Source organism: Pelodiscus sinensis, chromosome 2 (genome assembly GCF_049634645.1).
Source record: "Pelodiscus sinensis isolate JC-2024 chromosome 2, ASM4963464v1, whole genome shotgun sequence".
NCBI lineage: Eukaryota > Metazoa > Chordata > Testudines > Trionychidae > Pelodiscus > Pelodiscus sinensis.
This window is the reverse complement of record NC_134712.1, coordinates 96,553,706-96,697,884: the sequence shown is the minus strand read 5'-3', so window position 1 is coordinate 96,697,884 and position 144,179 is coordinate 96,553,706. Positions and strand designations below refer to the sequence as shown.

At 41.8% G+C, this 144,179-nt stretch overlaps 2 protein-coding genes and 2 long non-coding RNA genes across 5 annotated transcripts in view; 2 read left to right on the top strand and 2 right to left on the bottom strand.

The window, feature by feature from the left end:
• The window catches only part of PTGR3 (prostaglandin reductase 3), a 9,386-nt gene extending 7,981 nt beyond the window's left edge, over nt 1-1,405 (top strand). The window contains exon 2 of the mRNA XM_006121399.4: nt 1-1,405. This exon is cut by the window's left edge and continues 385 nt beyond it. Within this exon, the coding sequence (XP_006121461.2) occupies nt 1-540 (540 nt within the window). The 3' untranslated portion in view covers nt 541-1,405.
• Nucleotides 1,406-33,188: 31,783 nt separating this feature from the next.
• On the bottom strand, nt 33,189-70,760 carry LOC142827139 (uncharacterized). 2 transcript variants are annotated; one of them, XR_012901591.1, is made up of 5 exons: nt 70,689-70,760; nt 46,915-47,232; nt 42,218-42,314; nt 35,006-35,120; nt 33,189-33,437 (listed from the first exon to the last, which is right to left on the bottom strand). It is a non-coding gene; the product is annotated as an uncharacterized LOC142827139 (long non-coding RNA). The 2 variants fall into 2 exon arrangements; XR_012901590.1 differs by lacking the exons at nt 42,218-42,314; nt 70,689-70,760 and having other exon boundaries at nt 46,915-47,054.
• Nucleotides 42,493-91,998, top strand: LOC142827140 (uncharacterized). The gene is made up of 6 exons (XR_012901592.1): nt 42,493-42,637; nt 44,445-44,525; nt 46,926-47,388; nt 57,082-57,289; nt 57,791-57,916; nt 91,504-91,998. It is a non-coding gene; the product is annotated as an uncharacterized LOC142827140 (long non-coding RNA).
• A 16,467-nt stretch (nt 91,999-108,465) lies between these two features.
• The window catches only part of ZNF407 (zinc finger protein 407), a 454,103-nt gene continuing 418,389 nt past the window's right edge, over nt 108,466-144,179 (bottom strand). The window contains exon 9 of the mRNA XM_006121401.4: nt 108,466-111,066. Within this exon, the coding sequence (XP_006121463.3) occupies nt 109,853-111,066 (1,214 nt within the window). The 3' untranslated portion in view covers nt 108,466-109,852. The remainder of the gene's footprint in view (nt 111,067-144,179) is intronic.

The following is a 144,179-nucleotide window of genomic DNA, read 5'->3' as shown; positions in this document are numbered from 1 at the left end:
CATGTAATTGGAACTTGCTCCAGTGATGAAAAGGCTGATTTTCTGAAATCCATTGGCTGTGACCATCCCATCAACTATAAAACTGAAAATCTTGGTGCCGTTCTTAGAAGGGACTACCCAGAAGGTGTGGATGTAGTGTATGAATCTGTTGGTGGAAAGATGTTTGACTTGGCTGTCAACTCCTTGGCTACTAAAGGGCGACTGATAGTGATTGGGTTTATCTCTGGCTATCAAAATCCTACTGGCCTTCAGCCTATTAAAGCAGAGATGTTGCCAGCAAAACTACTGAAGAAATCTGCCAGCATCCAGGGTTTCTTCCTGAACCATTATCTTTCTGAATATAAAATGGCTATGCAGCATTTGCTCACTATGTGTGAAAGTGGAGAACTGGTTTGTGAGGTGGACCTTGGAGACATGTCTCCAGAGGGCAAGTTCACTGGCTTGGAGTCTGTATTCCGTGCTATAGATTATATGTACATGGGAAAAAACATTGGAAAAATTGTAGTTGAATTACCTAACTCTGTCAACAGTAAGCTGTAAAAACAGAACAATGATATTAATCAAAACAGAGAGAAAATAGGCACTTTATACCTCAGAATTACTGGAAACTATTTCTTTTTGAAAAAAAAACCTTAGTAAAGGGTAGTATATTAAAACGGTATTAAGTTGTTACGAAAAAGGTTGACTTAAAAAAGCTAAAAATTTAACCAGTGCCTGTTGCAAGGATTTAACAAGCCTGTGTTTGATTCTGTAACTTTTATAGTATTAGCGCTGCTCAGGCTAATACTAGATATGAACATTATTCTGGGCAATTAGAATAAGTGATGATGCAGAGGCTGATCCACCAGTTTCTTTGATAAGATTTTTAAATCCTTTTTGGAAACATTACATTTCATATGTGTCATGTCAGCTATTTTGATCCTCTGATTTAAAAACATCTTTTATTTTCAGCAAAATAAAACATTCTGTTTTTAACTCTTGACATTTCTGGGAAACCAAAGTTTAAAATTATTTTTTCTACTTTTTTTGTATTTCAAACTCAGTAATAATGTTATGGCTGTCCTGTGCAAGTTATTCAGAATTCACATGCAATTCTATACAGAAAATGTAGCCACTAGTTCTAACATGGCAGAAAAATGGGGGAGAAAAGGAGGGAACACTCACCATTTCTTTTAAATCACAGAGTTGGCAACTATAAGTAAGTCTGCAATTTTTATTCACATCTTTGTTCCATTTGGAACAGTCATCTTATCCGTTTGCTTTGGTGTTTATTATCTTTATTGTTTACCCTTCTTTCTCTCTATTAATCCCCAAGATGGGCTAACAGGACTTCAGTTCTAAATTGTGTTTCCATGTATTGAGATTCTTTATTTGTATCAACAATTTAATAAAATGCAGAAAGCTATCTCTGTGTTTGTCATATTTTTTCATATTGTTACACTTCCTGTAGCTTAACTCTTTCATAGAGGTGCAGTATATTTTAATATATTTAAAACAGTGATGAATATTTGGTACAACTTCTCATAGCCAAGTTAGTAGTAATATTTACTAATGCTACTACTTAGGCCTTATGGCAAAGAGCAAGGTCTTTTGTTTAAATTCTCTGTGCCCAATACACATCTCAAGTATAAATAAAAACATAACTGGGGAATAGTTTACACAGTGGGTTCAGTTAAAATGATTGTTCTGTTTTGAAAATTATTCATGGCTGAGGAGGTGTTTTTATACCTGTATATAAAATGGGAATTCAACCTATGGTAACAGTGAACCGTTTCCAAAATAGTGATGCTTTTAAACTGTACCTACTGTACATTTATTTTCATTACAGTAGTTACACTTTTAGGGCCTGACCTTGCTGCCTCCATGGAAGTCAGAGAATTTTAATGGACTTTGAGAGCACTGGCAGCTCACAGGATCGGGCGTCTGATGATAAACTTGCAGTTTTCTTGGATCATAAGGCCAGGCCCACATTAAATAGAAAAAAAATCTAGGTTTAATTTTACATCTTGGGCAATAATCAGGACTGGTTGTGCATACGGGATTTAGCTTTATTGAAAGTAATGTATGTTAGATAAAAGCTTCACTTATGCTGACATACCTGGAACTCATAGAAAAGTTAAATCATGTTTCATTTTATGATTTAAAAGTGCATTCCGACTGTAATTTGATAGTTTACCTCTGTTATTGCTGGTTTACGGATTAGTATCCAGCAAAAAATCTTTCCTTTTCTGCCATGTTTGAACGTCAGTATCAGTTCACCTGTTTGGGGGTTTTCAGAACAAGGTAGAGTGGTGTCAGTCTTTGCAGTTTAAAATTCTTTGCTTTTTCTTATGTTCAGGCAAGCTTAGATTATTCTATAGGGACATTCTAGGGTTTGTCAAGCCATGTAGCTTGCTACTAGCTAGTTACCATGGTAGTGTGGGTTTCTTGGTTTGTTTTTTATTATTACTATTTTGAAAAATTATTTTCATAACCAGAAAGTACATTAACATTTGGAGTTCCAGCTTGATGACAGAAAAGCCCTCAAATCCTTACAAGATCAGTTAGAGAGTACTAATGTGACAGGTTTTTACTCCAATATATCTGGTCCCTTATAGTGTTTTTAAAATAGTTAAAATATGCATATCCGTGTGCAATATATATGTCTGAGAAAACCATTCAGATCTGTATTAACTGATACAAAATCTAGAAAAGGAACCATACCTGTTAACCGTCTGCAGCAGGGCCATGAACAACAATATTTTCAAATTGGGCACCTACAGATGTGTACCAAAATCCATAGTTATTCACCTAACTCGGTGCCCTGATTTTCGGAAGTGCTGATCATTTGAAGTTCATGTGATTTATGTGCCTATTTTTAGTCATCCCAGGTTGAACATTTTGGCCTAGGATTTGTATAGTAATATACCGTGTGCATATATGACATCCAGGATTTCATAAACTATTACTACTTTTCTAAATACATTACCAAAGATTAACTGCCACAAGCTCCATCACAAATACAAATAAGATAAGGAAATAGAGACACAACTTTGGCACATTCCTATATTTATATTAAAATGTGACATTATTTGTGTTGGTCCTAGCTGTAGTGTTTGGGTTACTCTTCAGCACCTCAGTATGTTTTGTAATGTTATTACTGAAGTTCAACTTCTTTATGTGCAGAACTTAATTCCCTGTTTACTAATTCTAAACACTTTTAATGTCTAGGTTGGCTATCACAATTGCTTTGTCATTTTTATCATACTTCTCCAGAATGTTTAAGGAGATGTCTTAAGATGTGTATGATTGTTCTTTCATGAATGAATCCAAAATAGTCAGGGATTTCTCCCCTACCCCCTACCACCACTTTTTTTTTTTTTTTTTTTTTTTTTTTTAAGTTATTACTGCTTGTTTTAGATTACTGAAAAGAGCAGCTTTATCTGGGGGAAAAGATCAGGTATTTGAGACGTACAGATTATCTTTTCTCTATTGTTACTGGTGATAATTCTCAGGTATGTGAGAACATAGACAACTTTTCCATTGTTTTATTTCAAAAGTATGTATTGTGAATTGGCTACAACAGGCATAAGACTCATTTTGGGTAAGCAAGCTGTTGTGTATATAAATAATGCCTACAGTATTAGATGGACAAGAGACTATATATGGCATGTGCACAGCAAGGGTTTAAATAATGCTAGGACATTGAATGTATGAGGAAAAGAAACTAAACTCACAGCAAGGGATTAACAACAATACACTTAATATGCTTGCAAAAAAAGGTGTATTAAAAGCTGTGTGCACAGTGGGGACTTAAATGATTAAAAATAATAATACATGTGCCTGGGAAGTATTAAGTATACTATATGCAAAGAGTGGGGATTTGAATAATAATATTAATAATAGCATCTGCTCAAGCTGTAGTTGCTGGTGCTACAACCTAATTTTACTTTTCTAAATGAATTTGCTACGACCGAACCTAACGTTGCTTGTTGAGGATAATGACAGAGTTCTCCTTATACACACATGCATGCTCGTGCACACACATACACATTTCCATGGAAAACAACAAAGAAATTTAATGAAGGGCTGACTATATGCTTCTTTTTCTTCTGACTCTCTCTCACACACATACCCCGACTGTATATACAGGACTGTACCCCTCAGCACGTTGTACAAAGATGCTCCATAATTAATTGCTATGCTGGAATCTCCGAATGTCTTGTTGAATTAAGTTACATTGCTATTGGGTTACAGTTTTTGGTGGTTTATGGGGGGTTTAAAATAAGGGGCTAATTATAGCTGCCGTGTCATATACATACAAATAATTACAATTGCTCAGGGAAAAGTTTGAAACCGTATTTGAAAACACTATTTTTTTCCCCCTCTCTCAGTCTGAGGAGTAAAGAAATTCCACTGCTGAATGGCTGTTAGTATCTATTTTACAAGATTTACTCATTTTCAGGTACCTAATGTAGCTTCTAGCATGCATGCACAACAATACAATTTATATGGTAAATGGAACCAAATAATGGCTTCACTGAATGTTATGGCTGCACTGAAGGGAAATGTCACGGTAAATAGCTGCCAAATTATGGATCATGCCGAAGTGTCACAACTGCACTAAAGACAAATAGCACTAGAGGCTGTTGCCACTGTGACGCTTTTGAGTTATGAAGAAGAGGAGCAGTCTGATGTGAGGCTCTTTGTGTCCTCATTATAGCAAAGGGTTACTGCAGCAATGTACAAGAAAACCCAGTCCAATGTGGTGGTTAGTTATTAATCTGTCCCTTTCAGATCTAACAGCTGTGGCAAAACAGAAAATCTTTGCTTTGCGTTAACATACGCACGCACAAAAACCTGCAGATTTTATGAATGTAAATGTGTATGGGAAATGACTGGTAATGGAAAAATGTAATAAAATAATCTAATCAAAGAATATTATTAAATTTAACATAGTATGTGTCTGAAAGGTTTAGTTGCTTCTTATGCAGATAGATGTGTGAAATATAAGCAATAATGCACTTTCTCTCTTTGTAAAGATATGCGTAGTAAGGACATTACCAACTAAATTGCTTCTTCTAAACTGAAGTGAGTCCCGGTTTCTTTCATTTTAATGGGAGGGTAATAAAGATGAAAGACTAACGTTTTAACTGATGGATCCCTTAAGCTAAAGAATAGAAATTTATTATGTTTTTAGGGGATATGCTAAATCCTGAAATGTGGGAGAGGGAGGAATCCCAGGTAAAATAAAATTAAACTAAAAAATAGCCTTATGTAATGTGTTTTTACAAATAGAAAAACTGTGCAGTTTTATTTAGATTAAACAGAAGGCTGTTTTCTCAATCAGACACAATCTCAAAAATATATTTGAAAAATTATTTGAAAATGGAAGGTCATGACTCAGCAAGGGGTCTGTTTTTCTTCAGATCATCGTTCAAACCCAGCCTGCAATGTTAAATGCAACGAGTTTGATGGTCTCAGCACCTTCTTTTGCAAACCATTGTACACACTACAAATGTACCATCCATAATTCAACACAGTTGTCAGTCTCGGTTTTAGAGAGGGGGCCCAGACTGAACAATCATGGTGGATAAATTATTTCTCAAGTCTAAGGAGAGTGGTCTTCCTTCCACATCAGGCTTAAGGTCATTGGCAGGGCAGTGAGTGAAAGGGGAGCTTGTATATTAACTCTAATGCACTACTAGTGTGTGGATAAATAGAGGGATTATACTAATTAATTACAATTATGTTAATTCTTTTGGAGAGAACAGCTGAAGAGGAGTAGTTTTGTTCTATATTTTTCTCCCTTAATTCTCTTTTTTCCCCTCATGTGTAAAAATAATAAACAGATGTCCCTATAGGTCATTTTTCTTATAACAGCATTAGTGCTTTCTATTTTCATCATCGCAAAAATCCACATTTCAGAGGATATCCAAAAGATTCTAAAATGGTTTTTAATCTGTGGCAATAACACATTTTGCTTAAAATTCTTATGCTGTGGTCTAAAGAAGGGAGAGGGAGAGAAAGATACCCTATCCAAAACTGGGTAGAACATCTTTGAAAGGCAATTAGGGTATCTAGAATTTATTTTACATATAGCGCAACGGCAAGGAGCTGCTTTTTATTAAATGAAAATCCTATGTTATATACTTCAGAAACATTCCAGTTAATGAGTGTGTAATGTCCTGAGCGTAACACAGAACTTCTTTTTGTGTTCACAACCATATGATGCTGGAAACTTGACAAATGATATCATTTAAGACATATGCCTGCCTTAGGGACCTGTTTTTTGGCTTCCTGTTTCTGGCTTTTATTTCAGTAACATTTGTAATTGCCACAGGATCTGTACCTGTGTAGTGTTTTAACCTTTTCACTTACCACTTCATGTTCACTGGATGTGGGTGGGTACTTTGCATCATAACTGATGAGAAGGAGTTGCTAATTTTTTCAACTACCATGTTATTTGCTCTCTTATGCATACATCCTGATGTATGATGTATAAATATAATATAAGCTGAGCTTTTTACACAGTTGGGGCAGAAAACACTATCCGTTGTGTCACACTGACACAAACACAAAAACTAGGTATAGTCCAGGCTTAAGAAAAAACAGCTGCCAGGTGTGGCTGGCTGCTTCCCTCTGGATTAGAAGAAGGATTTCATAAATATTGGATAAGTACGAAATAGCTTGCTTCATACATAGAAAAATTAGAAAAACAGCACCCAGCATGCATTTTTCTCCAATTATCATCATTCTTCCCTTTGATAAAAAAAATCATTCTTTATTATGGACATAAATGCAATCTGGAGCTAGTTAGAAATGCAAGTTTTATTTTCAATAATGCAATTACATTAAAAAGTTTGCTTTGTGCAAGAATGAGGAACCTTTGTTGGCCTGGAGGTGCTGACCTACAGAAAAATCAGTGGCGGGGGAGAGCGGGCACAAGTTAGAAAAAAAAAAAGCCAAAACAAAACCCTCACTGACATGGCCCTTGACTGAAATGGAGAAAGACATTCCCCTCGCATGCCAGAGCCTTGTGGGGCCCAGGCTAGTAGTTTTTGTGTGCTCCAGCCCCACGTGGAGATGGTGGGAGGCAGTGGGGCTGGAGCATCAGTGTGGGCTCCCCAGTGCTGGGGTGGAGGAGAGTCCTGAGCCTCAGGGGCCGAATCCAGGCAAGCCGGAGCTATATCCGTCTCCCAGGCCTTAGGTTTCCCATGGATTTGGGTTGAAATTGTATCTCCAGGAGGCAATCCTGGTGGGAGCAGGACAGTCATGACTTTAAGCTCCCTTTGTACTGTGAGGATGCTGCTCTGACCCTAGCCAGGGGAAGCACTGATTTATGGCAGCCTCCCCAGGGATGCTCCACAATCTGGATCAGCCAAGAATCCTTGTAGCACTTAGTATTATGGCTCTGCCGCTACCGAGGCCTGCAAAAGGACTGATGTAGGGCCACTTAATGGCCTTAAGTGGTCCCGTCTTAGGCTTTTTGGAGCGCGGTTCCACTGACTAGCCACTACTGCAGTGGTGTATATGAGCTTGGATAAAGGACAACGTGTCTCTGGGCATTTGTTCTGTAGCCAAAAATTTTTTGCTTGCAAGGAAAAGTGCAGCTTTCCTTAAAATTACTGTTTTATCCTGTGGTCATTGAAAGCACACTTTAATTCCAGTTTCCAGTCACCAAGTATTTTGCGGCATGTTGCTTCTGATTATGTGAGGTAGACCTGAGAGCACTGAGCACCCCCTGGAAAAGCACACAACCCCTAACCGGTTTGTCCCCAAAGAGAAGAATGATTCTGAGTAGGGCCCTACAAAATTCATGGTCCATTTTTGATCAATTGCACTGTTCTACGATTTTTTTTAACAATACATTTCATTATTTCACTTACTTCGATCTGAAATTTCACTGCCTTTTTCTGGCCACCCAGCTTTGAAGACAGCAGTGGAGAAGTGTGGCTGGAGAGTGGTGGCTGCTGACTGAGGGTCCAGATTTAAAGGTATCAGCATAGAAGTAAGAGTGACGGTTCTATCCCATTGTATTTTAATTATAGGGATCCTGTCCCAAAAAAGCGTTTGGGGGAGTGCAAAATGATTATGGAGGGTGCAGTATTGTTGCCTTTTATCTGCACTGCTGCTGGCAGATATAAGGGCAACAATACTGCACACACACACACACACACACACACACACACACACGCGTGCAGTGAGCAGCACTGCTGTCAGCTGCAGCACAGAAGTAAGGATGACATGGGATGGAACTGCCACTCTTACTTGTGTGTTCTGACACAGACCTGCCTAACTTCAAGCTACTGTGAATTTTCTTACTTCTGTGCTGATGCCTGCAGAGCTGGGCTCTCAGTCATGCTATCTACTAGTACAGCATAGAGTAAAAGCACCCAAAAGAACAGATTTTACGACCTGTGACACATTTTTCATAGCTGTGAATTTGGCCAGGGTCTAGTCATGAGCCCATATTGCCACATGGACCAGCTCTAGGAAATAAGCAGGAAATATTTATCCTATACAAATATGAGTGTAGTGGAGTCATAACAAGCATGCACCAGGCCAAGTCACTTCTGATATTAGAGGAACCATATTCAAAATGAGTCAAAGAACATATACAGGCATATACATCTCATTGTGTTAAGGGATTTGTGCACAGACCTCCTATACACCGTCTTTAAAAATATACCCTTAAAGGACTAATTCACAAAGGAAAATGGAGAGAAGCAAAGTTTATGCAGTTTCTACAAGCAGTCTGATTTGCTATGCAGTTCAGTTCTGGCTGATTACAATATGCCTCAGGTGGGCTTTGAGGCACAAGGCCAAAAAGCCAAGTGATTCCAACCACCCAAGACCAGAGAATTCCACAGAACTGCATTGTCTATCACGTCTTATTGGCACAAGGAAAATAAACATTCTAAAAAGAATGACCATATTCCTCTATTTACATGGGATTATTGCAATGACTATTTCTGGCAGGCAATCTGTTTGCATCTCGAGTTTGGAAAGCCTGTAATGTTAAACAAGGGTAATGCTGGAAACATGTTTGGCTTATTTGCCCCCTGACACCTATGTGTAATCCCTCATTGAAGCTGTAATGAATGTTCCCTTTGGGATTGTATAATTTTAACAGTAACCTCTGCATAGTGTTAGCATAGTGCACTCTTTCTGAGTATGCTAAGCATGCCACCAGTAGCTAGAAGAAAGTAGGTAAAATATAGTATGTTGTATTTATTATTTGGAAGTGAAATTTAGTCACTGTGGGTTTTTTATCATGATGAGCTGGAAAACAGTGTGCTGTTGTACAGTGCTAGTGTAAATCAATAACTCCATAGGAAGCACTGCTGTGAAAGTGGGGTCAGAAGCAAATTGGAGCATGGGGTGAAGGGAAGGGCTGGAGAAAACCAGTTCTGACGCAGACCTGCCTAACTTCAAGCTATTATGAAATTTTCCCTCAGGACAGTTTGCAAAATCTCAGGCTTGTAGTATGCTCACAGTTACCAGCACTGCTATTACAGCGACAGCAGCAAAAAACATGCAAGTATCATCAAATACATTAGAAGAGGCTAGCGAGATGTCCTGTCCTGAGATGCTACAAAAGAAGAAAATACTTGAATTCTTGAGCATCGCTGTTGTCAGAATTCACTTCAAAGTAGAAAACAGATTAATTTTCCCTCCCCCAACTTTAAAAAAACACAGAAAATTTAAATTATTTAAAGTCTTTTCTTTCAAATTAGAGAGCGAAACCAGGTGTTCTGGAAGAGAAGCAAGCAGGAGAGGCAGCCAGGAGTTTCTCAGGGTTTTCAGTTTTCTACTAGAAGTATATGTGAGTTAACTCTGGAAATCAGCTATCCCTCTATTTTAATGTGCCTAAACCTTGTGGATCACAGACCACTTGATTTGCATATAAGTGGTGCAACAGACTTTGACAAGATTTATGACTAATGTAGACAGTGCAGCTCCAGTTTCACATTTACCACAAAAACATGCACTACTTTCTAACTCAAACATACATATGTGCAACATTCTCATATTCACAGGGGCGGAGAGGAGAAGGAATTGAAAACTTCAACCTAGCTGATTTCATATACTGTCTCTTCAATTTTATCTGTTAAAGCTGTGGTTCTGTATGTCAGCTTGTTCTTTTGCCTTGCTTCTTTTTTTGGTTTGTGGGAGGCTGACAGATTCCACAGTCACAACATGTGGGTCATAGAGCAAAGAAGGAGACAAACACCCTCTTTTTCAAGAAGCTGAAATTGCTGTTGCAAAGAATAGCTAAGCATTGGTTCTTGATGCATGAACCAGAATCCCTGAATTCTATAAAGTGAGCAAGAGGCTCAAAATATAGCATGATGGAGAGAAAGCGGTAGACTATTCAGCCAGGGTAAAAAAAGCATATCTAGGACAGCACTGCTCAGCTGACAGGAGGAAATCCAGGCCCATGCTTTACCTCACATGAGTTCACCAGGTGGTAAGAGGCAGATTTTAATCACACATCTATGACAACATGAGAAAACTCTGTCCTAAATTCAACAAGATTGTTTCACAAACATGTGGTTCCAAGCATTCACACTCTTAACACTCTTCTTATGGCTTCCTTCCTCCTTGAAGTCATGCATAACAAACAAATGTTCAACTTCACATAGACACATATAGCTTCTTTCCATTGACACATTTCACAACAAACAGCAACAGCAAACGTAATCAGGTTTTGGAGCGAGCCCCATTCTTCTCCAGGGAACTAGTCACTACAGAATTCTTTTTGTGTGTTCTTGGAATTTACATTTGGAAATGGAATTGTTGGCTTAAAGCAACCTATGACCGCCTGCAGAGCCCTCCTGGTCACTAGCAAGGTGGGGATTAATCCCAGCCTGATTTACCCCTCCTCTTTCACTAATGAGGCAAAGATGGAGACTATGGCCAGATTCCCCAGAAGGAAGTTCTATAAAGGATTAGCTGTTCAGGAAGCAGAGAAGAATGTTTTGGGGCGAGGGGGCTATTCCTAATTACTAAGGGGAATGTGGATTTGGGGGGTTATGATAGTAAGATCAGTTGCTATGCTGCTTCGTTGTAGTAAAATTACTCTCCGAAGACAGGAAAGTATAAAGACTATGGCTTCTTCAGCTACATACTTCTAATGCTACTTGTACACTTTAGCTATGGCTTTCAACAAAAACACTGGTCCAGACTTCATAAAAGGTGAGGGGACACAGTAAAACTTCGTCAGATTTCCTCTGATTTCTCAGCACAATTGTATAATCATACAACTTCAGAATGCAAACTGAAAATAGTTCTCACACCTGTAAGTAGGGTTTACATTCTAATAGACTATTTCCCAGAATCCCACATGTCCACTCTTACACTCAACATGCTATAAAAACTCAAAGGGCATTGAAAATATCGATCAGAGCTCTGCTACAGGCAACTCCAGTTGAATGTAAGCCTGCTTGCAAGCCAGATTTGTAATATTGCTAGGATAGGCTTCATTCACAACCGTATTAGTGCTAGGGAGCACAGTGAAAGAAAGTTGTCCCAACTATTGGAGAAAGAGACAGTGAGAAGTGGAATGGATGCCACTGACAGCAGAATAATTCTTGAAATCTTATTCTGAATAGCATTTATGCACATAGTCTGACTCAATAATATTACCATACAAGTATGGGCTGTGCATTCTAAGAAACTAGTCCACTGGGCTTCAAGAAGTTTAAGTGGTGGATAGAGGCATGTGAATTATCTAGCATTTCTTCAAAATTTTACATAAAGGGATTTTCAGTTTTGCTTCCTATCATCTGTCCCCTCTTCCCCGCTCTCCCAAATGCATGCATCTGTAGGAGACACAACACTGTTTCTCCTTTCAACATGCAAAATCATGTGCTCTGATGCAAAAATTGATCATCACTCGGAAATGGTCCCATCCTCAAGTGAAAATATTCAAGTGTCACAAGTTTCTAAATGACAAACGCTGACATTTATTAGCTTTACTGTGAGTTATATTACTCATTTCTTGTGTTGCAGCCCAGACCTTAGTTCCAACACCGCAAAGGAGTAAAATACTCATGGTAAATATCAGCAATATTAGATCAAGCTCTCTGCATTTGTTTCCAGTAAGATAGGTAAGATGGCCTATGACACTTCAACACAATATATATATATATATAATTCTTTCTTTATGGACTCAAGTAGCATGATCAGAGGGAAGAATTAAATGTGCAAGTCACTCTGCCTGACTTTTATTTCACATAACTCTCTGATCATATAGACACCACAAGGATGGGTGCAACATAAATACTTATAAAGATAGTTTGAACTCTGGCTATGTGAAACCATTTGCTTTGGCATTCACTTTGGCCATAGGAGTTTTGTTTGATTTACCTGAAGCTGGAAACAAGCAAGCATGTGTGAGCCAATTCCCAATACAGACTGCCTGCAATCGGGCCACACCCTTAGACACTGCATGTGGAAAGGAGGCTCAAGTACTATTCAAAAAGCTCAGGAAAAAGAATGTATATTTACACACGCACACAGGACGGGGCTGGAAAGATTTAGCAGACCACGAGCTTAAGTTTATTCACTGCTCTTTCATCATTTGGCTCTCAGTGAATGTACACAATCTGGAGCAGTCTTTGTTTAAGGCCCACAAAGTAAAGGAAGAGAGTGGCATTTCAGTCTTCATTGCGTTGTCATTCAGGTCATTCACTGGAATTACATACATGGTCTCCTGCAATGTTAACGGCCAACATTAGGTTAACAGTGATTTGGATAGCATTGCATTTATGCTGACTGTACACAGAATTTCTTCAAATTATAAGGTGTCCTAACACAGCCAGCCAAACCACATGGACCCAGAGAGGCAAAAAGCAATATAATTAAGTCATTCTTTTAATTTATGCTTTCCCAGCAGTACTCTAAATATCCTCCCATCCACTGGATTCTGACCTTTGCATCAGGCCAGGAAAAAGGATGAGAGGGAAGGATGCCCTAACAATGTCTCATTAAGCAGACAACAAACATTTTGTTTTACCCCACTATTTACATTCTGAGTGATAATAAGATCTTTTCCAGAGTAAAGTGTGTCCAAGATACTTGTTCTACTGTCACTTATTATATCCTTTTAGATAAAGGTGAAAGAAGGCCACAGATTTTTATTCATCTACCACTCCACTAAACCACCAGCTTTCCCTCACTAGGCTATACACTGTCAATAATAAGAAGCCCACCATATTTCATGAACTCTTTACAAGTATTTTAAGAAATGAGAAGTATTTTGACAGATCTTTCTAGGCTTTGGCAACCCATTTTCAATATAACTGTCTTTTTTCTGACATGCCTGTTAAAATATATTTTTTAAAATTTAACAATCATCTGCAGTAGGTGAAACAAAAAAGAAATTGAGGAGTTAAACAGAAAGGAGAACTTTTAGTTTCCACTACAAAAAAGGCAGAACCAATTTCTCATAATGTAGATTCCATATTCACAAACTATGATCAGGAAGTACCATATAGTAAGACCTTAAGAGCGGAAAACTTGTCATGGTGGGATTGATTGACCTAACATAGTACATATATACAGGAAACAATAATCAGAAATGGATGCCCTATTCCCATGTCTTCAGTCATCTCAGCATGAAACAGGTTTAACACTATGTTAATCAGACTCTCTCACAGGTACGGCTACACTGTGTGTGGGGGGGGGGATTTCGGAAGAAGGTATACAAATTTCACTCTTATTTGCATATCTTCTTCTGATTCTTTTTCCGAATGAAGCTTTTCCAATATTTTGCCCGTCTACATGGGGCCAAATGTCGGAAAAGCCCCCTTTGTACACTTCGTTTTACTAGGAATAAGGGGATTTCCAAAAGAGGTTTTTTTTCTAGCATTTGGCCCCATGTAAACGAGCCAATAGGGCATCTTTTTCTTCTGGAAAAAGAGTCGGAAGAAGATTTGCAAATGCGAGTGCAATTTGCATACCTTCTTCCAGAACCCCTCCCCCACCCCAGTGTAGCCGTACCCTCAGGCTGTGTCTAGACTGGCAAGTTTTTCCACAAAATCATCTGCTTTTGCGGAAAAAACTTTCCAGCTGTCTACACTGGCCGTTTGAATTTCCGCAAGACCACTGACGATCGCATGTAAGATCGTCAGTGTTCTTGCGGAAATACTGTGCTGCTCCCGTTCGGGCAAAAGCCCTCCTGTGCAAATCATTTGCGCAAGAGGGCCAGTGTAAACAGCACAGTACTGTTTTCCGCAAAAAAGCCCCGATCGCGAAAATGGCGATTGGGGCCTTTTTGCGGAAAACCGCGTCTAGATTCGCCACGGACAAAAAAAGTGCTTTTGCGGAAAAGCGTCCTACCAATCTAGATGCGCTTTTCCAAAGATGCTTTTAACGGAAAACTTTTCTGTTAAAAGCATTTTCGGAAAATCATGCCAGTGAAGACGTAGCCTCAGTGTTCTGGGTTTCTTCTTTATTACAACCATCCTTTTCATACAGCTGCTGCTGATGTACAATTTGGCCTACATACAACTCTAAGGACAGATTTTGGCCCTTCTTGGGCACATATACACAACAACATTATTTCGGAATAACAGACAGTATTCTGAAATAACTGTGAGTATCTACACAGCAAGCCTGTTATTTCAAAATAGTATAGAAATAATGGGCATCTTATTCTGGATTCTGTAACCCTCTTTTTATGAGGAATAACGCCTATTTCAGAATAGCTAATTTGGAATAGGGCATGTAGAGACAGGGAAGCTGGAGTTATTTCAAAATAAGAGGCTTCCTGGAAATCCCACAGGTGCCTTGCTTGCCACTCTGTCCACACTCATCAGAACTCTATAGTCCCCCTTCCTCTGCAGGCTTTACAGGTGCAGCCACAGGGAAAAGGGCTTGTGGCACACTGGAGGCCATGACAGCCATGACCACAGAGCAGCTGCCAGACCAGCATTGGCAGCCACCATGAGCAAACCTGTTGCTCCCACTGAGCCCTCCACAGCTGCAACGGAGCCGGCAGCAAGCTCCTGGGACCCTGCCCAGGGACAAAAGAGGAGCACACCTTCCTGGTCTGGTGTGGAGATCCTGGACTGCACTGAGGTCTGGGGAGAGAAGCCAAACCTCCAGGATCTCTGCACCAGGAGCAGGAATGCTGATGTCTACAGCTGGATGGATGACAGGCTGGACAACAAGGGCCACAGTCACACCCAGGAGCAGGTTAACATGAAAGTTAAAGAACTAAGGCAGGCCTATGCTAAGGCCAGGGAGCACAGCTCCCACTCTGGGACAGCACTGCAGGCCTGTCCATATTATGCACAGCTCCACCACATCCTAGGAGTTGCGTCAGTTTCTTCCCTCCCCCTCGTTATGGACTCAGGGCTGGAGATGCCTGTCATCGCCCTCCCAGGAGGCAGAGCCAGTGAGGAGGAGGAGCCAGATGAGGCCAGCAGCATTTCGACACCCACCAGCCAGGAGGTCATGTAACCAGTACCCCACAGCCGGGATGTCTCCCAGGCATCGTCAAAAGCCAAGAAAGGCCCATCAGGTGAGTGCCAATACTTTCCCTAGTCACACACGAGGGGAGGTGGCAGGGGCAAGGGGCAAGGGGCAAGGGGCAGGTGTGTGCTCCTCACTTGGCCTTCTCAGCCTGGGGATGGTGCAGCAGCCTGTACACGAGGGCACACTTGCAGCACCAACCCCAACTTGCCCCTATCCCCCAGCAGGGCTTTGTGAAGGCGGAACTGAAGAACCTCCCAGGGAGGGGGATTCTACTACCACTCCCTTCCCTAGGGAACCCCATTCTAGCAGTTCACTAACCTCCTTAGCCCAAGAGCACCATACCTGCATGACCACAGTCCTGATGATTGATCTCCCCATGCTGAACTAGTTCCCGGTGGATCTGTAGCTGTCTGGTGTGGCAAGATTCCAGAGGGCGATGACAACCCACTGCTGGGGGAGGATGGTGGGATGGAGTGTCCCGTCACCTGAGGGCAGGGGCAAGCCGCTCACACAGCTCCATGAAGGTGGCCTTCCGCATGCGAAAATGGTGACACCACTGCTGGTCATCCCACCACTCCAAGACTATCCGGTCCCACCAGTTGGAACTGGTGTCCAGTTGCCAGAAGCAGAGGTGCACGGTGTGCAGGGGAAGGCGGGTGGAGTCAAGTTGCATGAGCAGCGCGTGGAGAGAGGTAAGGAGGTGCCCCACCTTGAGCTGGGAGTCCTGTTCCTGCAGGGCCACGAGGGCAGCTTGCAGAAGCTTCAGCAGGAGGTGCACCATGCGATATAAGAGCCGTCGGCTGCTTGGAAGTGGGTCCAGCTCTAAGGCAGGAGTGCTGAGGTATCTGCAAAGGCAACTACAGCAGGCAAAGCAAAGGCTTTGCTGTCCCTCAGGGAGGTAGGCAAAGATGAAGAACCTGAGACATGGATGTACAGGGGGGTCCTTTTAAGCATGAGCCTCAGACAGCAGTTACAGGAAGTGACTGCTGTCCTGATGCCCTGCCTGAAGTACTTCCCGGGGGGCCTTAAATGCAATTCAGCCTCCAATGAGTGTAGACACTCTATTTTGAAATAGCTCAGCGCAATTTCAATGAGCATTTGCTGTGTAGATGCACTATTTGAAAATAAGCTATTTCTGAGTTTTTCTTCCGGAATAGCTTATTCCAAAAAAAACGTTCAGTGTGGATGTGACCCTGGTGGAATACTTACATTCGTAATGTGGGAAGATAACTCAAACAAGTCAAATGGAAAACTACAAGTGCTGGATTATATACATTTCCATATAAATGCAGGTCTTTAGCTGTAGTTCTGTCCTTCATCAACAACATAGCACTAATGGGTATGTAAAGAAAAAAAAGGGGGGGGGGGTGGAAATGAGGAAGATTCCAGAGATAATAAAAGAAACTCAGACTGAAAATGAGAAACAGTACCTTGTAAGTGGTTGCCAGGTCTGTTCCTTGCTATGGGTTTGGGCTATAACTGCATGTGTAAAGAGAGGCATAGAGGCCGGTTACATTACATAGACCCGCCAACAGCTAGAAGGAGGAGAGCAACATCCTGAAATTAGATGACAAAGCATTGTCTGAATGGCTACTGCAAGATACATGTTGGCTACGTCTACACTGGCCCCTTTTCCGAAAGGGGCATGTTAATTTCAGAGGTCGTAATAGGGAAATCCGCGGGGGATTTAAATATCCCCCGCGGCATTTAAATAAAAATGTCCGCCGCTTTTTTCCGGCTTTTAGGATCTCTTATTCCTTATTCAAAGTAGGAATAAGAGATCCTCCGGAAAAGGGCTTTTTTCCGGAGGATCGGGGCCAGTGTAGACGCTCTTTTCCGGCTTTTCTAAAAGCCGGAAAAAAGCGGCGGACATTTTTATTTAAATGTCGCGGGGGATATTTAAATCCCCCGCGGATTTCCCTATTACGACCTGTGAAATTAACATGCCCCTTTCAGAAAAGGGGCCAGTGTAGACGAGCCCCTATTGTCATGCTCAGAATGGATCAAGCAGCTTAAAAAATGGATGACGCATTTCTGAATTTCACAATCATAGGATTAGTATGACTGCAGGTGCCATTCTCTGGCTTACTGAATTACAGATTACTCAGATCTACAGCCACGCACTCAGTGAACTTTAGATATACTATTTATTCATCTTTTCAATGATACATACTCAGAGGCCAATTTCTCTAATTGATGGCATTATCATTCCCGTCAAGATGCATAAGAATGGCTATTCATTTAGTACTATCACATCTTTTTATAGTTTTACCACTCTCATTGTCAATAGCATCATTAAAGGGCTGATATACCTTGTAACCCTTTGAGGTGGGGAAGAGGCATGCGGCCCTGTGGTCAATTTTAGAAGGTGCTCCACATCTTGGGGCAGTGCGGCTCAGGGACTGGGTCATTTACTATCATCCTTGACAGGAGGGCGGTGCGACCTATCAGCCAGAGTCAGCAGAATAGTAGTCAGGGTTAGAGTAGTGTGGCCAAAAGGCCAGAGTCAATATAACAATCCCTGCGGTCAGGGCAGTATGGACCACTGGCCAGAGGTAATACTGTAGCCCCTGTGGTCAGGACAATGTGTCCTAATGGCGAGAGTCAATAGACTTGGCAAGCTGACCTACCACCCAAGAGTGCATCATAGCAGGGTAGAGGGACTCAGGCTGATCCTATCCACCAGGTCCTGATCCTGGGCCCTGTTGGTGGTGAGTTCACGAGGCACCAGCTCAGCAGGGATCCAGCTGAAATATGGCAAGCCTTTATCCAGGTCTATCACCGTTTCCCCACAAAGTTTCCCTGGGTCACTTCTAATGTTCCTCCTAATTTTTTTCCATCCTTGTGTGCAATAAATTGTGCGCCACCAGAAGAAAAACATGCTGCCATCTGTGAGTGCTCTCATCTGGGCAGCATTTGAATTTCTTCTGGGCGGCCACCCAAGCACTCAGCTTACAAGGAACACTGGTCACGTCCTACCTGAGTCTCTGGAGTCTTTGGCCTCTGTGACCCTCCAGTCTGTCCACTCCCTGTAATGTCTCCCCGGTCTGTATATCAGGATATGGTCCCGTTCAGCTGGCTTCCAAGCCTTGGAGTGAAGGTGGTCTACTCCCTGAAGCTAGCAATGCATCTCCTTCTTCTCTAGCAGTCAGTTCAGACTGAGCTGCTCTGAGGTCTTTTATACCTTGGCTCCAAGTGGAAGATGCCCAGGAGAGCTGGGCATTAAAAGAGAAGAGTTAACTGCTGGTGTACCAGTCTGGGGCTGATGCACTCCCATCACAAGCACTCCAGGTATCCTGTTTAAATTTTCAGCATGGCAAAGAGAGGGTGCATTATTTGTTGACTTAACACATTGCATTAATAAATACTTATGGGAAACCAGCATGCATACCCCCTGACATCTTTAAGTATTCAATTAAAATTGGACAAGTGAGTACACTGATACAAATAAACATTCATCTAAATGAGGACTTTTCTCTGAATTCTTAAAGTATTTTAATTCAGGTGCCTGCTACCAGCCAGTCAATTGCAATCAGGACACTGATGTGACTGGGAGAATGAACTGTATATAAAAGGGAGGAAGGCAGATTGTTTTATGGTAGAGTCATGGCAGAAGGTTGACAGGAGATGCTTCTCCCAATATAGCTAAGCAGAGAAGAAGAACCTATTATATGGATGAGTGGGGCCAGCAATGGCATCTTGTCATTCTAACTTGTGTAAGTAAGCAAGCTTAATTGCTCCTTGTCTTTTCAAGATGACTTTCCACCACCAATCTCATTATCACACACATATGTTTATTGCACATGCCCAAGTCCCTTCATGCAGACCTGAATGCAATGAAGGGAATGATAATATTATGTTATCCAGCAGCATTGTTTGTTCTCTTCTTATGAGATGGATATGACCTGCCTTCCTCTTTTACTACCAAAAGGATGACCAGAGGCAATAGAACATGGTACCAAGAAAGAGAAGGAATAAAATCAGAGTGGCAGTAAGCTGTCACTATGATAGTGTATGAAGAGGAGAACATAAACATGATTTTTGTTTACTGAGATTAATATGTAAAGCTGCACATTAATGTGTTTGCCATGAAATGCATTAATATTTAGGATTTTGCTATTATGTAGATCTTCTGTTATATTATTTATTAGAAAGGGATATAATCACATTGATGGGAAAATAGTGTCACTTAAAAATTAGGTAATGTCCAGTCAACATAGTATAATTGCTTCACTGTCATTTCTGATTTAGATATGGGGATATCAATGTAATTGCCACTGGGGAGAAATTATAATGGCTGTTAATGATAAACAAAATGACAAGAAAGGAGAGCATATTTTACATATAATTCAAAAGCAAAATCCTGCTGCCAATTTGCTTAACAACATGGCGCCATTTATTTACAAAGAGGAAATATGCACATTTCATGTGGCGATGTGAAGGTGAAGGCTGTATTGTGACATCATAGCTGAAAGCTTAGTGACTATGAGCCTAAAAGATCTTGCTGTGCCATTTTTATAGGAAGGGAGGGGGAACAGAGAGCCTTTGTCTGTCCTAGAGATAAAACCTCAGATGAAAAAAAAAAAAAAAGAGGGGGAGGAGGAATTATTTGTGCAAAACAGGTCTCCTGCACTCCTCTAGAACAGACTTGGGAAAGAAGGGATGTACTAAAAACTAGAAATCCCATCTTTGGCCAAGTTTGAGTCTAAATCCAAGCTCTACAGTTCGAGAGATTCTCTCTATGGAAAGGAAAAATCATTCACAAGATGTATTGTTAGGAACTATTTACAGCTGAAAATATTATATTTTGATTGCACCACACAAACTTTGCATTGTATATAGTGCATTGTGTTTAACTCTAGTCACATATACTGTACTGTGTTATTCTAAGTCATTGCACATCATATAATAGTGTGGTACAGCTTATTAAGCATTCCACAAGCCTCTCGGTTCTCACTTTTTAATGCATGAATCTTCTGACACACATGATTTGGGTTCTCTCAGTCATAAGTAAGACAGATATTCAGTGTATAAATATATTATTATTATTTCAACAGGTATGTGAGCCCTAGTCATAGTTTTTTACTAGGTGACTTACAGAGTTGGCACTTAGGAGTGAGGAGGTGAAAAATTGAAAAGAACATGGTACATGTATTGCAAACAGTATAAAGTTTTGGATGAACACTTAGGTCGCAAAGTCAGGCTCTCAAATTTAGGAAATGCTAAAATTAAGGTGGCCTCTGCAACCTCAGCTGGGCTCCCTTGAATGTTTGCCTTATGATACTGTTTTTAGTTACTCTATCACATGCCATTTTTCCACACGCCCCCTGTCTCATTTAGAGCATAGGAAGGATGATACTCAGTGAGCTGCATTCAACATTATGTTTTCTCCTCACTATGCAATGTTTGGCCCATGCTTTATTTACTGCACACTACTGAAATCCTGCTCTGAGGACAACATTATTAACTTCCTCCTGGGGAATTCGTATGGCACTCATTACTGTAGCATGAGAGCATCACAATATTAATTTATTTTAACAAAACTCTTGTGAGAGGAGGGGGGTGGTATTATCCATATTTTAAAGATGAAAAACTGAGGCACACGGCTGTTAAAAGTGTTCACTAATTTTAATGCCCAATTTGAAATACATATGACTTGATTTTTCAGGTTTTAGCAATTTATATGTTCAAAGCACAACTCTAAGTGATTTCATTTACAGCTGCAAGTGCTCAGAACTTCTGCTAACTCCCACCTCTTTGTCCCAGTCCTTCTCCCACATGTAAGCTCCTTATTTTTCCTTCTCCGCCCACCCTAATGATTCTCAAACCCATTCTCACCCATCCCGTCCTAGTCTCTCCTCAGCTCCTCCTGCAATTTCAGTCCTGCATTTCCTTCCTTGGCTCCCAGCTGGTAACATTCAGTCCTCTCCCAACTCCCAGAGAAGACTCAATTTCCTTCTCTCCCCCATGGCCTCCTGTCCCAGTCCCTTTCCCCAGCCTTCTACCTCTGCACCCTTCTGCAGCTCCAACCCTTGATTCCCTCTTTATTCAAACCAGGCGCATCCTCCTCAGTATTCCAGAAGGCCTTCAGGGATGTCAATTAGAGCATAGGAGAGATGGTCTCTTTCCTCAGTTCAAGTGCCCAGCCCAGATTTGGAATTACTAGGAGCACCCAGTGCTGCAACTGGAAATAGCTTCCTGTTTCTGTCTCTGAAATCCAAGGCTGGAGTGTACTCAGTGTGAATGGAAGAGCTCTGATGGGCCTATTCTGGGGTGAGGGAGCGCAGCTCCCGCTCTGGGACAGAATTCCACTCCTGCCACTATTACATGGATCTGCACCATATCTGAGGGGGAGGAGGTAGTGCAGCCCCTTCCCCATGCCTGGTGGTTGATTCAGGGCTGGAGATGCCCATTGTCACCTACCTAGGGAGCAGAGCTGGACATGGGGAGGAGGAGGACCCCAACACAGCCAGCACCATCACCATGGTGACCCTGGAGCCGGTATCCCATGGCCTGGATGTGTCCCAGGCATCCTCTGAGGCCAGGGAAGGAACATCAGGTGAGTGATATTAGGTACATGACACAGACAGGGAGGAGGGGGCGGACGGCAAGGGACTGGGGCACAGTCCACACTCAGCTTTCTCGGCCTGGAGAATCATACAGCAGTCCGTATATGTGGATGCACATACAGAACCAGTCCGGGCCATGCAGCCCCAGGAGGCTGCACCAGAGCACCCCATGGCTCTTGCTCACAGGGTCTGGGAAGGCAGGCCACTCTTCAGACATCTGGGTGGGACACCCTCCCATGACAAAGCACCATTAGAAGGAGGCTGGGGACATGGCCACACACACCCCTCAGGAGTGCCGCACACAGCACAGGGGCATGCCTGCATGCTGGAGGCAGCACCCACTCCTGGGGACAGTGCAACGAGGCACAGAAGCGTCTGCCACTCACCCACACTTCCCCACCTACACCCTGACCTCCTCTCCCTCCGTGGCCAGGGATTCAAGCCCTCTCCCCTTGGGACGATACCACGGCTGGACCCAGAATGTGTGTGGCACCAAAGAAGCCCAGCCAGCCTGGTGTGGCCAGCAACTTCCCATGCCTGCTTGCCCCCGGATGTGAGGGGAGAGGCTGCTCCCCAGGCATATCTGGGTCTCTGTAATAAAAGGCCCACTGTCCAGGGCACAGATGGCCTTGCTCCCAAGACATCACCTTCATCTGACCCAAGAACTGTCAGTCTCAGCTCACAGATGAGGGCAGGGGCGGATATAGGGCAGGGCGAACGGGGCGGCCACCCCGGGCCCCGCGCTTAAAAAAGCCCCGCGCATGTGCCGTGGCAAAGGGGGGCCCTGCGGAGTTACACTGCCCGGGGCCCCGCAAAACAGTCATCTGCCCCTGGATGAGGGCAAGGCCTCAGGGACAGTGTCTCCAGGGATGAGTAACCCTCTCTCTTTTCTCCTCATTTGGACCAGCTGCACAGGGAGCTGGGTTACACCACCTGGGGAGGAAGTGCTGTGGGAGCACATCCCTGTGCTCCAGGCCTGGCATGAAACACTGGACCAGAGGCTCCAGGAGGACATGCAATGTCAGAGAGAGACCTGGAGGGAGTTGGTACAGCAGGGCTGCACCATGTGTGCAGCCATTCTGTCTCTCCTCACCTGCACAGAGCCAGCTCCTGCTCCTGCTGCCACTCCCACCCCAGCCCCAGCATCTGAACCTCTCCTCCCCCCTCAAAGTTTCCCATCACCCCTCCCTCCCACCCTTCTCCTCTCCCAGGTTCTTTCCCCAGCCCCTCTCCAGTTACTTTGATCCCAAATAAAGGCCACATATAGTTGATTGTTTAAAAAAAAAACAATGTTAGTTTTATTGCCTCTGCAGAGAAGGGGGGGAGGAAAGAGGGGTATGGGGGAAAGGCAGAGAAGGGCAAGGCACAGGCCCCTAGTGGAGAGGCCATAGAAACTCTTCCTCGCGGCCTCCCAGATGCGCACCACCACCTGATGACCCTGCCAGATATCAGCTGTGTGCGGCTGTTCAAAGTCCCTGCTGACCCAGCCTGTCTCTGCTCCCCCCCAGGGTGGAACCCCCTTCTGCTCACATATGTTGTGGAGCACGCAACACATGGCCACCATCTGGGGGATGTTCCACCCTCTTATGTCCAGCTGGGTGAGGAGGCATCTGAAACGCTCCCTGAGATGCCCAAAGGTGCCCTCCACAACCATGCAGGCCTGGCCAAGCCAGATGCTGAAGTGTTCCTTGTTGGGGTCAAGGTGTCTGGTATAGTGCTTCATGAGCCATGGCATGAGGGAGTAGGCCGTTCCCCCCCACGATGCGCCTTCACTGACCACCTGACATAGATGTCGGTGAACGACCCGCAGTGGGTGATGGGCATGGACCATGGAGAAGTAGCCCTTGCAATTTATGTAGACAGATGCCCCATGGTAAGGGGCCCAGATAGGGATGTGGGTGCCTTCAATAGCACCCCACAGTTAGGGAATCCCATGGCAGCAAAGCCAATGATGATGGAATCCACGTTGCCAAGATGGATGACCCTGCACAGTAGGATGGTGTTGATGGCCTTCACCACCTGCGAAGGAAACAAAAACAGAGAATCACTGTTCTCTGCCAGAGCCTTCGGGAGGTCGCCGAGTCCCTCTCCCCCACTAGGAGCCATCCTCTATGTAGCCCATTTCCCGGTAGGACTGTGTGAGGGTGGGACTGAAAAATCATTCAGGGAAGGGGACTTCCCCCCCCCCAACACTACCCTCCCCCCAAACCTCCCTTTTCCTAGGGTTCCCCATTCCAGTACTTCACACACCCTCCTGTGACTCTAGCCTGAGAGTGCGATACCTGCATGATGAGGGCCCCGACAGTCTACTTCCCCACACCGAACTGGTTGCCCATGGATTGGTAGCTGTCCAGCATGGCAAGCTTCCACACAGTGATCGTGACTCGCTTCTCCAGGGGGATGGCAGGTTGCATGTGTTTGTCCGATCGCATATGAGGGCAGGGGCGAGCCAGGCACACAGCTCCAGAAAGGTCTCTTTCTCATTCAAAAATTCTGGAGCCACTGCTGGTTGTCCCATTGCTCCATCACAAGCTGGTCCCACCAGTTGGAACTGGTGTCCAGATGCCAGGAGCAGTGCTCCACAGTGGGGTGCATCTGGAAGAGCTGTGCTCCCAGACAGAGGTTGAGGGTCTCCTCAAGCAGCTGGGGGTTGCGTTCCTGCAGGGCTAGGAGGGCAGCCTGCAGAAACTGCCGCAGAAACTTCAGCATGACAGTTAGGGGCTGTTGCATGCCCAGAGGCAGCTCCGGCTCCATAGCTGGGAGTGCTGTGGTGTCCAACAGGGCAACCAAAGCACACAGGGAATATTCTTTGCTGTCCCTCAGAGAGGTAGGCAAGCAGGAAAAGAACTTGAGAAATGGCTATACAGGGGGCCCCTTTAAACTCTCGTCTCAGATAGCCTCAGGAAGTAAATGCTGACCTGATGCCCTGCCTGAATTGGTTCCAGGTGGCCTTAAATGCGAGTTAGCATCCAATCAGTGGATGCTCTATTTCGAAATAGCTTAAGTGCTATTTCAATATGCTTTTTGTGTGTAGATGCACTATTTCAAAATAAGCTATTCCAGAAAATAAATTCTGGAATAGCTTATTTCGAAATAAGCATGCAGTGTAGATTAGACATGCCCTAACTGAGACGAAAAGGGGTAAACACTCTAAACAGATAATATATATGTATATGTTTTCAGTTCCTCTCTTTCTACATCTCTTCCACTCTCTTCTCTTCATTCATGGCTTTCAGTCCCACACCTAAGATTACTTACAAAAGCCTCTGTACATTCGAATATAAGGTTGTTAATGATAAAGTTATAACTAGAGTTTAAAAAAATAAACAGTTAAAATGCAGAAAGAATTCACACATACTATGATAGCACATGACATATTCCAAAAATAGCTTTAACTCGGCTTGCCAAAATATAATTCTCTACAACCTAGGTGCTACCTACGCTGATTGGAGAGGTGGTAGCTATGCTGATGGGAGAATTTTCCCTTTGACCTCACATTGATCTACACTGGAGATTAGATCCAACCATCTGTGTGAATATTTCACACTCCTAAGAGACACAGCAATACTGAAGTAAATTTCTAGTGTAGATCAGATCTCATTCCTTACATACGCACTCAGCCTCTATCTATAGACCAAAAACCTTCACACCCATGTTATGTTATCAACAGACAAACCTCCACATAGGACCACTCACCACCACGGTTAGCCCACAAACCCAGCCAGAAACTATTTATTCTCCAGCTCCTCCACACTACTAGCCTCAGAACCCAACTAGCCACAGACACCAATATTTTGCTCAATATATACAGGTCAGAGACTCAAACCTCACTTCCCTTCTTTCCCATTTCAGTCACAAAGCCAAACGATTACCTTGTACACTCCACAGACAGTCCCCAAAACACCATCCATCTCCAGTCCATTATGAAGAGGAAAACACATGTCACTCACTCTCCATATATGCATTAGACATCCCACTGGTTCATAGAGGATGTGCAAAAGCTAAGTGAGTTAAAATTTGAAAGTGAGAAGGATGAGGTTCAGGCAGGATCCCCAAGCTAGGGCCCTACCCACTGGACCATTCTTCCTCTTCCACTTGGACACCATTCTGCAACAATTATGAGATAAAGCACAGTGCCCTGCAGAGTCAGAATTAGAACCTTGCTTCTGAAATATTGTCCTCTCTCACTTGAGCCAACCTCAATTACAATCACAATGTTCTCCCCTGATGCTGCAAGTTACTCCATCTGAGAGAACCCTAGGGGGTAACAGGACTCTGTAAATGCATGGAGGGTCTGCCTACACAGAAGAGCTTGCAGGGTCAGGCCCTAAACTCCAACACACACAGTGCAATCTCTCATTATCTATACATACATTTTAGAGGCAACTGTCTGTCTATGAGTCATTTAGTCAAGTACTCCTCCTAAATGGTAACAGCTAGGGCCACCAAATGTGGTATGCTGCTTCTTCTTAACCTAACTTAAAACAAGGTCAGGGTTAGGTTGTGGCAGGATGTGGCTGGAATTCAACTGTTTTCCATAATATGAAAGGGAGGGGGCAGAGAGAGTAGAGACGCAATACTCACAGTCACCACTGGGGACAGCGAGCACTGGGGACAGCGAGCACAAGGGACAGGTATACTGCAGAGTGACCCCGTGGGCAGCCGCACCAGGAAGGGAGTGGCCAGCTGGGGATGGGGCTCACCATCTTGTCAACCACCGACCCAGGTAAGTGACCCCCAATCCCCACCGCCCTCAGCCACAGTGCCAGACCAGAGCAGGAAGCCCTGCCAGCCCCAATGCTGCACCCCTCACCCACTTGGAGCATCACCATGGCTGGGTGGAGCTGCCTCACTCTTCCCCCCTCAGAACCCACAGGCAGTCCCACCCAGAACTGCTGGGCCACCCAGTGCAGTCTCTGCATTCTCCCACCCCCCACATACCTGTGCTGGGCCTGGGGTGTGCCAGAGGGAGGCCTGTGTGTCCCCCACTGCCCGAGTCTAGCCCAGGGAGCGCTATCAGAAGGCCTCCAAGTCCCCTCTGCCCCGTCCCATTCCCCGTCCCCTGCCCCCAGGCCAATCTTCTAGTAGTAATATAAAACAATCATTTCAAAATCAGGGATAGCTTCTTAATTCCCTATAACTCAACAACAGCTGAACTCATTTTCCTCAAAACTTTGTAGAAAAAAATTGTCCTTTGCTTACAGAGCAAATCTGGCAATTTTCAGGACAAATCAATTTTGCTAGCCATGTTCCGGGTGCGTCAAACACTTATGCGTGTGCCTAACTTTATGTGTTTGCATAAGTCTTTGTATTAGCAGAGCCTAAAGTTGTAGGAGGCTAGACCAGGGCTTAAATGGTGTCAAACTGCAGACAAAAGAAAAAAAAGAGGGGAGGGGGCAAAGGAGGAAAACATGGATAGAGCATTATGCTGTGTGAAATGTGGCAGAATAACATGTATAAATAAGACCAGAGTAAAACATTTTAACATGACTACAGATGTTTGGGAATGGGAAGGAGCATGTGCATTTATTTACCCAAGCCAAACAGAAGATTGTAGGGATCCACCCTCTTTAGTTTAACTCCTTTACATGGTGATCATTTGCTTATCATAGAATCATAGGGCTGTAAGAGACCTCAGGAGGTCACCAAGTCACCAGTGCTTCACCACCCTCTTAGTAAAATAGTTCTTCCTAATATCCAACCTAGAACTCCTCCACTGCAACTTGAGACCATTGCTCCTTGTTCTGCCGTCTGTCACTACTAAGAACAGCCTCTCTCCATCCTTTTTGGAACAGTCCTTCAGATAGTTGAAGGCTGCTATCAAATCCCCCCTCACTATTGTCTTCTGCAGACTAAAGAAGCCCAAATCCCTCAGCCTTTCCTCATAAGTCATGTGCTCCAGCCCCCTAATAATTTTTGTTGCCCTCTGCTGGACTTTCTCCAGTGCATCCATATTCTTTCTGTAATGGGGAGCCCAGAATTGGATGCAATACTCCAGATGTGGCCTCACCAGTGCCAAATAAAGGAGAATAATCACTTCCCTAGATCTGCTGGCAATGCTCCTCCTAATGCATCCTAATATGCAGTTTACATTCTTGGCTACAAGGGCATGCTGTTGACTCATATCCAGCTTCTCATCCACTGTAACCCCCAGGTCCTTTTCTGCCAAACTAATGCTTAGTCAGTCAGTCCCCAGCCTGTAGCAGTGCCTAACATTCTTCTGTCCCAAGTGCAGGACTCTGCACTTGTCCTTGTTGAACCTCATCAGATTTCTTTTGGGCCAATCTTCCAATTTATCTAGGTCACTCTGGACACTATCCCTACCCGCCAACACATCTACCTCTCAACGCACCTACTTGCTGAGGGTGCAATCCCTCCCCTTATCCTGGTCATTAATAAAGATATTGAACCAAACCAGCCCTAGAACTCTTAGGACACCTTGCTTGATACTGACCACCAACCAGACATTGAGCTGTTGATCACTACCCATTAAGCTCAATGATCTAGCCAGCTTTTTATCCGCATTACAGTTCATTTATCCATGCTTCTTTAACTTGCTAGCAAGAATACTGTGGGAGATGGTATCAAAAGCTTTGCTAAAGTCAAAATATATCACGTCCACCGCCTTGCCTATGTCTACAGAGCCAGTTACCATAGAAGGTAATCAGGTTGGTCATGCATGACTTGCCCTTGGTGAATCCATGTTGACTATTCCTGATCACTTTCCTCTTTTCCAAGTGCTTCAGAATGGATTCCTTGAGGACCCTCTTGATGATTTTTCCAGGGACTGAGGTAAGGTTGACAGGTATGTAGTTCCCTGGATTGTCCTTCTTCCCTTTTTAAAAGATGGGCACTACATTTGCCTTTTTCCAATCATCCGGGATCTCCCCAGTCACCACGAGTTTTCAAAGATAATGGCCAATGGCTCTGCAATCACATCATCCATCTCCCTCAGCACCCTTGGATACATTAGATCCATCCCCATGGATTTGTGTATGTCCAGACTTTCTAAATAGTTCTTAACCTGTTTTTTCTCCACCACAGGCTGCCCATCTCCTTCCCATAGTATGTTGTCTAGTACAGTAGTCTGGGAGCTGACCTTGTCTGTGAAGACAGAAGCAAAAAAAAGCATTGAGTACTTCAGCTTTTCCCATATCATCTGTCACTAGCTTACCTCCCTCATCCAGTGAGGGCCACACACCTTCCCTGACCACCTCATTATTGCTAACATGCCAGTAGAAATGTTTCTTGTTAACCTCCACATCCCTTGCTAGCTGAAATTCCAATTGTGCTATGGCCTTTCTTATACCCCTGCATGGTCGAGCAATATATTTATACTCCTCCCTAGTCATCTGTCCAAGTTTCCACTTCTTGTAAGCTTCCTTTTTGTGATTAAGCTCGCCAAGGATTTCATTGCTAAGCCAAGCTAAGCCAAATTAAAACCTACCATATTTGTTTTCTTACTGTTCATTGGGATGGTTTGTTCCTGATCCTTCAATAAGGTTTCTTTAAAATACTGCAAGCTCTTTTGGACTCCTTTCCCCTTGATGTTAGCATCCCAGGGAATCCTACCCATCAGTTTCCTGAGGAAGTCAAAGTCTGCTTTTCTGAAATCCAGGGTTTGTATTTTGCTGCTTTCCTTTCTTCGTTTGGTCAGGATCCTGGAATCTACCATCTACCAGTGTGCTGCCCAAGTTGCCAACATTCTCCAGAAACTTCCTGGATTGTCTGTTTACTGCTGTATTGATCTCCCAACAGATGTCAGGGTGATTGAAGTCTCCCATGAGAACCAGGAAGCTTTTGTTAGATGTCTGAAGAAAGCCTCATCCACCTGATCTGGTGGTCTAAAGTAGACACCGACCATGACATCACTCCTGCTGCTCCCACCTCTACACTTAACCCAGAGACTCTCAACAGGCTTTTCTCCCTCTATATACTGGAGCTCTGAGCAATCATACTGCTCTCTTACATACTGTGCAACTCTTCCTCCTTTTCTTCCCTGCCTGTTCTTCCTGAACAGTTTATACCCTTCCATGACAGTGCTCAAATCATGCAAGTCATCCCACCAAGTCTCCATTATTCCAATCAAATCATAGTTCTTTGACTGAGCCAGGAGTTCTGTTTCTTCCTGCTTGTTTCCCAGGCTTCTTGCGTTTGTGTACAGACATCTTAGATAGCTGCGGATTGCCCTACCTTCTCCATGCGAATCAGGGGTCCTCCTCCGTTGCACCTTTCTCCTTGTGTTTCTTCCCAGTATCCCACTTCCCCACTTACTTCAGGGCTTAGGGCACCATTCCCTGACTAACCCAGTTTAAAGCCCTCCTCACTAGGTTTACAAGCCTGCCTGCGAAGATGCTTTGTTAGGTGGATCCCATCCCTTCCTACCATAGGACCAGATACAGAGGTAATAGTGAAATAACAGTCATGAGAATGTGTGCCTTTGCCATGAGTGGTGAATGGGGCAAGTAGGGTGGGGAGACGTCACTAAACTTCTCCTTTATTTTTAAGAGCCTGTTAGTGCCATTTTGCCTTGTGAGAAGACACCTGTGCCACCATGGTAAGTGAAAGGAAAAGCATAATAAGAAAATGTACTGGCTGAATGATTGGGAGCAGCTGACAAGGGCTACATCAGGGCTGCAACTGCAGCTTTCTGTCAAACTTAAAGGGGCAGCCATGTTTGAAAAACATGCTGGAAAAGCTTCCTCTTAAAAACTAGCGAGTTGCAATTGCATCCAGAGCATGGTAAAAAAAGGCATTGGTACAAAAGAGGGTACATTCCTGAGTTTCGGGGACATCTAGCTACATACCATCCTCCATGTTGGAGCCTGGTGATTACAACCAGTTCTATGTTTTTCATACTATCCTTCTCTAATAAAGAGAAAATACATTCACTGCTACATCACTCAGACAAAGAAGTTCCGTAATCATACGTTGCAGTCATACTATGGCTTTCATCCTAAGCTCTCAAATGACTTTAAAGATCATTAGTTCTCACTCCCGTCCTGTGAGGTAGCAAAGGGATATACAAGTATCACTTCAAGCATCACTGAAATGTAACTACCGCTTAGGTAGAAAACAGGTGTCACTGTTGAACAGCACACTGCAACCAGCCACCATAGTCTAGGCCAGGAAGTAAAGCATATTGTACCTTCTCTATGTGATTCTATACAGGGAATCACTTTGACAGAATGCAAGTACTGGAGTTTTAATTTCACCAGCGTTAACAAAATACTGTTACAAAAAGTGCCATCCCAAGTAACCGCAAGCACTCGGAACCTCGGGTTTTATGCCACATTAAACAAGCAGCACAATAGCTCCCTGCCATTCTGCTACATAGAGGAACGTGGACTGAGGATGGACTTTACTGGAAAGTACCAGATACTGAGTTATCAACACCTCTTCTATAGATGCCCCTTGTCAGGAACTAGTGACCCAGACTAACCCAGTCCTGACTATGAAACCTGACCCATTTAACATCAGCTTCTATGCTATTTGGCCAAACAAAAATTATATAAGGACTTTTTCAGTCATTCATATTGATGCCATCACCATAGGGCTTGAAAGGCTCAATCCTCCTTCTTTTCCCTCAACTCCCACCTTACTCCCCTCCCCCGCATGAGTGATGTCACATAGAAGTATGAAAAGGCCCATTTGTTCCCACTATGTCCCGATCCCCACTATTCTGAGCTAGAGTTTCTGGTGGATTGCTGAGAATGACGGCTGAATCAGGGTGGTTTGAACCAAAGGGCTAGCTCCTGGCAGTAAAACAGAATCCCTTCCCTAATTTTTCATATGTCAATGTGTGTCATGCTCTCTCTGAACCAATTCTTCCCTGTTCAGGATCGTTAGTTCTCATCTGAAACATAGTGATGGCAAGTGCCAGGGAACATTCTTTGCTTTATGGAGGTGAAAACAGGCAGAAAATAGTCTTTGAGGCTCACAAAAAAACACCTCCATGTGGGAGAAAGATTCCCTCTCCCAATTCATTCTAATTCTGATGAAGAACAGAGAGGGTGTAATTAATGGGATGACTGGTATTATTATTTTACTCCATGTTACATTCATAGTTTGTAAATTCCAGAATGTTAGCCCACTTTCTAAGCATACAGCTTTTGTGCCTCTAGTAACTAGGATGCGTAGCTGTCAGCCTGTTGGGGCCAGTGGGGCAGCCTATTGCCTATGCTGTCAAAAGGGTCTGATAATTGGGATGGGAAGGAGGTATTGTTTCCCATTGATTAAGGCCCACTTAACGTACTGAATAGTAACAGGACTGCTCACATGCTTAAAGTTAAGCGTACAGTTAAGTGCTTTGGTAAATCAAGCCTAAACTAAGGTTAGCAGCACTCTACTTGTTCACTGTGCATATACACAAAATATTACAGAACACTGTGATATTAGATACCACCAGAGGTTAGCAAAACTGATGGGTCAGACATGAGAGGGCTGTAACCACTGCATCGAGGAAAGGAGGAGGGGAGAGAGCTGGCAATAGAGAGACAGCAGAGAAGGCAACAGCATGTCCCGAATATGTACTGAAGTATCCATACACAGCAGCAGAAACTCAGGTTTCATCATTCGCTTATACACAAATCACTAGCCATCTATTGACCAGCCTTTTCCGAAGCAACCTTATGACACCACAGCTCTCATGCTCTTAGTACGCTTTGGTCTCCATTTCCATAAATCACAGGGCACTAGGATGATAACCTGTCAGCACCCTAGTAATGTGTATAATATAAAACACCAACTGCCCAAGCTCTTTACTTCTTACCATGTTCCTCTTTTGTGGGCCAGGGGGAGCCCCACCAGCAAAACACAGAAGTGTGCCAGCAGTTTCTGACCCGATTGCAAAAGCTAACTAAACTAATTTATCACAGCAAGCTAATCAGAATGACAAGGTTGGGTAGGTGACATTCTCCAAAATCTCCAATTTGTTTTTTTTCTTAATCCCCACAGCAATTTATTTTCAGAATAGCAAAGTTTTGCCCAAGAATGTTCCAGAATGTAGTCAAGGTTAACCGTACTGTGAGCTTATTCAATATTTATGATTCTTTTTTATTTGTACTAGGACTTTTTGGGGACTCCAAATGGTCCATTAATCAAACAGAGTGACAAAATAGGCCATTTGACAATTTGTACAGGGGCTGATTTTTTTTATTTTATTTATTTTTTTTTGTTCAAGAGTAAAGGACCAACGTAACTTCATCAACAGTTCCTGATTAATTGTTACAAAGTGTCATCCATAAATTTTCCTTCGATCTAATAATCCTTTCACAAGACTTAACAATATCCCCAGTGATTTGGGTTTTATTGAGGGCTGAGTTCCTGAAGAAGCAGTGACACAAATAGCTCAAGTGAACTGAGACACCTCCGTGGACAGTCTTCACAGCGTTGACAGTTCTGAAATACAATTATCAGTGTGATCTGCTTAAGAATTCATCATCAGTTCCTGCCTTCTGAAGACTTAAAAAAATACTGAGACATACAAAGAAAAAGAGGTGATAAGAAGGCATCATTTTCCTCCAGCCTCATAACTGTAAATTGAAGAAAATTATTTTCTTTGCCTGCAGCTCATTGGCATATAGGCAGCATTATATTATAATTTCATAAGCATAAATCCTTTGAATAAATTTCAGAAGAATAACTGAATTAGAAATGCAAGTAAAGTATCTAAAAAACTTAACTGCACTAGGCAGGAAGAACTAGATGCAAGTAAAACTGGCAAAGGGGAAATTTACTGTCTGCTTGTTTATCCTCTGTCTGGAAAGGGAAGGCTCCCCCACTGCTACTAAGCTAAATTTTAAGGCGAAGAAAAAGTTAGTTTAGAGTACCATTTCCATGCACAGCAGGAAAATGCAAAATGTGTCCCACCCTGCCACCTGGAGATACAACAGGCTTGGGGTTTGTTATAATTATTGCTATTTGTTTATTTATTATTAGTATGTTAAGCATATGGGAGATCAAAAAGGTTCCTTTCAACAGTTCCTTAGCAACAAATCAGTTACTTATTCACACAAAAGTTGCCAAGCATTCTCCTTAAATGAATTCTGGGTTACTTTGTCCCCAGTTTTGTTTCCTTCTGGAGAAGTATGAAGAGTGAGGCTATTGTCCATGGCAAAGGTAAAAGTCGGGATACGTTTACACAGCAGTGTTATTTCAGAATAACATAGCAGTGTTATTCTGAAATAACATAGTTCACATCTATGCTGCAAGTTGTTATTTTGACATAACGTCGAAATTATGGTGAGATGGAGAACTTCTTACTCTGACTCCTGTAACCCTTATTTTATGAGGAGTAAGGGAAGTCGGAGGAAGAGTGTTCATCCTTCAACTTCCTCCTATGTAGACAGTGCCAAAAGCCGAATTAAGCTATTTCGACGTAAGCTACACAACTGACGTAGCAAAATAAGCTACGCAACTTGAGCTATGCTAATTTCGTAGTTTAAGTTGAAATAGCTTATTTCGACTTTTGGCACTGTCTACACAGCATTTATTTTGAGATAGAGCACTCTTCCCCTGACTTCCCTTACTCCTCGTACAATGAGGGTTACAGGAGTTGGAGTAAGCAGTTCTCCAGCTCAACATTATTTCAACATTATGTCAAAATATCTGCTTGTAGTGTAGATGCAGACTATATTATTTCGGAATAACTAACGTTATTCCGAAATAACACTGCTGTGTAGACATAGCCTTACAGACTTCCTGTCTAATTTTGGTCACTTAACAAAATCTGTTGTGGGCTAGCCCACCTGAGCTAACTTGAATCTAGTTAGTGTATGTATGCATAGCAATAAAGGCAGAGCAGTGCAGGGATCAGAGAAGACTTGTGAGAAGAGTATGTATCCAGGGTCTATGATGGCTGTATACTACCCTCACAAAGCAGTTTTCACTGCTGTCACTCACACTAGCTGGATTCAAAGATTTTGCTGTGTGGCTATAACCTTAGTCTTACTGGCTCAGTTACCTACCTGTAAAATGGGACAATACCACTACTCCACTTGTTCAGGTAGCTGTTGGTGTGGGGATTGTGTATAGCTGGCATCTGGCATAACATGGCTCTGCTCTTAGGTTAGCTTGGTGCTACTGTAATACAAGATAATAATAATTCTATGAACCCAGTGGCAAAAGTCCCAGTGAGTTCAGCTGGAGAAGGTGCAATAAGGAACCACATAAGCATTAGGATATTGTTTTCAAAATTGGTTGTCGAAACTCGATGAGAAAATCACACATAGAACAATTACTTCTCTGGTGGTTACTCACCAGGAAGCAGCATGGTCCTAGAGGTAAGTCACCATGACACCATGAGTCAGGTGCCACAGTAAAGTCATGAAACAGCTCTGAGCCTTGGTTTCCCCATAAGTAAAAGATGGGTGATATGGCTTGTTCGCCTTTGCTAAGTGCTTTTTGCAGGGAGCAGAGTGCTGAGTGACATGCTCTAAAAGCTGGGCAACACTTTCTCTATTGTAACTTCTGCATACTCCATGGTCAAAATTTGACAAACATGAACACATGACTAACATACAGGAAGTCATGCTCATAATTAATTATTAATTATTATTATTATTATTATTAATAATAATAATATATTAAAACTTGTTCCATCAAACAGCCACAATAATTAATTAAGCTACACTCTTTTGCTTTGAACTTACAGATGTTTCAACACAAACAGTTCTTTGGTGTGGGCATAAGATGGGGTACGTAACACATTTCAACCTGAAGGGACTATTGAGTGATAATTCCGTCATACTATTTATTGTGTCAACAGTCGGTTTTGTGCTGTACAGGCAAGGAAGCTGCAAGGTCTGTAGCTAAGAATCTTACACCCTGAACCAGACAGAGTCAATACACTTGACACATACGTAATGCATAGGGCCTGATTCTCCATGGCCTTGCACACTGTGTGGTCGGTTATAAAGTGGGTGTAAAACCATTAACTCCAGTACGCTTGTTTTAAGGTCCATATCTTCTCTACCCATGAAAAAATTTGTAGGAGAATGGTCTGAAGAAGGAAGTCTCTGTAAGGATTCCCTTATGACAAACTCCTCAACATGTCCCACTAGGGCCCAGGGGATGTTGTCTGCTATGGACAAGGCTATGGGGGGTCTGCTCCCAAATCTGGTGGATTTGGTCCTTTCAGGCTTTCCTGCACTTAAATACAACCTCTTCCAGAACTCCACCCCATGGTGTGGCGCTTCTGATTTGCTGTGTAACTCTTTCTCTCTCTGAAGGGACCAGTATAGCATTTAACACAGCAACACGCATTGCTCAGAATCTAACACATTATCGTTCCTTAACTTATACATATAAGCACAAGACCATACCGATCCTTTAGAAAACAGTAACGATCCTAACTGCCATGTCCTGCCTCAGTTTCCTCCCACATTCTTTGGGATGGGGTCAGAGTCCCTTAGGTGGTTCAGTGTCCTGCTTCAGGGCATGGCTTAAGGACTGGAATCGAGGGCCTTCTTCACCCTAATCCAGCTTACTCCCTTCTTCTTTCTTCCTTCCTGGCTCTCTATTTAACGCCCTGTCCAATACTTGGCTTTCTTAGTTCTGTCTTTGGGATAAATTTCCACTGCTCTGCTCTTTCCCTCTCCCTTCAGGCAGTTGAGATAAAAATAGTTTTCCAAGGATGCCTACTACTGTGACCAAACTATCATTGTTAAAAGTTAAGTTCCTTTTTATTGTCCTCACCCTAAGGAAGACATGCTTTTCATGCTGGTAAGGCACATACAGAAAGGCCTTCAGGACACAACCATTGTGACAGTAACACTTTGTCAGACTGGAATGCCAAGGTTTGTGCAGAAAAATCCCCAGACCATCAAAAAAATAACAACCCAAAACCGTTGATTTTATTAGTTAAAAAAAAAGCAGAGGAATTTCAAACCCACATGAGGCATCACGCTCTCTGTCCTCAAACAAAGAATACAGCACTTGACACGAGGTGATATCATTACTGTCAGCCCTAGTGGGCTCTGCAGCTTGGGCGGCCTTGACAGCCACCAGTGTTTTTTTTCTGTGGGGCCCATCCACTCCTTCGCAGGTGCAAGATGTGATAAGAGGAGCATCTAGTTGTAAGCCTGGGGTGTTTGCAAGACTGTGGGTTGCCTCGTTTGTGCATTTTATTTATTTATTTATTTACTTACTTATTGGGGGGAGGGCTGTCACTTTTTTCATCAATTTAATTAGATACAATTTGTCTCAGCTTTTCTGCACAGCGTTTGTTTACTTTCTCATCAGGACCGACACAGGCCAATTAGTGTAGCGTAATTGTTTAACCTAGTCAGTGTGCTGTACTGGATAGAGCGCAATGCTTGCTGAGACAGACGGAGGGAGGGAGGGATGAAGAAGCAGTAATAGGCCTGGAGATGGTGTAAGGTTCTTCAGAAATCACTGACATGATACTGTACTCTGGAAGCGTAAGTTCCTCTGACATGCCAGCAGTCCTGATTCCTTGTTCTCTGTCACCACTATCATGGTAGGATCAATTTCCAAAGCTAATTCTTCAATTCCATCATGCCCAAAGCACTGAGCTGCATTAATTCCTTCCTGGGATGCCCCCTGAAAGCAAAATCCACTGCAACCATAGAAACTAGAGGACTTAAGTGATGTGTCATGTACATGTGCGCCCCTGTTTTCAATACCTTTTCCAAGAACACAACGTGAGAGTCTGTGAGAAGGTTTATTTCATTCTTCTTTCCCGTATATCTTTACACACAGACGGAATCAACTGTGGATGACTAATGAATACTTATTCCTTTTTCTGATGTTATGCAGCACTTCTTGAAGAATGATGCTATTTGTACTGTAAGCAAAGTTGTGGCGAAATCCAGGGCTGGCCTTACCATGAGGTGAACTGAGGCGGCCGCCTCAGGTGCCAGACTGGGGGTAGGGGGAGGCGTCACTAGGACCCAGAGAATTGAGACCTTTCAAAGTTTTGGCCCAAGCGAGGGGGGATGGGGATGTCATTTGAGCTCCCCACTTCAGGTGCCAAAATGTTGTGGGCCAGCTCTGGCGAAATCCAAAAACGGGTAGTAACTTTGGTACACTAGGAAGCCAACTGCTAAGAATTGGTATCTCAGAAGAAGGGGGTAAGTGGAGGAGAAGTCAGTAACTGAGTTCTGAATGACAAGATGTTCAGCATTGCTTCAATTCTATTGCTCAATTCAAATGGTGAGCAATGGCAAATAACATAGAGTGGCAGCATTCTTTGGAAGCAGTTTAGTATGATTCTGGGAGAGCTGTTGATTTTTTTTATGGGGAGAGAGAAGGCCAGACTGAGATAGTTCACCCAGGGATCCATTGTAAAAGAACGCTGACACTGTTTGCTATAGTTACAGCAGATACAGTAGCAACAGGATGCATTTTAAATGAAAGCAGAGTCAAACAAGGAAAGAGACACCTCTCCTTTCTTTCTTTTTCCTCTCCTTCTTTCTTTCGTCTTTTAAATCAGTCTGATGTTGTGATTAACTTGCATTTTGCAGCACAGTTGATATGACAGTCAACCAAATTAATCCCATTATGCAAAATCCAGTTCACAAGTGGCTTTGCCTCTTTTTTTTTGAAAATTATGTCAATTTTCTCATAAATTGGAGAGACCATGTCAGCTTTCTGTACTGCACATAGTCTCTATTCTGTGCTGCATGTCTATATTTCTTTAAAGCACATCTTATATACACATCTTAGCTCACTGGCACAAATTAAGATTCATAACTGTAATGCTGATGTTTCTGTTTATATGGGGCTTATATGAGAATTGCCATTAGTTTTGGCATTCATTTTCATTCTTCTATTTTACATTATACCAACTATAGGGGAAAAAAGATTAGGAGCTTTAAAAACTAATCAATCCAGACACCTAAAATAAAAATTCCTAATTATTTTAATACTGGAAATGTGATTTTCTCTTGCATGCTTTTTTTTCCTGCTCAAAGGAATTTACAGTCCTTGGTAACTAGCCTCTTACGGACTCCCTGGTATGTGCCTAGCATCAAGCAGCTGTATCAGTAGAAATCTCCACAACTGCTATTCTCTTGGCTGAGTGTGGCCATGCTGTAGGTGGCCAAAACTGTTTGGCACTGACCAAGCTCTGTGAATTCCCTGCATCCAACCTACTTGTCAAATTAAAACCTTTCCTGCTTTGAGCTGAGGAACAGCCGTGACGCTGAGGGTTCTTGCACTCTAGCCCTTTGTCACCAGCACAGCGAGTCTCCAACATCTGTTCACTGGACTCCACTTTTGCACCTTGTTCATTTTTACTGCAGCAGAGCCCCTGCATCCTCAGCACAGAACCTAGATGTTGCTTTTAACAAGTGTCTCTGATTTAAAAAAAAATGAAGTTGAGGGTCCAAGGGCTAAATTACTGACTGGGAGAGAGGGAGAGAGAGAGAGTATATTTACATGGTTATTCTTTTTCATGTGCTATTTTTTATCCTGGTAATGCTTTCTCATACAGTGAATTGTTGACTTTTTTCCACATGCTTTAGATTTATTAGACATGTGTCAAGTTGTCAGCCTCCTGCCGTTTGCATTTGTGTCCACCTTGCAAACAGCCGGGAAATTTTTTTCTCCCCTCTCCCTCTTTCTCTCCCGTGAATGTTCACTTCTTGGCAGTTCTGAAACAAATTTTGAACAGTTGCTGTTCCTATTGATAGTGATAGTTTGATGTTCAAAAACGAAGGGGGTTTCAATGTTCCTCAAGTTTCTGACACATTCTGTCATACCATATCACATCCCATCCTGATGCATCAAAAACAACAATAAAAAAGGGAGGGCATAAACCACACTGTTCACACACAGATCACGAGCCACTGATGAACACCCACCCATCTGTTCACCATTTCATTCCCTTTGTTCTATCTTTATTATATGTATTCTTCAAAAAAAATGAATTTCCTCCACTTCAGCAAAACTGCAGCTAACTCTTCTTAATCTGTTTGAACTAACTGCAAGAATCTCTGTGTTTCCCCCTTTTACCACCACCCATGAATGGAGCTCAGTGACACCTGAAAAAAAATAATTCAGGGAATGAAGCCTCAAAGAACAGTGTCTCCAAGCCTCTTGGGGGAAGGGCAAAAATGCCCAACAGCGCTGAAGGTAAAAGGAAAGAATTTCAAATTGTGAATCTTGAAAGCAGAGATGGGCTCAAGTTGCAAAAATGGGAAGGAAATGCTCTGTGTTATGTGTCATGGTTATTATTATTTGTACTACAATAGTGCTCAATGCTTCTGGAACTAGTGGAGTGTGGGGTGCTGTCACATGCCTCTAGCTTGATGGAGTAACACTAATGCATGGTTTCCATCAGCCCCTACCCCCCCTAAAAAAATTGTACCAGCTCCCTAGTAGTGTTCTTATTTCTCAGTAAAAATCTGGGGTCTGTTGAGCCCTTGCCTGAAGATTAGTGGATTGTTATTTCTAGCACCCAAAAATGTTTAGGGATTTTAAAATTTGGAGTTTTGGGAATAGATTCAAAATTTAGTTCCAGGTTCAGAGTTCATGTCCTCCACCCAAAGTTTCGAGGTGCTTGGCTCTGGTTATCTAGCTTGAGAGTATCTCTAATCGATGGTAGTTCAGTACTTTCCTTCACTCCTAACCTTGCTCGCTTCTCTCATCCCAAAAGTGCATTCATTGTGCACCTTTCGCCAATATTCAAGTGTCTTAAAAGAGAGGTGGCCTCAGCCACTTGAATACCTTTAGCTCTATCTACTGGATTGACTTTTGGTCCTTGTCAAGCTCCATGTTTTTCAGAAATACTCCATGCAGAAAAGGTATCTCAACACTAGAAATGCTGATCAGTTTGCTGGTACTGAAATGTCACTTCTCCAGTTACATGTGTCAGAGGGATTCATTCTGGGAATAACACTAGGCAGGTAAAAAGGGAGTGCTGCAATACTCCTATAGCAGCAACAAGAGAACATCAGAATATGAATCCAAGGTGCTTGACTCCAAATATCCAGATCCCTGATCTGTGAGCGAAAGGTGCATTGCCATTAGATCAGTCAGTAGAGACAACTATTAGAAACAAAGATCCAATCTTCATAAGAATGGCCATACTGGGTCAGACCAAAGGTCCATCTACCCCAGTATCCTGTCTGCTGACAGTGGCCAATATCAGATGCCCCAGAGAGAGGGATCACAACAGGTAATCCTCACATAATCCCTCCCCTGTCACCCACAACCAGAGAAACAGAGGCTATGGACACCATTCCTACCCATCCTGGCTAATAGCCATGAATCTATCTAGCTCTTTCTTGAACCCTGTTAAAGTTCTAGCCTTCACCGCATCCTCTGGCAAGGAGTCCCACAGGTTGACTATGTGCCGAGTGAAGAAAAGTGCAACCATCACGTTTCACAGGACAGGTGGAGGGACAAAGGTAAACGGATGTTACCCTTGTTGTTCCCTAGTCCTCAAGGAACCAGTTCCTACCTACTGCACCTGGCTTGGAGCCCGCAATGGCACTAGAATTCAAACCAAACTCCAGTCCCCAGATATGCTCCTGACAGCCCCAAAGACCAAGGGACTGGGAAGAGAGGTGGTGTAGTGCTAGCAATGCCAGCTGTATCAAACTATAGTATTTCCTTTACGGGAGACCTCCGCTGGTCACTGAGGCCAACTTTTAAGTCTGAAAATGCAAATTCCAATTCAAAAGCCACCCAGTTATCAAATCTCATTGTGCTATGTGGGGTCATTTCCTGAGATGGGGGAGGAGGAATATTCCTCCCAACCTGGGAGCACTTTCCATTCTATCCCTGAAGTCTTATAACCAAGGCAGCTGTTGGGGGTAGAGGAGTGGGGGGGGGGGGGGTTGAGAGGATAGCACCTGTATTTCAAAGGATGACCAAGTGATGATGCAAAGTATCTCTGAAGTGCAACAGAATACAAGACTTCTGCTGCTGCAATCTAAACATTTATGCCACAGTGATGGGTGCGGTTTCCTATCCCCAAAGGCCTTCTCAAGTGCAAAAGCCTGGAAATGACACTGATGTACTGACAGAAGGATTCATGCAATATCTCTGTATTCTCTGCATCTGCCTTCACTTCTGTTGTACGTTCAGCCAGTGTGGATTATTACAAACATCTTCACATGTACATTACACCCCAACTCATAGGCTGCTATGCTCTGCAGACTAAACATTCAGTCTGCCAGCAATTGTGTTATGCCAGCCAAGATGCAAACCTGAACCATATGGGAAGAAGAGGGACCCATTGATTCCACGTTGCTATCTCCCTTCTTATCACTCTGGTTTCCTTATGCTGAAAGGGATCAGCTCTTTCTGTAAGACAGAATGGGACAGCATAGGAAAAAGGCTATTGGAGAAAACCACTCTGGGGTGGTTTTTTTTAATCTTAGTGCAAAATGTTTACCCACTGTTTGCTGATCAAACATAAGGTTTCACAAAATGTTGCAATAAAATAAACAGAAAACATTTAAAAATCTGTGCTGCAGTTTTAGCCAAAATGGCAAGGAGCAACAGAAACTCACTCTGTCTCAGTGACTGAGGATATATTTTCTGAGAGGGAAAAAGTGAAATAATCTACAAGTTGAACCTCTCTAATCCAGCACCCTCGGACGAGAGAATTTACCAAACCACTGGAGGTCAGTATTATCTGGGCTCTTAGAAGACATTTAGGGGTAAATTAGAGCAAAATAACAGCACAGAACAGTGAGAGCCAAGACTGGTGGCTGTAAACAAATTTTATGGGACTGTGGGAAACTTGGTCACACCCATGATAAGTAGACATACTGCTAACTAAAATCATGCCAGACCACGGAGGTTGCCGAACGAGAGAGTCCTGCATTGCTCAACCTATTAGGAAAGTTGAAAATATGTTTGTACTTAACATTGGCTTGTACCAAATAAAATATGTTGTTAACTTGGTTTAAAAATTGAGCTCTCTCTCTGAGGGCAGTTTTGCATCCAGAAGTGAAATTCTACCTGTACAGAAGGGCAGGAAGAGACCCATGCACTGTTTAAGCATTCAGATAGGGAATAAGTGGAAATTAAGTGGTGCATAGGCCTGGTTTTGGACCAACAAATTGTGAACTTTAAATCATTCATGTTGTTAAAAAGAACACAGGAACTGCCATACCACTTCGATCTAGTCTGGGCAAGCCATTTGTTTGGTTTTAAGCCTGACAGTCCTGTTTTTGTGTGGTTTGTCCTCTGTCCGGTATTGAGACAAAATGGGAAGGGGTTTGGTCTAGTATCATAGGCTGAGGATGGCATTTTGAGGAACACACTGCCCCATCTCCACTGGAATAACCTCACACAGACACAATCCAGGGTCTGTGGGGATGCATAAGGGGCTGTCTCTGACAGTGGCTGGTAGCAGATGCTTCAGATGGAGGTGCAAGAAACTCTGTAACAGATAATTACGTAATTATCCAACAACCTGCCCACAGAATATGTTGTTCTGGTAATTCACCATGGGTATGTAGTTTTAATATTTAGACTCTAAGAGCCTGATAAAAACCTCACTGACATCAATGAGAACCTTTACATTGACTTCAGTTGGCTCAGGCTTTGGATCAGACTCCAATGGCTTTAGATCAGGCTCTTAACGATCAATTCCTCTGCAACAATGTGTTAGGAGGACAGCTGCAGTTTTCCTATTTAACAAACCCAAATATTAGTGCCAATCAGGTAATACAGACATGTGTGTGTGCGCGCGCGCACACACACTCTCTCTCTCTCTCTCTCTCTCTCTCTCTCTTCCTTTGAGAGTTACTTACAGCGGTATTTGAAAAACAAGTGAGCCATATCTCAGAGTTGGGAGATATGCCTGAAACCAGGAAAAATTGATATGTTTTCATATTCACTGCCAGATACTGCACAGCTACATGGCTATATGCAGAAAGAGGACAATATGCATCTTATCATGCCGATGACAGATTCCACACCGGCTTTAAAGGAATAAATCATTAATTTAAATAATGGATTTTCTGTTTTCTACACAAGCTTTTTTTTTTTTTTTTTTTTTATAAAGGATTCTACTCCCATCTCAATGGAAAGACAAAAGTCTTTCAATATATGGCCCAAACAGATGCAACTGAGAAAACCCTGCTTGGGGATTAGCAGTTTTGATGCTATTTGGTTGAGTTGTTTCAGAGTCTTTTTAACCACTACTAGTTTTGTCAATGGGATGTTCTGGACAAATCCAATAGACTTTAGGACAGAGAACAAAAAAAATTGGCCTCTCTCCTTTAAATCTAATAGACTGTGTTGAAGCTGTGTTGAGCCAGTATTAGGTTCCCAGCTGCTGCAGAGGTTCTGTAAACTGATGCTGTGCCTCAGATGCAATGTTTAATCCAGATTCAGGAGAGCCCCACAATTGGTTTTTTTGCAAGGATACAGAATTCAGTCTCCGTACTTTGCATGTTGTCATCGCCCTTTCCTCCACAGCTCTTCCTCAAGGTGTTCCTAGATCTGTCCATTTACCGACACTTCCTCCAGTAGGAAAACACAGAACTTCAACTCTTTGAGGTAGGCATATTTTCTGTGTCTTTGTACAGAGCCTAGTAAAATGGGGCTTTGATCTCAGTTTCAGCCTTAAGAATTACCATAGTAAATAATAATAGGAATCATGTAACACTAGTTACAACAAAGACAGACAGGATTTTGACAGAGATGAGCTGAAGAGCCAGCCTTTGGCTCTGGATCAAGTTGAGCTGAGGGCTGAATTAAAGGTGAGAGTCTCATTTTGTAATGCTGAAACGGTGAGTTGTTCTGTAGCAATTTATAGTACATCCAATGCTACAGAAAAAAAAAGCCATTTTGGATCTATATCCAACTCAGAACCACGACCATAAATTCAGACTCTGAGTAGGGGTCTGGTTAAAAATGCTCACCCCAACCACAAAATTCAGATACACTGAAATTTGAGGTTCTGGCTTTTCCCCACACGTCTATTATTTTAAACATCTCAGAGTTGTAGCTGTGTTAGTCTGTAACTTTAAAAACAATGAGTAGTCCTGTAGCACCTTAGAGACTAACAAAAATACACATTTAATAGTATGAGCTTTTGTGGGCAAAACCCACTTCCTCAGATGAGCATTTTTTTCCACAAAAGCTCATGAAACAATAGATAGATAGATAGATAGATAGATAGATAGATAGATAGATAGATAGATAGATAGAATACTAACAAATATTTATTTATTAATTAATAAATATTTGTTAGTCTCTATGGGTATGTCTACACTATGGGATAAGGTCAAATTAAGATATGCAATTTCAGCTACATTAATTGCATAGCTGAAGTCCAAGTACCTTAACTTTTGGCACTGTCCACACTGCAGGAACTGGAAGGGAGAACACTAGGGGCGGCCCGTGAGCCTAGGCAAACTAGGCAGTTGCCTAGGGCACTGCCGGCCCGGGCGCTCGATGATGATGTCACAGCCATTGATGGCCATTGCAGCCAGTCTCGTGCTGTTCCTGGAGAACACTCTCCCTCTGACTTCCCTTACTCCTTGCGGAAGCAGGACTACAAGCATCGACCAGAGTGCCCCTGTCACTTCGAATTAGCATGTCTTCACTAGACCCACTAGTTCAAACTCTGGAAGATCAACAGTGGCAGCTTCGATCTTTTCTGCAGTGTAGACATACCCTAAGGTACTACAGGACTACTTGTTATCTATTATTTTAACATTTTTTAAACTAAAGCTCCTCAGTTTACATATAACTATAGTACATGTTCCTTTGATGGGTAAGATCTGACTGAAAGAATCAGATTGCTACAGTGGTAGAGGGACAGATAGAGGGACAGCCTTGTAAAAGCCAGGTGTGTAGCATAGACAAGCGCTCAAATTGTGGTCTATGAACCCCCACTGTTTTTGAGAGAGAAGCAGTTAGGAATTAGGGTGTTTCAATGCAAGGTTGACTTATATCACATATTTTCAGTTAAGAAGTGGAGCATAGAATGACTAAAAAAGAGAAATGCTAATCTAGGTAATTTTTGAGAACTTGACTGACATACAAGATCATAGAAGTGAGACATGGAAAAGACTCACTAAATCAGAGCCAATACCCTGATTTAGATATGACTTACAGGTGTCAGACAAACCACTAATTATTAGGTCAATTAGGTGCTCAGACACACTCCTGTGTCATCCATGCAAAACTCTTGAAAGTTGATTAGCAGTCAGCTTCCTGCTCATCAATTTTCAAGTCTATCACAGCTTTTTAAATGTTGCTTACATTTTTTAAATGTTATCTAAAGCCAGGGTAAAATAAAACCATGGAAAAGATTAGGTAGGATCCAAGAATTTTTTTAAAACAAAAGATTTAAATGAGAAAACCTATCTCAGCTCCCAGTACCATTCTAGACTAATTTTCAAGGTTAACACAAAAGGGTGAGATGAAGGGACTCATTAATTAAGTTATCTCAATTGTTAACAAATATTTTATTCAGATTTCCTCTCTTTCACTCTTTGCAAGCAGTCCAGTGAAAGATTTCAATTTTCTCAAATTGTTTATTCCAAATTATTCACTGAAAAATATCGACAAATTATTTTTCATTTGTAGCTTGTTTGCATGTGAGTGATTTAAAGTATTTGATACCTAGAAAAGAAGCTGTTTTCACTGGATAGCTAGACCATGTGGTATATTTCTGCTTCCTTGTTGGATAAACATAACTCCCAGAACTCTGGTGCAAATACATGCAATTAGGCGTTTCCAATTTGCTTTGTTCACATAAGCTTAAAAAGCTTAAAATGTTATATACTTAAAATTCACTGTTTCAGCAAATATTCCCAACAGTAAACACATTTGCTATAATGTTGGAGGAAAGCAAGTACCAAAGGGGTGTGAATGCAGTCACAGTAAATTAGTTTAACATTTGATTAATATTTAATTCATTTTAATTAATGCTCACTTTTTTTGTAGTATTCACCCAGCTCTTCTAATGAAGGCTCTTATCCAGTTAGCAATGGCTTCCAAAAATTCTGCTGTGATGTCACTGAAATTCGGACATGAATCAAGAAATGTACTTAATTATCTTGACAAGAGAACCACACAAGCCCAACCCTGGGCCTCCCCACTGAAGTCAGTGTCTAAGCAAATTCCTTCATTCCCTTGAAGCTCTCTTCCAGTGCCTCCCATTAAACTGGTCAGGCACATCCATCCATCCATCCATCCATCCATCCATCCATCCAGGGTGACTGATGTCGAGAAGATTGCATAGGGACCCACACTGCGGAGAAAAAAAAAGGAAGAGCATTACTTCTGGGTGGAGCACTTAAACAAAACACAACAGTTACCAAGTTCCATGGACTGTTTACACATCAAGGAAGATGAATTTATAGAGCTCATAAGAATTTCATTTAACTTTTCTCTTCTGTGGGTAGAGGTAAGAGAAACTGCTCACTGACTTGAAATAAGAGACACAGTAAATGCATCTCTCAAAGTTTTCATTCTTAATATATCAGTAGCTTTTCAGTTCATTACAGTGTTATTAGTCAGTCTTCATAAAAATGTTATGCATCTTCATTAAAAATGGAAGTTCACATTTTATGTTCCTATAAAAAGGGGTTTTGGTAGCTTTGATTAATTTCTTCACTTACAGTGAACTTTACAGCAAATTGGACAGTGCAATTCAGTTCCGATTTCTATATATTTTTGTTGTTGGTAGAAAATCGATATAATTCATAGTTAATCATATTGCTTTTTCAAGAGATATTTAAGAAATAATATCCTGAGGTAATGACTGCATGGCTTAATTATTAATGCTGTACTTTCAGGCATGACAGTATGCATCCCTTTTATCAAGCTTGACTTCTATCAAAAAATATTTCTCCTCTCTAAACCTTGTTACACATGCTGTAGAAGTGTTGTCTAAATTGTATACGGTCATGTAGCTGTGCTGTGAAACAGCAGCACCTGTTATTACCACTTTACTTTACAGGTCTGTCATCATTTTCAGGATTAGTCCTGATTTTGAAAGAGTTTCCTAGCACAACTATAAAAACAATGACCGGTAAGTTTTAGCATGGAGTGAGTGCTAATTTTAAATCCAAATTTCATGTAAATTTGGTAGGCAATTTTGACATTATGCTAGCTCAAGGTGAGCAAGACATACGAATACATAAAACATTATGGGTTCTGATCCCCATCCTGCAGTGGTTCATTTTTTACAAAGTGATCCTGAAACTAACATAGCTGGCCTCAGGACGACCACACCAAATCTAAGGGGATTCTTCATTTTTGTAGCAAGCACCGGGACATAGTTGGAGTTTCTTTGTGACTTGGGAATCCCTGATTACTGCATCAAGAATTATTTAGACAAGTTAGATGTCATTGAGTCATCTATGCCTTTAGAAATACATCCTAAAATACTAGAAGAACTGGCTGAAGAGATCTCTAATCCATTAACAATTATCTTTGACAACTCATGGAGGATAGAAGAAATCCCAGAGGACTGAAAAAGGGCAAAAATAATACCTAACTATGAAAAAGGGAATAAGGACAATCCTAGGAATTATAGACTAGTCAGATGAACTTTGATATTAAGAAAGATAATGGAGCAAATAATCAAACCATCAGTTTGTACACATCTAGAAGATAATAAGATGATAAGTAACCATCAGAAGGATTTGTCAAGAACCAATTATGTCAAACCACATTAATACAGGCTGCCAAGGAAGGACTACTGCAGAACAGGATCTGGGGCCTCTAGCGGATCACAGACTAAATATAAGTCAACAATGAAATACTGTGGCAAAAAAGCAAACGTTCTGGGATGAATTACCAGGAGTGATGTAAGCAAGAGACAAGTAGTAAATCTGCTACTTTACTTAGCATCACAGGGGCTGACAGGCTGTGGGGCGCAGGAGTACAGCAGGGAGCAGCACGACTCTGGCAGCTGGAGACCCTGGAGCGCTTGTCCAGAGCCTGCCCGTCCATGCTGCTGTCAGCCCCTCTTGACCCCTGCTCCACTTATCTCCCACCCCAGCACTGTCATCCACCAGGAGAGGTAAGTTACCATCAGCGCCGATAGACACATGGGCTTGTTTCTCTTCTCCCTTACACCAGGGGGAGGGAAGGGCCAGCTCTGCACTCCCAGAATGGACAGGACCATGGGTAGAAGAAGCTGGGCTAGGGGCAGCCAGCCCTCAGCACTGCATGAAGCGCTGTGCCCCCAGCCAGCCCTCAGCACTGCACGAAGCGCTGTGCCCCCAGCCAGCCCTCAGCACTGCCCAGCCCGCACCACATGGGGCCGGTTGCAGCCCGTCAATACAGGCAACCTAGGCATTCGCCTAGGGCACCAAGATAAACAGCCATTAAGGGCTTTGGAGGTGGGGGCGCCGATCGTGTGTTTCACCTAAGGCACCAGTTGCCGGCAGCTCGTCTAGGGCCGCTCCTGCATGGGGCTCCAGCAGAATTGTAAAGGGCTCAGGGCTCTGGCTGCTGACGCTGCTTTTTGAATCATCAGGCTTTGGAGCAGTTGCATCTTTTGCTTCCCCCTCTCTCCCTCAGCTGGTCTGCCTAGCACTGACAAAGTGTCGGCTGGAGTATTGTGCCCGGTTGTGGGCATCACACTTTGGGAAAGCTGTGGACAAATTGAAGGAAGTCCAGAGGATGACAGTAAAAATAGCTGACAGTCTAGAGGACTTGGCCGAAGAAGAAAGTCTGAAAACACTTGGTTTGTTTAGGCTGTAGAGAAGAACACTGAGGAGGGACATGACAACAGTCCTCAAGTATGTAAAAGGTTGTTATACAGAGGACAGTGATAAATTGTTCTCTTTATCCACTGAAGACAGTGGAAGAAGCAATGAGCATAAATTGCAGCAAGGGAGAGATTTAGGTTAGACATGAGGAAAAACTTCCTAACTGTCAGGGTGGTTAAGCACTAAAACAAATTACCTAGGGAAGTTGTAGAATCTCCATCACTGGAGGTTTTTCAGAATAGGTCAGACATACACTTGTCAGGGACAGTCTAGATAATACTTAGTACTACCTCCATGCAGGGGACTGGATTAGATGACCTACTGAGGTCACTTTCACTTCTACATTCTTATGCTCAGCCATTTGGGCCACTATAACTTTAAGCAGTTTTCAAAGTCCATTAACTTATCCTGAAGGCACTGGCCAGGTACATATGATCTGAGGAGCACACAGGTGACCTTTTCACATATCTCCACTTGAGCTGTATGTGGCCTCAGCTGCATCTGAGACTGAGAACAATTGTATCCATTCTCCTGACATTGGGAGTGAGGGAAGACTCTGCCTAATCAAGGACATTGTTTTCCCAGTAAAGTATATGATTATCTTAGAATCCTAGGGCTGGAAGAGACATCAGGAAGTCATCGAGTCCCACCCCTACCCAAAGCAGGACCAACCCTAACTAAATCATCCCAGCCAGGACTTTGTCAAGCCAAGACTTAAAAACTGTAAATCTGATTCTCGACACTGTCACTATGGAGTTCGCATAGGTGTTAGTTCACTGATTTTTAACAAGAGTAAAATTGTCGAAGAGTAAAGTCTCTGAATTTGGCTTTTAGTAATAAGTAAGTAAATCCCAAAGGAAATACTAACTCCATGATATACTGAGTTAATCCAGTCTAGGAAGAAGAAGAAATAAGTCTGAGCCCATTTTGAAGGGTAATATCCTACATGCCAGAACTATGTAGAATGAGCTCTTTAGTATATGGACAATTCCATATGTGAAAAGGCAAACAAATATACATTTTGAGGAGGTGCTCCAGAGGCAGATGAACTGGGAAAAGGAGATTGAACATAAGAAGTTTGTGAACAGGGGTCTGTTTCCATTTGCTAGAAGAATGAACATCTGCAGGAGCTTCTTTGTTATTAGTGCAGTTTCAGAAGCCATTTTGAGAGTCCAGCTGTAAATTGGCTATAAACACTAGCCAAATGCAAGGGGAGTGGTTTCCACTTTGGTCTCTGTGTTTATTGTTTCTGCACTGGCAACAGAAGTGAATTCATAGCAGCAGCGAAACAAAGACAGATCTGAGTTATACTGTAATTCACTGTAGGAGATTTATGAATATTATTTTCCTGTAAAATTCAGCATTTTTCGCTTTACTACTTGTAACGTGTAAGTGGCATAAAACTGTGTACCTAGCAGGATTTCCTATCACAATGAGTAACAAACATCAGTGCTGGGACTGAATTACATACACATGTGGTTATACAGTATGCATAAATTGTGCCTTTATGTTTAACTTGTCTAATCAGCTCACCATATCAAAACTTAATAAGTAGCTGCTTCTCATTTAAAGGTCTAGTAAAACTGCAATTACTATGGCTGTAAGATGCCTTGTTTCGAAAAGTACATTAAATAGTTTTATAGGTATGGTTAGAAGTACTTGTGTAGTTGTTTTTATGAAAGTGAATGACTTCATTAATAATGGGAGTCGGAGATAGAAATATAAGTTGGGAGCTGGGAGAAGTTCTTCCTTTTAATCCCTTTTTTATACACTATCTTTAAAGTGTTAGTGACTCCTGTCTCCTCTCAAGACTCCAGGCATAACTGAGGCCAGGATAATGCACCTTGTGGTTCTTTTTTGTAAGGTTCTGTGTTGTAAAACTGCATTAGCATTCTGGATGGAACCAAAGGGCCTCATCATAATTTCAAACTGCTTTTCATCAATGAAACTGCGTTAACTTCAGTAGAGTCATTGGAGATGTACACCAGTGTACAGGTAATTCAATCCAGATGCAGGATCTGCAGGCTCTTTTATAGAGTGAGTCTATATGAAAAAAGTCTTCATGAGCCTCAAAAACTAATAAGCTATGCATCAAACCAAAATAACTGAGAAGCATGTGTCCGATTCACAGATATGCTAATTTCAGGACACTCGGATGCCTGCAGAGGGTCCAGTACAGCATATGATTGATATCTCAAACACCATGAGATTCTTTTCATGACCTTCAATGGGTTTTGGAGACATCTCCCATTTTCTTCTGTATGATTTTGGAAAGTGGCTTCATGTCCTACTTAGGAATGCTGTTCCCAATTCACCTTCTTTTCAAGGACAATTTACAGAGGTCCTATTGCAAGGATTTAGACCAAAGAATAAGCCCTCCTCTCTTTCAATATGGGTCGAAAGGAAACTATCATTTAATCTTGGTAAGTTAAATTAGACTTCTCACTATCTGCACAGATATGGTTGGCAAAATCCATACATTTTTTAAAATGTATTTTTTGAAAAAGGAAATCTCAGATTTACTGTAAATGCAGACCAGGGAGGAAATAGCAGATGGGCAATGTTTAAGTTACAAACCTAAAGGAAGCTTTTTCATAGAAAACTCTTAAACTGCAGCTCTTAAAATAAAGAAAGATTTTCTGTTTTCCACAGTGACTCACTATACCTTTTATTTAGACAGTTGGTAAAACACCACATCACATATTTCACTATTTTTTTTCAGTCGGCTGCAGTTTAAAACGATGTTGTTTTTCCTTTTAAAGGGAAGCAAGAATCTACTGTAAGGCATTTTGCCTTTTATTATTTATTGGAACTCCAAATGTGTTTTGGAATGTTTAATATTCCCATTCAGACCCACAGCACAGCACCCTCTGGTGCACATATTAAGGAGAAGGATTAGAACTATTATGGGGACTTTGTTCATTTTCTGGTCGACATTTTGCAGAGATAAATTTTAACACTCATTCAGAAATACAACAAAAACATAATGATTAGAAATAGATCATCTTACCCTTCAAGCAATGTTTATTCACGTTCTTCTTGCCGGATTTCTAGTTAACTTATTTGCAGAGTAGGAAGACTTCTTTTCCACATAACTGATTGATAATGATTATGTGTCTGCAATAAGACAGCTAGTTGCATAGCAAGAGCCAGTATTCTCCCAGAGGGCCCAAAGCTGTGAGGTACTCCAACAAAAGCCAGTGGCAGCTGAGAACACTCAACACTTTGCAGGCAGTGCTCAGGACCCCGCAGGATGGGGCTCCTGTAGAACGTTGCATAGTTTGGCCTGTACAATGTTGAAAAAGCTCAGAGATTAAGGTACCCTAAACAGTCTCCACTCTGTATGTCTAAGCACAGCCCTGCTTAATGGCCTAGAAGTTTTACCACTTAAGACTTGAGTTTTGGTTTTGTAAAATATAACCCATTATCCACTTTGTGTACCTTTTTCTCAAGGGTTCAGATAGCTGCACTTCATGCTCTTCAACTTTTAGCATTCAATTCTACCTTTAAATACTTGCACACAATAAACAAGAAGCTTTACGTTAATATCTGAGGGGGAAAAATCTGGCTCTTTGTCATTTGCTAGAGTAGCCTATCTTGCCTGGATAGGTAACTTTAATTAGCGCTGATAGGAATGACACAAGATCAATGAGAGGAGAACAAACTCTTAGGGCAGAAAAATAATCATAAATACAAAATGATATTTATATATCAACATTCAACCAGGGCTTGAAGTGTTCTCATCTGATGGTTGAGAGATATTAAAAAATCCTCACCCATGGCAAAAATAAACAGTCACATTTATGAAAGGAAATATGTTTTGCCTTCATCTCACTCAAGTCATTGTCATAGCAAGAGAGTCATTTTGATGTGAAAACAGCAAATTTCCATCAAGGATAAATCCAGGAAAACTGATGATATTCCTCAAAGTCTCGAGACCTCTGTCTTCGGCTACGTCTAGACTACAAGCCTCTTTCAAAGAGGCTTTTTAGAAAGATACTTTCAAAAAAGCCTCTTTTGAAAAAGAGTGTCTAGACTACAACCATGTAGAATAGTGATGGAGATGTAGCCGTGTTTGTCTGGTCTAGCTGAAACAAAAGACAGAACTATGTAGCACTTTAAAGACTAGCAAGATGGTTTATTAGGTGATGAGCTTTCGTGGGCCAGACCCACTTCCTCAGATCAATATGTGGAAGAAAATCGGCACAACCATATATACCAAAGTGATACAATAAAAAAAAAATTAACGCATGTGAAATTGACAAATCAAATTTTAGAACAGAGAGCGGGTGAGGGGGGAAGGTTAGTTTCTGCGAGATAATGACATACGGCTGATAATAAGGGAAGTTTCTGTGAGGTAATGACATTAGGGGTGATAATTGGGGAAGCTATCTTTGTAATGGGTGAGATAGAGTTTTTGTTTAAACCCCATACGTAAAGTGTCAAATTTAAGCATGAATGACAATTCTGAAGCTTCTCATTGAAGTCTGGAGTTAAAGTCTCTTTGAAGCAATATGCATGTTTTAAGGTCATTGAGGGAATGGTCAGTCTGGCTGAAATGGCAAGCAACAGCTTTCTCTCTGTGAGAGAGTCTTATGTTTGTTTTGTATGCATTGATTCTTTGGCAAAGTGTCTGAGACGTTTGTCCAATGTACATAGCAGACGGACACTTTAGGCACATGATGGCATAAATTATATTTCTGGATGAACAGGAATATGTGTTCTTGATCTTGTAACTGGCCTGGTTAGGTCCAATAATGGTGTCAGCAGAGTAAATATGTGGACAAAGCTGGCACCAGGGTTTGTTGCAAGGGAAAGTTCCTTGGTTTTAGTGTGGTAAGTCCTGTGGTTGTTGGTAAGAATCATCTTGAGATTAGATGGTTGTTTATAGGAGACTATGGGTCTGTCTCCCAGAGCCTCTCAGAGTGTAGTATCCTGTTCCAGCATAGGTTGTAGTTTATTGATAATGCGTTGGACGGGTTTAAGTTGGGGGCTATAGGTGATGACAAGTGATGTTCTATTGTTGGTTTTCCTTGGTCTGTCTTGAAGTAGATGGTTTCTGGGTATTCGTCTGGCTCTTTCAATTTGTTTTTTTATTTCTCCGGGTGGGTAATTGAGGTTTATAAATGCTTGGTAGAGATCCTGAAGTTTCTGGTCTCTGTCAGTGGGATTAGAGCAAATGCAATTGTATCTAAGGGCTTGGCTATAGACGATGGATCGTATGGTGTGTCCTGGATGGGAGCTGGAGGCATGTAGGTAACTGTAGGAGTCAGTGGGTTTTCTGTAGAGAGTGGTGTCTAATTTTCCATTGGTGATTCGTACTGTGGTGTCCAGGAAATGGATCTCTCATGTAGAATGGTCCAGGCTGAGATTGATGGTGGGGTGTAGGTTGTTAAAATTTCTGTGGAATGTCTCCAGTGTTTCATGGCCATGCGTCCAGATCATAAAGATGTCATCGATGTAGCATAAGTAGAGAAGGGGTAAAAGGGGACGAGATCTGAGGAAACGTTGTTCTAAGTCATCCATAAAGATGTTAGCGTACTGTGGGGCCATGCGGGTACCCATGGCTGTGCCGCTGATCTGGAGGTATAAGTTGCCCCCAAATTGGAAATAATTGTGGGTGAGAACAAAGTTACACTGGTCTGCTACCAGATTGGCAGTGGTATCCTTTGGGATAGTGTTTCTAATTGCTTGTAATTCATGTGGGATTTTGGTGTAGAGAGCTTCTGCATCCATGGTAGCAAGGATGGCGTTATCGGGGAGGTTATCGATGTTTTGTAGTTTTCTCAGGAAGTCAGTAGTATCTTGAAGATAGCTGGGAGTGTTGGTTGCGTAGGGTTTGAGAAGAGAGTCTACATAGCTGGATAATCCAGTAGTGAGTGTGCCGATACCTGAGATGATGGAGTGTCCGAGATGTCCAGGTTTATGGATTTTTGGGAAGCAGATAGAAAAATCCTGGTCGGGGTTCTGAAGGTGTGTCTGTGTGGATTTGGTTGAGTAGAGGTAGGGAGTTTTTTAAGGAAACAGAGTAGTTTCTTTTGGTATTCTGAAGTAGGATCAGAGGAGAGAGGTTTGTAAAATGTGGTGTTGGAGAGTTGTCTAGTTGCCTCCTGGTCATAGTCGGATTTATTCAAAATGACCACAGCACCCCCTTCATTAGCTGGTTTGATTTTGAAAAAAGGACACTTTTTTTAAAAAAAAACCCTGTAGTCTAGACACACCCTGGATGTTGAAAATCCATGTTCATTGGAAGAAACAAAATACATAATGTGTCCAGTTTTATGAGGAACTTGAATATTTGTGGTGCTAACATCTGTGTTGGCCTTTCAATTTACTTGACCCAGTGCAAGAGCAGGGAGGAATTGGACCAGCCCAGTAGTTATGAGCCTCAATAAGTTCCCAACTATGCATTGTCTTCACCAATTTTATATGGGGGGGCTCTTCAAAGAAAGAAATCTGTGTTGATTCCTAAAAGTAGCACTTCTAAGAGCCAGTGCTTTTGGGAATTATTGTTAGTGACATCTCCAGCTGTTCTGCATTTCCCATCATGCTTCTACCTCATTTCCAAATTTTGACCATTCCTATTCAAGGACAGCTCTGGAAGTTACATTGACTGGAAGAGTTGACAAGTAGCTCTCAAAATGCAGTCAATTTACAGGTGTCCAAAACTTTCCTGTGTTTTCTGATCCACAAATTGTGCAAATCATATTATTTTTCAATAATTTTAAGAAAGATATGCAGGGCCACTGACAGCCTCCGTGGACTCCTGGGCAAAGTGGGGGAGTGGGGTTCAGCACCATACTCCTGGAAGGAGCCTGAAGCTATGCACAAAGTAGCTAAAAGATACACATTTTGCTTTCCTGGACTATGTAGCTTAATTAGCCCTGAGTGAGAAAATCCTCTAATCTTTACATAGCAGAAGCAGCAGCATTCCATTAGGGCACATGAAGCTTTCTAGCAGGCTAGATTCTGCTCCCACACTGGTTTTACACCAGTCTAATCCCAATGATTTCAGTGGAGTTGATTCAGATTTAGCCCAGTGAAAACAGAATTAGGCACAAGAAATGGGAATTAATATGCCAATAGGATTGGTGCAGCTGACCATGCTGTTTCCTAAGCAGTTTCTAAATGCTGAATTCCTCAAACCAGCACTCTGCAATGTGGAAGTGGGTTTGGATAGTATTGCAAAGGAAATTGCATGTTTGTTTCAGATTCTTAAGAATAATTAGTCTTCTCTTCAGCATGCTTGGAGGTTTTGGAGTGGTTCTTTGGACAATGGCTATGGTGGTTGTTTTTTGTTTTGTTTTGTTTTGTTTTTTAATAATTTCTTTTCCCTCTGGAGAACCCTAGGAACTGATCATCTCTATTTTCCTTAGGGCAAAATTTTCCATTTCAAACTGCAGACCTCTTATCTGCAGTATGGATTTCTATCACATTTTCTGCAATCCTTCTGTGTGGAGAACTCCCACTGTCATCAATGAAGTCTTGCACACAGAATAAGTGTAGCCTATCCAACAGAGCTCAACAGCGGAGATAAACAATGCACCGTACAGGGGAAAACTCAGCTGCTGTACTTTCTAGCAGGTACCAACTCACTCCAGATACCACTGTGATAGGTCAGGGATAAGAGCTTAAACATAACAAAAGAAAGTAAGCAGAGGAGTTTTTTGCCTATATATAACTTGAACTCTATGAACTGATGCAGTTTGTCTGCTCTTATGGGTACTTAGAAGAGCCTAAGTCATTTAATTATTTCTATATTTCTGTAACTCCTACTTATCCCAAAGGGCTTTGCAAACAATATTCAGGGATCACAAGATCAGTACTTTGTGAAAAATCAGGAAAGTTCAGGGGTTTTAAGTCATGTGCCTAAAATTTCTATCGCTAAAATTAGTAGTTAGTTTTGAAAATCTTCTGCATATTTTTTGCGGGCTCATCTGTTGCAGACAGGTTTGATAGTTCATACCAGTGTGATTAAAAGTAACATCTGCCATGAAAGGCTATGGTCTGTTCTAGTCTATTCTAGATAACTCAGATCTGGTATTTATAGGATGTTTTCCGCTTTCCTTTTCTTTTCCTTTTCAGTGCATGTGGAGTGCAGCCTTCTCTCAGTAACTCAAAATTCAGAGTTCACCATCAACCAGTTGTAGTTTGTACATGGTAACAATCTGGAATTATCTGCAATGGAGCTCCTTTAGATGCCAGCTACCTGTAAGTGGGATCCAATACCTACAGTGCATTTGCAAAATGTCCTCTCTTAACTCCCCAGCCCAGCACATGTGCCTCTGTCCTAAAGGGGACAAAAGAAGTAGGGTTGGGGTCAGAAGAGAGAAGATCCTGATGCCAACAGCTGTCAGTTGCCATTATAAATTATGACAGAGTACGTCTGTGGAGAATTTTCTCTCTTAACAAACAGAGTGCTTTGCCTCAGTTGTGCCAAGAGCTATTCATTTTACATTGCTATGGCATAAACTCTCAAGATCTTAATATGTTGTGTCAGAAAAATGAGACTTATTTCATATTTCTAGCACAGAGCAAGTGGCGTTGGTGAGACAGAGGCAGAGGGCGAGGAGTGAGATACTATTATCAGAAGCTCTGTTGGAAAAAAAAATGGGCCTTTTCCCCCATACAAAAGTGGCAGAGAGCTCTGTACTGAGTAAAGAGCCTTTGTCACTCACTGGAAACCTGTCACCTTACACTGTGATACTGCAGGGGCCTGCATGACAGGTCAGGCCTAATGAGAAGAATGACAATGTGGATGCTGCAGGGAGGAAGGCACAGCGAAGCAGCTTTTGTTTCCTTTAGGGAAATCCTTTCATGGTAAGAGTTTCCGCACTTTCATGCAGTTGTTATACAGAACTGATATTTGAGAGATTAGAGTGGGGAATGCCAGCACACTACACGCAGCTCCTCCAGCATGCAGATGAGGAAGGTGTGAGGCTGGGAGGACTTGAGCCACAGACAACAGGTTCCAAATACAAATGAAATGTGCAACTTCCTAGAAAAGCAAAGATCATGACTTTTTAGCCTGTGCTACGTTCCACCAGACATTTTCCTGACAGTAAGCGTGATCTTTATTGCACAGTGTATATGTACGCAGAGCCAGGAATCATGGGCAAAATGCCCCTTTGGGTCTCCTGTAGCTTGCCATTAGCTCGCATAAGTTTTCAGGGTGACACTTCGCTATACCCTTACTATCCGCTACATGCCCAACGTGCAGCAGCAGAACCCTTCTGTGGCTGCCGCTCCAATCTATAATCCCCAGCCCAGCAGGACACTCCATATACGGTGTTAGTTTGTCTGACTCAACCATTTACAGATCTGCCTTGGCATAAAAATTTGCTCCCTCCAGAATGCACAGTCCTCATTGCATAGCCTATGTGCCTATAGCCTTGTCCAGCTACCACCCATGGGAGAGGGCAAAGAGGTATAACTAGTGTGGGAACCCCACGAAGATGTGAATTACACCCTAAGTGACAAAGTGCAAGTCGCTCAATACAAAGCAAAACAGATTTACTTGCCTCACTACAGGTTGTACCTCCTTAAATTGGGACTCTCTGGTCCAACAGCATCCATGATCCAGCAGCGACTCAGTCGGGAGCCCTATGTCAGGGGAGTGAGTGGCACGGCAGGTAGCTCTGGCTTCAGCTCTGGAGCTCTGATGGAAGCTAAAGAGCCTAGGGGGGCTGGGGCCAGACTGAAGCATGGGCCATGAAGGCAGGGACTTCCCCTGGTCTGGCAAATCCCCTCACTTGGGACCAGTCGGGTCCCAAGGGTGCTGTACTAAACTGGCCAATCACAGAGCTCTATATTTAGTCAGCCAAATTCAAGACAAGATAACTGCACTATGTAGCTTCCTACTGTTTCTAGTTTTTCAGATAACACTTTGACTCTTTCGGTATTTGCCGCTCATAGAAAGAAACATGAAAGCTCTTCATGAAAATGAACATAATGCCAGGTGCTTCACAACAAGAAGTTATGGATTTTGAATCTGCAAACATTTTTTGCAGTGACATAGCTGTAAAAGAAAAAGCAATTTACTCTCTCTGGTTTTTATTATATGTAATCTCAGAAAGCTATCAAAAGGTATACACCCACCACATGGAATACAGAAAAATATTTGTACTCTTATCAGACTCAGGCCTTTTACGAGTAGACCCTGGGTTATCCATCCCAGAGCAGTGCTTGGATTTGGCATTCAAACTCGATGTACAAATATAGACTTTGGCCCCCCTCTGCCTTTCCTGGTCTCTTAAAAAGTTTTTGCCCATAGTATCAGACTGTTGCATGATAAACAGTGCTCTGAGGTTAGGTGCTGACCATATATGGGGCTTTTTTGCAGTCATAAATTTACTCTTTATTTTCATACAGTGCAGCTTTGTTGGGCTGGCAGTAACGTGTCTGAAGGGGGCCCTTGTGCAGCACGCTTTGATATTTATTTTCCTGGGGAGCCAAACATACGCTATTAAGTCTTTGATAGACACTAAAGGCACGCTTTCCACCTTTTAGTCTGAATGTACCATGTGAGGAAAGTTGGTTTGGTAACACTATTATGCCGAGTGATTTCTTTTTGTTTCATTGAAGGCTGTGATTCTCTCTTCAATGCCTCATTATGTGATATTTAGGGAACTGGGTCAAGGACAAAGGGACAGAGCTCTTTTAAGTTTTGGACTTCACTTTCAAAAGAGCAGGAGAGACACAGAGAGACATGCCTTGGCATTACAGACCTGTGATTACCATCCTGGGGATCTAGGCTGATTCAGGAAAATAATTAAGTGTGAACTTAATGTTAAGCATTTGCCTCAGTTCCATGGCCTGTAAATTAAGCACGTGCCAAACTATTTTCCTGATTCAGGGCCGTAATGAAATGATCTTAGCATTTGGGGTTCAATCCTTTGAAACCCTAGTGACCTCAATGTTAATTGACTTCAGGGCAACTTAAGGGCATTCATTATTTCACAGATGGGCCAAGCATCTTGCAGGGTCGAGCCTCTGCCAAAAGCTGAACTTGTAACTCCAGCAATCAAGTGCCCCTATGTGCTAGCTCTGCATACTAACCTGAAAAATTAAGAAGCTGCAGGGAGTAGCTGAGTTAGTCTGTACAGGATAAACTTAAAAAAAGAACCAATAGTCTGGTAGCACTTTATAGACTAACAAAACAGCAGATAGTATCATGAGCTTTCGTGGGCACAGCCCACTTCTTCAGATGACCAGCCGCGGGATATATAGATTGTAATAGGTTTTTCCATCTGAAGAAGTGGGCTGTGCCCACAAAAGCTCATTATAGCATCTACATATTTTGTTAGTCTATAAAGTGCTACCAGACTATTGGTTCTTTTTTTAAGTTTATCCTGAAAAATTAAGTTTGTTCCTTCAAAGTCAATGGCGGGTTATACACTCAAGCTAACTAAGGATATGTCTACACTACCCTCCTAGTTCGAACTAGGAGGGTAATGTATGCATACCACACTTGCTAATGAAGCCCGGGATTTGAATTTCCCGGGCTTCATTAGCATAAGCGGGGAGCCGCCATTTTTAAATCCCCGCTGCTTCGAACCCCGTGCAGCGCAGCTACATGGGGCTTGAACTAGGTAGTTCGGACTAGGGTGCCTATTCCGAACTACCGGTACACCTCATTTCACGAGGAGTAACGGTAGTTCGGAATAGGAACCTAGTCCGAACTACCTAGTTCGAGCCCCGTGTAGCCGCGCTGCACGGGGTTCGAAGCAGCGGGGATTTAAAAATGGCGGCTCCCCGCTTATGCTAATGAAGCCCGGGAAATTCAAATCCCGGGCTTCATTAGCAAGTGCGGTATGCATACATTACCCCGCTAGTTCGAACTAGCGGGGTAGTGTAGACATACCCTAATTAGCCCAAGTTCATTTAAGATATTTACTAAAGAAGGATCCAAACCAAAAGCCCAGATATGAACATTCCTGAGTTTAGGCAAGATTCAGAACCAGAATCATCCCCAGTCCTTAAAGATATTTAGATACCAAACATCCATGAAAATCTTCCAGGTTTGGGCCTATTTCTACAACAGTAGAAACCAGGCCCAGGATCCAAACACTTCTCGAGTTTGGAAAAATTGCAATTTAGCTCTGAATTCTGTTGCTTGAGCCCATTTCTACTTATTGCTAAAATTGGTGCTTGGACTAAATCAAATCCATCATCACAGATGCAAAGGACCCATGGATTTGAAGATCAGCACTTTCTACATGGCAGCATCATATCACTGCATTATATACTCGACAGAGGTTATAGTCACCCTTTCAGACAATAAATTCATGACACATATTTCAAAAGATTGGCAGGTCTAACAGAATGGAACTCCATATATGAACTATCCATCTTTTGCTCTCACAGAAGTTTTCTGCAGTGCTTGTGACAGAGAGGGGTGGGAGAAACTCAAATGAAAAACTTTTTTAATAATAATATGCATTAGGTTAATTAAACAGAGGAATGCCAACACATATGAAAGTCATCTTTTATAATAAGCATCATAAAGTAGCTTCTCATTGGTGAAAGAAGCACAAAAGCAGACACGAGACACCAATGGAAGGAGTGGTTATTAAAAATCGGTGTAGAAATGATAGTTAATAGTGTGCTTTTCTTTTTCTCCCCACTGATTAAATAATTTGTATCAGAATACTTTTGTAAGTTGTCTCTCTCAAACTGGAGTTCTTTTATATAATTTTTTCTTTCTAATTAGCTAGGTACAAAAACCAAATAGACCCGTAAAATACCATACTCAAGGTGTAGCCGGCCAAAGTAAGTCTAAGGTCTGACACTGGGTTCCCAAGGTACAAAGGACGCCACACAGGTATCTGTCAAGCATAAACAGTTTATTTCTTGACAGCTAACAGCTGTGCCCCATAGATGGAAGAACAATATAACAAAGAAGCGGCATATCTTACATCTCTTCTGCAAGCCTGGGACCCCGGGTAGGCTGCGGACGAAGTGGGAGGTTGTCTCAGTTTCCGAGGCACTGGCATTCACAGCCCATCGGCGAAGTCCAATTTGCTAGGCTCTGAGGCAGTCTTAAATACAGTTTTCCTGCCCTGTTTGGCAGTTTGGAAATTTCCAAGGCTTACTCATTAGTGCTGATGTAGAGCTTAGCTGTTAGTTATCTATCTGGTTCTGATCTGGTTCTTCTTGTCCTATGGCCCTGTTTACGTGATCAGTACTTTAGGATAAACAGAGTTGTTTATGTGTTCTTGTCCTTTAACCTTATCTTATACTTGTTCTTGCTATACTGGCAACAATGCTTACCTTAAATGGCATATGTTCCCAAAGACTTGCTTCTGGCTCATCAGATATAGGGGAAAGGGAAAGGGGGGAAAGATTGCAGGCCACACCATCCCTAAGCTATCATGTACAAAGTTCTTCCGCAATTGACTACTACACAAGGGGAGGTGACATTTTATTGGGCTCCCACCTTAGTCCTAGTTCACAATAGGCCTGTCGCTGGACTGGGCCCTACTGAAAACATAACTTCCATTATTTAAGAGTTAAATGGAAAAATCAAAGAGAAAACCGGAAAATATTCCTTTCAAACCCGGTGTTGTTTGAACCACCATCATCAGCATATTAAGAAGAGCAGTAGAAAATTAATATGGTGGTGTTGGAGCAGACCTGTGACTGAGTACTAATGGCAAGAGTTCAGGTATAAATACATATGTCTGGTCTATGTAGTCTATCAGATAAGAGTGCACTTTCAAGACAGTGTTCTTATCTGGGAGGATGTACCAGAAACAAATCTACTGATTCAGACCACTTCTATTTCTTTTAGGGCACGTCTACACAGTAGCGCTAAACTAGAAATAAGCTATGCAACTTGAGCCACGCTAATTTTGTCACTTTTGTCACTATTTACACAGCAGTTATTTCGCGCTAGAGCACTCTTCCCCCGACTTCCCTTACTCCTCATACAATGAGGGTTACAGGAGTTGGAGTAAGCAGCCCTCCAGCTCGACTTTATGTCAAAATAACTGCTTGTGTGTAGATGCAGACTATGTTATTTCGGGATAATGTCAGTTATTCTGAAATTATGCTGCTTTGTAGACATAGCCTTAGGCACCTAGGCCTTGTAGTCTTTTTTGAAAAGTCCAGCCTCATTTGTTACGGATCAGGGGACAAAACTGTTAGCAGATTTGTAATTAGAAGAGCTGTCATGTGAGTAAAAAAATTAAGCCCTTAGTTGATCAAACTCTTAGGAGCATTAAGGGCCCAGTCATACAATGTGCTAAAGTAATCTTGGCTCCACCTCACAGCACTGAGCCCTCAGTGAACCTCCGAGCAATACCACAGATATAATTTTCTGATCCAGATTTTGAATCTCCCAGTGCCTCGGGGCATCTAGATCGGAAGACTGGGTGATAAGGAGTAGCTGCAAAACTTGGATTGAGATTCAGAGTCCAACCCCTACATGCCACAATTCAGAGAATCAGTGAAGTTGGCTGAGGACCATCTCAAATCAATACTCTGAAAATTAAACATTCCCTCCATGGTCTCTCTTTCAGTGCATTTAGAGAGCAGTGTGGTTTGACAGTTAAAGCAAAATGAGATTGTGTCACAACACTGGGGAGCCAGGAGCAATGGTTGTCTAGTAATTTGGAAACAATTTCAGACAAAAAGATTAAACCAGCCCCTAATAAATTACCCACCAACTGTACTGTAACTCTGTTGTTTTATGGAGCGGTTTTGACAACAACATACAAACCATGGGAGTAAAACTCAGTGGTTTGTACATGTCACCAGAACCCCAAGAGAAAAATGCAGCTTTTATAATATGTACAATTTGGGTGTAGTTTATTATTTATAATACTTGGGTACCAACAAAAAAGCAGATACCAAATGCAAGTTTTTAATTCCTTAGTAAGTTGACATCACTTACTGTCTTTCTCAATGAATTTTTATTTGTTTGATCTTCTATAAATTTTTCTCTTTGTTCTTCAGCTAGAATAGCAAATCTAGCTAGTTCTGAAGGCATTTTGCTTCAATACAGTAACTGAACCCCCTTTAAAAATTTAGAAGTTTAAGTGTGACACCATGTCCTATAACAAAATATTTGTATCATTACAGGACATACTATTACCCTGTAATGTACCAATCTGTAAAGTTTGTGATTTATAAGACTGTGTCAGCTAATTTGTGCATTTTAGGAAGCAATGTGTAAACAGTTCACAGGAGACAAGAAAACATAGTTCTGCTCTTGGCTCTGACTCACTAGGTGACTTTGAGCTTGCAAAATTTTGACATTTCCAATCATTTCCAGAAACTCAGTGTTTGGGAGTTTAACATGAAATACTTAGATCAGGTACCTAAATATGGATTTAGGTCCCTAACTTCAGGCAGTCAGTTTTGTAACTATTGACTATTAGCTCTTTCCTCCCCTTTCCCCTACCACTCTACAATTCTCATCTGTTTTTGAAAGTAAAGCTACCTGTTAGTCTTGTCTTTTCATAGTACTGTACTTCATAGCTAGGCTGAATTTTAACATTCTCTTTCCTCTGAAGAGGCATGCACCACAGATAACTCTTTGGATTTAATTTTATTAACAGAAAAGATAAAAGCCTGATTCTAGGAGGTTCTAAGCACCTTCAGCCAGGACACATGAGGGCCTATGTACCTCACAAGAGTCCTAGATCTTGCATTTCCCCAAATGCTGCCATCTGCATAGCAAACGCTGCAGCAAGATGTCCCAAGCAGCTGACAGTTGGATTTTAAAACTCAGTATTTTGTGAAGGGATCTATTTTCTTGCAAATCTAAACGACATTTATTTTTTATTGTTTCCAGTTGTTACACGATTCTCATTAGAGTTCAGCACTGACGTCAGCAATAAACAATAATAGGATTGTGAACCATTGCTCTTTCCAATAAAATTATGTTTCTTCTCTGCATTATAAATCTAATAGCTATTACATCAACAGCCATAAATATATATCACTGCTTACCTTTTTAATATATACAGGGCATTACATGCCCCAACAGAAAATAATCAGATTTATTTTAGCCACAGATATTATTAGATCATGAATGGCTAATAAACAAAACTAAAAGTTATAATGAATGGCTAATCTTTATATTATTTTCTGTTTTCGATGAGGCGGTGGCTTTTACCTGTGTCCCCCTTCCCCTGTGTAGCAGCAGCCACTAATCACTAACTTGTTCCGGATATTTCTCTAGGAATTATTGTACATTGTACACTTTAAACTCCTAATGGTTAGGGAAATTTCTTAGGTAGTACAAAACCTGTTCCCTCCACTCACAATCACAACCTGTATAATAGATGTCATCTTCCAAAGTTTTGGTATATCATATTGGGCTGTCATGTTGCCAAAATTCACAGTAAGCAAATGTTTATAATAATGACCACATTGTAAAGCTAACTATTTCATATACTGTATTCATTTGTATATATTGGGCCAGGTATTTTGACACCATATATGAATGCCCAGTATGCCCAGGCCTGTTAACCAGAGTTCTAGGCACCTTCATTGATTATGCACCTTCATTTTTAGTATGTTTTCTAGCACAAAGTAATGATTGAAACATCAGCAAAGAACTCTATGTTTTCATCTGACAAAGAAGGAGCTTTCTAAAGCAGGGGTTCTCAAAGTAAGGTCCACGGACCACTAATGGTCTATGACCATCTTCAGGTGGGCCACAGGCTCGGGGCTTGTCCCACTACTGCAACGGGGAGGCAGCGCTGGCGCTCCAGCCCTGCCCCCATCTCCGAGGTTGGAGCCCCAGTGCGGGCCTCCCTCTGTAAGGGTGGGGGCTAGGCAGACTGGGGGAATGGTAGCACAGGAAACTGCTCATCTGGAGGCTTTCCCCATTGCTCACATTGGCTGCAATCATGGCCAATGGGAGCAGGGGGTGGGGCGGGACATGGAGCCAGCTAAGCACCTCCCATCCTCCTCATGTCCAGACCCCACATCCCCATCCCTCTTGTGCACTTCCCTCCGACTGGGACTCTGTATCCCCAGCCCGCTTCTCTACCCAACCTCCCTTCCAGCCAGACCTCCCCACTTCTAGTCCACTCCTGCACCCTCCCTCCTGGCCATCCTCCCCAGCCTCCTCCTGCACTCTCCCTCCCAGCAAGACCCCCATCCCCATCTGACCCCATTTTGTCATCATGGGTGGTTGGCTGTCTGTCTGTGGAAAGGTCTGTGTTGAGCAGGGTGGGCCATGGGCCAAAAAGTTTGAGAACCACTACTCTAAAAAATGAAACATGAACTCATGGCCTGATCAAGGAACATAGAAGCAAGAAATCCAGAACCTGCTTTGCACCCTTACACGTAGGCTACGTCTAGACTGCAAGCCTCTTTTGAAAAAGAGCATCTAGACTACAACCAGTACTTTCGAAAAATCAAGTCACTTTTTCGAAAGAGAACACCCAGGCAGTCTGGATGTTCTCTTTCGAAAACGCACAGATTGCATTACATTGCGCCTTTTCTCGAAAGAGCACTTTCGAAAAAAGGCGTTCATCCTCATAAAACAAGGTTTTCCGCGGTCGGAAAAACTGCCACATTCTTTCAATTTACTTTCGAAAGAACGCGGCAGCAGTCTAGACGCAGGGGACGTTTTTTTCGAAAAAAGGCCACTTTTTTCGAAAAAACCCTGTAATCTAGACACACCCCTAGTGAGTCTCAGGAATAGGCTGTAAAGCTGCCATAAAATGGCAACTGAAGATTCACCCAGCATGGAAACTTTTCATGTGGCCCAGGACTAGAATAGCCAGCTCCCCTTCGCCCATTCCGAGAACCACTCCTTGACTCCCTCATAAGAGGAGTGTTATGCAAGGATTGCAGCTGTGGCATAACCAGAAAATGTTGTGCTCCAGCAATCCTCTGGGTCAGTGTCTCTGAATGACTGTTCTATGGAATGACATGGGATCTCCATAATCTCTGCGATAGAGTTTAAAGTGGCGGCAAGCCAATCTCTGGTATCAGAAATGTTGGCCAACACTACTTTTGGGGAACTGTAAAAAATTAGAGCAGCCTGTGACACTACTCAATCACACTGGGGTGGGTGGAGGCGGGGCATAAAGTGGCCCTGAAGCAGAGTTAAGCAGTGGTGCTGCAAAGGATCTAACCTCAGAGCCTTCCAGTTTAAAGAGCACTTTTTAAAATGTTTTTAAACTTGATTTAAAACTTCTGAATTTTAATTCTGGCATGGATATTGACTCTTCTGGGTGGCCCAGGGGAAAGGCCTGGCAACTCTTTGCCTCAGTTTCCCTCACCCAGCAAATCAAGCTAATACCTACGTACCCAGCATTGTAATATGTACAAAGCGCTCCGGGAGTGAACAGTGCTAGGATGCAAATATCAGCACCATGTGTCTGTGACTGTCACTCTGTGTTGCCATCAGTGAGACTTGGGATCGTCCAGGCCTTTCACTCCCCAAGCCGGCACAGGCTGCAAGCAGCATGCCAGCCCTTTATAAAGCTCTGCCAAGAACCCTCCGTCTGCTTAAGGCATGGCCGTGACACACTTTAGTTGGAGTCCCATTTAGCCTTGCCCAGCTGCCTGAGTCACGCTCAAGGGAAAGGGGAGGGAGGAGAAAATGGGATGCTTATCTATAATGTGCGCATGTCTCTGTGTTGTTCATTTAGGGGCAAATACAGCCAGTGCTGTATCTTTCCCCTCCCTCTCAGCCTCCACACAGCCTAACAGCTGGAGTAGCATCCGTGGTGCCTTAAGCAACTCCCCAGGATGGCAGACGTGAGAGAGGCCAGCAGCATCCCTGTAGCAGCTGCTCCTAAAGGCCCTTCCACCACCATATACAGCTGTGTTTGACACTCCCTGGAATTCAAGGGAGCGCACCTCACCTCCAGACTCTCCCCTAACACTGTAGCATTCCCACAGTGTCAGAGGGGGAGGCGGGATATGCCCCTTCCCAAATAGCTGATTTTATCACAACCCTTTCCAGAATAAATGTGCTCAGCAGCACCCTGGGGCAATCCCAGACATGAATAGTGTTATGATCTATGGATTCATGTGTGAGTCTGTATAAATAAGCCAGATTCTTTTCTGTCTTTCTCAACACTGACTAATGACTTGAATGAAACCTTTAAATGTTTGATTTCAAAGCAGAGGGATTCCCCCTCCCTGTCCCCATCCTCCTATCTGAAAGGGGGAAAAAAGTGATCATGGGAAATGGGAAATGTTGATTTTAATGGAAAAATTGCATTGAGCCTACTCCCCCAGACTAGAAAATCCACAGAGTGAGACTTCAGGCTTGGCACCTGCTCCAGAACCTTCTTGATGAAGCAAAGGTTGTCTTCATTAAGAGCATTAATATTCATGCAGCATGGTAATTTTGACACAGAAAAGGTCTCTGTAACCTTTTCTTGTGTGAGAATTTTTTACTTCTCAAGGAAATTACAGTCCAGCAATGACTTAATTAATGCTGGGTTTCTTCAGCGGATTTTGAAGAGCTGTCAGTTTGGGCTTGCGGTAGCTGTCAAACAGGGAGAAGTCTCTGGCTAGGTAGATTGAAGAGAGGGAAGGGAGACAACCAAGCCCCCAACATAGATCCATGCAGCTGGGAGGAGGGAGAAGGGGAGGGGGGACAATGAATCTCTCCCACGTTGATTTTAATTTAGCAATCTGCTTCCCCCACTACTGGGTCATTTGTTATTGGTATGTAGGACACAGCTTGAATTAATACCCCATTTTTCACTTTTCTTATTTATTCTTTTATTATTCTTATTTGTAATTCCATTTTGCACTCATTTATTTCAGAGGTTAACAATGCCCATATCTTTGTGCAGGGGTCAGAACAAACCCAATTTAAATCGCACGTAGCCTCTATTGCAAACAGTGGAACTAAAGAGAGAAGTATTACGTGTTCTTAAATATATCTATACATATAACTATATAAAAAGCTCCAAAGAAAGGAGATATGCAACTAAGTAGGAACAGGAGCAAACAATATTTTCTATCAAAGCTTATGTTCTTGTCCAACAATGCCATTTGTGTTTGCTTACAGTACATTAGTGCATATAGTATCTCATGCACAAACAGTGGATGTGATCTTTGAAAAAAAGCAGAAACTCCTGAACTCGTAAAGTGATTGTGTGTGTGTGTGTGTGTGTGTGTGTGTGTGCGCGCGCACGCATGCGTGCACACACGTGCATATGTACTATATTGGGAGAACCCTTTAGAATTTGTGCTGTGTAATCTCTCTTCTCTTTTGCATTTTCATCTCCAGACAACTGTGATCTGATATCAGGTCACAAGAATACTTTGTGTGCTGTACTTTCCTGACTCATTCCTGTTTTGTTTGTCCTGTTCCTCTGCAATGTTGTGCAGCAAAGAAGAATTGCAGCACAGCCTTTTATATTCTTACAGGACTCCCTGGGAAGCACAGCACTGCAGTCAGAAGTTTAGGGCATTCTAAAAACTAGAAAACCTAAAAATTCAATTGAAGGAGGAGTTGGAGATCATTCTTCAGTGAAATATATTTAAATGAATTTGCTTGGCTTTACTACAAATATCTTATTTATGACTCACTCACTCCCTCTGACATGAATACATGTAGTTTTAGGTTCCAAGATGTATTAAAATACCTCCTTAGAAATTCAGATTTTTAGGACTGTAAAGGCAGACCTTCCCACAGTCTATGTCAAGAAATACAAGATATTTCAGATTATGCCATAATCTAAATGAAGAAGCAGTGTTATAATACTGTCTTTTGTAAAGGTGAACCCAAAAACGAAAAGGAACATTTAAATTACGTCCTTGAGGTATGAATTTTTAAAGAAAGGAGAACACGTATGATATTCATTTCAGCCAGTCCCAGCCCTTGATTCGTCTTGCTTTCATTGCCAGAGGTGCAAACCCTGTGAGTTCCAGCAAAGTAGATTGTTCCCTGATATAAATGCGGTTGCATTTAACAGCACCAGGTAAGTTTAAAGGGGACTGCAAAGCTAAAGCAAAAATACAGTTAAAGTCAGGAGTGTTTATAGAATACCTGAAGTAACCAAACGGAGAGCACTCAGCACAGAAATAAAACCGCCTCCCCTCCTCTGTTCCTTCTCCCTTCTGGGATAAGCTATTTTGCTAAACATCCTTTTGAATGTCTCATTCTATGACATCATAAGTACTAAGGGTTCCATTACTTGGATACTGCTGAAGTCACAGGAAGGAGAAGTTATGGCAAGCAAGGAAGTGCCAGAGAATTGTACGTATTTAACAGCAACTTGGTGGGTTACTTAATGCTTAGAGCAGATAGGCAGTACGCTCCGGATAACAAGGCCCTGAACTTGGAATCTGGAGACTTGGAGTCTATTCCTAGATCAGCCAGTAGCCTGATGTTACCTTGAGCATGTCACTTCACCTTTTTGTGCTTCAGCCTCCCCATCCATGGGGATATTTATTTCTTTTGTAAAGTACCGAGATCTATAGATGAGAACACACTGTCGCTGAGACAGCTATTGTTATTTTTGTGCTCAGTGCCCTCCACTGCTAGCTTTCCTGGGACATGCAGCACATTTGGGCTTTCACTCTCTTTAATTTACAGAAACTTCACATTGTACCAGCAACTACACTGCATTTTATTCAAGACTTAAGTAATATGAGCGTTCAAATGGACAGGAGTTTGCACATATGGTAACCAGGAGCATAAGGCCAAAGTATTAAGGACTAGAAATGTCTAAAATAAAAGGCACAGGTACTCTCCTTCCACAGGAGGCACAAAATGTTCCTGATTCAAGGCATACCATTGAGAACAAGTCCTGAGCTCCATCTAAACTAGAACACTTTTACCAAGCGCCTAATACGCTATGACTTGTTAGGATAATCTCCTAGAGTGCTATTGCATTAATATTGACACTAAAGCCAACTTAACAACCCTCTCTTTACTTTACCATACTGATGAAAAGAGTTGAGAAAATTTCCCAGAACAAAAGGATATAAACTCAATTTTTTTGGTACCAAAGTGAGTTCTAATAATCCACCAAAGAGAATAGCATTGTAGCCACAAAAGGAATTGTATTTTTAATATAATTACGTAACAAAAGAAATATTGTACATATATTATGCATAATAAAGTGAGTAATTAGACAACACAACATAATGGAGGAGCAGAAATCAAGAATGCAGATAATTCATGGCAGGTGACCAGTTTGAGATGTACAAAAGTCAATTAGAATCCAAGAAATCTAAGTACTGTATGTAAAAGACAGGAATATCTTTTACTCTTCCTTTTTCAAGCTCAGTGGGAGCTGAAAGGAAGCAGGAAAGTCAATCCTGAATTGAAATGTGCCAGTTAGTTTTAATGACACAGACTTCCATGACAAGTTTGATGTATTTTAAATAATGCCAGAATTACCTTACATGGAGTAAATTGATTTTTGAAGATCTCTCTCAGAGGCTGATGCGTTATTGCTTTGTGCGGAAATTTTGCAGGCACTCAAGGGAAATCTCTTCCTAGATGTGCCCACTGCACTCTATATATCAGTAGTAGGTATGGCCCCAAACCTGCTACATCAAGCCTGAGAGTTTCCAGGCTGTTTGTAATGTTCTTATCAGACAAAAAAAAAAAAAAAATCCAGAAAATTCTGCATTTTCTGCCCCATAAGCTGCACCCTGACTTTGGATCAACCCATGGTGATGTGTCTTTATTCCAATACCACCACATTACAAACCCGCATTGTCAACATTGCAAAAATACAGATAAAACCAGGACAAAGGATCACCATTCAAGATCAGTTTGAATGATTATGTGGGCCTCTTGAACCCTACCACGCTCAGCGGTGCCCTAGACCCTGGCATGCTCTACTGCTAGCTGTCTTCAGGAGAGGTGGCAGACGACTGGTAGCCTGACACCTGCCATTCCAGCATGTTCTTCAAAGGGGTTGTCAGTAGCTTTGCTGCCCACCTATATGTCTATAGGTAAGGCTGAAGTTGGAAAGTAGGCCTGCTTCCTTTTCCAGCACTCTTTCTCTCTCTTCACTTCCCTCAGAAAGGGTACGTCTACACTGCATCCCTAGTTCGAACTAGGGATGCAAATGGAGACAATCGAAGTAGTTAATGAAGCGGGGATTTAAATATCCCGCGCTCCATTAACATGATCTCGCCGGCGCGCTAGTTCGAATCACAGCTGATTCGAACCAGGAAGTGCGCACCGGGTCGCGTTAGTTCGGACTAAAGCCCTTAGTCCGAACTAATGTTACTCCTCATTTGGAGTAACTCAATGAGGAGTAACATTAGTTCGGACTAAGGGCTTTAGTCCGAACTAACGCGTCCCGGTGCACACTTCCTGGTTCGAATCAGCTGTGATTCGAACTAGCGCGCCGGCGAGAACATGTTAATGGAGCGCGGGATATTTAAATCCCCACTTCATTAACTACTTCGATTGTCTCCATTTGCATCCCTAGTTCGAACTAGGGATGCAGTGTAGACATACCCAAAGGTTCCTAGCATCTCCCTTGCCACATCTAATATCTCTCCAGCAACATCTCACACACCACGAGGCTTCCTCTTTTGCTTCCTCCTTCCAAGTCCCTCTCATACACACACACCCCATCTCCGCACCCCATCCGTGAGTGTCACTGATTGATGGTCAGATGAAGCAGGGACCCTCTTCCTTCTTGTTCTAGCTTTCCATCCTTGCTGCCCTCTGAGAACAGTCAGTAGAGCTGAGAACAGCAGCAAGGAGGAGTGGGGAGAACACTGGCAGCCCAACAGGAACAGCAGCAAATAAAGCCTAGAGACTTGGAAAAAACCAGTGCATCCCCGGTGTTATTTTCTTTCAGCTCCCAGATGCCTGGGAAAAATCAGTGCCCATGTGGGTAGGGGCTAGGACATGAGGCTATGAATCCTTTGCAAGTATGACAGTAACTGCACATATCACTAGAGTGTATATATAGCCTTCTGATGGTGTCATTATAATGAAAGAGGAGGAGATTTTCAGTGTATTTGTCTATCTCTCATCAAGACTGAATCTCTTCTCATTTCCAAACCCTTTCCCTGGCACCAATACCAAGAAAATGAAGACATCTCCTATCACCAGTGGCCAGGGAATCCTATATTCCCTGCCTCCCCCTTCGCCCTCCCCACACTTGCCACAAGGCCAGTAGCCAGCCCTTATGAAAATATGCTCTAAAATTTAATAGACAATGATCTCTTTTTTAAGAGAGTTTTTTTTTTAAATTCTATAGAAGGTAACTGAGGATTCTGTCCCTGAGTAACTTTCCAATGAATGCATGCACAAATACTCATCCTGTAACCTTTCAAGTAATATTGCCCTCGTGGGATCTAGTTTATTTTTAAAAAAAACACGATGAGAGAAACAGTTCCCTTGGTCCTCACAGTCACAAGCAACACTTTGTTATTGCTGGGCTCTCCCAATGGCCACACAGTTATGTTGACTGTCCTCCACAAAATTTCTTGCTGGTCTTATTGCACTGAGCCTTCTTGAACCTGCTCCCTCTCTTCAAGGAGTTCGATATTTCTTACTCACTCTGAGATGCTGTTCTTCTGCTGTGAGAGAGACCCACATAGGTCTTTCCCACTGTCTAGTGTCTTCTCCACTGTGAGGAAGGCAACCCTTCTGAGCTACATCTGTGCTATAGTCCAGATCGATGCCATGGGATCAATCTACTCATGGTCTGTTTAGGGGGTCTAGTTAAGACCCACCAAATCGACCACAGATCACTCTTCCATCAACCCTATTACTCTACTCCAGACAAGAAGAATAAGGAGAGTTGATGGGAGAGTTTCTGCCATTGACCCCCCGTGGTAACTTGACTTTAGGTACGTCAACTTCAGCTACAGTATTCATATAGCTCGATAGGCATAGCTCAAGTCGACTTTCTGATGTAGTGAGATGTACTCCTAGCATATGTACAGTTCCCAGGCTGCCTGTGAAGGCCCCTTGGGTACATGCCAAAGTTGGGGACTTAACTTTGTGATACCTGCATAGAGTTATATAGGATTATTCTAAAAGCCTGTAGAAGCCATCTCATCCTCTTAAAATCTGTTGGCATTTAGAGAAATTTCTAAAAACTTCTATGGGATTTTCAATAAAGGTGCAGCAGAGCATGGAGCAGTTCTGGTCTCCATATCAGAATCTGCTTGCTCCTTCCTTTCCTAGCTGTAAGAACAGCAGCAGAGGATATCAGTAGTTCAGGTGGAGAGGATAAAGAATTACCAGCAGAGAGTCTTAGACGGGAACAAATTCCAACCTGGCCTCCAGTGTCCCCTGTAAGCTATGCGCTTGTGCATCTGCACAGGAGAGATTCAAATGTCACCCAGCTGATTAGCAGAGCATCCACAGCTAGTTTTTGTTGTTTATAGTGGTTCTGCACATTCTCACATGGCTTGGTGCACGTACATATTATTCTGCACATGGTTGGAAAAAATCCACACACGGATGGAAAAAATTAGAAGGAACATTGCTGGCCTCATATTCCACCAGGCACCTCACTTCCCAAGCCACTGTGCCTCCCTATCGCCATAGGCTACGGATCATTTGATGGCATTGCAGCCATAAAACACAACTGTCTTCCAGCTAGAAGTATGGATGATGCTCTATTTTGCTGAGCAGCATGTTTCATATAAAATAGAATTTCTACTGCTTAGAGGCTCCCACTTTTAGGTCAAGTTCTATACTGAACCCTCATCTCCCACCAAACAGAATCTCAGGAAAGCGATATTCTAGGAGGCCTTGTTTCACTTGCCCCCTCACCACCCAAGTTTCCCCACTGGCAGAGGGTTAATTTCAATCATGCTTATTTAAGACCATGCTTTGTAATCATTCATTTCTTCACACAACTTTAACATGAGCCTGTTTCCTCCCCCCACCTCCACTAATTTCTCTCTTTGCAGTGAGCGTTGGGTTTTTTTCCAGTTGCTGGTTCTCATTCTAGGGTGAGACATCCAACCTTTAAAATAAATCATTCATTTTTTTAAAGGTTGAACATGTCATGAGAAATTTGATGCCCCTAATAATAAAAGCCCAGTGTTTATTTTGAAGTAGTTTGATGCCTGTTAACTCAAAAAAAGAACTCACTTTGGCTGTGATCCTGCATGGGAATCAATGTAAGCCAACGGGACTCAAGGGTTGAAGGCTAAAGCGAGGTGTGGGTTCTTATTTTATGCAATTCACCTCTAAACCTATTGTAGGAGGGGTGTCAGTGAGCTCATCTCCCTGATAACAGCAGTTAATGCAAAAAACCCACATTCGAACAACATTGAGATTGCACAGTTAAACACCGAGAAGACTAGAAATGTCAACACTAGGGTTGAACATGTAACTGTAAATCTCTTGCCTCATGCATATGCATTATGAAACAGTCTTTAATTAATTCTGCAGTGGCCTCTGCAGAAAACCCTCACTCCTAAGCACCTCCAGCCATTTCCTTGTCTTATTTATTCATGGTGCTACATGCCCCCTCTCACCTTTAACTTCCAAGTCCCTGGACAGACACCTTTTGACTGAACATCTTCTAAGACAGGGCTACTCAATACATGGCCCATGGGCTGCATGTGGCCCATGGCCCGTTTGTGTGTGGCCCGTGGAGTGGTTTGTGTTTACATGGGGCTCAACGTGCGGCCTGCGGTTGGGATCCTTTGAACATGGCTTCCACTGGGAACATGCTCCACAACAGCGAGGTGTCTCCCAGGCGGGGTGAGCATTGAAAGACACAAGTTCACAGGCTGGCTGGCACAGACAGGTTCAGGGTGTCAGTGTTTCTAGCCCCCAGGGAGGAGGTGCCAGGAGCATTGTGTGAAAGAAGCTATTTGCATATATATTTGCATGTATATGCAACCATACTTACGTTGCAGCCCTCAGCATGTGCTGTGAGTATCATTGTGGCCTCTGGGGCTTCCAAAGTTGAGTAGCCCTGGTCTAAGATTTGCAGGCGATGATTTTAGAGTCTTTCTGTGGACTAGCCAGTTGAAGATGAAAATAAAGGGAGGGATTCACCCTCCCATTTGGTTTCTTTACCAATGGTATGAGGTCACTTTGCAAGTCCCCATGCATGCACTTTACCAGATTAATGATTCTATTGTGTAGTGTTGGTTCCTAAAGTGGTCTCCACTCACTGCTCCTCACTGTGCCTCATGAAAGCTTCATGAACTGAAGCTTTCAAAGCTATGTTATTTTATCTGTGGAGCTGGTCAAAATTAAGTCACCAATCATTTTTTTTCTTTGTAATAAAAATAAACAAACATTTTTAAATAAGCAAAAATGGCCTAGGAAACATAAAGTCACCTTAAAGAAAAGGCGATGCTTGTAAAATGTCAGCCCAAAAGAAGGATGTTTCAAAGTTATGACTACTTAAAAACAGGGCTTTATTATGCAACCCTCAATTTTAACTACCTTTTATTTCTGTGGCACCCATATGAATGACCAGCTGATGACAGCTTGGTTGTCTGTATGCGATGAGAAAAATATGGACATTTCTAGACGAAAGAGTCCATATCACAAAACAACCACCACAATTAACATCTTGGTTGGAAGTCTGAGCACAGACACTTGACAACTATCCCATCACTCAGAGACCACAGCTTCGAGTGGTTAATCAGGACACCCTAATCAAGTGAAGATAAATTCTAGTATCTCTAATACATTTTTGCATATTCTATTTATGCAACATATGGCAGTTGATTTTGCATCTGCTGTAAATGCCCATTTCTTTTGGTACTATCCAGTGCTGCTCAGTTGGCTTTGTGAGCGAAACGAAGGTAAAAACAGAAGAAAATGTATATGAAAGGATAAAGAAGACAGGAAAACAAAAGAAGATAACGGGAGAGGAAACATCTTAATCTGACTTACACTTTGTAAGAAGACAGGGTTTGCCACAAAGGAGCAGGTCATTGGGCCATCAGATCTGGTAGCCTGGTTTTAACAGTGGGCAATATCTGATACTTTGGGGGATAAAAGAGAGAAGTTTATAGTTATGTGGTGCTCAGAACAGTAGAAACAGAGAAGACGGAGTCCCTCATTCAAATAGCTTTCAATCTAAAACTCATACAGATAATACAATTCAAACATGTACAGATATTGCCATTACCAGCCAACATTTGCCTATTCAGTGGTATTTGAAATAGCACATACTGAGATACTGCCCTACTGAATACAGGGAAATAATGGAGCATCTTTAATATCCCTGAGTTCTAAATGACATGCAGTCATTTTAATGGGAACCCCTGTAATACAGTAGATGAGGGCCAAATTAAAGCAGTGCTTTTTAAAAACATAATCAGTGATTGTCACTGGAAAACTTCATAGAAGAAAGGTTGACTGGGTGCACAAAGAAAGAGGAGAGGCAAGCAAATGAGACTGCCTTGGAAAAAAACGCAAAGAGTACAGTGGGAAAAGAAGGCTAAAGGAGTATTTGCAGCTCAGCCTGAGAGGAGCTCAAGCAATAGGAGGAAGTAGGCGATGAGAGAAGAAATGTAGGGAAGGGTGAAGTTCTGCAAGGCCTTGAAGAGGTGGACCATTCCAGCCACATGCAGCAAGTGAGACGAAGGTTTATTATTCTAGTTTCCAATCAGACCGTCAAACTGTGCAAATGCATATCCGATACGACACTTTGCAATCATATATAAGAAAGCAGTGGCCAATTTTTTACTAAATGAATAAAGCTTTGGGATGTCTCAATTATTGGGTACCCAACCTGAGACACTTGAAGTGACCCTGAAGTGGCCATACTGAAGAAAGTCCAGCACAGGGCAACAAAAATTATTAGAGCGCTGGAGCATGTGACTTACAAGGAGAGACTGAGGGATTTGGGCAGAAGAGAAGAGTGAGGGGGATTTGATAGCAGCCTTCAACTACCTGAAGAGAGGTTCCAAAGAGGATGGAGAGAGGTTGTAATCATTGGTGACAGATGACAGAATGAGAAGCATTGGTTTCAAGTTGCAGTGGTAGAGGTCTAGGTTGGCTATTAGGAAAAACTAGTTCACTAGGAAGGTGGTGAAGCATTAGAATGGGTTACCTAGGGAGGTGGTAGAATGGTTTTTAAGTCCTGGCTTGACAAAGGCGCATTTGGGATGATTTAGTTAGGTTGGTCCTGCTTTGGGCAGGGGCTTGGACTCAATGACCTCCTGAGGTCTCTTCCAGTCCTATGTTTCTATGACCTGATTGTTCCTTTTCTGGAAAAATTTCTCCCTGGGAAGGTAACTCACGTTGAGCACCCAAAAACCATGAGTTACTTTTTAAAATCTTGGTCACCATTTCTGTATTCTCACTGCATGTATTTTCAGTAGCTAGACATCTGCCATTATTTTGATAGTAATTTTATAAGTAAATGGGCAAATATGTAACTACATACAGATCACAATCTATAGCTCCGCAGGGAGCAGACAACTGGAAGCTCAGCATGTGCTATTCTATAGGGGTTGCAATACCATGGTAGCTCTTGGTCTAAGTACAGGAAGATGCTGCTGATACGGTATGTACCTGGACCAATGAAGACTATGTATTTTAATAGTGCCTCAGTGCTTTGTCAGAATTTTTGTTTTTTAATTCTGTGGAAACTTCTTTCGCGGAATCATTATTAAAATCATAATGAACTCCAAGGAACTTCCAGGAAGATATTCTACCTCATTCTGCTAAAACAAATACAACTTCATTAAATGAGTTCCAACATGCAAAGCTCAGAAAGTCCATCAGACGCATGCATGCGCCTACAACACAACCTATCCACTTCTCTCTTCCTTTGTACACTTTTCTCTCTTTCGGAGCTCCACCTGGTAAGACACAGTTTCGCAGAAGTGATGACACATGCGAGTTTGGCCAGCCTTGTGAAGTGTGACAAGCTGAAGTTTGTTAACATTTAACTTTGTTTAACCTCTGAACTTAGGCTACTTTCTGCTGCCCCAAGAGGACTGAAAAAAAGATCCTATGCTGCATCTCTAATTTTGGGGGCAGTACAAGTTGTTCAAATTCCCATCTGCACATATGGAAGAGCTTCAAAGTGTCAGCTCCAATACTCTATTGATATATCAACAAAGATGTAATGAAATTCATTTTTATTGCTCCTTGAATCCACTTGATTTAGAGAGATTGTAGCAAAGAACTCAGACATTTGGGGCATTAGTTTGTTAAAAATGTACAGCAGTAATTTTCCCCCTTGTGCTATTAAGCATGTGGTTTTCTTTATTGTGAGATCTCACTTTGCCTGTGCATAAATGTACCATATATCTATCCATGTATATATGGAAACCATACACAATAGCAGTGTCCTAATAAATGTGGGTTTAAAATTTACAAGGTACAACCCTTTTTTTGTTGAAAAAATCATTTAAAAACAGTTCCATATAGTTAATGTAGTGTTTGGCCTTCCATTAAACTAGTCACTGAAACACTAGCAAGTGAGTAAATGTTTAAACCACAAATCTCCCTGAAATCCTTTGGGAAGTGGGCACGGGGAGGGGAGGGAGCTTTACCACTTTCAAAATGGCAAGATCACGTATATCAGAGGTGAATAATAATGTGCAAAAATATGTTTTGATGAACACCACAAACTGGGGAGAGGGGAAAAGAGGATGCTGGTGGAAGGAAAAGCCTAAAGCCATGAAGAAATGGAGATTTCTTTGTGTGTAAAGGTGACCCTCTTTTTCTAGCTAGAATATTTTAAAATCATATATATATATATATATATATATATATATAGAAAGAAAGAAAGAAAGAAAGAAAGAAAGAAAGAAAGAAAGAAAGAAAGAAAGAAAGAAAGAAAGAAAGAAAGAAAGAAAGAAAGAAAGAAAGAAAGAAAGAAAGAAAGAAAAGCTCTTTTAGAAACAAGTATGGGCAGGAGCAAAGGGGGGGGGGGGATATTGTGAGGGTTCCTGAATTTAGCTATGCAAATTAGCCCTCAATGCTACTGCATGCACGAAGTGAGACTGTAGATTCCACGCACCCGACAGTTAAAAATTTGAACATAAGGTAGCATTTCCTTTATCATATCCCATAAAAATAGCAATTTGCTAAAGCCCTTGTAGCACAGTATGGAAGGTGGCGTATTTTACTGATAATGTAGAGATGACAGATAGTCCTATACTAGGAGGTTTCAATGGTGTCTTGCTGTATAGCATAATAAATTGTGAGGAGCAGAGACAGAGGACAGTGCAGGCACTGCTCCACCTCCAGTAGCCAAATAATTCAGCCCCGGCTCAGTAATTATGCTGTGTGAAAATATGGGATTAATTAGACTGGTACACTAACACACTGTAGTCTCATTAAAGGCTGAACAGCATTTTCATAGATACTGCCACTTGAACAGGGCTGCTGCTAATGTGAAAAGACAAAGTCTCCTCTTTTCACACTCCTTGCTTATTATCTTACTTAAGGCCACTTAAGCAAACTTCCAAAGGCAGCCTGGCAGAAAGCCCTTTGTTAGATTTATTTAATTGTTTCACCTGGACTTGGGGGGGGGGGGGGGGGAGTGAGAGAGAAAAACTAGGGTGCCAGGACGGACACTAACATTTGAAATAAAAACAGATTCTCCCATTAAAACCCAATCCCATTTGTTTTTAAGGTGGGAAAGACTGAAGAGGGAGAGAGCACAAGCTGTCCCCCACTGTAACCCTCAAGTATTTGATTTCAATTTAATGGTTTAGACACTTGCAGGGATTTTTCCCTCCCCATCAGATCAGCTGGGTAAATGTGAATCTAGCATTAGTGCCACAGTCAAATTAAGGTGTACTGGGTAAGACCTGTATCTTTTGAAATGAGAGGTGATTAGCAAAGGCAAAAGGCATAATTTATGCTAAATAGTTACCATTTCAAATTCTTTTATCTGCTGCAAAAATCCTCCTCCTGGTTAGTTGGAAAGGTCTGAGTCACCCCGTTAGTACAAATGTTACTACACTTACAATTATATCCCTGTGGCTCATTACAAACAGCTTCAGAATATCTGACATAAGACAATGGTGCTCCACAGACAATAAAATCATCGTCGTCATCAGAATAAAGCACCTGGCATAAAATTGATACAGCAAGAAAAGCGAGGTGATAACTCAACTTCAATTAAACAAGTGCATCTTTTTGTAAGCTCCTCTCACTTCCCCTCCTCACCTACATGCACTGTTTCCTCCTATGAGGGGGGGTATGATAAACGATCCCCGTCGTACCTTTGCTGAGATTCCTCCAGGTACCGCATGGGGATTCGGGAGGCATGGCCATGCCTGCCTGAGGTTCATGGATCAAAAGGACTCCTGATCAGTACCAGAGAATGACACGGTTGCATTGTTCTTCTACTTAAATATGAGCAATAGGGCCCAACAAATTCCACGCTGACAGCTTAATCCCTGCTTCACGGCTACATTTTTCTTTTTACTTTGGTGTGTGAACGCTTTTCCACATTTGGTTCTGGGTGTTCATGCGGGCTCAGAGAGCGAGCGAGTCTAGGAATTGACTTTCATTATCATGTGGCTTGCTGTCTTCTAATAGGGAACTGATTTGGTGCTTATCTGGTTCCATTCCAGATAAAAGGTAAGGATACATTTTGTTATCCACTGCAGTGGGAGAAGACTGCCACAGGGGTATTAATATATAAAGCTTGTTCTTTAAAATTAACAGGCCTCTATAGAGACCTGCCTCACCCAACTCTCATGAGAGCTATTAGAGCAGAGGCCTCTCCACAAATATAGGAAGGCATAGGGGGAGAGAAAGAGTGGAGACGAGCAGAATATTCTGATAAGAAGAAAATAACGGCAGTATCTGTGCAGATATACTGTAGGCTTGAAAATGCCTTTGAAATAAGCAACAGTAATATTCACGTCAGAAAAATAGCTGACATTCAATAGACTGAAACCTGCTTTGTGTCTTAACAAAAGTGGGCAACACAGAGCAGCGAGAGGGAAAACTGAACTGAAGGCTGACATGAAACAAGTCAGTTTGCAGAAAGCTCTAAGGTTAGCATCATTAGCAAAGGGAAAAATGATTAGCAGTAAAAACAAGAAGTTAAAAAAGAGATTTAGAAGGAGAAAGAGGGAGAGAGAAGGAATGGGAAAGAGAGGGGAGGTTTATTTCTACCTAAGAAAAAATAAGAGAGATTCCTAGCAGACATATTTGAATTCTCTGTGCTGCCTTTACACACAGAAGTTTTATGAATATTTATCTTTCTAGTAGTATTGAGAAGTGTAAATTCTTTGGCACTAGCATTCAAATCTGAGAGCAATCTTTCCTAGCTGAGCTCTTCATACACTGCTTTTGTGAAGCCTAAGGACAAGTGTTTCAATAAATATCACATCTCCTGCATACGAGTGCTTTTTAACTAAACCGGTTTCAATTCTGGGTTTGTCTACGTACATGGCTTTAACTGTATCCAGATTTTCATTCAGACACAGGTTCCCAAGTTTCTAAGTCACTTTTGAAAACAGGGCCTGGGCTCCTATGTCAAGGAGGTGCTTTTTTGAAAAAATTACCCCAAAGAATCATTTCAGGTAATAAGCTGGGAGTCCTCATTCAGGGATGTGGAAGGAGTTTCCATTCAACATGACTGCACTGCAGTCTGTGAGCCCTTATTCTTTTTGGTGAGAGCTAGTGCTGCATTTGTAATGAGAAGGATGATAGAGCTCAAGAATTTTTTTTTACATTCATACCTAATGCAGCAGTGAAGTGCTGGGGTTTTGAAGTGTCAAACTGAGAGGGGCCGGGGCTCAGCCATGGCACAAACCAAGCTCTGGTCAGAGCATTTGAAAGCACTTCTGTGGGCTTATCTTGAGGGATATAAAAAAGCTATTCTCATGAACGAACTCTGGATGCCAGGCTGCTTTGTAAGTATACCTTCTGGATTACAGTTGTATTAACCTTGTGACCTCTCTAGACTCCATCTCCACCTAGATTAATATGAAATAGTATAAAGGCCTTGAAGTATCATGTCACATATTCAGTTATTAATGTCTCCACACTGCAGATTGACGCGATACGGTGCTACATAAGGGCCCTGAAAGAGGTGCTCTGCTGCACAATACGGAGTATAGCAGTAATGCTTTCAGACACCTCCCTTTCAAACCAGGCGGCTTTTGTAGTGCTTTGAGGATGCTGATGGTGAAGATTACAAGGGTGGTGTCTAGAACCCAGTCTGGAAGTACAATAATCTCCTATGTATGTTGCTCGTGCGTACTACAGAAAGCATGTATTTTCCATATTGGAGTCGGAAGAGCCCTCTGTAATGACATGCAGATATTGATTAATATGAAAACCGCTCCTTGCAGTCATGACATTCTACACACACCTGCAATGGACTTCAAATGCCATTCTGTGTATGTAAATGAAATACTCTCCTTTCCACATGGGATGAAACAGGTAAATATATTCCCCCTTTGCATTGCTGAGGAGAGGGAATTCTGCTCTTTTAAATTTCAGGTCCTTAGACAACAGGGAATTTGATTTTCCATGAGCGTGAAAGGCAACTAACATTGGTATGAGCCAGGCACAGTGTGGGAAAGCATTGGGCAAGCTTCCCAATCCTGCTCTGCCAATGCAGCTCAGTCCAGACTGGCAACTCTCCATTTGTGCCCTGAGTGTGAGAAGAGACTGTCAATCACTCTATAGGCACTGTCTCTGTGGGCGCTCCGGGGCTCAAGCATCCACAGGAAAAAAAATACAGATCGTGGCCATACCTGTGCTCTGCCCCAAGGCTCTCCCCTTTCTCAACCTCTTCCCCTGTGGCCCCTCTGTGTTGTGCCTCTTCCCACCCACACTCCCATCTTCCCCTGAGGCCTTGAACGCTTGCTCGGCCCCCTTCCCCAGTCACTCACCCTTAAGGCAGGAGGGGATGGAAAGAAGTGAGTGGCAGGTGAGAGGCACTTGGGGCAGGGGCAGAGAGGAGTGAGCAGAAGCTGGGTGTAGAGTTGCCAACTCTCCTAACCAGATGGACCAGACGCCATCGACAGCAATGGTATCCAGCCCATCTGATCCAGGACAGTTGGCTACCCTAGGTGGGTGGATGGGGGAGAGGGAGAGTCTCAGGAGAGGGAGCAAAAGAGAGCAGTCAGAAGGTACTCAGGGAAGGGGGCAAAGAGGAGGAAGCACCAGAGGCTTCAGTGGTGGAGAGGAGCAAGCGGTGGGGGAAGCCTCACGGGAGGAGGTGGAGAAGAGAAGGAGGAGGGGGCAGAGCTGGGATGTGAAGAGGCAGAGTAGGAGTGGAGCCCCAGGAGACAAGGCTGCACGGGGGTAGGACTGCGGAGTGCAGTGGGGGTGGAGCACCAATTGGCAGAACCAAAAGTCAGTGCCTGTGAATCATGCCTCAGGACAAAATGGGCTTACGAGCGACAAAAAGAGGGACTGTGATGTGATGACGAAACTCATCTCTACCTGTGATCTAACATAGCTTTTGATTCAATTGTAATTTGACGGCAGCATTTCCCAGCCGCAAGGGCCGGGGTCAGTCTGTTTAGGAGTCTTTTATTGAAATAAAAGAAACGATAGCATGAGACCTTTCCCATGGCCACACCGTTACTTTTGGCTCTAGAAAATTCATGTGCAACCTCCCTGGCCACCTTTCTAGGTGGCTCACCCCCCCTCACAAGCACTGATGGTCTGTCTACACTGCAGCATAAGCCCAAGGTTAACAGAACTTGAGATAGCAAAATCTGGATTTGTTAACCTAGGGCAACAGTTCTTAACCTATTTACCATCCTGGGCTACATAGGCTGCTCTCTATGTGTTATGTGGGCCGCAGCCACACAATATATGGATGCAATATAAATATCTGATGGGCCACAGCTGTGTGCTGATTGGGCCACATGTTGAGAATCACTGACCTAGGACTTTAGTATCTGCACTCATTTGCAACTGAAGGCTAGGAATTGTAGACCTCAGGGTCTCAAGCAGAGCCAGATTTACACGATTTACATGCAGAACTATGATCTTACTCAACATTTTGCTTGGCAAAGATAAAAGTGTAAACCACACCAGTGGTTACAATCACTGAGTGCGCCTTTCTTTGGTATCTTCACTATACCCCATTGGTCTACTCATCTGGCACTTTTCCCCTTCCCCAAACTGATGTGAGTAGAGGGAGCCAGGACAGATGCTGCTAACTCATGATTTAACTTGAACAATTCTGGATTCAATATATCCTTGCAAGGAGCTTTCCCTTTTTTAAAGGATTTGATGGCTTGAGTGATCTGTTCCTTAGTTTGCGGGGGAAGGGAGAGGGGTATGTGTTTGTCCATGTAGATATCAAGATCGTTTTCTGCCTTCTGGATGTTGGCTTCCTTTTTAGGTAGCTCCCTGTTCAGCTATTCTTTGAAATACTCTGTCCAGGGCATTTCTTGTTCTTTTTCTGTTAGTAGGTGGCCTTGTTCATCCCCAATGAGAGTGTTTGTTGATGTCTGCCACTGACAATCCATGTCGTTTTGAAGATAGTTCCTAGTTCCCCAGATGCATCCTCTGCTTGTGTTGCCAAATGTCATTTGTCCACTCTCAGAAGGCATTTGACCTCCCAGTGCACCTTGCTATACTGCTCATGGTATTTGTGCTTTAGCTTCTGGGATTTTGTGTCTATAGCTTTTTTCTTCAGGGCTTGTCTCTTTTCTGTGGTGTTCCATGTGCTAGGTGTGATCCCCACCTTCCTTCTCTCCTGCCTGTAGCCTGCTCTGTTTATAAATTGCTATTACTTTGTCCCACTGTGTTGATCTTCTCAAATGCATTCACTTCTTCTTCAGGAAGGCCTGAGAGTGCCTGAAACCTCTTTTATAACAACTGTAGAATGAAGGTTTTCTGTAATTTCAGCTGGTCAGTGTCACAATGTTTATGTCCCTTGTGTGGTGGACCAGTGCTTCTCAGGCTGTGTCTAGACTACAGAGTTTTTCCGGGATACCAGAGGTATCCCAGAAAAACTTGGCCTCATCCAGGGAACGCGTCTGCTCTTCCAACATTTTTTGCAGAAGTGCAGATGCACTCTTTCAGAAGCTCTGAATTCCTCATTCCACGATGAAGAAGAGCTCTTCCAAAAGAGGAGGTTTTTCCCGAAATTGGCCCAGTGTGGACAGGCCAAATTTCGGAAAAGCCTCTTCTGATAAAACTATCAGAAAAAGGTATGTGAATTGCGGAGCACAATTTGTGTACCTTTTGCCATAAAAAAGCGGCAGTCTAGACATAGCCTCAGTTTTAGCTTGATGGAGCTTGTCCCAAGGAGCTGGTTGCTGCCAACATCTGCACTCCTCACTGTCCATCAGCCAATGAGCCTCACCATTTATCATTGATCATCGTATGGTCATCTCTGCCATTTGGAGAATGCCATGGCAGCTTGTGGCACCATTCATATGCTTAATATTTTGCACACACTTAACTGCTTTGCTGAATCAGGGCCTAATCCGTGGTACCACATAGGCCCTTCTAGACTATTGTGAAAAAATTCGAAGAAAAGAAAATACAGGAAAATGCAATTTTCATAAACCAGCAAAGGAAAATGAGTAGAGATTACGTGAACTGTCAGCTCCATCCTTCTCTCACTCCATGAGATCTATCTGAATAGAAAAATCAAATTAAAAATACCAGAAGGTTCCTTGTTCTCAAGAGTACAAAGGAAGGGGGGATATTTTCATCTGGGTATGTTTATATGGTAGGTACAAGGAGAGAACTTATTGTGAGGTAACCTCCAGTATTCGAGAGGAAGACCCTTCAATTACGAATAGGTAAAAGCACATAACTTGAAGATGGGTGGGGGGACATCAGAGCCCCACAAACATTCTAGACAACACATTTTTAAACGTCAAAAATAGAAAACAGTCGTACGGAATCCCAGAACATTTACCAGTAACGTAGCCTATGCAAACCTGAAAAGATAGATGCCACCCAAATAGGATAAATTGAACCTAGAATGTAATAACAAGTAATTCATATAGCCCTATAGCAGGGTCAACTCACTGCTGTGGCATCTCCTGCTGGTCACTCCAGGAGTTAGCTCTGTTCCTCAGCAAGGCGCCCTCTTCTGGACGGTGTCTCTCCTGTTGCTGCTCCCTACTCTGAGGTCTTCACTTTCAGGACCTGCATAGCTCCCTGGACTGCAGCGTCCTCTTTAGGACAGTGCCCTTTAAGACCGCTCTATTCTCACCCCTTCCTGGGGCATCAGTTGTCAGTCTCGCACCTGCCACTGTGGCCAGTTGCAGCCAAGGTCTAGTCCCTCTCCTCAGGGGCAAGCCACCATCTGTAAAGGCGGTGTTCTGTGATTGCTAGAGGTGGAGGAAGAGGAGGACCCAGGACTGCCCACTACTCTGGGTCCCAACCCAGGAACCCTCTGGCAGCAGCCTTGTCCTGCCTTCTTTCACCCCCCCTTTTACTGCTCATGATCTGGGCCACTTCCCTGTGACCCTTGCACCTTTTTGGCCCTTGTAGCAAGATCACAGCCTTGGAGGTGACTGCCTGGAGCCTCTCTTCCACTACCCTGAGCTTACCCAGCACTGCTCCTACTCCCTTCATAGCCAGGGCAAGAGTGAGCTCCTCTCAGCTCTGCAGTGTTTTATAGGGCCCAGCCTCTCCCTGATTGGTTGGCTGCTCCATGCCCTGATTGGCCAGGGTTGCACAAGATTCCTCTGGCTTGTCCATAACCCTCTGTCTGCTGGAGTGGTCTCACTTGAGCACTTTTCACTGGTAGAGCTCAAAACACTTTACAACGGAGGTCACTTTCATTATCTTTATTTTACAGATGGAGAACCTGAGGCATGGGGAGATGAAGTGATTTGCTCAGGGTCTCACAGCAGATCAGGAATAAAACCCAAATCCTTTCCTGAGCCCTGAGGAACACTGTCATTTTAAATAGGACACGGACTCGATTTTCAGGGGCGCTGAGCACCCACACCTCCCCTTCACTTCTTTTGGCATGATCGGGGCTTGTGAAATTGGGACCATATCTGTTTAAAATTAAATAATAAAACTCAAAGCAGCCAGCATTCTACCCAGAATTCCTTACCTGTCCTACTAATGCCACCTTTGATTATTTAGCAGGAAAGAATGGCCAGGTGTCATTTTCTCTTTCTTCACTTAGGCTATCAGTTCACTTTTTGCACTTCACCTGAGGCCCAAATCTGCCAACCTGGAAGGGGGGAAATTGGCTTTTTGCCTTTAATAATATAAATGAATTGGTCATTTCCAATTTTCTCCTTCTAGTTACAAATCAACAGCCCTTTCAGTTTTCATGCCTTTTTAGTGTGATGATGTGTGGGACATAAACAAGATAAGGGAATGTTTGTTTAAAACAGGCATCCAATGGCATTTTTTATAATTATGGAATTATTGCCGCTATTCCTCTCATGTCATCCAAAATTACATTTTTCTAAAAATCTAAATCCGAGGGCCAAATTTCACCCAGGACTGTTGCTAAATGAACAAGAGATGAGCAATTAGCTTTGTTCTTCCTGAAACAGTTAGGCTACGTCTATGCTGCAGGCTTCTTGCGCAAGAATAGCCATTCTTGCGCAAAAACTTGTGGCGCATCTACACTGCACACACGTTCTTGTGCAAGTAAATTTACAGAAAGGCATCGGAACAGAGGGCTTCTTGCGCAAGAGTTATTCCCCTCCCCATGAGGAATAAGCCCTCTTGCTCAAGAGCTTTTGTTCAAGAAGGCAGTGTGGATGGGCAACAGGGGTTTCTTGCACAAAAAAACCCTATGGCTAAAATGGCCATGAGAGCTTTCTTGTGCAAGACAGCATCCACACTGTCATGGACACTCTTGCACAAAAGCACATGGCAGTGTGGACGCGCTCTTGCACAAGACCTTTTGCACAAGAACTCTTGCGCAAGAAGCCTGCAGTGTAGATGTAGTCTTATGGTCTTATAAGACTGAATTCCAGAAGCAATCCTCAGCACGGGTAAGCCCACTGATTTCAATGGGGTTTCAATCACTGTAGCTTAGAGCAGAATGTGCCCCTGGGTGGCTTAGTAGAACAGAAGCTATAATTACATACGGGAGTGTTATTGAAATACCTGGCTACCCACTACTACTTACAAATACTACTTACATAACCATACTATGCATTACTGTATCAGGAACCAGTGGCTAGTATAATTTTACAGTACTCCTTATAGACACCCTGAGCCAAATTAATCCCTTCCCACAAGTGATGTGAGTATATGTATTTTACTGACTCAAAAAGCATTGCTACTGGACATTCTTCCGCTCTACTCTGCACTGGTTAGGCCTCAGTTGGAGTATTGTATCCAGTTCTGGGCACCGCATTTCAAGAAAGATGTGGAGAAACTGGAGAGGGTCCAGAGAAGAGCAACAAAAATGATTAAAGGTCTTGAAAAGATGACCTATGAAGGAAGGCTGAAAGAATTGGGCTTGTTTAGTTTGGAAAAGAGAAGATTGAAGGGGGACATGATAGCAGTTTTCAGGTATCTAAAAGGATGTCACAAGGAAGAGGGAGAAAACGTGTTAATCTTGGCCTCTGAGGATGGAACAAGAAGCAGTGGGCTTAAACTGCAGCAAGGGAGGCTTAGGTTTGACTGTCAGGGTGGTCAAACACTGGAATAAATTGCCCAGGGAGGTTGTGGAATCTCCATCTGTGGAAATATTTAAGAGTAGGTTAGATAAATGTCTATCAGGGATGGTCTAGACAGTATTTGGTCCTGCCATGAGGGCAGGATACTGGACTCTATGACCTCTCGAGGTCTCTTCCAGTCCTAGTATTCTATGATTCTAGGATGGCATAAGGTTGGCCAGTCAACATTTACTCATGCTTGGCAAGTGTCTCTTTAGAGAGAAGTAGTTCCTGGAGCAATGTCAATGAAGATGGCTGTGCACATCGGGGCAGAGATAGATAAGGTCAACTAAACGTTCACCTCAGTGAGAGGCTTTGTGAAACCACTGCATGGAGAAAACCCCCCCACCATTCACAGTGTCTGTCCAGGAATGAGAATATTGTATTGTATGTATGCAAAGCAATAATTCATAAACAATTGCTTAGTCTGCCCAGAGTTATGCTGAACTGAATGTGGCTGTGTTTCTACCCTCACTCCAAATTATAAATAGTTCAAGATTTTGCCATCATCTTCCTCTTTATAGATATTTAAAACAATAGTATAAAAGCTGGAGACTGGCTCTAACTGGAAGCTAATACAGTTCAGTTTACATGTAGCAGGCATCTAATATGATGTTATTTATTCCCATAGATCTGTTTATTTTGTTTTCAATTTACCAAACCCTGTGACACATTCCCAAAGGTGCCTTGTTGTGCAATACATTGCACGCAATAAGATATTCAGTCTAATTCACTCTTTGTTTTGTTTCAGTTCAGTTGCATGAGGGCACAAATGTGTCTGTGTTATATCTTCTCCTGTGACTGATGTTGCAGACTATTGCCATAGGGTTTTGTGAAATGGGATCTTAGTTAATCTAGGGCATTGTCTTTGTAGTGCTAAATTCTTATTTGCAAACATAATGTTCTGGCATTGATGCAACAAGGGAACATCAGTGATCTTTTTTTAAATAGACTGTATGTATGTGTTTTTAATAAACTTCAATTCTAAAGGCTTTTTCTACTATATATTTGATCTGTGAGAGGTTTCTAACATATTGTATCATGTCACACTGAAATCTTTAGGCAGTCAAGCCAAATATTCATAAATCCCATGTGCCCAGACATAAAATGTACAATGCTAAGTAGAAAAGTACCTGATATTTTAAAGCATTCACCGAAATGTATTTATAGTCTTTAAGCGCACGCACACACGCGCACACACACAGAGAACAGATTTTGAACAAATTGCCTCTTCATAGCTTTTCCTCGGCCAGGAAAGATGGTATCATTTAGAAATCAATGGACTTCCTTTGCACTTTGTTGAAAGCTCTCATGTTTTCATTTTTCTTTTATTTCAGAAACGTGTTGTTGTACTACACTGAGAGTTCCTTGTCTGAGGAACTATTATTACAGACCGAGAAATTCCAAATTGGCTGATATCACAAGCTGCGATACTCAGAGAATTGATATAAACAGTATTTGGGAGAACTGTGATGAGATCATGTGCAAATGAAGACATGGTTCAGATTCATTAATTAAATACTCCTTTGCTAGTTGTCATTGGGCCTGATTGATCTCAATTACTGCAATTTTTTATTTGAAGCAACTGAATAGAATGGAAGAAAGACAAGGTGGGTGAGGTAATATCTTTTATTGGAACAATTTCTGTTGGTGAGAGAGACAAGCTGTTGAGCTTACACAGAGCTCCTCTTCATGTCTGTCTGGGAATGTATTCAGAGTATCACAGCTAAATACAAGGGGGAACAGATTGTTTAGAATAGCTAGTTAACATGTATTTCAAAGGACCATTCAAGGTGAGGTGGCCCATTAATACGTCTTCATTCATAGGGGCAAAGGGAATAGAGGGTGGGGGACTGATTAATTGGGTTATAGATTGATGTAATAAAGCATAAATCCAAAGTCTATTTGGTCCATGATTTTTAGTATCTTGGAAAGTTATGAATTTAAGCTCCCATGCTCACCTTTTGAAAGTGTTATGCAGGTTTCCTTTGAAGATGAGAACAGAGAGGTCATGTATACAGTGATCAATCTGTAAAAAAGTGTCTACCCCCAGGTGACATGCTTTTGCCTTTTATCATTTTTCTGTTGGAGTTCGTCTAAAAGCATAGCAATGTTCTGGTTTCACCCACATAGCAGTTATTGGGGCCTAGCAGTATGAAGTATGTAGCATGTAGGACACCATGGATCTTGAAAGCTGGGTTGAGGAAGGGTCGTTGACCACAACAGCACCATAGTAGACCACCATAGCTGTCTACCGGTTTTGCATCTTTGTTGCTTTGAGTTGGTGTGTTCTGGCCTCTGGGGACTTTGAGATTAAACTTGGAGAGGTTGGGAATTATTTGACGGACAGAAGAGGGCTTTACTGAAAGATTATTTCATGATGTGGTTCCCATCGGGTGTGGTGGTAATTGTTTGATGATACCACCTCTGGGTTCCAGTGTGGGGTGGTAGGTGACAACTAGGAATGTACAGTCAGAAGGGGCTTTATTTCTGCATTGAAGCAGGGTTGCTCAGGATATTTGGGTGCTTAGTTCTACGACACAATCTATTGTTATTTGATGAAGATAGTTTTAAGCATATGAAGGTGTATATCCCCAGCTTTCTCCTTAGAACATACTATGTGGCATCTGAGTGCCTGGCTGTAGATAACAGATTTCTTGGTATGTTTGGGGTGACTACTGGGTCTGTTAAGGTATGTGTGAGTCAGTTTCTTACAGTTGTCTGTGAGGATCCATTGTTGTATCTCCAACAGTAGGACCTGCAAGGTTTCTGAGATCCTTCCCATGAGGTCCTAAAAAGCCTAGAAGTCATCTGGTGAGGAGGTTTTGTGAGAAGGGGATGTTTCCACCTCTATGCCTGGCTCCTTCTCCTCTGTCACTTCCTTCTGAAGGAGCAGATCCAAAGGGGACAGTAGTTGTTTCTAGCAGGACCTCTTGCATGAGGGCACCCTGCAGAAATGTTCATTACAGGGGGACCAAGAGTCAAACTACTCCCCCCCACAAACTTCACTGTGATAGGGCAAAAGGAAACAGAGCAGGACCAAAGGAGAGACCTTGCATAGGTCAGTCATCTGCTGGGGGTTTTATCCTGGGATGCTGGAAGGGAAAGGTATGGGATCCTGTACAAATACACCTGTGTGTGAGAAAATGTCCAAAGGAAAAGCAATAGGGGTGGATACTGGGACTCATGTCCAGTGTTCCCTCTAAGCTCTGGGGCAGCACAGCTTCACAGGTGATTAATCAGCCCCACCCAGTCAGACAGCTCTGAGCAAGGAGCTCTGAGCCTCTGACTGGGCGGGGCTGATTGATCACCGCAGCTTAGAGGGAACACTGGTCATGTTATTACTGGAGGCCAGGAAGGGACAGGCAATAGCATTGGCATCAGTGACTGAGAGTTTATGGTAATACTGGAGTAGCTTGGCCGTAGTGGGGCATGTCAGTATCACCAAGAAATCCCTCTCAGGATTTGGAAGTCCCCTTGAGAGAGGAATATGGATAGTACTTAAAGGTTTTCCATGTCCTTTTGTCCCCTCCTCCCATGTTTTTCCTTGCCTCCCGCCCCCCCTTCTTCCCTATTTAATTTTGGTTCTGGACATCAAACACTCCAATCATCTGAAGAAGTGGGCTGTGCCCACGAAAGCTCATGATACCATGTACATGTTTTGTTAGTCTTTAAAGTGCTATCAGAACATTTGTTGCTTCTTATGTTTTTACTCTTTAGCATGGTCTGAGGATGATGGTACCAAGGACAATAATTTTAAGATCTTGGTCTCTATTGCAATTCCAGTACCATTTCTAGTGCCATGCCAGGTAGGGTGTAGGGAAGCTTCATGGTACGCAGCATGCTAAAGGTTTTTTTACATGGTGTGGTAAGATCTTGGTATCAGAGGAGATAGAAGTATCAGCTGTCTCTGTCCAGACACTCAGAATCTCCTTGTTGTCTGATTGAGAGGATGATTTATTTTGCTGTCTCTGTCCTGGAAGTGGGGTTTCTTCTCTCTTGCTGGTCTCAAAGACTCTTTACTTACTCAAGGTGCAGTAATGCGAGCAAATGGTTGGGGGGGATAGAGAGAAGCTGAGACCCACCCTGGATCTCAGGCATGTTTTAAAAGAAGCAATTTCCATCAAGCCTCCTTCAGATTTCTGGGTCTATTTTTGAAACAGGAACACACTTTGGAATTGGAATAGACATAATATCACCCTTTCATCTCACGGAGGGTTGGAGTTGTGGAAATACATTCATTTATGAAGCACTCAGATACCATAATAACGAAGATTGTAGAAAAGCCCAGGAGAAATTTTTTTCTTCACAGTAGGGTTCAAATAGTATGCAATAAATAAGGCATGGGGCAAAAACAAAGTATTGAATAGCTGTTCATTTAGTGGGCACTGTCTCTTCATGCACTGACTGTGGAAAATAGTATCTAATCAGATAACTAGAGATCATATCCTAATGCATTCACAGGGGGACCAAATTAAGGTTTCACAGGCAGCCTCAATTTTGACATTTCCTAGCATTTGAATATATGACCTTGAAACCTTAATAATGTTCTTTTGACACAACTTTTTGTGATAATACATATATTTTACACATACACACATATAGGGATGGGGGAAACTCTAGCGCCAAAAGCACTATTAGATTCCCCAAAAGAGTTAGAGCACATTTAGGTGACATGAGAGGAAGGACTGAATACTGCACCTTGATAAAAGGGAGTAGCAATTTACTGCTGTATACACTCACCGAAGCATTCTGCAAGTGAGGCTAAGCACCAATGTGTTCCCACCGTGAGCTGGACCTGAAGACATGCTAAAATCTTCTGTGAAGCAATTTGGAACTCTGTTAGAAAAAAGGGTGCTGTAAAAATATGAATTTGCTTTTCTGTTTCCCTTCTTGGGCTTTCTGCTTGTGTAAGGAGTGTTGAGGGAGTGCATGGCCATTCATTTCTAAACCTTGCTCCCTAAAAAGTTACTCTCAGAGAGTATGTCTACACTACCACCCTAGTTCGAACTAGGGTGGTTAATGTAGTCAATCGAAGTTGCAAATGAAGCCCGGGATTTAAATATCCCGGGCTTCATTTGCATCTTGCCGGGTGCCGCCATTTTTAAATCCCCGGTAGTTCGGACTCCGTGCCCGCGGCTACACGCTGCACGGAGTAGGTAGTTCGAATTAGGCTAATTCGAACTACCGGTACACCTCGTTCCACGAGGAGTAACAGTAGTTTGAATTAAAAAGCCTAATTCGAACTACCTACTCCGCGCAGCGTGTAGCCGCGGGCACGGAGTCCGAACTACCGGGGATTTAAAAATGGCGGCGCCCGGCAAGATGCAAATGAAGCCCGGGATATTTAAATCCCGGGCTTCATTTGCAACTTCGATTGACTACATTAACCACCCTAGTTCGAACTAGGGTGGTAGTGTAGACATACCCAGAGTTACCCAGCCCTGCTATTCACAAGCAATCTGTCTCCACCCAGAGAGAGGAGGACTGTTGCATATGAGGGGAAATCCTATACCCCTCCTCTTTCAAAAGGCATTGCACAAGCAATAATGGTAAATTCAGGGTCCTATGAACTCTGACAATTCGCCTTCCCCAGGATTCCTGCATCACAATTATGTCCTAAATCTTGTAACACATTGAAATTTCTGCAGCAGCTTCAAGTATATTCAAAAATAGAGCTTTTTATTGAATTAAATATGAAAATGAATAATACAGACAGTACAGTAGCTCTTGTGTTATTCATTTGATATTAAATTTAATACAAACCTCCATTTTGAAATATTTTCAATCAAGTTACACATTTTCTCTTCAAATTGTATAAACTGCCTTGAAGAAGTTATCTAAAAAAATGTGGATATTTTAGCAGCTGATTTGGGGACATTTGGTACCTGAGAAGATGTGGGAGGGATTTGGGGTTTGGCTCCAAAAAAACAGCAGCCAGTTTTAGCACTGGGAAGAGGATACATTTTTGTTTCCGTGTGTGCAGGAATGGAAATGATTTAATTTTGGGGGGCTCAGAGAGAGTTGAGACCAGCCATCCTACTAGTAATGCTGCCCCAATATGAAGGAAAAGCACATTAGCTGGTGCATGTGTTAAGACAATAAAATAGTTAAGAACTGTGACAACAATGCTACCATAATTAGATTTCAGAGTTAATGCTATAGTGAGATGATTGGGAAAAGTACACACCTCCTTCAGAGCTATTGTTTTGGACATCTGATAATTCAAATAGATAGTAAGGCATTAATTAAAGGAACGGACTCACTCCTGTGCTTATTGGCTACAAGATGGGATGGAAGGGAGGGAGATACCGGGAAGCCAGTTACACAAGTCTCCGATTCTCATATTTTCCAGTCATAACAAAAAGGATGGCAGCTTGGGGGAAGTTCTAAGTTGCAGCAGTTCAATATGATCCATAAGGGACTGTGCTGCACCCGGCCCCTCACCATGGTGCGAGGAGTTGGTGTATGAGCCCCCTCAGCCGGCTTTACATCAGCTTAGAGTCCTCAACTGGGCATCTGCAGTCAGGTACTACCTCCATGGCACTGCTCTAGTAGCACAAAGGTGCTGGAATGTGAAGGCGGGGGGTGGGGACAGGAATCTTCATAAACCACAGCATCTAGAAATAATTGTTTTATAACGAAAACTGCTGATGAGGAGCCACATTCCTGAGGGGGCGGTGTGTGTGTTGTGTTGTGTTGTGTTGTGTTGTGTTTGTTGTGTTGTGTTGTGTAATCCATAGACAATTCTATACAAGAGGGGGCCAATAATTTTTTCAGAAGCATTAGTATTTCATCTTTTAAATCTTGGAGTCAAATTCCGTCAAGCTGCCAGGGCCTATCAGTTTGGTTACCAGATCTCTTTGACTCCTACAGGCCTGTTGCCTAGGTAAGAACTGGAGGAACTGGCTCCTACTGTTCAGTAGGAGGCATTTGTCTAGATCATAAATCCAGTCAGGGTTGGGTCACAGTCCAGCATGATATGCAGGTTCTACAGCAGAGTGATCCACAAGTGGAGTTACTGGTGGCATGGCAGGTGGGGAATGAGGAGCATTGGCAGAACTACGCAGGAAAGCTCCTGTCAGCAATTCCTCTGACTCTGACCAACATCATCCGTCCCTCACCTCCAGGACCACTGAACTCACCCACCAAATTAAAGATACAATAAAAAGTGATGAGGGGAACCAAGGGGACGGCTCCTTACAAAGCCCAGTGCTACTTCTAGATGGTAAAATGCACAGATCTCACCTAGTTCCCAGTTCAAACCACATTTCTCAGAGGCACCTCCTTTCCTAGTGATGAAAACATGTCTGGCAATTCTCCGGGTGTTTTCCCATTTGCTCTGGAAATATCAGATACTCCCTCTTTTCCTAAATCATACTGCTGTGGCCTTGTTCAGAGTCCATGTTCAGAGTAGGGGTGCCCCTCACATGCAAGTTAAAATAGCCAAGCCAACAGAGCAGTAAAGCAGCAGAATTGTTCTGTTTCAGGTCACAAGCAAATTGGATAAATTCTGTACAGAGGATAAGTGGAGGGGGAAAAAAGAGCAGTGCGCTTATCCCTAGCTATGGAAAATCCTCCTGGAGCTGGGCATCTGGATTTCGCAACTACTGAAACACCAGCAGTTACCACCATATGCTGAGCAGAAAACATGAGCTTGTTCCTCACCTCCAGTGACAAGAGAATGCAGTGGCAGATTGGAGAGGCTCAGCAGGATTCAGGGGAGATTCCTAACACACTCTCAGCATGAAGAATACTCTTGCAGAGACCTAGGGCCAGTCTGCAATGAGACTAGGCTGCCTCCTCCCTCCCCAAACACATGCTGCGGCACTGTCACTCTTTCACAAGGAAAGAGGGTAGGGGTGAGCACAATCTGCATTGTGATTTTGATTCTTGGTTCATGATGCAATATTATCTGCAGTTTTCCATATCCAGGATGTTTACAAGGTCGCTATACTAGCCCCATTTTACCCTGTGCTGTTCCAAGCCAGGAGTGTGCAGCTGAATGCATTTGCGAAATTGCTTTGTTATTTGTGCAAAGTGAGGGGGAGGGAAAGAAAACCTGATTTTGTGCCTTCTGTATGTGCATTAGGAGAATTGTTCAATTGGATACGAAGACTGCAGGAAAGGTTCCATAATTCCATGTAAATGCAGGCAGTTAGTAGGGAGATCAGATGATGATAAATTCCCCCTCTATACTCTTCTTTGACAATATCTGCATCTCTCTAAAAGTCAGCTTCAAAGTGGCTGTACTCCTGCCTTTTAAGTGCACTCATGTGTGTTTTTTCCATGCTAAGATATTTTCCCTCTCTTTTTGAACATGGGTTAATAGCAGCTGGGAGGAACCCGTATATTTTTTTAAAAAGCCAATTTTGCCTACAATTCCAAGTGGTTGAGAAATCAGTGCAAAGTAATTCCAGGTTGTATGAATACAAGATGGGAAAAGACAAAATAGCTTTCAAAAATTGTGCTGCTCTCACCAAAGCAACTTTCACAGTAAAAGCACATTATTGCAAGATTTGGTTAGACTTGACTACACAGTCACAGGGCCGAAGATTTTCAAAAATGTGTGCTTAAAGGTAGGATCCCAATTTGACATTTAGGCCTCTCAGTCAATAGCCTGATTTTCAAAAGGGCCAACCATCACACAGCTCCCGCTTGTATCAATGGGAGTGACTGGCCAGGACATGCTTTTGAAAACCAGAGATTGCGTAAATATTGCTAGAGGTGCCTAACTCTGTCCACCATTTAAAAAAAATCTTTGGCTTTGGCCAGATATCACCATGATGGATGGCTAAATATCACAATGATAGGCACAATATAAATACCTGTGCACAATGTGAATCACGTAGAGAAATATCTAGAGAGGTAGATCAGATAGAAAGGAAAACAAGGACAGATTAGATAGATCATCTCCAAACTACATTTCACTGTATAGGAAAAATTCTCTGTGCACTTTCCCCCCTTGGTAAGTGTTTTGATTTGGCCAAAAGCAAAAACTGGAGACAAAATGTTGGCTTTCTAAATTAAACTGTCATATCTTTCTACGATCTTGTGAGTGATGGGTGCAACCCATAGCCATAGCCATAGCCAGGCCCACCAACAGGGAGGTGGGGAAAGAGGGGGACACAAAAGGCAGTTGCTCTGGGGCCCAGTGATTCAGAAGGGCCCAGGGTGGTGGCTGGAGCCATGGACCCCTTTAAATTGCCTCTGGAGCACTTCGCTGTAAGCTCTGGGCAGCACTGAGGACTGGCTGCCCCCAGCCCTGCCCCTTCTGCCTAAGGCCCCGCCCCTTCTGGGGGCACAGAGCTGCCCCCTCACCTTGCCTAGGGGCCCATCCAAGTCTGGTGGCCCCACTGGCCACAGCTTTATTACCAGTATGTACAAAGCAGGGTAACAGTGAATTCTGACATCTGGCAGGTTACTAGCTGAGCTGGGATGAGAGGGCACCAAGGAACCTCATACACAATCCCATGACTCAAACCTGGCCACCAGACCAATTCTGCAGAAGAGCTGCACAGCTGAATATTCTGAGGCAGATGGTTGTTTCCCCATGAACTACCCTTTCTCATGTAGCTAGTAGACCAGGGTTAGGCAACTCTAATGGAGTGGATTTTGTGTCTCTCTATGACAACCCTTTGGCACGCTGGGGGGAGTGACATCAATACAGTGCAGCTCCTGGGGTGAATATGTGGAGGGGGTCGAGTCCTGGCCACAGAGGGTGGGTGAACTCAGGGCAAAGGCTTGGAATGCAAGACAGCTCCACACTCACCCCAGAGTCCATTAGGGATGGACCTGGTTCTCTGTTCCAGCCCATTATCTCTCACCTGAGTGGCACGTGACACAAGCATCTGTATGAAGGCAGGTCCCTCCCTCTTGGAATGAATCTCCTGACCTGAGCTGAGTTGTGCTGGGTCAGATAAAATGAGGTGGCAGTATGGATGCAATCCCCAGGATGCCAGTAGCCCGTCTTTGCATTAGATATTCCTGCAGGCAAACCACAGTCTATGTTCAGTGGTTGAACGTCTATTTGTGCTCTGTCTTATGAGCTCTACTGCAGTTTTCTTCTTGTTTCCCTTAACTCCTACCCTTATGCTCAGATTATGAGAGTTTTAAGAGTCTTCTTTGTCCCAGGTTTCACCTCAGACAATCTCACTACCTCCCCGCCCCCAAATGCAACTAGCCCCTGGATCTGACTGAACACATAGGGCACTTGGCTTTCCATTCTATCTGGATTCTTAAACTGAGTATCTAGGGTCTGGTAGATGCAGGACAGCTAATGGTGACCCCCTCCATGCCATGCTCAAGATTTCTGATGTCTGCCATAGATGCTGTGTATTGAGTTCTTTGCACACTTCTTGGAGTACAAACTAGGACTAGATTACTGTGGCCTCAGGGAATATGTATGACCGTTCTGTCCAATTCCAGTTATTACAGACTAAGTGAACAATGGTGATGAATTGGACCAGCAACATCCGTCTCTCAGAGGCACAATAAACTAATTCCCCCTCAAGTCACTTAAGCCTTGCCAGGTGAGCCACAAGGAGTCTAGATTGTTCAAACACTGCTGTGATCCCTCCCTGCTCATACTTCCACTATAGCCATTCTGTGCCTCATAAGGAGACAGATCGCACTATGCCATCTTGAGACACAGAATGTCAAATTCCCTTTAATCCAGGCATAAGTGGCATTGAAGCCAAGACAGACACGTCATCATGGGTGGCAGGTAACATAGGCAAAGGAAGGCATTGCTTTCCCAAAACTGCCTACATGCTACCTGGCTCTCTGGCATGCTGGGATGGTTGGGGCTGGGGTTCTCTGGATACCCTAGAGGGCTGGGGCCATAATGCTCTCTCCGCCTGGGAAATATGGGGCTGCACCAGTCGCTGGGATGGGGGAGACTAAGGGCCTAGGATGTTCAGGGGTTGGGGGGCAGTAACCTGGCTGGTGGCTGGGCTTGTCTCCACAGAGTGAGGTGGCAAAAGGGGCAGGACTGTAGCTTTCCTTCCTCAGCAAGGCCTTCACCCCCATGCACAACACAGTGAGAATCTCTACACCCTGAGCCACTGCTTGGAAGCAAACACTCACAAAGGACTGTCGCGACCTACCTAGCCAGCAACTTTTTCTGTACTACCGCTCTGGTTGTGAACATTCCTCAAGAGGGAGAGCAACATTTCCAGCTATGTCAGATTGGATGTCTGTGATGGGGTGAAACTCCCATCGTGGGCCAGCAAGGGTTAAGACCCAGTTAATCACACTCACATCCCCTGGGTAGTGGTCTGGGTACCAGACAGCCAGAGAAGGCAAGACTAAAGAAAGATCAGATGCTAACCTATTTGTAAAGCCCAGGGTTTGAATGAACAGAGAATGTTCAGTCAAGAGTGGCAAGATCTTGAGAAGGATCAAAGTGCCAAAGATGGCTGCAGACTGAGGTCACAGGTAGACAGACCAGGCGGGGCAGTGCTTATTACCAGAGCTACGGCAGTGGAGTCTTAGGAAGAGGTGAGCATGAGGCCAGGAGACAGGTTGATTCTTCGGAGATTTGGATACCACTGGGGCACTTTGTGACTCTGGAAGCAGTTTTGAACTAGAAACATCTCAGTTGGAGAGCTGAATCCTGGGTGCCAGTGTGGGAGAACCCCTGTAAAATGGTGTATGGGCATGTTACCTAGGGAGGTTGTGGAATCTTCATCACTAGGGTTTTTTAAAAGCAGGTTCGACAAACAGCTCTCAGGGATGGTCTATGGTGCCTGGTCCTGCAGTGGGTGCAGGGGACTGGACTTAATGAAGTTCCTTCCAGTTTTATGCATCTATGAAGGGCATCCTGTTAATAATGGTGCACCATAACAGTGTGGAAGGTTTTTTTGGCTGGCTTTTTGCTTGTTAAATAAACATTTATAATGATTGCCCAAATGAGAAAAGCCTTGTGAGCCTCAAAGCATGCAATAAAGGCTGCTTTGTGAAAACAAAACCAAGCTGGACATCCCAGACATCCCAGGAGAATGAGATTGAGATTTAAAGTCACTTCTGGCCATCAATGGTTCCTGCTGCATTATTCTGAGCAGTCCAACCATGGGACCGAATGAACAATTTTCAGCCTGGTTATTAATGGGAATGAACTAACTGAAATTCTCCAAAGGGTTTTCATTTTTGGTATCGCTAAGGTGAGGTATAGAGGTGAGGGATAAGCAGTGTGTAGGTAAGGACTGCTACACAGTCAACATGGACCTTGCTGAATTTTAGCATTCAATAAACACTGAATATCTTGGCTTGCTTTCCATTTCCAATGAAATGTGACTTTGGGCCTTTGGGCAGCCACTACAAAATTTTTCTCATAAAATATTTCTGCCATTCTCGCTAGAATAATCCAAGAGCAACACTTCCAGCTCCAGAGATTAATCAGTAGAGAAATCTTTACTCTTAGAACCATGTTGCCTTTGTCTTCCCACCATGCAGTATGGGGCAGTCTAAAAAGCCACAGCTAGAATTAGCTATAGCTCCTCTGCTTCTCCTGTAAGATTTAGCACTTGCATTTATAATACTTGGATGCCTTATGCTGCTCTTTGCACATAAAGCCAAACCTGCAGGTTCTTACTAAGTCTGGACTCCAAGTGAAATTTTCACATGGGCCAGACTCAGGCACCCCTTTGAAAAACCTGTTACATCAACTTACGACATAAAGCTGTCCTATGGATAACCACAGGCTATTTGTTGGTGCTGGATTAGCCAACATAAACTAATCTATTCTGGCCACATCTAATTATCTCCTTTCAAATTAATTGTTTGTTGGCTTTCTAATGCCTTGAGCCAGAAACACTTGTCATGCCACAAACAAGAATGCCCCCTAACAGATCATGACTGTATGTCATGATCCTTGGTTCCCTACAGTGGACATCAAATTCCCTGACATTCTCCCAGTACCATACTTTCCTGCTCACGTTAATGCTGAGAGCATGAACACGTATAAGACCATCCAGTGGATTCAAGAATCACATGCATGACCTGTGACCTCTGAGAACTCACCTGCTTCCTGGATACACACTGCTGCCCTTGTTTTCTGATAACTCTGCTCCCATCGGTTGTGTTCCAGGAGGCTGCTTTTAAACCTCTTGTTCCCAGCTGGCTGAGAATCAAAAGATTGTTCCTCCTAATCCTCAGTTTCTTCATACTTCACTCTTACATGGTTTGGGCACAGGCCCCTGGATGGCCACTTGCTGGAAAGGACAGATAAGGGGTTACTTACCTGAGTGGATGTCATGTTCTCCAAGAAGCTGTCCAGAGGACTTTCACTATCATACCCTTATGCAGTATAATCTCTCCAAACTACAGGTCATGAATGATGTGACTGTGTTCAAGAGAAGAGTTGTCATTTCTTCTGTTTTCCAGGTCTATTTAGAGCTCCTCCAGGAAGGAAAAGCACTAGAGGCAGATTACACACAAGTCAAGCGTACTATGGTTGGAGCACCCCAAAGCTGGGCCAACATGTGGTGACACTGCAGCTAAAGACTTGCTGCATATTAACATCAGGAGCAAGTAACAATGGGTCACAAAAGCATGATGGAAAATCATTTGCTCCTTTCAGTGATTTCTGTCAGCTTGCTCTCCCAGCCAATCTGAAGCCCCTACAGTCCTTGGGGGCTCAGTTAATTGCAACCCTCAGGCAGGGTGCTGCATTACAAACGGCCATGTGGAATAGCCCCAATAAATGTGTTTCTCCCAGAGGACAGGAATACATATCAGATATGGCACAGGGCATTGCTACGTCGCAGCATGTAATCATAGCTTCTTTGTTCAATGTCTCAAATTCAATACCACTAGTGCCAATGTATCGCATTTCAGTTTTGCGATGCACTCCTTTTCATGTGCATGTCCCCACACATGTGCCTCAAAAACCAGTCTGCCAATGGAAGAAATATTCAAATATAAACAAGAAATGTCCTACATAGATGCTAAACCAGTTCAGACAGATAAATGGCTGGTCCAGTTGACTATTATGTTTATCCTGTTTATGTTTCTATTGTACAAATGATCCGTTGTTGATGGTGAAAATCTGTTAAAATTAGGAACTTTGAAAGAATGTGGTAAAAGGTATTTAACATGCAGTCATGGAGTAAATTAATTATTCTCTAAGAGCCTTATGATGGATTTATTTAATTCTTGTGAAAGATCTTGTGTAGCTGTTCCCATTTCAGATCTATGGGCTAAATCCACTGAGGTTACACCAGGGACATATTTGGCCTCATATGACCATTCTTTAACATAGTCTTACCTAGGGGATGAATACACATATATACCTGCATATATTCGTAGAGAGAATATCTTCTGGATACATTAAAATAGATATCTTTTAATATCCTTTCAATTGCACCCTTGAAAGTTTTAGCATTATTTATTCCAAGTAAGTTTATATGTGTATGATTGATTGAAATCTCGAGCTGCAATTAAGAAAATTGCAGCGGGAACCATTAAAGGGATAGCCTCATTGTCTCCCCTTTCTACTAAAATGTCAGGTTTCAATGTCACTGTAAAACAACCCAGTCACATGCTTGTGCGCCACATGCACCGATGGAAGTAAGACTAAAACCGTCTGGTATACTAACTGCAAATGACTAGAAATAATGACACACACATAGCAAGAAAATGAGAGGACCCAGTCCTTGTTTCAAAACTGCCACCGTATATATACACTGTAATACAGGTTATTGTGAAGCAGCCTATTTAGTAAATATACAAACATTCATCCCCACTTGTAGATTGGTCTGAGTTCCTCCCCCCATCTCTCTCTGTCTCTATGCCCTTTCTTTCTCTCCAATTATAAAGCAGCGCCAGGTTTTCTCATCAGCCATCTCCATGTCTCCAAATGGCTTTTCAGTGTCAGGCCTATCAGGAAATTAACTCATCATGCAGTGACAGCTGCTAATTTTTTCCCCTTACATGTCAGATGGATCGCCTGCTGAAGCTAATAATGAATCACCAATCCCTGATTAGAAGGTGCTTCCGAAACGTATAACTGCCATCTGAGCTAACTTTTTTCTTCATATAAAATGATATCACCCTAGAGGAGTAGAAAACGAATTGTATTCTTCAACAAGATGGAACGGGGTAGGCTGTTTAAGTGAACCGTGTGCTATCCTAAATTATGGGCTAATATTGCACAGTAAAAGAAGTGAAAACTCACAGCTCTTTTTTATTTTGCCAAATGAATGACTTTTTTTCTGGTACTTAATCCTCTCTCAGCAGAACTAACTTGGTTTCAAATTTCAGGACTGGCTTTTCTCCTCATCCCTCTTTATTCTGTTTACAGCATTTATGCTCAGGACATCTACAGAACTGGGAATGCTGGTTTCCTCCTCACCTCCCAAAGTTGCTTATTGGGGCACAAGTTTGAATCAACTGCACAAGCCCTGTACTATTCTGTCCGCCGCTAAAGCCCCCCCACCCCAACTCTCACACTTTCCTGAAGGGGGGCATCCTCCATGCTAGTTGAGGTTCAGTCCTGGTCCAGCCTCAGGCAAAACATTTCATTGTGTAGCATTTCCTAGAGTGATGATACGATCTGACCCCACTGTCCACAAGGATCACAAATATATTTCTTCCAGGACCTCGCAGTGAACATTTGTGGTATTAAAGCAGCATTTATAAATGACAGCAGTGCTTGCAGCATTATGCACAATTCACATGTGCGTACCTTAGCACATCAACTCTTAGCTCTGGCTTGTCTACCTTCCACAGTGAGGTGCAGCTGGTAGTCAGGCAGAATGGTATATAGCTGTGGGCACTTCTTGTTTTGATTTTTTGTTAAAGGAAAAATTTTGCTAAATACAATGTCCAGCTACTTTTTAGCTCTCATTTCGCCCAAAAGATGGAGCTTGAATTTTTCAAAAGACCCTGCCCTGCCTATTTGACTCTAAGATGCTGGGTGGAGGTGTGTGTGTGTGTATGTAGGGGAAGTCCTTGCATTCTTTCCTTTCTCTGGTTTATTTGTACAGGAATTTAGTGCATTTCTAAATGCTTTTATTACCTTTCACAGTTGACATGATCCAACTTCACTGACAACTATTTGAAATGGGTATCAAAAAGAAATTAAAGCCAGTGCAGAACTTTGGCAGCTCTATTATCAGAAGAAAACTAATTATGTCAGGTCTGAGATATAAATATGGAGTTTTTAACAACTGATCTCATAATGCCTTCATAAAGCTCCAAGTTTTACCCCATGGCAAAACCACCTTAAGTGCTTCAAGCCAAACTACAAAAATACGCTTTTAAGAATTAAGAGTAACTGGTATTGTTCACAAGCAGGATCCACTCCACAAGATTGTCTGCTAAAAGTAAAAATTACCCCAGGGTTAGAGGCTTCAGCCCTACATGGCATGCCAAACCTTAGCACATCAACTCTTGGCTCTGGCTTGTCCACCTTCCATAGTGAGGTGCAGCTAGTAGTCAGGAAGAATGGTAGCTGTGGGCACTCTTGCAAATGAGTGGATGTAAGCATTATTCTTCCCTGAAGACCATGCAGAGAACCAGCACAATCGGGGAGCCGATAGCTACACAGGCCCCTTGGACGAGGTAGGAGAGCGTCTCTGCTCTCCCAGAAGGGGAGAGGCTGAGGCAGCTTGTCCCTTCGCACTGCCCAGACCGCAGCACCCCCACTCCAGCACTACCTGTAGCATACCACACACTTCTCAGTGTGCTACAGGTAGTGCTGGAGTGGGGGTGCTGCGGTCTGGGCAGTGCGAAGGGACCACCCAGAGTGCACTGTGTGGCGCTGTGTCAATGATTTAAGGGGCTCAGGGCCCCCTTTGAATCACTGAACTTTGGGCTAGAATAGTCTCTGTATTAACTGCATCCATGCTTCGGGGGACAAGGGGGAAGGGAAAGGGTGGAGGACCCATGAAGTGATGTATAGAGGTACTTGAAGTAGCGGTGCTGGGGATGCTGCTGCATCCCCTGGCTTGAAGTGGTAATAACAACCCAAATATGTGGTTTCCACTGTCAGCAACCACTATAAAAACAGTTCCAGCACCACTCGGAATATGGCGCTGTCTCCATCCTCCTCATAGTTCAGACACTCTGTGTGAGCTCAAGAAACCTTTTCCCGCTCCTGTAGATTGTAACAGTTTTCCTGCAGGTGAGGCTTTCTGTGTCTGCAGAGAATGGATAGAATTGGTGTGAAGGGCCTTGGGTGAGCCATATGTACTGGTATGAATTCTACCCTTAATTCCCAAGGCCATGGCTGTAAAGCTCTTATACAGTCATTTGAAAGTGCACCAAAACAGTGTCCTGAACAGGTTGTGCTCTAAGAGAAAAGTATTTGTTACCCTGGGTTTCCAAGTAATGACAGAACACCGTAGGCGAGTGAATCCTTTCTAGTCCTTCCAAGCCCAGAAACACCTCCTGCACAGGTTTTTTTTTTTTTTTATGCAAAGGTCTGCTCTTTTCATTGTGCAAACAATGTGATTGCTGGTTTGACACTGCAGGCTACACTGGTTTTATGAAGGATTAAATGCCACCTGAGACATATTTATCCTAAATAAATCACAAATGGTAAACTGCAGCATGTCAGTGTCAACACCCTGTACTGCAGCAGAAAGGTTAGCCATACAGGGCTAAGCACAGCTAAGAATTAGCATCCCAGCCGCAAGACCAAAGGCTACAGTTAACAGGAGAAATGATCAAGAAGAAATATTTCCACTGAAAAACATTCAGTTTTTGAACATCTGTGAGAGTCTTGCAGAGGGCCATCATTTTGTAAAGGTCACCTTTATCCTGATAACAAACGGGAGGTTGATCCTGTCACTGTTTGCTGAAGACAGTATTTAAGAATAAGTGAACAGCTTGTCACCTCTAAGAAAGACGAGCAAGTCAAACTCAGCTAATTATGAATCTCAGTGTCTAACTTGAAATTTACTTTTTTGGGGGGTCTGACACAGATACAACCTTAATGCCTAGGAGGAAAAAGAAAAAGATGAAAAGCCAGCAGGATCGTCTAGCCCCAGAATAAGGCACATTTTCTATGCAACTCCCTCTGAAAATACATTTTTTAAACAGTTGCTCCAGGAAGAAACTATTGTTTCACCTCTCCTCAACTTTCTTACACTTGATGATTTTAAGATATTAAATGTGATAAGAAATGCAGTTATCTCTCGAGTTTGCATGGTTTATACCCTAAACACTTAAGACAATTAAGCATGCATGAGGCACACTTCAGAAATTAGATTCTTTTATCTTTATCTGTCTATCTAGCCAGAGAAAGGGTAAAAGAAAGGGTAAAAGAAAATGCAGAAACATAACAGATAGCATTTGTTTTCTGCTGCTGAATGCCAGTGTTGTTTATTGCTTAATATTAAACATCATGATGCTTCTTTTTAATGCTAACATTTTATTTGAAAGAACCCTCCTGAAAACCCAACCAAACCCCCTTACTATTTTATAATTTCCAATTTCTTTTTAAAAAGAAACAAAAGCAGTTGTATCAGGAAACAAATCTTTTCAACATGAACTTGCATTGAACAGTTGCATTGTATACACAACTAGATAATTGACATTCTGGTCTAAGCAAGAAATACAAGGTCACCCTTTTTCTACTTATTAATGTCAATGTCAGAATTTTCATAAAAAAACCCCTAGCATTTCAAAAAGTCGTTCACAAAATGAACTGCAAAATGGTATTTATATGAAGCACTATTTGTAAGAAAAGCAAAACATTGACAGTGACAATATTGTTTTCCCAAAATGCACATTTCATATGCAAGATACTTATATCTGAAATTAAGTTGCAAGTAACAGGCATTAAGCTTTTTCTAAACCAAGAGAGGGTTTTTTGGTTGCTTAATACAAGTATCAAGACTTTTGTAAAGTGTAGATTTTAGCACTCTCTTAAGCAAAGTCCAATGCAAAACAATGAAAGAGTTAACTATAGTTAAAGAAAAATGATTCTCAGACACAAATTTAAAAAGGGTCATTATGCTGAGATGTTTTTGACCAGGGACATTTTAGAGCAAGATTTTAGAAAATCAAATGTCAGCTTTTCTGCCTTTGAAGAAGTCAGGACAACACTTGTAGCATCTAACTTTACTTATAAACGGTCACCTCATATTTTTAACATATGGTGTGATTTTGATTTTTAATTTTTTTTGCTCACAAAATGTATATGTAAAGTAAAAAAATTAATGTTAGCATAATCACATAAACAGACAGACAAGGCATAAACCAGGAAATCACCCTGAACTCACAAAATAATCCAAAGCAAAACAGAATCATATCTGACTCACTGAGGGTTGGGGGAAGGAAGGGGGAGAAGGAAGAGAGGGTCTTTATCCATTTTCTTATCATATTATGCCTGTTAATCATACTTAGGTCTAATTTCTGTCCATTGAAACAAGAAGATAATACCTTTCTGTATACTTTTTCCAGTAGCTGACATTAACCTCACATAGTGAGGTTGGTATCTGGATGGGAATATCATATTATGAAGGTTTTACAAATTAAGTTCAGGAAACATAGTGCCTACAAATGTCTATTAATTTTCCAAGAAACAATTCTTCACACTTCTTGTAGTTCATTACTATCTCCCTGGCTCTGAATTAATGCTGCTTGGGAGCCACTCTCTGTATAAATGACCATACTAGTTAACTGTTCTCCTGTTCCATCAGGGGATGTGGCTTCAGCATTTATAGCAGTACCAGCTTACAACATCTCTTGAGACTCAGCTGTCTCTATCACAGTGTGTGAGTACACACCCGTCTCATCCTGTATATCTTGTGGTAATTCTGTTACGATGTAATGGGTTGGACCTTCAGAAAAGTTGCCATGAGAATCTTGAACCATGGCTTGAGCTATTTCTTCAGTGACAATGATCTGTGAAATTTCTCCATCAGACTCAACTAAATCCATGTGCTCACTTTGGACATTGAGTGCATGGCTATCCGTTTCTTGCATTATTATTTGAGAACCTTCTCCAGCCACCATATGTACAGTTCCTTCCTCATTTACAATGACCTGAGTGACACCTTCTTTCATCAGCTGATCTGCGGCAGCCGTGTCACACACTGCAAACTGTAGTACTCCTTGGACCATTTTCTTGAAGGCAACTTGAGCTCTCTCCTGAGATGCAATTATAGTAGATGGGTGAATGACCTGGGTCACTACTTCCATTGGTTCGATATCTTCCGGAGTCTCTTGAACTTCATGGAACATGTGTATTTCTTGTGTCTGGGTATCATTAGGATTATTGGATATTTCCTGATTTGAAATTTGTAACAAATCTTTGTGCCTAGCCCTGCTTCTGTCAAGGAATCTGGTTTTGTTTTCCACTTCACCCAGCTCTGTTACAGCACAAAGGAGGGCATCTAATGCTGAGGAAGAGTCTGGAGGATGTACTGTAGCTTCTGATGTATCTAAAATTTCCTGCCTCATTATCTGTTGCACTACAGCACTACTAGAGTCAGAAACTGCATCTATTGGGACCACCTCCTCAATATCAGTTCCTTCTACAGAGCCTTCAACCACTACCACTTGAGTTGCACCACTTGATAACTGCTCAGTGAGTATTTGTCCTGGAACCATTCCACTCATATGAGAACCATTTTGACTTGTGGCTATCACTTGCCCATCTTCTGTGATATGCACCACCCTTGCCACCTGCCCAGCCATTGCCAAAGTCTGAAGGGTAGCTGCGGCTGTTTCCTCCACTGAGGCATCAATGGCAAAGTCACATCCTTGAATAATGATAACTTGCTGCACTTGTTCAGGTGACTGGCATTGTCTTCTGCTACTTCGAAGGGCCCTCTCTTTAACTGGAGAAACTTCCTCCAGGGCTGCTGCAGTGAAAGGACTAGTGGTCTCTACAAAAGTTGCTCCCTGACCCTTCAGTCGGCATTCGTAGGACTTGGATACAATGCCTAGAAAATACAAATAGTCTGTTAATACAGAATAGTGGCAAATATTTATAGTTCACTAATTAAAACACAAAAAACTTTCCTGTGCAATTTTCATTGGAAGAGAGGTGTAATAAGCAATGGAACAAAAACAGTTTACGTTTTCCAATTCATTTATTTAGAAGTACAAATTATTGCTCCTGTTAACAATTTTGCAGACTCCTAACAATCTGAATTTGTTACTTTTAAAAACATTCTGTGTTAAGCAGCATATAAATAGGGTATCCAATTAAAAACCATTAACACCTTTAAAAGAAACACATATCTACAGTACTACTATTTTTGTAATTAATCATATTTGTCTGTATTACTTTAAGCACAGCAGGGTGTGATAATGTGCAACAGATCCTTTTTTAGTATTCTGGTTTTCTTGGTAAAGTAATGGCCATGTCTTTCATAGAATCATAGAATACTAGAACTGGAAGGGACCTTGAGAGGTCATCGAGTCCAGTCCCCTGCCCCCCCGGCAGGACCAAGCATCATCTAGACCATCGCTGATAGATGTCCATCTAACCTGTTCTTAAATAGCTCCAATGATGGAGATTCCACAACTTCTCTAGGCAATTTATTCCAGTGTTTAACACCCTGACAGGACATTTTTCCTAATGTCCCACCTAAACCTGCCTTGCTTCAGTTTAAACCCATTGCTTCTTGTCCTATTCTCAAAGGCCAAGGAGAACAATTTTCTCCCTCCTCCTTTGTCTTGATGCATTAGTTTCCTTCTCATTCCCCCACCCCAGTTCTTTTTCTGATGCATTTAACTGATATTATTCACTAGTCTAATTAGTCAGAGGCCTCACTCTAAGAAATGTATGCTGTAAAAATGCTAGCATGAGAATTGTCTTCTAACTGTTTCCATATAGAAGCTTCTCAAGTGATAAGAAAAAAAGACTTTTTCCCCACTATTGTCTCCATAAACTTATCCAGATATTGAGAGCCATTGCAAGTTCTTGTCCTCCTGACAATGACTAGGGCCCTAACAAAATTCACATCTGTGAAAAATGTGTCACGGACCCTGAAATCTGGTCTTACTCAGGAAGTCTGCCACAGGGAAGAGCAGGACTGAGGGCAACCCAGCCAGGACTCTTACTATGCACCAGGTTCCAGCTGTTAGTTCTGGCACTGCTGGAGAGGTACAGGACTTTCTCTTCTCCTGCTTGAGCTGGTCCATAAACCTCTTCCATCTTCAGGAAGCTCCACATCCTGCACCCTGCTTCCATCTCTCCTCAGGAATGGGTGGAGGGGTCACTGTACAGGGAGCAGCCATGGAATTTCTTCCAGTTGAGAAAGGTTACCAGAGTTGGGTCTGACCACCCCAAGAATGGCCCTCCGCAGGAGAAGTGGAAGTACCATCCCTTCCCAGACCGGCCAAGACTAACAGCAGTTGTTACACTTTGCGGTTGGGGAGTGGTTATCAGCTCTCCAGGCATGAAACACGGCCCCTGCTGGCACCACTCCATTCCTGTCAGAGGTTTGCAGTTTGGGAGGCACCAATGTCCTTCTCCCCCAAACTACACCAATTTTAAAAAGTGGTGGGGGCATGACCCAAGGCCCCCTGGTTCTAGTGCTTGTGCCCCTCCCCATTTCTACAAAGATTCTGGCAACCTTGTTCCCAATGCTCAGGAGTGTGGGATGTGAAGGGACCTCAGGACACTTGCTCACCCATTAGGATGGCTCCCCAAAAAGTGATGGCCCACCCCCATACCATGTGACTATCATGTCTATGCTGCCCACTGCTCTTCGGCTGCCCAGCTGTGAAGGCAATGCCTCTGTCTGCAGCAACACAGAAGTCAGGGTGGCAATATGGCAGCCCTCCTACAACAGACAAGTGAAACGGTCTTTTTGGTTGGAACCTTCATGGTTTTAAAGCCATGATATTTCATATGGAAATATATGAAAGGATGAAATGAACAATTTTCAAAAGCCTATGACCATGACATTGACCAAAAGCTGCTGTGAATTTGGTAGGACCCTACCAATGACAAAGGTTCTGCAGGCCAGAACTCCCCAGTTACAGCTGTTCAGCCTCACTTTGAAAATACACCTAAAGCCCTGTGTGGATACAAAAGTTGTATCCGAAGCCACAAAAATGAGCCGCAGATATCGGCATTGACAACTGCGGATGCCTGTGAACACAAAGCAGCTATCCACAGATTTGCAGGGCTCACTGATGCTGTGCAGCTCCCCCTTGCCTTCAGTGCAATTGCACAGGTATAGCTGACTGGATCTTCTGTGGATGTAGATGATGGAATAGAATACAGCTCCCTCTCACTTAGTTGTGTGGGCTGTGCAAGGCTAACAGGGGTCAAAAAAGCAGTAAAATCTCATTTTTGTCACTGAAGAGAGAATCCAGGACTCTGTAAGTATACAAGGAGCAAGCCTGTAGTGTAAGAAGGTGTCATTTTTACATGTCAGAGTTAGACCTTCACTTTCAGTTACTAATGCTTTGAGCCAATAAGTAGTAGGTGCTAATGAATGGCACAGTGGTTTTTCCACCTCAGAGTCCAAGCAAATTGCTCCTACATCTGGACTTAGAGGGAGTAATCTTCCCAAGTGCTGTGCCCATTGGTCCTTGTGCCATAAAGCACTGCAGCATGTGCTAAAAGTCTAAGAGAATAATTTCTTAAAGTTAAGCACATGCTTAAGTGCTTTGCTGGATTGGGGCCAAAGTGCTCAGCACATTGCACCAGCCTCAGCAGCCTGAAATGCAAAGGTTCAAATCCAGCCAAGATCTCATACATATCAAGATGATACCTGTGTCCAAAAGACTGGGCCATAGATAACCTTTTTTTTAAAAAAAACTTTAAAGTTCTTGCAGGATAATTACACTACAGAACACATGCATGAAGTTTGTTCAGCTGAGAGACTGCAGATCAGCTTCAGGAATCTAAACTGGAGTTAGACAAGCTTCTTCATCTTAGCTTGCAAGGCAGGAGGGAGCTTTAATGGTTATCTTTGGAAAGGAAAATTAACAATTTAAACGGTTGAGCATTTCCAAGTGATATTGCATGATTGATCTGGCACATGCTATTGAATTCAATTTTGGCAGGGATAAGCTATGGTAGTATCACTGTTATTTATCCTGTTATGTTTGTCTCTCTGTGGGCACTGACACACACAAGACCCTCAAACAAGAGAAAAATAGGAGGTAGAAATCAATATCAAAGGATAATTATCAAAATAATCTTAACACATCCAAGTTTTATAATCACATAGGAGTAATTGATTCCCTCAGGAGTCTTCTTTGTTGACATGATACAAAATGGGTCTTGGAGAGATATGGCATGAAATCAAACTAAATCTACAAATCATAAGTTTTCATTGGAAGTAGAACCATCATTACCCTCCTTGAAAAAGGTAATTTGGGTAGAGTAGAGATCATATTGTTATGACACTTAGGGAAAGGTCCAGGAAAGAAAAAGAAATGCTTCTTGTTCTCAGCTTTTAAAATAAATGCCGTATCTGTAAATTTATGCAACTCAAGTCTTTGCTCTGCAATTGAATGGGAAGTCTCTTGGGTGTAGAGTTATCCAGTGAATTCCTTGCAGCACTGATAATTACGCCATTCCGACTGCTTACTTAATCTATTTGAATCCAGAGGTGAGTTAAGCCACTTCCTGGCCATTAAAGTAAACTACATGGGTAAATACTGCTGTCACTAAGGGGTGTGATGAAGCTTAACTACACCAACATCTTAACCTCAGCTCGGCACAACCCCAGCTATTCCATCACAGTTCATAAATGCGATTGCAGGTCCATCTTTTGATTCAGCAATTTAATAACTTCGAGTGCTGTCAGTATTGCTTTGAAAAATGGCTCCTATAAAACGTAACAGCCTCAATCAGATTGTAAAAGATTCACCCACTGAAGATTCTTCCATTTCAACTATAATGAATTAATGTTGAGCTATGTAGAAGTTCAAGTGTCATTTAAACTAATGTGAATCTCTACTGCAAGTTTAAATTTTTACTGGACTAGTACCAAGAATTTACTGGGAACATCAACTTCAATTTTAGTGATCTTTGTGGTAAATGTGAATTGTATACTGTACTCTATAGGTTTTCTTTTGTTTTGAAAGTGAGCAGCCAAATAGGGGAGATATTTAGGAAACTATGTTTCAAATGTTAGATCCTATTATGACTTTGGGACAATACAGCTCTATAATGGGCACTGCTATTCAACATATTCGTACATTGTGTAATGAAAATGTCACATTGCTAGACTGTATGAAGCAGCAAGTCACTTGTGTTACTAAATTCAGATTCCCCTCCCAAAAACGAAGAGGAAATGGGAGGGGGAGCGCGGGGGAAAGGGGAGGAGAGAAAGTACTGATTGTCATGCCAAACACCAACTAAATTTACATTAATATTGGAAAAACTCTACCTGCTGCTGATTGAATGACATTACAAATTGAAAAATACACAAAATAGATATTCAAAGGGCAAAAGACTATGATGCAAGAGCTAATATTCAGAAATATTGCAAAGAGGTGTTTCATTTTTAGGGGTGCAATGATCAGAGAACTGGTTTCTCTCCAAAGAAGCCTGTCATTTTCACAGAGGCATTATTTATCAGCTGCAGTCCTTGGTGACTGGTATTTTTTTTTATTTGAAAATGTCAAAATTTTAAGACATTAAATCCATATTTCCAGGCTATTTTAATTCTCAGATACCACAAACTCCCCAAATATGGCTAAAAGATATGCTTTGATGTTTAATATGCTTTTGGGAAACCACAAATAGGGTTTAGTACATTTTTTTCTTTTGCTCAATACCTGACTACTTTCTTTTGTGTGTCTGTGTTATTCTTTTGTTACTGTCATTTTTTCCCCCACAGAATAAATATCTTATTCTTTTGTTAAGCTTACATTTAATTAAAATGTACAGGATTTGTGCAGTAAACTCGAATGAAACAAATAAAACAAGGGCCCCTCTCTTGAAGGCATACGTTGTGAATGAAAAATGTCATTACAGACTAAAAAATTTTGCAGTAAACAGGGCCTACAGAGAGAAGTTTCCCCCGTAATGACATCCATAAAATACACAAATGGCACTTTTAGTACCATCCTGAATATGGCATTTTCTGTGCTCTACACACAATCTAAATGGTTTGATCATAGAGCATAATACTCCATTGGGTTTATAGAACAATCAATGTTCCATAAAATGATGTATTTATCCAATAGTAGGCTCAGCAGTTACTGGTGTATGACATTGTAGGACACTGGCTTTGTACTGTTCAGCAGCACACATGCTGGCTGTAAAACTTATCTAACACTACTTCAACAACTTCATCTCATCTGTGTCAAGTAATTTGTTGAAGCCTCAGCTTGGTTTAAAAAAACTTGTAATAAAAATTCATAGAATTTTCAAGAGAATGAAAGCTGATGACAATAGAAAGGTCACATTGTGTCTCTACTAAAGGGGTCAAGGGTCATTTGCAGTTCTAAAACAGAAAGTAGATTTCATGCATCGTGTAGCAGATAAAGATGGCATTAAAGAGACTTGTCTCAGAAAGAAATGCGTAATGTGTTAGGAAAGTCTCTGCTAATATTGTATGTAAACCACTACTTTGCTCTTAACGTGTGTTCCTTTGGATTTCTAAGCCTCTTCCAAAAGTTGTCGTAAGTGGTTTTACACCGTGACTCTAAGCCTAACCTACACTTCACAGTGCGCTCATCAAAAATGAGGTACTACATTGTAAATGAAATAACGGGCTGCTTTGTTATGGCAGTGGAAATTATCTGTGTTTGTACAGTTACTTACTGAGTTGTTTTTCCTCATACTGTTACACTTTTTTAGTGGCTGATATGGAGCATAATATTCAACAATGCCTAATATTTTTCTACTTTAATTTCAAGATGTGCTTTATCCACAAATACAAATATTTAACATCTGTTTAACAGAAGCCATATTATTAAAGAATGCTAACAACTCAGAGCTATCTTTTAATATCACAAAAAGTTACGTGTTTCTCATATATAATCTGGAAAAATTCTACAAATTCAATTAAATACAACCTTTCAGAACTTTAGAAGTTAATAAATAAATTAACCCTACAACAGCCATCACCAATAGTTTTACAAGTCAAATCCATAGCAATAATTGCACTAAGAATTGGTTCCTTTTCTTAGAAAATAATTTGTATAAATGTTAGTACAATATATTGTATGATATATCAACTATTCAAAGGCAACCTTGAATAATCTGTGGCCATTCAAATGCCCTTACAAATGCAGGGGAAGCCTCCCACTGATTAATAGGAGATAGAGCAGGTCCTTGATGTACTCGGTATTGATACACACAACAATAAAAGCATTTTCTTTGTAAACCACTATTTTCATTCATTGAAATGCAGTGTCTGAATTTATGTGTAGTGCCCCATTTCTGAAGATTAAAACCAAAAATTGGTTTGGCTTGACTTTTTACAGACACTTATTTCTGCTCTTTAAATGCAAATCCAGCCCTCTTCATGCAGGCTTACGGTCCAGGACAGACATAACAGCCAACATGTGAACACACCTGTATGAAAGTTAGGCATCTTAATAAAAGAGGGTTGAAAGAGCTGCTGAGAAGTTACCATTTAAGGGAAGTGCAGGTGTTCAGCAGCTCTTAAAATATGGACATTTTTATTGAACCATCTAAGCATGGGCTCAGATAAATTTAAGTAGCTTTAGGCAATTGGTCAACATTTTGGCCTAGACCTTTTTAGAATATAAGAAAACTAATTAAACACAATCCTAATGGTTATCATTTGAAACTTTGCTAATGTACATCTGCAACAAGTATCCTTGTCATTATAAACATTTGTATTCGTATTAATTGCTCCACTGATATGAAATAATGTAAATTAGTAAGACTGTTATATAACCTCATGTACAGGAGCCATTAGAATATATTGGCATGATGTTACTATAAACATACATTAAAATTTATAATGTGGATTAAACAAAATATTTGTAAATATTTTGTATGTTATTTTGGTGAGGAACATCAAAGTAGCCTAAAAAATGAGTACAATTAATATTCACTATGTAAATATGTGTGAACATAATAAACCAAAATGGCTCTGCAGAAGCTATTATGTTCAGAAAGACAGTATATACTTATAATGTTGTCCAAACAGGTCCCTATACAATGAGTTACATCAACTCCACAAGAAACATATAGATACATCAAAGAATTTAAAACCCATACAATGTGAATGTCATATCCCCCCCACTTTTTGACATTTTTATTACCATAAAAATTAAATATCAAAAACACACTTTAAATAATATTAAGAAGTCACTTTAAACCTAAAAAGCAAAACTGTGCTTAAGACTGAGACTCAAAATACTGTCTTAGACTTCTAATTTTCCCCTCAAGCAACTCTCTCGTGTTTAGAGATTTTTCAAAGTCTCCCAACAATTGCTTTAGTACAACATGATGTTTTAACCTTAAAGGTGGCTTACAAAGCAGAGCATGCCTTAATCTGTTATTTTAAATTGTACAAAGACTGCCTGAAATGCTTTTTTTTAAGCTAATAATTGGGGATGGAGTTTTCTGCTTGTTTTTTAAAATCTTATCTATCCTGGAAGTATCTATGGAAAATAAGAACCTAGTGCAATGACAGCCAAACACTATGAGCTGAGCAATTCAGAAGGGAAGGAATTTTTAGGCAAATTGATTAAAAACTTTTGTGTGTGTGTTTGGCTTTGTTTACCTCTAGTGCCTACTTCTCCGTAGGGAAAAGGCTTTCTTTATTAAAATTCTAAAATCTCTGTCCCTACACTTAGGCTACGTCTACACTGGCACCCTTTTCCGGAAATGCTTAAAACGGAACAGTTTTCCTTTATAAGTATTTCCGGAAAAAGTGCGTCTACATTGGCAGGATGCTTTTCCGGAAAAGCACTTTTTTCCGGAAAAGCGTCCATGCCAATGTAGACGCGCTTTTCCGCAAAAAAGCCCCAATCGTCATTTTCACGATCGGGCCTTTTTTGCGGAAAAGAAATCTGTGCTGTCTACACTGGCCCTTTTCCAGAACAGTTTTCCGGAAAAGGACTTTTGCCCGAACGGGAGCAGCATAGTTTTTCCGGAAAAGCACTGATGATTTTACAGTAGATCGTCAGTGCTTTTCTGGAAATTCAAGGGGCCAGTGTAGACAGCTGGCAAGTTATTCCGGAAAAGCGGCTGATTTTCTGGATTAAGTGGCCAGTGTAGACACAGCCTTAAAGTTTGAGAGAGAATACACATTTTATGTACACATTTTTTGAGACTACTTTGATGTTCTTCACCAAATTGAGGAGAAAACAAAACCAACTTTTCAGAAACAATAAGGACACAAATCCAGTTTTTAAATTAAAAATCCTTTACACACCATCTTACATCTTCACACTCTGGTCTAAACAATGGCAATTATGCACAAAAGAACCTCCATTGATCATGACATGAATATACTGTTCTAAAAAGAAGAATCTCACATAACACTGGTCTGATAATAACATGTTTGTGGACCACTTTCCATACTGTTCTCAGATTGAGCAAACCAACTCTTTCCATCCCATTTATGAGTTCGCAAGTTATCCTCTCCACTTGGATTTGTGACCATATTACATTCTTGTGGCAACTGCTGCAATTGCGTTCATGCTATCTCTTTCAATGCAATGTAACAGCTGGAAACAAGGCAGGAGAGTCAGCACAGCCAGATCTTTGCAGACAACCTCCATACACTAGCCACAGTTTGAGAACAAATGACATAGTGACTAACTAGTTTTTCTGCTTCAATCCCTTAACTGCAGCTGGGATATGCATTTGTCTCAACAGCACTTTTAAACCATAATCCAAATTTTAGACTGTACTACCTATGCTTGATCAAATTGGAGGACGATATTTTGTGGACATAGTTAGCATGTCAGGCAGCAGCAAAGAATATGTCTAGACTACATGGCTCCGTTGACGGAGCCAGGCAAACTAGTTTACCCGGTATAATCCCCACTTCATTAAAATAAACATGGCCGCCGCGCTGTGCTGATGATCAGCTGATCCGGCACAGCGTGGCAGTCTAGACATGGATCTGTCAGCTGGGGAAGGCTTTGCCGACAGATTCTGTAAACCTCGTTTCATGAGGCATAAGAGATCAGTCGGCAAAGGCTTCCCCAGCTGACAGATCCATGTCTAGACTGCTGCGCTGTGCCGGATCAGTTGATCGTCGGCACAGCGTGGCGGCCATGTTTATTTTAATGAAGCGGGGATTATTTAAATCCCCGCTTCTTTGCCTATGCCGGGTAAACTAGTTTACATGGCTCCATCGACGGAGCCATGTAGTCTAGACATACCCAAAAGTATTAAAACAATTTGACTTGCTGTCCTGTGTTTGGGTAGCAAGTGACTGGTACATCCATCCAGCTTTTTTGTAGACCTAATTCCAGATCTTATTTATTTAATAACCCAGAATTATGGATCATTGTCGATCATTAGTATTTTAACAGGATTTTATGGGTTTTCAGGTACATATACACTTTGAGCGCAGTCTTGTAAACATTTATTTATCAAAAGCTATGTCTATACTGCACTTTCATCATTAAAACTTTTGTCACTTGGGAGTGTGAAAAAAATCACCCTCCTGAATGACAATTGTATAAAAAGATGAAAAGCACCTGTGTGCACAGCAATTTGTCAGCAGGAAATGCTTTCCTGGAGGATGGTCCCTTGTTGAAGGTGGTTTTATTTTGATACTGGGAGAGCTGTTTCCTGGCAACAAAGAGCAGCTACACTGCGTAACTTACAAGTACGTGGCTATAGTAGCACAACCACACTGTTGTACGGTATGCTGTGTAGACATAGCCAAAGTTAGTGCTTACTGCAATGACTAGTCTCAGTGGCCAAAAGGACTAACCAGGTAGCTTACACAATGTGTCATGTTGGCCCTGAGGATTACGAATTTCTCAGACTGAATAGCCTCTTCTAGTATTTGATGCACATGTATATAACTGAAAAAATCCTGACACACAATACACGACATAAAACATCTCAAAAGAATTAGTATATTTTTAACATTAAATGATGAAAAGGACAACTCTAGCAGATCACTGAACAATAAGTATTATTGATTTTTCTTTCTTTCTTTTGATTTGCACACTCATTCAGTAAAACAGGAACACCTGTTCATTGCTTGAGGGTGCTGCTTGACACACTTAAAAAGCCTAGCTGTTGTAGGTGAGACTGTTGGGTGCTAAACAGAACAGTAACTTTCCCTAATTATTTTTTCTAGGTAAGGCAACAGAAACAATCACTTACTGGTTGGTAGTCATATTTGTGTTTCATTTATAAATGCAACTATGTTACAGAGTATTGTCATATCTTTCCGGAGTAAATTGCAGGAAATAACCCATTTGTCTTCATTGTAGACGCTTTTGCATGTACGGTACAAAACAAACCGCTATTCAATAACTGCACAGAGGCACCATTAAAATCAAATTTACAGTAAACAGAACCTGCAGCTGGGGTAAAACACTAGCTGTTAGTATTTTAATTATCAGCGAAGCTTTCGGAGGTCTAACATCTGCTCATAGCCAAATGACAGCAGCTGCTTGTGTACACTTAAAACAATGTGAATTTCTTCTATAAATATTAAAATGAATCGTATGTTGTGAGTTCATCACAGCTATATTCCTATTAAGCTGCTTATGTCTATAGGGCATTTTGAACTTCTTTCTTGTGGCAAATTCATAAAGGGCTGACCTCTTCAAAAGAATGAGAGCCAAAGACAGCAAAAATACTTGAGTCTGTAAATTGAAAATGTTTAGAGACAGTACTAGAGGTCACCTTCTGCCAAGATGTTACCAGTGAATGTTAACAAAAAACATCAGCAATAAGTTTTGATCATTGTGCTCTGTAGTAACTTCAAGGACAAGACTCCTCAGAATTTACATTGTCAGGAGTTTAAAGGATGGATAGTTCTAGAAATTAGAAACTCAAAGCAACAGTAGCAATGTAAAGCATTATCTAGTTAAGCAAACTGTCTCATTTCAAATATTTGAATTATTTGAATACGGGAATGCACAGTGACTGTCATTCAGCATTACAGACTTCACCAACATTGTACGGGCAAAAGCATCCACTTAGATGTTGGAGGCGACCTGTGGGGAAGGAGAAGCTATGTTGTGGGTGACTGTTGGGCAAAGGTATTTGAGATTTGGTGGGAGGTTGCTAGTTAGGATAAACTTTATAGTCTGGGCCGAAGGTTCTTATCTTCAATACCAGATGCAGCAGATGACCCTTTCATACTCCCACCTGCTGGGGAGAATGGATTTCATCACACTTCTGTTTCTATGGTAATGGACAGGGAAAGACAAAGCAAGAAAAAGATGACACCATGCACTAATTACTATAATAGGTGACAACAAAGGCCAAGATGTTGAATCTTGGTTCCTTTGGTTTTAGCTTGCAACAATTCCCAGAAACAAAGGGTGCAAAGATTCAGTTCTTTTCTTTCTTAGTGCTCAGTGCAAGGCCTGTGGCTAATACATTTATAATTCATAGATTTTAAAGCCAGAACACATCAGTACAATCATCCAGTCTGACAGTCAAAGTTGATACCCTCCCATGATTTGAAAAAAGGACAAACCCATTAACCCTGCATCTGTAACCAAAATGCAGGACCCAATGCTACACAGTTGTGTCCTGAATGGGTAGGTATTTGGTTCAGTATGAGATGAAGTGAGATCTCAAAGGGGAAAAATCTATTTTGATGATCAACTGTTGGAGATGGATGAAACCAGTGAGTTTCTTGGCAGCCTTCAAGGAAAATTTTGTTAATCTGATTGACCAGTCTGCTGATGATTTGGTAGGACATTATATTTTTTTCTGTGCTATAGTTACAATGGCCCCTAAAAGCCTTATTCAATCTCACAAGGCACTGTGAACTGTAGCAAGTTAAGCAAAAGAGTGTGCACAGAACTAGGTGCCAGAGTGGGAAATCTTAGGCTGAATCTGACAGATGGTGAAATGGATTTTTTAACATCATATGCAGTGGCTGTGTGGGAGGTAAAGAAAGGGTTCTTTCCTTTCACTACAGCATCTGCAAAGATGTGCACAGGGACACTGGTCGAGGTGGCTATTACTCCTAGCTGCCTCTCTACTCAGCTCCAAAGCTGCAGAATTGTGGCTCGGAAGAATTTTCATGCAACATTGTACATAAAATGACTCTAGTCATTGATGAGCGAGAAGAGGCATTTACGTTAGTTCATTACTCCAAATTTGGAAGGGTTACCAACACCATTAAGGACATAGAAGGAACCTAAATAAATCAGAAACAAGAGTATAACACAGTAATATGATACTCAGTCTGAAACACAGATAGTCAGTTGGAAGGGGAAAAGAACAAAAGAACAAAAACAAGCAAAAAACTTAGAAAACTATAATGCTGAAAGAGACCTAAGGGTGACAGTGGACAGCAAATTAGACTGGAGTTTGTAACAAGATATGGCAGCAAAAAAGGCCAGTGTAATTTTGAAATATACCATTCATTTCTCAGCATCTGTTTACTAAAAAGATATGGACAAATTGGAGACACGTATTCAGAAAAGAGCAGAAAATAATTAGAGGGCTGACTTACATGGAAAGGTTAAAAGATCTAAATATATGTTACTCATCAAACTGATGACCAAGGATCATGCAGATGTGGTAACAGCCTGGAGTTTTTGAAGGGTGTAAACCCTGAAGAGAGAATGGGATTATTTTCTTCCCTTATAGAGTGTGAACACAATCAGATTTTAGAGAGGCACTAAAGAATTCCAGTTGAGAAGCTGAAGGAAAATGTGAACAGAATGTATAATGGAAACCAGAGCAAGAGAAGGACTATTTGGTGGTCTAGACCCTCCAGCTGCCAATTTGGGACTAGTTCTCTGTTGGTATGAAGTTATTTGCACAGGAGCTAGGAGATGATTATCATTGCCTCCAGAGTAGGTCTATAAAATCCCTTATTTTCCTTCACTGTAAAACAAGGTATGTTACTTTTCAGTAACTACCCAATTAACCTTTATCTTCAATATACCTCTGAACTAAAACATACCCTTTGAATATGGTGCCTGACTGCCTTGCTTTCTCACATGACAAAGACTACACAATGGCTGCCAGTCATCTGCCCAAGACTTCCAACTGCCAACTTCCATTGACAAGCAATCCTTGCTACCCCTGTCATGTCATTTTTCTGGCCCTTTCTAGAGCCTACTTAGACAAGGAAAACAGGTGGTGTTTTAATATTAGCAAACATGTTTTACTTACCCATTATTAAACACCACTTAGCTCCTAGCGTAGCTAGCCCTGTGTTATGATGTCAAACCCTGTGTACATGAAGCACTACCTAGTGCTTAAAAACATGTTAATTAAAGCATTTTAGCTACAGGTTGAAATTCCTAAATCCCTGGTCCTAAATCCAGACTCTCTGGTCTGGCAGGATCATGGATGTTGCTGAACCAGAGAACACCAGCACCTGGGAATGCAGGCTGGCCAAGAGTCCAGCGGTGAGAGAGCCCGCCCATTGGGACTGGTGAGTCCTGTCCCGGGGAGCCCCAGCTGGGTGCAGCGCAGTGGGGCAGCCATGGAGTCCTGACCCGGTGTGGCAGCAGCAGGGCAGCCATGGAGCCCCAACCCTGGGAAATCCCAGCCAGGTGGGACAGAAGCGGGCTGCAGTGGCTGGGGAGCTCCATCCTCGGAGAGCCCCAGCCACCTAGCAGAAGCACTCCAGAGCCAAGCCCCAAGACCTGTAGCACCAGGGTTGGAGTGGAGCCAGCAGAAGGGAAAAGCAGTGTCCTGGGAGGTTGGTGGTAGGGGACCTCCCCTGGCCCAGCAAATTCCCTCATTTGGGACTGGCCAGGTCTCGAGGGTACCAGATCAGGGAGATCCAACCTGTAGCACATATTGAAATACTACCTTTTTTTTTTGTCTGTACCAACCCTTAAAGGGCTGTATGATGTACCTATGGTAGAAAACATGCAGTCACTCTACGCAATATCAGTGCAGCTGAACCAGTGCAAACTATATCACTAGTGGTAATGTATAAAGGACTCAGGTGTTTTTATTGCTAAGCTATGAAAACATGTGGAACTGTTGCTGGTATATGGTACAAAAATTGATCTATGGAACAGATAAGGATTTAGAGGAAAATATATACATTTGCCTAAAAATTTCCAAAACTAGTGCTAAAAAGAGACAAGATTCTAAAGAAAATGTAACCTGTTAAAGACTTCCAGTTTCAGCATTTTTTTTGGCCTCCTTCAAACTGAAAATTAGTTTTTTAAAATAATCCATTATTGTAGGAGTTTCATTTATAATTTACCTATGGCTTCCATGTAATGTTTTTATTCTTAAATTTAAAACAATACATTATCTTATTCACAAAAGCAAGTGTTGTTCTAGAATGGAAACTGCAGTTCATAAAATAATTGAGGAGGTGTTTTAGTAATGTCTTCTAGAGCATGTACAATTCTGTGAATTAGTGGTTTCCTTAGTCCTATTAGAGATGGACAAAATGCACAAAAGAAGCCTCTGTATTGTCATAACAATCATCTATACATTCAAGCCTTTCTGAGCATACATTGACATCGCAGCAACAATTATGAATACTAGGCTGAGTTACTTGGAGATTTCCTAACTATACCTTTCAGTGCATATTGCACTACTTCAAAATTTGCTGAGGTTCCCTATGCTTGATGCACTACAGTGTACCTTGAAGCATCCTTAAAACACCCCAGGCATCCCCTCAGATACTTCCACTGAAATCAGGAAGACTCTAAAGGAACAGTTATCTCAATGACATTACATTTCTTTATAAAAAGGAAAAAAGAAATTATATATGCAGACATTTACACACAAGTAACCGTACGGGTAACCTAAAATGACAAGTCTGAGGAAATCCAGTTTTAAGTCAAATAATTTTGTCTTCATCACGCCTTTGTGCCTACGTTCTGCTCTCACAACAGAATGCTGTTTTATGCCAAAATATTAATACTTGTATACTTAAGGCAAGGCTCCTAAATACACAGACATCTAAAAAAACTGGTCTGCTTTTCAAAGGTGCTGAGCACATGCGTCTCTAATGAAAAGCTGTGCATTAAAAAAAATAGTGCTATTTATCTTTCAAGTTATATGGCCTCTTTCACCATACTACCAGTGCAGCTCATAGTCAATAATGATTTTATCCTCAAACTATTCTGTCACCTGTGAAAGCATTACCCTCCTTTAATATGTAAGGGACTGAAATACATAAAGGGTGTCTTTTCCATGGTCACACAGGAAGGATTAGAGACAGGAAAATCAAGTCCCAGTTCAATCTACCAAGCCCCAGTTCTGTGTATTATCCATAAGACCATTCTTTCACAAAGGAGCTAGATTGTCAGTCCTAGGAACTGAAGTACTCCAATTTTTCACTGGCCAAGTATCCGTGCAGATTTCCTGACAGTGACCCCATCCTGTTTTTACGAAGAGAGAGTAGTTCAATGTTCATCTCTGTCTAAGGGCTCATCTAGACTATGCAGAATAGTCGAAAGAGGATATGCAAATTCTGTAGGAATTTGCATACCTTCTTCCGATCACAGTTTCGAAAGCGGAGCTTTCAAAAGTGAAAGTAGTTTAGATGCGGCTTTTTTGGTGAACCTCCCCCTCCCTTTGTCAAAAAGCCGCTCTTCCTCAAAAAATGAGGTTTACGTGGCTTTTGGACAAGGCGGCTGAAAAAAGCTGTGTCTTAACTACTTTCACTTTCTTGCAATCGGAAGAAGATATGCAAATTTGCATATCCGTGGAATTTGCATATCCTCTTTTGACTGTTACACATAGTCTAGATGAGCCCTAAATGAAAAAAAAAATAAAGTTGGCATCTCTGTGTCCATCACACCATCTGTGTAACTGGGAAAAAAAATGGTCCAAGTCCACCAAGTCAAGTGGTAAAGATTGTCAGACCCCAATGCAGCAGTTCATTCCTTTTCAGTGAAGTGTTCAAGAAAGGGATGGACTGCTGAATTGGGATCTGGCATGTGCTTAAGTTGCACTGACTTCAATGCTTACATTTATAGCTAAACAAGAGTTTAAGTATTTTCTGAACTGGAACCTCAGAGAATATGTAAACTTGGGGCATATCAAACAGGTGGCTGAGGCAGCTTAACTTCAGCAAGAAGCCAGGCCAGCCTTGACTTGCTGTAGAGTGAGGTAACCAAAAAATGTGGTATAAAGTAGCTTTTGCCCTGTGCAGATCATCCAGACTAGAGAACCTGGCCCTAAGCATGTGGAGTGACTAAATGAATACATTATAAATACATCCATTCAATACCATGTGAAATGTCATCTATTCTAAATAATGACAAATGGTTTATTCATTTTAAAAAGGGTTAAAGTAAATTACATTGACTTATTCAGTAATGTAACTTTGTCCAATGAAAATATCTCTATGTAACATATAAAAAAAGTTTATAGTACATTTACAATTTATAGTACTACATTTAAGAAGAGTTTATAGTAACATGGAAAATGCCACATCAGTCAAGTATGGTAAAGGGTCAAAGTTTCAAAACCCCCCTTTAGTTTTACACTCACAAAACTGGGTATTTGCACCTTCAAATCAGGTAACCATAATGCCAAAGGAAAGATCTTAAAGGTAATTTAACCTGTTCAATGTATTGACCTTGATGGAAATGAAATGGTCCCGTAAGCATCAAAAGTTCTTCAGAGACTAAAAATCCTGCAGTGAAGAGCTCTATTGGATGTTAAAACATTTTCTCCTTTCTTCCCACCAAATATTTATATGCAATTTCTTTTGGCTGTGAGAGTAGAGTGTAGCTGTTAGCTTATCAAGTGCTGTTGCATTTAACAGTGCTGCTCCATGATCTACATAGACTGCCTGGTAATTTATAGGTAGAATTTAAATGGTTGGTTTTAACCTATACAGCCCTAAATGGTCTGAGATCTGGTTATCTGAGAATAGGATTACACTGCGGAGTTTTTTCAGAAAAATGGCCGTTTTTCCGAAAAAAACTTCAATTATGTCCACACTGCAATCGTGTTCTTTTGAAAAAAAAATTGAAAGAACGGAGGGGTTTTTCCAACATTGATAAACCCCTTTCTACGAGGAAGAAGCCTTTTCCCAAAAGAGCTCTTTTAGAAAAAAGTGTGTGTGGACAGGAAAGAGGGAGTTCTTTGGAAAGAAGAGCAAAGAGGAAAAAGCTCAGGTGCCCTGGTGGACATTTTGTTCATAGTAATAACAGCTTAAATGCGAGATAGTGTTCATTCAGCGTGGATGCTATCTTTCAAAAAAGTAGATCACTTTTTCAATGCACTTTTGCTATGTAGATGCTCTCTTTCGGAAGATGTTTTTTCGGAAGATCTCTTCCGGAAAAGCTTCTTCCGAAAGAAGCCTGCAGTCTAGATGTAGCCTGAGAGATTGCCTTGACTCCTGCAACAGTACCACAGCTGGGATCAGCAGACACACTCAAGCTACTGCCACCCTCCCTTGGTATTCTCCCTTCAAGGGGCTGTTTCTATAATGAAAAGCCTATGCTTGGAAGCTCTGGCCAATTTGCACAAAAAATACTACTCCCTTCAGCCTTCCCTCACCCCAAAACAACAAAAATTATACTGTAATTCAGTAGATTAATGGGCTGATCCTGGCATTTCAACCCAAATGGATTTACAACAACTGCATTTAGGCCTGTATGATTTCAAATAAAATTACTTCTGATGAATTTGAATGCAAATTCACAAAGCATTAATACAAACCATGTTTAAACTCATTGGTTCATCAGATGCAAATATTGTGTATTAAGCAGGGAATACCCATTCATGAAAATAATAAAAACTGACATCAATATAATAAAATCATTACAGGTTCTGGGACTTAAACAAGCCATACCCTTGATTCTTCTATCTGATTAAATGTTTCTTTGCGATTTACTTTTGAGCTGTAATTCAAAAACAAATCACGTTAGCCTTTGAGCCCAGAGCGCTAAGACAGTATTGCCAAGGGGTTCACAGTCAAAATTTGGGGGGAGAAGAGTTGGATATAAAAAAGGCAGGGAGGGAGTGGGGGAAGCAAGAACAGCTGAGAACAAGGAGCAGGGAAGATGAAGCAGTTAGATAAAGCAAGGCTTACAGACTCTTACCAGCAAGCATTCATAAAACTTCATAATAGCACTGTGCAGAACAAAAGGCAATGATGATAAAATTGGGCACTTTTGTTTTATAAAGCTAGCACAGATGGGTCTGTCACACTCCATGCTTCGTTTTTATGAAACCTCAACCACCTTCACTTTGCATCATTTTTGCAGTCAAGGGGTTTAAGTGCAGCAGGGCAATGGATTGCCAATTACTTCTGCGAATGTCCCAAACTCAGCCAGCAAAATGAATCAAACTATGTTCTGTCTGATATACTGGATGCCTGGAGTTGTATCTAAATAATATATATTGATAGTTCTCCCATTAACCCCCATTATCCAATTACAATGAACAAGTTTTTATTTTCAGTCAAATGATGTCATTCTAGCACAAAAGTTTTTTTAATGAAATCGTCATACCAGTGCATTAAATTCCTCTCCATGGTCAGACTGAGAACAAGACTATATTCCTTACGTAAGCATGTATTGATGATAATGTGCTATGTTGCTACTCAATCAATGCAGTATAACAAGTTCTTTGATGCAGCATGATCTGCCCCAACTGGTGTAGCTGTTGAATGTGTAATAAAAGGAGATGGATTTCCTAATTTCTACAAAAGTTTGCAGTTAATAAGTGGCTAACATGCAACAAAATACAAAGGACATTGCAGTAGCTTTTATTTAATAAATATCACTATGTTGGATTGTTTCATGTCTGTTGACAACGAACATACTTTAAAATAGAGGAGTCATACCTGTCAGTGAGATTTTTAGACTGGGTAAGAGTTAAATGCTGTGGTCCAATGCTCAGCCCATCCTATATTAAGGTATGTTTCTATTGCAATTTAATACCCATGTCTGGCCTGCCTGGGCTGATTAGGGCTGGCAAGACTTGGGCTACAGGGTGGTAAAATCATAGAACCATAGGGTTGGAGGAGAGCTTAGGGGGTCATCGAGTCCAACTCTCTGCTAAAAACAGGACCAATCCCAACTTTATCAAGCAGGGACTTAAAAACCTCTAGGGATGGAGATTCCACCACCTCCCTAGGTAGCCCATTCCAGTGCTTCACCACCCTCCTAGTGAAATAGTTGTTTCTAATATCCAACCTCGACCTCCTCCATTGCAACTTGAGATCATTGCTCCTCATTCTGTCACACTGAGAACAGCCTCTGCCCATCCTCTTGGAACCCCCATTCAAGTTGTTGAAGGCTGCTGTCAAGTCTTCTGCAGACTAAATAGGCCCAAATCTCTCAGCCTCTCCTCATAAGTCATGTGCTCCAATCCCCTAATTATTTTGTTGCCCTCCACTGGACTCTCCCCAATGCATTTACATCCTTTCTGTAATGGGGGGGGGGGGGGAGGGAAGTGGAAGGGGGCTCAGAATTGGATGCAATACTCCAGATGTGGTCTCACCAATGCCAAATAAAGGGTAATAATCACTTCCCTCAGTCTGCTGGAAATGCTCCTACTAATGCCGTTTGCATAATAAGGGCACCCTGTTAACTCATATCCAGCTTCTCATCCACGGTAATCTCCAGGTCCTTTTCTGTAGGACTGCTGCTTAGATGTTCAGGTCAGCCTGCAGCCTAAACTCGGGAAGGGAGGGAAAGGTCCAGCACCTGAGCTTCAACCTGAGCCCAAACGTCAACCTTGCAATTAAAGATTTCCCATAGCCTGAGTCAGCTGATACAGCCCAGCTGCAGGCATTAAACCGTAGTGTATATGTACTTTTAGAAGCCCAGGTAGATGACGGGAACACGGTAAAGGAAACATAGCTAGTTGTGTAACTTCCTCTAGCCAACTGAGGAATGGGCTGCTTCAGTTCTGAAGGTGGTCACATTCATCTTTCTTTGGCTGCAGGGATGGTTACTGTGACACAGACTGTGTAGTGAGAGGATCCTGGTGCACGAAGCCCTTCTGTCTTTCAAATATTAGGCCAAAATTTTCAGCTGTGAATGCCTAAAGCTAGGCACGTAAATCCATACTTAAGTACCTACGGGACATCTGAGAACTTGTCTACATGGCATGGCAAAGTGCCCCGACAGCTTTTTATCAAACTTGTCTGGCTGTGGGTGTGTGAACTTTTCTTTTCGATGCAGACCGTGCCACTGATAGCCATGCTTTTGTTACCTCAAAGGTCAGATGCCTTTTATAGTGGGAATACGTTACCCAGAGACCCAGGGCAAAATCCTGGTGTAGTGGGGCGCTGCAAGTCCCAGTTGGCTCCTGTCACTGCTATGCTGACAAAAGCCACTTGAAGATCCTGGGCAACAGTAACCTCTGGTGTCATTTATTTATAGGTTGTGCTCCCACCACCTTTTTACCATACACTGCTCCCAAGAGGGAAGAGCTATCACTCTGCTGTCGCTCTCCCTTCCCCAGCTTACGTCCTCCCAGACTTTTATAAAGCTCCTGGCTAATTGGACAGACATCTGTATCCCATTTACCAATTGTTCTCCCTAGCCAGCTCCAAGTTGCTCCCCTTTGTGGGAACTGGTATGAGAGAGGGCAGAGTCAGCAATTCTTACTCAGCACCTGTCACACATTGCCTCACTAAAGTCAATGGCAAAATTCCTCTTGGCTTCAATGAGGCAGGATATCACCCAGAAGCTGGTTTAGAATGCAGCACCTCAGATAGGCCTGCTCTACATTAGGACTTTACATCAAATTTAGCTGCCTATGGTCAATTTCCTAAATGTTGCGTTCACACTACTACGCCGGTTGTGTCGCCACCAGGGACCGCTAAAGTCAATTTCTGTACTCCTGCTTTTCACCAGAAGTAACGCTATTTCTGACCTTGCATGGTCGAAGTGATGCTAGTGTAGACGCAGCATTGCCAAAAATTCGATGCTATTGGCTTTTGGGAGGCTTCCTGCAGCTGTCCATTCTGACCGCAGCTTCCGCCTCTACTGCTCTCCCGCTAAGATCAAAAAAGCCCCAGGAAAAGTAGAATGGCCTGTCCCAGATGGCCAGTGTTGCAAGTGAGCACCATATCACGGCACACGTGGATATGAGTTCCTCCAAAATTCTGTAGGACACTGTGATGATGGCGAGTACTTCTGCTCCCATGAGCTCCAGTTGCCAGGGGCCCAGAAGAGCACCAGTCTGGAGTGTCCAGGAGACCTTGGATCTCATCGAGGTGTGGGGGGGATGAAACCATCCAGAATGAGCTTAGAAGCAGCAGCATGAATGCCGAGATTTATGGCATGACCAGATTGTCAAGCAGCAGGAGAGGAGAGCTGTCAAGGAGCACAAGAAAATGTTTGTCTCCCTGACCAGTGTCATGGAGTGCATTGCAACCTGCCTTGAATGGACCACCTCCCAGAACCCTGCTGCCCCAATGAGGCCCCCCGGTCTCTTCTCCCGCCCCATGGCTTCCACCCCAAAGATCCCCATGGGGAGTCAGGCCTCAGGACATGGGGGGTGGGACTCAAGACGAGTGGAGCCTCCAGGCCCTTGGGAGGTGGGAGACAGTCCCACTCTCATTCTTGAGCTCCCCTTTCCTTTTCCAGTTCCTAGTTCCGTCCTTTCCCTGCTGTTTTCTCCAAATAAAAACTCCTTTTAATTGAATAACTTTATTGGTTGAACTACCGGGATGGGGTGGGTGGGGGATTAAAGTGAAACACAAGGAATATAGGGGCAACGTGTTGAGAGCCACGGGGAAGAGTCTCAAAGCTGTCCTTACATAAAACTGTCCTCCAAGGTGTGTCTGATTTTTACTGCACCTTGCTGTGCTCTCCTAATGGCGCTGGTGTCCAGATGCTCAAACTCTCTGGCTACGTGCTCTGCGTTAGCCCCTCCACCCTAACAGAAGTTTCCCTTTTGTTCTTGCACAGGTTATGGAGCACACAACAGGCCAACACCATAAAAGGAATGTTGCATTTGCTCAGGTCCAACCAGGTCAGGAGACTCCTGAATCTCCCCTTTAAATGTCCAAATATCCAAACACACATTCTACCACCATTCTGCAACTGCTCAGCCTGTTACTCAGCTCCCCCTTGCTGGGGTCCAGGCTCCCTGTGTAGGGCTTCATGAGCCAGGGGATCACTATATGCATCTCCACCTCTCTGACTCTGATGCTCCGGTCTGGGAAAAGAGTGCCCATGTGCATCTTTCAGAAGAGGCAGGCATTCCTAAAGATGTGGGCATCACCACGTTGCTGTCGGTGAAACGGCCGTTGTGATCCAGAAGCACCTGCAGCACCATGGAGAATTACCCCTTGTTACTGATGTACCCTGAGGTGTAGTGTTTAGGGGCCAGGATGGTGATGTGTGTCCCATCTGTAGCCCCAGCACAGTTAGGGAAACCTATGGTGGCAAAGCTATCCAGTATGATATCCACGTTCCCCAGAGTCACAACCCTCTGTAGCAGGATGTTATTGATTGGCTACTTGTACAAGAACAGCCCCGACTATAGATTTCCTCACCCCAAATTTATTCCTGACTAACTGGTAGCCATCTGACATGGCAAGCTCCATAGCGCAATTGCCATGCATTTCTGCATGGTCAGAAGGGGATCATGCAGGTATCCTGGCACCTCGGGGCAGAGGCAAGCCATTCGCAGAGTTCCAGAAAAGTCGCTTTGTGCATGTGGAAGTTCTGCAACCACTGCTGATTGTCTCATCTCTGCATCATGATGCGGTCCCACCAGTCTGAGCTTGTCTCAAGATGCCAGAACCAGTGTTGTACTGTGTCCAGAGCATTGACTATTGGCTGCGCTAGCAGGAGCACCAGGTCTTGCCTGAGCAGGAGCTCCATGCCATGCCAAGCTTTGTTTTCGTCCTATTCTGGGGAGCATCATGCATGTGCTCTTGAAGTACAGCACTATGGGGCTCACCACGACACCGATGAGCATGATGATGCTTTTCAGTGCACCGGGCTCCATGATCACAGTGCTCTGGCATCTGTGTGGGCAACCCGGGCACCAAAAGGAGTGAGCATACTGTGTCCCCTTCTCTTGCACGACAGAGAAGGGACTAGAGGAGTGCCTCATGGGATACAGCTAACATGAGCCCCTGTAATCAATCACAGCAGAGTATTGAATCCATTGGGCACTGGACGGCAGGCTCACTAATGGGAACGCACTACTTCAGATAACATTCAGTTCTTCCCCGTTGTGAGGACACGGGCCTTTGACATTTCCAAATCAGGTATCCAGAAATCGACCATGTCAGATCCGACCTTATCTCATAGTGTAAATGTGCCCTTACTGAGCAAGGCATCTTGTAGGTTGCACAATATACTAGTTCTCTGGGATGCGTGCTGGCTGCTTACTGGCCTGTGCAAGGCATTTAGGGTATGTCTACACTAGCTCATTAATTCGAGCTAGGTAGGCAAATCAGGCGACCGGAGTTGCAAATGAAGCCCAGGATTTAAATATCCCGGGCTTTATTTGCATGTTCCCGTCCGGTTGCCATTTTGAAATTTCACTAGCCTGAACTTACTGCCGCGCGGCTACACACGGCAGTGAAACAGTAATTCGAACTAAGTCCTTAGTTCGAATAAACTGTTACATCTCATTCCATGAAGAGTAACAGTTAATTCGAACTAAGGAGTTAGTTCGAATTAATGTTTCACTGCCGCGTGTAGACACGCAGCAATGAGTTCGGGCTAGTGAAATTTCAAAATGGAGACCGGGCGGGAACATGCAAATAAAGCCCGGGATATTTAAATCCCGGGCTTCATTTGCAACTCTGGTTGCCTGATTTGCCTACCTAGCTCGAATTAACGAGCTAGGGTAGACATACCCTTACAGCCTTGGTTGACTTACAAAGACCTAAATAATTTGAGACTGGCCCACCTGAGGGATGGCCTCTCTGCCAGGCCAGAGTTAATGGTTATTATCAACAGATGTGCTTAAGCTGGATCCTTCTCCTTACAAAAGAGAAGGGTTGCTGGCCAAGTATGTTCTATAAAGGCTCCAGCATTATGGATCTTAGTCCAAATAGCCTGAGCTTGATGACTTTGGGGCATGCAGCAAAGGACTTTTGGTGAGGTTTTGGAGAGCACTGAGAATACGTTCTCTAGAACAACAAAGGAGTTAAAAGTGTTTTTTCTCTCATGACCAATTGGCTCAGTTTCTGTCCAACTAACTGTTGAATGCTCCTGGGATATGGGTGCGGCTCCTGTAATGTTAATAGAGTGTTAGGATGCCTACAATCTTGTATAACCATGCATTTTTTTATGGTTTATACTGAAATAAATCAATAAAAATATAAGAAGGGCCTGACTTTCAGAGGTACTGAATTTCTAGCACTCCCAGATTTGGGGCCCATTATGGCAGGTACATAGAAAAACATAGGAAGACATAACAAGGCCAATTTTCAAGTTTAACGGAATATTCTCATCCTGTTTTCAAACGCTCATATTGGCATTTAAGTGCATAAATGTACTAAATGCTAATCTGAACACTGAAATGTTGAATTAGGACTTTACATATAGGTCTTTACATCTTTGAAAACTGAGCCCACAACTTGTATGGGGCTTGCCCATTTAGCCTGGATAATTCTGCTTCGGTTTTAAAAGATTTTTTTCTCTGCAATGCAATTTTGAAGCAAAGTGGTATATTCGGTGCTCTCATTTGCATGACAATACCCAGAATGCTCTTCCAGCTCACAGCTATATCTTGGAAGAACTGACATGTTTAAGCTTTCAAAATAAACCTGATCATGTGGGCAGACTTGTGTGTGCTTTAACTTTTCCCCAAAAGTGTGTATTAAAAGAAGAAAAAGTATACTATACATTATAGGTAACCAGATCAACTTGCACTTGATCAGCACCTAACAGTGATCAAAATTACAGCTGGTAGCTTGGCAAGAGTCTAACACAGGCATTGATTAACTGATCAGCTGGTTCCCTGGTGCATACTTTCTAAGAACTAACATTATTCATCCAGGGCTTTGTCAAGAGAGCTGTCACAAAACATTAACTATCAGAATTAAACAATTAACATAACATGCTGAATAAATACAGAGTAAGAAAATAGTTGAACAAATTGGACTTTACTCATCCTCTGCCTTTCTCTTTCTCTCTCTGCTTGCTACTGAAAATAAATTTAATCTATTCACTTGTATTGCAGTGTAGAATATCAGACTGCTGTAATGTATGGATTTCACTGTTAAGATGCAGTAACACTAATTGTCAGATTACAATGATAGAAGTAATTGGTTAAATAATTGGTTTACATACACTGGATTTTATTTGCCTTGCATAAGTAAAAAAAAAAATAACAAGAAATTATCTATAGAACAGGAAATACTTTGATGATAATTGCAACATAATGTCTAAGTATGAGGGAATATATGTGTTCTGTGCATATAAATAATGATATGAAACCTAATGCATTTACAGAGCACAGGAAGTTTACACCTGGCTTAACCTAATATTTGCAGGTGGGGAACATTAGGTTACATTTTAAATGATTATTCTTGTGCTATTTGGATTTTGACATTGAAATGATTCCCTCCCAAATGGATAGTTTTTTAAAAAATAATTTGGGAGTGTTGATTTAGTACCTTTTTTTGATGGAGTCTAATTGTTGTCATTTAAAATTCTTTTTTACTTTCTTTTTATTTTACTGGTTTATTAGTAAAAAACCAATTTTTAAAGTAGTGGCTTTTACTTATCTGCCTAAAATTAGTTTAATGACATCATGATAACCCTCTAAGGCCATTATGGACTTGGTTTTCCTTCTTTTTTTCTTCTCTTTTATATAATGTATATGGATCTGACCACAATTTTTACAGCTCCTCCCTAGATGCAGAAAAGGAAAGCTGTAACTAAATGCCTGCAGCAGTCAGCAGAAACTGTTTCCTTTAACCTCCCTTTAGACCACCAGGCGTGAAGAATGGTTGAAATATTTTCCTTCACCCACCAGAGTACATGCTTTTTCTGAATGTCACCAGAGCAGCTCCGTTCACAATACATTGCCATCAGAATTTGTTCCAAATTCTGGCAGAATGGCTTAAAATCAAAAGTAATTAAAAACCTCTGAAAAACTCATCATTCATGGGTATGACATAATACCCATTATTAACAGTGCTCAATGATGTCACACTTCTGAATTATGAGATGATACCTTCAAAAATATGTTCAAAACTGCAACTCATAAATTATAATGGTATTTTGAAGGCTACATAATGTATTTCTACTGATTAGCAAAATCTAAAGGGATTAGTATATATTTAATAGTATCTACTGTACATGCAGATTGTGTGTATTATACTGTTTGGGGGAACAGTCTAGTAGCTCTTTATTCTGATTGGCAGAGAGGTTCTATTTGTACAACAATAAAGAAAATCACATTTCTTAGCTACTGTTGGAATAACTCACAATGGATATGCTATAGAGGATATGATTATCCAATATAACCACATCTTGTGTTGAGTATAGCTGCTCAATTCCATCTGCTACATCAACCAATAGAAAATTCTAAGTAGGACAGACAAATTAGCTTTTTAAAGGAGACATCTGTCCAGAAAGAATTTTCAACATTGTATTTGAGGACTTGATTCTGCAAATATTCACACACACATTCACGCCCATATGAGTATTGCCATTCAATGAGTGGGTCTGCTTGCTTCCAGAAAATTATACACATGAGTATTTACAAATTTGGGGTGTTAATAACTAGGGCTAGATCTTCAACTCTTGCAAATCAGCATAATACATTGAAAATCAGCATAATGTAACTGAAATAAAAGCGAACTGCAATGATTTACTTTGGCCCTGGAACTTTTTTTTTGTTAGTACCTTAGACTTGGACAATCTACATAATTTAACACTAAATTAAATTAAATGACCATATTAGAAAATCTGCATTTGCAATAAAGCCTGTATATATTAAACTTTCATTTACAGTCAAATAATTGTGCTGTAATCTTTCACACTGTCCGGGTTACAGATTAAGACCTGTAATTTGCTTTCTCTTGGTCTATTTTGAGTTTAAATGGAGGCAATCTTTACAGTATAGAATTGGTTTAAGGTCACCTGTCTAACAGGGATTATTGTGCAGTTGCTTTTATGTTTCCCCCCCTACTAGTTTGAGGGACAAAAGGTCAGCAGCACCCTAAGGGCTTTTTCAAATGACCTCTTTAGCAAATAAAGTCATAACCTATGTATAGAGGTCTTTTCCCAAGGGCAGCCTATAGGTTAAAATATGGAATTTTTCTGGCATATGCCTGTGAGTGAAACGGTGTGAAAAAGAGAACCATTAGTTATGGAAAGTTAAAGTCCAAATGAAAAAAATATGAATATCTATAATGCGCCAATTTAAATGATTATATATTGAAGCTGAAGCGATCAGCTATAGGTATATCAGAAATGCATTTAGTTCACTTTTATGTCAGGCACATCCTGGTTAAATGCAGAACAACTTGCTTACTATGGCTTGAAAGCTCAACAAATTCATCTTATTGGAAAACTGAAATTAAAAAAAAATCCTCTAGGGAATTGAATAAAATTGGCCCTTTTCTTTATTACTGTAATTTTAAGACTGTAAACTGCGTCAATCCAAAATTACCAGCAAATTGTCTGAAATCAGTTGTCAAGAAAGAATCTCTCTGTTATGGTTCTCTGGATTATATCTTTTTTTAACATCTTGGCACCTCATTTCTGTAATTGGTTAAGAGATAATGTGCAAAACTCAAAACTTTCAAGTAATCGTAAGACATAAAAAACGTTTTAAAACAAATGATTTGACAGCTGCAAATGCAGGATAACACCTAGTTGCATTATAGAAACAGTGTGGATAATTACTTTTTTTCAAAAGGAAAGACTCTGTGGACCAAGGTCTTGTCTGAATTTCCCTGCAGCTCAGTTAATGTGCAATAATACAAATCCTGTTGTCACCTCAACCTCAGTCTCTTTATCATCCATACATCAGTAAGAATGATGAGAGACGTCCCATGTTTCTAGCAGTCTTCCTTTGAAGGATCCACATGTTAATTACTGCACTAATTATGGTTTTTGAATAACCAAATGAAGTAAGCAGTCTATGGGAGGTACAGGCATAAACCTAAGACTGAGAAAATACTAGTTACTGAAGTCATCAGTGTAAACTGACACATTGAACAGGCTTAAAAGAAGTAGAAGAAATAGATTTTAAAAGACAAGCATCTTAAATAATTAGGGTTCAATACAGGAAAAAGAAATGTTATTTCTTAATGGCAAGTGCATTTAAACTGTTAGCTAAAGATCTGAAGGTAAGCCTGCTTAATTCACTGCTTCTTCTTTTGTTATTAGGAAAACATAATTGTTCCAAATAATTAGCACTAGAGTACATCACAAGCTGACAACAAAATTATAGAAATCTTCATATTCAGATCCGTCTAGCTGGCTATTAGGAACAGTTTCTGATCATAACCCATTAGTTGAAGTGCTGTGAGTTCTTGATTGCCACCAAATAACCTCAGATATCTGCCTAAGTTAACAGCCCCTATTTATTCAGAGTTTTCTTGACAGTAAAAATTGCTTAGGATTTTTACAGCTGCCACACAAAAGAACAGTATTGGATGTGCATCCTTGGCGATAAAATAATTGAAATGTGGATTTTAGACACAATTTTAACTCCTAACTTTCTAAATGAAATACAGCTAAGGGATTTCATTTTGTTACAATGGTACCATTGGCTTTCACGTTGATTAAAAATTAAAGCGAATCTATTTCAAATCTTTCCAATTGTGATGTCCATGCTAATTAAAATAAGATTTGTATGGAGTGTTTTTTGGCATAACAACCCTATTTTTGTCCTTATTTTCTCATTTAACACTGATGGATCAAATAGACCTAGATTTCTCTGTTTCTTGCAGTACAAAGCCTCATTTTTCCTCTCTCTTTGTGAATAATACCACTGTACACACTTTTTCTAATTCATTTTTTAAACAGCTAACTAGCTCTCTTAGCACTGTAGAAAAAGAAAGAAAAGAAGCATCTTTTAAGAAACACTGAAAAATGTATCCTTTTGACAGAAATCACGGCAGTAATCTCACAAGAGAAAAACCCGAGTGTAGATTCTATAAGGGAAAATAGAAGTTACTTATCCAGGTTTAACGAGTGGATTATTGATAATGTAATACAGAGGAAATGAAAATTTGCTTAAATATCCAATCAAATACTGTGGTTATCTGTAATGCTTTTTGAAGCTACTTTCAAAATGTTTTTTGTGATAATAGCTTAGTTTATAAACCTACAAAGCTTTATGTCAAATCCCATGTGGGGTAAGTTTGATTACTATAGTAATTAATGATGGTGGATAGTAATATGGATTTTCTGTTAAGATTTGAGTTTGAAGTTAATTAGTCTTCACGTTACGATTTGCTGATTAATTATGGATATTTAGTTATAAAAAGAGATGGTAATTATTAATCTCAAAAATCATCTAGTATAATTAACTAAAACTTTGATGTCAGCTACCACTTGCTTTCTGTGTAACTTCCAAGATATCAATTGTATGAAAAAGAGTAAGAGCCTTCTAAAAAATGTACAAATTCTCACACCCCGCTTTCTTTGCGTATCCGGTATAGTGAACAAATTTTATTCTTAAATAGTTGGTGTGTGCCACCCACTTTGAAGCAAGGACAGAAACTTGATTTTGTCAGGGTTCAGATCTTTCATAGCATATTCTTACAATATGCCTCATCTTATCTCAGTAAAATTGCTATAAAAGAAATTCCATTCTGAGTCTTAAGTTGGTGTACTGTCGACATCATGTCTTAACCTTAGAACTGCAATGTTCTCTTCTGATTGATGGGCTTTGTCAGTTCCCATGTTAAACTCTGGAATGAACCTCCGTGTTGCTACAGATATCTTTATTTTCCAACAGCAACAGCCTTCAGCAATGCCAAGGAAATATTAAAGCGAAACTACTCATTAGTGTAATAATTCACTTATTGCATGAAATCACTGTTATTTAAAAATGCTTTTCTTCTTTTACTTCTAATCTCTGAGGAATGATATCTTAATGTTATCACAAAAGGAGGGGGATGTGGTTAAGGAAAAGGGTTAAACCAAAATGCATCAGCAGCACATCAATGTCCTGGAATTTACCCTAGTAACACAGACTCTGAACAGGGATCTGTTTACATTATCTCTAGATCATCTTGACAATATTTATTCTCTATTTACCTAAATGAGGCAATATGATGATATTTATTGCTCAGAATGGCTAAATATAGACTTTTCCTGAGCACTCAGTACCATAGTGGGAGGTTTTGCTCTAATCTACATCTTTAAACTGACAAGCTGGAGAATTCCTAATGAATGCCTCTTTTCATCTGGATGTCTGTGTGTATTTGACAGTATAAATATTTAGCAATATCGGAGTCAGCTTGTGATTTTACCCAGATGGACTGATTGATGCCTTGGTTTGACGTTGCCAAAGACAATCCATGTAGTTATATAAGCAATTTCCCTCTTACTTCCTAAGAAGCAATTAGGTGGCCAAAGGCAGCAACCCAAAAATAGTGAAAATACTTCTGGTATCAGCTGACAACTCAAAGGGATAAATAAAATATGGTACTTAAATTATTACCACTTTACTTTCATGAATCATGGGATTAAAGCTTTCACTTCTAAAGTACATATAAATTGCAGGGTTTCTTATGTCTGTAATTTGCAAGAATCTAAGTTAAAATACCAGCTAATCAGTCAACTTGCATTCACCTTGGGAAAAGTACCACCCTTTCTTGTCATTTTTGTAAATTGCATGCCTAAGCACCAATGTTATTTTCAGAGAGAGAGGGGGGAAAAAAAGCCTGTTGTCAATAACATCTATTGCAGTCTAGTTAAAACAACATTTGTTAAGGTTTAATCGCAAATGTAATCTACTTTTAAAGTTTAGACAGAATGCTCAGAGAAATTCAAGGGACAGACAATAAATCATTTTTCCCTATCCTGAGTGTGAAAAAGGTAGATCAGATTCCTGCAGGTATGTTTCTTTTTTCCTCTACATGTCGCAAATTGTCCCCCCCTCCCCCATCAGCTGAAACCATACAATAATAATGAAGACTACTGTGGCTCAGACAAATAAATGTATGTATTCCATTGTTTTCAATTGATGCGAACTGTACTCTAGACACAATCAAACAAAATTTTAATTACTACCTGTCTCTGGTCCCCACCATGTAATCCATACTGTATCCATGTAATGAACTGCAATATCAAGTTTTTGCTAAAATTCCTTTGTACATTTTTTTGTTGGATGGCGAATGTCAGCTTTACATTAGCTATGCACTATTTATCTGTCTCAATTTTACATGGTGTAAGATGTCTGCAATAATTATGGCATGTGCTTTTACGTATGTTAGTGCTTGGAGTGGAGATGAAGGGGAGAAAACAGCCAAATATTATTTTTGGCAGCACTAAAATTCACGTAACTCAATATTGTTGCTGATTTCCCCCCTTTAGTTTTCTTTGTTTTCTATTAACTCATCCCAGTCTTTGTATAACCCATGCAATAATTCAGGAGAAAGGGCAAGCAAGACATTCTTCTTCTTGACACTAATACCTATAGATCCCATTCTAGTGTGATGCTGCTCCCCATCACAAAAAATCTCAGCTAACAGAATTCTCAAAACTCAAGAACTGGCATTCTTAATATATTCCACAGGCAAGTGGGATACAATGCCCACTGGTAATCAGACATACACAACAAGGTTTCATTGGGACCAGCTGTCTAGTTGTAATGTACAGTAGCTTTTAAGGGCAGCACACATCAGCTACAGTATATTCTTTTGTATGGCAGTTTCTGACTTACCTTTTTTATTGTTATGCTCTGACCTGCAAGCTGCCAAATAAAAATAAATGTATGCTGCTTTCTATTTATTGGATCTGATTAGTAATAAATTTGTTATTGACCAGATATAGAATGCTAGGCTTGAGGCACAATCCAATGGTCTCTACTCACTCGATCATTACGCACTGCACTCTCAGTCAAGCTGCATTGAATCAGTTTACTCTTTGTTTTGTTTCTGAATTGTTTGGCTGGATGATGGGAGGTGTTTTGTAATGAAAAAGGTGCAAGAGTGACAAAAGGCCGTTTCTTTAATCTAGAAGACAACTAACACATGACAGCAGAAAGGATGCCGAGTGATAGAGTGCACTGTATTTGGTACAATCCATTGCACAGGTTTAAGTGAAAAATGACTAGGTCCGATAAGGCAAAGTTTAGAATAAACTGCATTGTTTTAGAAAATATGTCATCAGAAAAAGCATTAAATTTAATCAGCCAAAATGGTGTGATTCATTGCTTAATTTCAGGGTACCGGGCTATAAATTATAACAGGCCTGCCACAACTAATTTTTGCAATGGCGTACAGGATGAAAAATGAAATGTCCAAGTGGCTACAAGTGAAAAGCTTCCATCTTTCTTCCACAGCTGAATATTACTTACTCTAATGATGTATAATAGCCTGCAACTACACTTAACCTGTGCATTAAATGGCAGCACAAACTGTTTACCTAGAGTTATGAAGAAGAAAACAGCAAATCAAGCAAAGAAAACTAAAGTGTGTACATTAACCTCCCACATGCCAACTTAATTGTCCCCTACAGATGATGTATAACAGTGACTCCAAGTCATATTTATTTATTTATTTTTGCATTATACACAATGGCTTATGCTTCAAGTATCTAAAGTGTCAAAGCATGTGTGATAAATTGATGCCAAAATGTACCTAATTAATAAGTCTGATGATGTTTAGAGTAAAACAGATGCTGGCTATGTTGTTAATGGAACTGCAGCTATTACAAAAATAATTGCATCCTATACTCCTCAAATATACAGGTATGATTTTAAATGAAACAACAGTATAATTTGCCAGACAAAATAAAAACAGTTTATAAATTCTTCTGGTGAAAGCTTTCATTTATGTACAAATATGTAGCAAGGGATCAAAATAATTAACCAGGTCAACAGCATTAGCAACAAATGCTTGTTAAATATCCATAGCCATGATTT